This window comes from Cupressus sempervirens, chromosome 3 (genome assembly GCF_028749045.1).
Source record: "Cupressus sempervirens isolate cs-2001-9-10 chromosome 3, ASM2874904v1, whole genome shotgun sequence".
In the NCBI taxonomy this organism is placed as follows: Eukaryota; Viridiplantae; Streptophyta; class Pinopsida; order Cupressales; family Cupressaceae; genus Cupressus; species Cupressus sempervirens.
Window position 1 is genome coordinate 1,038,184,221 of NC_143120.1, and position 144,179 is coordinate 1,038,328,399.

A 144,179-nucleotide genomic window follows, 5' to 3' on the forward strand; every position below is an offset into this window, starting at 1 on the left:
GGTTTAGATTGTCCTGATACTTATAATCAACTGATGACAAGGTGAAATAGATGACAAAGATGCTCGAAAGAGGGAAACAAGATGCCCCTAGTGATGAGATGCCTCAAATGATGAGGACGTAAAATGAGAATGAGATGCCCCGAGCAATAAGGATTCAATGATGTAATCATCCTGGCCCCTCGAAAGCAAAATCGAAAGATGGCACACCAGAAATATGACATAAAGCAATATGCTGAGAGATATAGAAGAAATTGAAGATTGAGCAAAATGTAGAAGAGATCAGAATGATCAGAAGAAAATTCAGAGTTGATTTGAAGTGATTTGGAGGTCCAGAAGACCAAGTTTGACTAAAAGTTGACCATATATATTTTACCACAGTTGACTTGAGTTGACTTTTTCCAAAATAAATTTTGAAAGTTTGAAGAATTTTGAGTTGAAAAGATTCCAATAATCAGAAAGTATCAAAAAAATTTGGATTGCACAAGCATTCGATCGCGTTAGTCCCAAAAATTTAAAATGCATTTTTGGGCTGCTTAGGTGTGTTAGATTTCAAATTCAATCATGAAAATGGATTTGGAACGGTCAAATTAGCCAGGGGGTGATTTTTGCACGAATCGAAGAACTTTTCAAAATTAGGTCAAACCCTATATAAGGGCCCAAGGGATCATTTTCAATTCATTTGCACCTTTTGTCTTTAGTGAATAGGAGCTCTAAGAAAAAGATGGCAGTGAATGTGAGATATCACCATTTCAAGCACTCTTGACAACACAGCCAGCTGGTAGACTATGGACCACCGATGAGTGATCAATAACCATCCTTTGTACTTTCATTTTCATGCATTTTGAGGTCTTTTATTGCATTTTTAGCATGTTTTTACTAAGTCCCAATCGGTCTTCACGAGAGACTATCCTTTCTCACATGAAGGCAGTCTCTTCTCGTGCAAAGATTTGCCAACCTGACATATCTTCAGACGCATCAGTGGGGGCTCTCACGCAGGAGTTACCCGCTTCTTGCACAAAGAATGTGAGAATTCTGCATATGTGGTTGTCACCTTTTGTGCGAGAGTGTCTCTCTTCGTGCAAAAACTTGTCTTTTCACATGAGAGAGTCTCTCTTAGCACGAGCTTTTGATCGCTCATGTGGGCTCACATTTTAGCATGAATTTCGCATTCATTTCTTCATCATTCTGATTTTATGATCGAGTACTAACTATTTTCTTGTCATTTTTGTTGTTCATGTTTGTAGGAGGTATTTGGTGATGTTTCATTCAGATCTCATTATCCACCATATGGGGCTTTATTGCAGAGTCTAGATGCGACCGACATAGCTCATATTGACAAATTGGGGCTCGCTTCTCTTTGCTAGATCCCAGAATTGCTAGTGAATCATGGCCTAGTGACTGCCTTGGTGGAGCATTTCCATTCAGAAATGAACACCTTCGACCTTCCTCAGGGAGAGATAACTATGACTCCCGAGGAAATATACAAGATCTTGCGTATACTGTTCCATGGACCGAGGGTATCCTATGACATAGTGCCTTGGGCTAGTACAGAGGCCTTGTGTGTCATTTTTCAGAGGGAGCTAGCTATTGGATGAGCCACTACCTACGATGAGCTTGTCCACACCTATGGGCAAATGCACAGATTGGCCACGGTTTTAGCCATATTCATCAGTTGTTTCTTGGTACTCGATAGAGGGCAGCACAAACTGGAGTGTGGATGGCAGATTATGCTTCAGAGGATGTTGTATTCTCTAAAAGAGATTTGAATGGAGTTAGTGCATGCTCGCCCATATGTTTTACGAGATGTATGAGATTTTATACCACAAGCGAAAGAGTATGGCTGCTAGTGTGTATGTTTTATAGGTCTAGGCATCGAAGCACCTGCCAGTCACATGACCTATTTTTGAGGATGCTCAGGAGCCTACAAATCCATATATTTGTAGATATAGAGGGAAGATTACGTAGGTAAGCCTGGGTAAGACGAAGCATTAGAGGGCCTGTCTCAATGACCTAGTCTCTATCATATGGCAGCCCTAGCGAGAGATGGAGGATTGGGACAATGCTCCCAAGGAGTTGGGATGGATGTTTTGGGATGGATGATAGATTATTGAGTGGTTTTCCATCAGTAAGGTATGGAGATAGTATGGGAAGCAGTAGGACATCTCCCAGGAGCTTTGTGCCTATGCGCGAGTCATGAAGGATCTAACACAAGGATGGTCAGCGAGGCTAGATGTAGGGCGGTCTCTTCTTAAAGCTAGTGATAGCCTTACTCATGGAGTTAAGTAAATAGTAAGGAAAAGAAATTTTACTATCATGGCAAAAATGATTAAGAAGAATGAAATGATGGGTTCTTACTCGATCAAACCTAGGGTCCATAGTAATATATTCAATGATAGCATGCAAAACATACCTCCAGAGCTTCTTGATGGAATGCATCACATAAAATGTCTCACTTTTAATCAGTTCATTCATTTCTTCAGTGCTCTTCACAAAATCCTTCACTGCATTGGTTGAGAGTTTTTTATCCCTATAAAACTTGAAACCCTCCATTGGAATCTTGGTAACCGTAGTGACAACCTCCTTAGTGATCAAAAAAGAGACCCCATTCACTTTCACCTTGTCATCTTTCCATGAATTCACCATGTTGTTGGTGATCTTAGTATCAAAACCATGAAGTTTTGCAATGTAACTTGCAACCCCTCCCTTTTTCAAAATTTTCCAAACTTTCCCATATTTCTCCATTTCTCCAAATCCCCCACTGGCTCCTTTCTATAGCATTCTCCCACCATCTCTTCACTTTTAGCTACTATAATTCTCATAAACTCTGGGCTCTACAACTCCTTCACAGATGGAATTTTGGCACTATTTCTCTGATAAGCACCAAGATAATTCACCTTACAAAAACACAAGTAGTAAATGACAATTTTGACCCACAAAACGTGTCAAAAAGATAAAGATAACCTCAATTGCTTGCAAAAACCAAAAAGGCCTTTATGACTCGTATTCATATCCATAATTCCTTTATTATTCATTATTACCATTAGATCTCCACCGTACACCCCTAGATTTTTTCCAGGTCAATAAGGGTCGTGGCTTCCACCAGAATATCTTTTCCTAAGTGCCATGCAATCAACTTGTAAAATCCCACACCTTTATTGGCAAACCAATCCACAACTAGATTTGCTTCTCTAAACGCATGTGTAACATAGACAGTCTCAAATTTTGCAAGGGTGTCACGTGTCTCTTCTATTAGATTGGCAATCGACCAAGAAGGAAGAGATTTTCCATTTATACAATTAATTATGTTATTGGAGTCCCCTTCTAACCAAAGTTTAGTTATTCTAACTTCAAAAGCCAATTTAACCACATGGCATGCTACTCTGGCTTCTGCAAAATGATTAGTTTGGAATCCCAATGAAAGAGAAAAAGCCGTGACACCCTCACCAAAATGATTTCTTATTATTCCACCACTTCCCAAGGAACTTGGATTTCCTTTAGAGGCACTGTCAAAGTTGGCTTTGTGCCATCCCTCTGGGGGAAGAAGCCATCTGGCTTCCTGCCTTTTTAGCTTCCTGTCTTTTTCCTTTTCCATATTTCTACCACCAACTTCAAATTCTCCCCCTTTCTTGACTTGATAATTTTCCTCTATGTTTTTATAAATCTTCCTCCCAAGAATAAGAGTCAGCTCCTCTCTATCCCTAAAAATCCTATTGTTCCTTTCCTTCCAGATACTCCAATAAAAGTGAGGCAAAATCCAGGTGCTTAATTCTTGCAAAAAAAAAGATTTAAATAGACTTTTCCATTGACTGAAAAAATCTAGAAGATTTTTTGGCATGCACCAACAAATCTCAAAATCCTCGGTTAGGAACTCCCAAACCTCCTTAGAGTAAACACAATGAATGAATAGATGGTTTCTTGACTCCAGCTAGTTTTTACAAAGAGAACATCTATTAGGCATAACATGTCCTCTCTTTATAAGATTATCTTGAGTGAGGATTTTATTCTGAAGGGCTAGCCAATAAAAGATGTTGATCTTGGGGATAAGACTAGGAAGCCAGGCATTCGCCCAAGGGGGTTTCTCCCCCAAACACCAAAGAGAGTTATAGCCTGAAGCAATAGAATAACTATCGTTGGTATTATCCCCCCAAATCATTTCATCTCTCTTATTACTAAGAACCATAGATTTTAACACTTTCATAATCAATTTGAGATCCTCAGATATAAGGGAAAGATCTCTCCATCCCTGGCCAATCCTATAATTGCTAACTTTAAACCCAAATTGTCGCATACATTCATTTACCCAAAATTCATAGGTAGGATTGTTAATAAGGGGACCTTGAAATAGCTAACTATCAGACCAAAATTGAATATCCTCCCCATTACCCAACTTCCAAGAAACCTTGGCCCTTGCCAGGTCTTTGGCCTTCAAGATACCATTCCAAATTATTGACCCTTTAGGAATGTCCTCATTGTTTAAAATAAAATGAAGAGAAGGCCTTTTGATGTATTTATTTGCTAGGATATCCCTCCATTCACCAGTGTTGTTGAAAATACACCATATTTGCTTGGCCAGAAGAGCCTTAGTGAGATGGGTTAACTTTCTTATGCCAAGATAGCCATACCTCTTTGGAAGACAAACATTCTCCCAAGCAACAAGAGGACACCTTTTTCTCCCTTCAACGCCTATCCATAGAAAGTCTCTCTAAATTTTTTCCATTTTCTCAGCAAATCTAGGATGACCAAAATGTTGCTTGCATGGAAAACACACCAAACACACGAGAGATCCATCTTATGCTAAGTACTTAGTAAGTATGATTTCTGCAACGACCCTTGCATTCATAACCTGAGACAAAAGAGTGCTAGATATACTCACAGTGACCCATACATTCACTTAACAGGACAAGTATTAGTATGTACTATAGCATGACGAGTTTACTCTAACAAACAAGGAGAAGAACCAACATTATTGACATATTCATATAAAAGGAGTCAAGGTACACCTGGCCATCCAATACAAGATGGAGGCTCTTATAGTGGACACCCCTTTTATTGGAATAGGTCAACCAATTGGAACTAAACCACAAATAGAAAGTAAAGAAAAGATCATGCCCCTAGTCATGACTTCTCTAGTCAAAAGGACATCATCGAGTTGCTCGAGGAGACATGAGAAAGCTAAAACAAAACACACAAAGAAAATGCTCAACATATCCAAACAAGTATGTCATTTTGAGTTCATTTTTGTGTCATAGGATTGATGTCAGTATCAATGTCTAGAACATGTTTGAAAGAAATCTCTTCAGTAAGGTAATAATAGTAGACATATACAGTTAGAACGACTGGTGATTGAGGTCAAAGAGGAATCTTTGAGATGAAGAACCTAAGAGGATTGAGTGATAGTAGATAGACACAGCTAGGATGACTGGTGACTGACGCAAGAGACATCTTCCATAAAGGAATTTGGAGACGTGACCCAAGCAATAGTAGGTAGACATAGCTGAAACAACTGGTGACTGTTGCGAAAGAAATTCTATGAGGAGAATCTTGAAAAGAGTGGCACTTAGCAACAATAGGCAAATGTAGCCAAAACAATTGGTGACTCTCGTGAAAGAGATTCTATGAGGAGAATCTCGAAAAGTGTGACACTAGCAACAGTAGGTAGACATAGCCAAAATGACTAGTGACTATCATGAAAGAGATTCTATGAGGAGAATCTTGAAAAGTGTGACACTAGCGCTAGTAGGAAGACACAGCCAGAATGACCAATGATTGTCATGAAAGAGATTCTATGAGGAGAATCTTAAAAAGAGTTACACTAAAGGGGAATGCCCCCAAGCTATAACAAGACTCAATCCATGGATACATTAGCAAAAAGTGAGAAAAGCTGTAAAGTAACTGTATAGAGATCCAAAAGATGCACTGTGAGATGGAGCATTGGGAACAAGAGGTGCCTATTTACTAGGTTTTCACCTTCTTGGCAGAGCTTCTCTTTTTTTTTTGCTACCATGATGCCTGTTTCTAGGCTTTCACCAATGGCACTTTTTTTCATTTTTCAATTTTTTTGTATTTTCCTTTTTTTGATTTTTTTGTATTTTGTAATTTTTCAATTTTTTTGATGTTACCAAGGCACCTATTGCTAGGTTTTCACCAGGGTAACAATTTTTCAGGACTTTTTTTGATATTTATGATTTTTTTTTCAAGATATATATATATATACAAAGAGCTACTAATATTAGATCAACTGTAAAATTGCTTCAGGTGGAGAGTGTTGATAGGTTCCTTGAGAACTTCTCCTTTGGTTGTGGAAAGCTGATAGGTGCCAAATCCATATACTGCAGTAATGATGTAAGGACCGAGCCAGTTTGGTTCAAACTTCCCTTTTTGGATTCATTTCTATTGATTCTTAGGGTTCTCTCTCAGGATGAGATCACCCAGCTAGAAGTCACGTGGCTTGACCTTTCGATTGTAGCTTCTTGACATTCATTGTTAATAGGCTCACAAATGATCACACACCACTTGTCGACATTCATCCAATAACACTAGCTCTTGAAGCTGAGCTATCATATAATCATCATCAGTAATAAGGCCCTTCATAGAGGTTCTCAAGGTAGAAATCTCGTCCCCTATTGGAAGCACAACATTCGCTCCATACACCAAAGCAAAGGGAGTCATACCCATTGGAGTCTTGATGCTTGTCTTATATGCCCATAAGGCTGGATTAATCTGGAGATGCCAGTCTCTCCCTGATTTGTTGACTATGAGGTGAAGGATTTTGAGGATTGCCTTATTGGATGCCTCAACCTGGCCATTACCCTGGGGTTAATAAATGGAAGACCAATGTTGTGTGATTTTGAATTTCTTGCATAGTTCCTTGAGGTCCTTGTTTTTGAATTGTCCTCCATTGTTAGTAATGATTGAGGATGGTACACCATATCCACAGATGATGTAGTTTGTGATAAAAAGAGCTACAATTTTTCCATTGGCGACTGTGAGAGGTATTGCCTCTACCCACTTCATGAAGTAATCTATAGCTGTGATAATGAACTTATGTCCATTAGAAGAGGTTAGGTGAATCTGACCCACCAAGTCGAAGGCCCATTGTTGAAATGGCCATGTTGTAGTAGAGGGAATCAACTCTCTGGCTGGAGCATGGATTAGATTCCTATGAAGCTGACATTGCTTGCAAGATCTAGTGTACTTGATAGCTTCTTGCTCCATTTTAGGCCAATAGTAACCAACTCTAAGGAGTTTGCGAGCTAGTGTCAAGCCATTTGAGTGGGATCCACAAATACCCTCATGAATGTCAATTAGTGTGCATTTAGATTCATCACGTTCTAAACACCTAAGGAGTGTTCTGTCAAGACCTCTCCTATACAAATCGTCAGCAATAATGACATACTGCAAAGCATTACTGATTAGATAATGTTTCTCATTCCAGGTCAGACCTTCCAGAATGGTTTAATTATAGAGATAAGAATATATGTGATGCTAGCGAGATGAATCTTGTCCTACAATAGAACAAATCATCCTAGAATCAGGGGTGTCGTAGGCTAGGTAGTGTAACAATTCCACCAAGAACTTATGTCGGAGATCATTTTCAGGCATCTATCGTAGGGAGGCCAAAGTAGGCATCGCATCAACTACTTTATTATCTGCTCATGGAACTTGTTGGAAGGTAATGTGCAAAAAATACTTCTTCAAGTCATCAACCATACACTTGTATGGAATTAGTTTCTCATCCTTTGTTTGGTACATATCATTAACTTGATTGATGACAAGCTGAGAGTCACCAAAGATGTCTAACTAATCCACTCTCCATTTAGCTGCAATTTTCATGCCATTGATCAAAGCCTCATATTAAGCAATGTTTCTTGTATAAGGAAACATAATCTTGTATGCTTTGGGCAATGAATATCTCTATGGTGCTATGAGGAGTAATCCAGCAATAGATCCCTATTGTGTGAAGGACCCATCGAAGAACATGACCCACATTTTGTGTGTGAGTGTCAAGATTGACTCATCAGGAAAATCAATGTTCATTGGCAAGAGACTCTGCATAGGTGCATCAGCCAACTGATTTGCAATTGCCTATCCTTTAATAGCTTTGTGTTCAACATATTGGATGTCAAATTCACTAAGTATCATAATCCACTTAGCCAAACTTTCTATGAGAGTTACCTTACTGAGCAAGTACTTTAGTGGATCTATTTTAGCCACGAGTTGCATAGTGTGGGAAAGCATGCAGTGTCTCAACTTCTAGGAAGCAAAGACAATTGCCAAGAAAGCTTTCTCAAAGATGTTGTAGTTCCTCTCATAAGAGATCAATGTGTGACTCAAGTAGTACATAGCTCTCTCTTTGTTGTCATTCTCTTCTTGAGCCAATAGGATTCCTAGAGATGTTTCAGTTGCTGAAATGTACAAAAGCAAAGGCTTCCCATGGATAGGAGGCATTAGGATTGGAAGATTGACAAGATATTATTTGATCTATGTTAAGCTTTGCTCACAATCCTAGCTCCAATTGAATTTCACACCCTTATATAAAGTCTTTGTGAAGGTTTGTGTTCTATTCGCCAATTGTGAGATAAACTTGCGAATAGATTGTAGACCTCTCATCTGACTAATGTTTTGAGGTGGTGACATATTCATTATTGTTTGTATTTTCTCTGAATCCACCTCAATTTCTTTTGTAGAGACAATGTATCCTAGCAACTTTCCTGAGGTGATACCAAATGCGCATTTCTTAGGATTGACCCGCAAGCTAAATTTTTCCATGCAATCTAGGATGGGTCCTAAATCTTGTAGATGAATATTTTGTTTGGTGCTTTTGACCAAGGTATCATCCACATGGTCCTCCATGGTCTTATGCATCATTTCATGGAAAATTGTAGTTGCTGCTCATTGATAGATTGTGCCAATATTTTTCAAGCCAAATGGCATTACATTCCAGCAAAAGGTTCCCCACGCACATGTGAAAGTAGTTTTCTCTTGGTCTTCTAGCACAATTTTTATCTGATTGTAACCAAAAAAACCCATCCATAAGCGAGTACATCTCATAATCAACCATCATGTCCACTATCATATCAATATTGGGAAGCAGAAAATTGCCCTTAGGACATGCCAAGTTGAGATCACAGAAGTTAGTACAAACCTTGATAGATTTATCATGCTTGGAAACTAGAATGATATTGGATATCCATTCAACATAATCAATTGCACAGATGAAACTAGCTTTTAGAAGCTTCTCTAGTTCTTCTTTGACGAGCAATGCAATGTGAGGATGTATTTTCTAAAGTTTCTGTTTAACTGGTTTGATGCCTAGTGCTATGGACAAGTGATGCATGATAAAATCAAAATCCAGTCCTAGCATGTCAAATTATGTCCAAGAAAATTTTTTCTTTTCTCTGAAAAAGGCAATGAACTCTTCCTTTTCTTCAAGTGACAATGACTATGCCAAATGCATCATATGAGGATGTTCTTTTGTACGCAGGTTAATTGGCTATGTTGGCTCTATCAATACTGATGATCTCTCCTGAAAGTGACTTGGAAGCGCATCAAATATCTCATTCGTGGGTGCCTTAGTGAGGTTTTCACCCTTAAATATGTCTTTTGTTTTTACTTTTTTGGGTTTTGATACCACCACAATGTGGTTTTCACCATCGTACCTTTTTCATTTTTTATTTTTAATTATATGACTAAGATATTTGATGTCAGCTTTAGTCATGTTGACACTCTGTTCATTGGTGGAAGATGTTATAGGTTTGATAGTGTTCAGGTAGCAAGTGTGAGCATAGTCATTCTGGAACATGGGGACTTCACTAAATATGTTAGGGTTCCAATCTATAAGCTGAGGATGTGTGAGTGAAAGAGTAGTGGCTAGTTCAATTGCGTTCACAATATAGTCATTAAGTTCTTGGATCAGCAATTCGAGACCTATGGTGACTTTGTCCATAGATGTGTTCGAATGCCTCTAAGTACTAACATCAGCAATTGATGACTCTAGGACACTAGTTAGATTAGACCCATCTAACCTAACCCTAGACATTTTACCCACTTCGATTTGGTTTTCATAGACATGAACCTGGTCAATGTCTTTATTAGTAGTGACTTCTGAAAGAGAGTCAAACTCATATTCCTTAGAATTAGTGCTACATGGCAAGACTACAGAACTCCCCAATAGTGATAAGGACATATTCACCTTCATCATTGAGGTTCTTACATAGATACTCAATACATAATGACTGACTAGACTTTCCCTTTTTTGAATGATCTTTGGGTTGCTCAGTATTGTGTTCAGAAGAATCACTAGTATCATCCACAGTGCTAACATGTGGCACAAAGTTATCTGGCTCAACAAAGAATTTTGTGAGATCATGAGGAATAGGATAAGGATATGGATCCTCATCGTCAGATTGTTCCTCTTGAGTGTCTGACTTAGCTTGTGACTCATTTCTAGATGAACTCTCAGGTTTTGGTGTGAATTTATTAGGTCCCAAATGGAAAGGAACCTTCTTAAATCCTAGGCTATTTGTATCACTGTTTCTTCAATCTATTGCCTTGATAGGATCAATTAGGCCATTGTTATTGCACCCAATAGGGCTAGTTCCCTTATAACCAAAATGCATCATGAGCCTAAGACTAAGCCCATATTTCTCAGGAGTGATTTCTCAAGATTTCTCTGTTAAGTTTGCTAGAGTCTCTTCTTTGTAAAGCCATGTAGCAATGGCTCTATTTTCACTTTCATCCTCTAGGGGAACTATAGCCTTGACAAAAGTTTCATTATACTTGGTCTGAGGTGTTAGCATGAATAACTTCTTTTCCTTTGATGGTCTCCCATAATGACAAGGAGACTCTGGAAGAGATGTTAATAACAACATCGGTTCAATATCATACTCTCTCATGCTAGTTTCTTTCCATTTGAATGACTACTCAATTTTTTTCAGCTTATTATCATGATAATTAGTGGATTCGCAGTTAGTAGGGACAAAAGTTTCAACAACTTTGAGCATATTGCAGGTATAGCTAGTGGTGGTGGGAATAGTAACTTCGGAGCCATGAAATGGGAATTTGATGCATTGGTGATATGTGGGTAGCATAGCATGCATCTCATGTATCCATTGTCATCCTAACAGAATGTTGTAATCCAAGGGAATGTCAAGCACCTGACAAGTGACATCCCTTTCTATAGGACTGACGCGAATAGGTAAGACCACAAGACCTAGAGACTTTTGTTCCACTTCATCATTTTCTTTGATGGTGATCTTGCATCGAGGATCAATAGAGTCCTTAGAATAATTCAATTATCTAAGCAAAGTAGCAGAGACATTGTTTAGGCCAGTGTCATTATCAATGAGTACCCAATGAACACGTGTATGATGGATCATAACCTTGCTGTGTAGAGGTTGATTGTGCGGGTGACTCAGTGAGTTGTCATCCTCCTCAGAGAAGGTCATAACATAAGGTGAGGTCTGGTGACCTACCATGGATTGAAATTGCTCAAGATCAAGATCTTGAGGAACATTTTCCTCAGTGAGGGCTTTGTCCAGAATTTTCCTGTAAGTAGGTGAGATTTTAAGCAACTCAAAGATGGATATTTGAGCATTAATTCATTTCAATTGATCGAGAACACTATAACTAGTTGTTGTTGAATTTGTTGTGAGTTGTGTACCTTTTCCAAATGAACCAGCAAGGACTTTGTCTTTATGTTGTTCAAGATCAGGAGTAGAAGGTGCAGGGCCTTTGAGCACCAACTTGGCATGAGAGCAAGTAACAACATTAGCATAGTGTTGCGAAGGTGTGTTATCCGTTGTGTTGGAAGTAGGGCCCCTCAAGACAAATGGTATCTTGGGTTTGTTGTTATCTAGTTTGCCCTTAATGGTAATGAAATTTTAGTATTCAGAATCCACAGGTTTAACCATGTTGATCACATTGTCATCGTTGGAATATGCATAGTTGACATTGTTGTTGGGTTTTGGTTTTGAAGTCTCTCCTTTTTCATATGCTGGGAAAGGCTCTTTGAATGTCTTATGATCCAAGTTTTTGTTATGTCCATCTACCACAAGTTCACTAGCATCAATCATGTCTTGGACTTTATGGCACAAGTTTATGCAGTTGCTAGTTTTGTGTCCCTTATTTTGGTGATACTCACAGAATGAGGTTTCATTCCACCATGGTAGACATGGTTACAGATCATAGGGACGAGGGTTGTCCATTGGTGAAATAAGCTTGTGTTGTAGCAATGTTTTGTAAACTACATCCAAAGGTTCACCCAAGGGTGTATACTCTCACTTAGGGCATGTGGCCCATGAGTGTCTCAATTTGTTCTTAGATGTCTTGTTGTCAGGAGGAGGCTTCTTAGCATTTTTGGCTACATTGAGGCCATCTGTGAGATTAAATGTTGCCTTAGTAGGTTTGGGAGTGACATTGTAAACAACTCCATCATGTGCAATTTCTCAGTTCTTGTTGACATATTTGGTTTTATCCCTGTTGGAGGTGGAACCTTGTTTTGTGCCCTTCTAAAGAGTGAGTTCACCTTTCTTCACCATAAATTCCTTGATGTGGATCGCACGTGTGATCATGTCTTCAAAGGTATGTGAACCTTGAAGTTGGACTCTATATCCAAAATTAGGTAGGAGATTATCAGTGAAGATGTTAAGCTTTTTCCATTTCCAAAATTTTACGTGCATACATAGTGTAAAGTTGTCTCCATTGTTGGAGGAATGTGAGAAAAGGTTCTCCAATTTTTTGCTTAAGGTTGCATAGATCTCGAATGTTGATAGGGTGTTGAATGTTATGAGAATACTATTAGACAAATAAGTTGGAAATTTCATCAAACTTCTTGATACCGGGAGGTAAGTGTGAGAACCACTCCAAAGCCTAACCACCTAGGCTTCTGGGGAATAAACGCATGAGGTATGTTTGGTAGTGTATAAACTCCATAGACAAGGCACCAAATTCCCACAAGTAATCTTGGGGATCAATGGTGCCAAAGTACTTGTCGTACTTAGGTAGCTCTACACCTCATGGGAAAGGAGGCATGTTTATGCTCTTGTCAAAAGGAAATGGACAAAGAGCATCTAATGTGTACATTTTTGTGGGTTTCTCTTTCTCATGCATCATTTGAGCCAGTTGGTCTTGCATAATTTTCAATTGTTTTTGGAGTTTGCAAGTCCCAGTTTCCTCTTCAGGCGTGATAATGGTTTCCACATTGAAATGAGAAGGTAGCTTAGCTCCCTCTTGGGCAAGTTTAAGAAAGTACTTTTCTTTCTCTTCATTGAGTAGAATTCCCATGACCTTTCGAAAGTTTTTGTCTCTTCAACATTTTTCTATGTGTTCAGGGAGTATTTACACCTCTTCTTGTTCCTCATTGATGTCATGGTCTTTCTCTTTCTCTTTGTCATTCCTAGGTGGTTCTTGATGTTTGTTGTGACTACCATGTTCAGGTTCACAATTAGTCATTGTACGAGCATGTTCAATTTCAGTATGTTGTGTTTCAAAAGGTCCTTTGAAAAGGAAGTTAGAAATTGTGTTTGGGAATACAAGACCTCTACCAATCTCAGCATCCTCTTGATACAAAGGATTCTTAGTTTGTTGCAGGTTTATGGAAAATGTTTGTTGGACTCGAGGTGACCTGACGGGTGAGGGAGATCATGAAGATGCCTCACTAGATGAATTGGATGTAGACTGTGTAACAAAAGGTAAGTGACCTTTACCACAATTACGATCCCTAGCACAACCTCACCTAAGTCTGAGAGGATAAAACATGTCACCACTTCTTGTTGTGACAATCATAGACAAGGACAAGAAGCAAGAACTTGGACAAGGACCACACTAAAACTTAGTCTCAATAGGACAAGACAGGAATGTTATATACTAAGGCACAAATAGTCTAATTTGAAGGCTAGAATAGCCATAGATTATGACTATCGTAACATGGAGTATGACAAGCACTAAAGAACGAGAATCCAAAGAATTAAAGGATGAGACTAGACAAAGTGTGGATCACAAATCTTTAGCTAAGCTAAATATCGCAATTTGAGATTGTGTACAGACAGAGAAGAGACAACTCAATGGAGGAAATAGACTAAACATAGATTGTAGATTGGTCAAAAAAGTTGATTTGACAATTTCAGAGCAAGGTCTCACATAAAGATTCTCTGTGATCCATGCGAGAAAGTCTACCGGGTCTTACAAAGACTTAGAACAGTAATTTAAACTTGTGCAAAGACTTTCTGTGGCTCACGCAAAGAAGTGATAGGACTAGCAGAGATACTTGGCAAGATCTCACATGGGTATATACAAGTTCTCGCATCTCACCCAAAAAAGTGAATTCTCATGCGAGGAAATGCAAGACTGTGCACAAAAATTAGGACCAAATTGACAACAACATTGGATTTCGAAGAGGTTTCTTGACTGCTTGGATAGATTGGACAGACTAGTTGGACTAATTTGTTGGATAGATACCAAGGTTAGCTCTGAAAATTGTGTGGATAGTGTTTAAGTTTCAACCAAGGAAAAGTGTTTTTAAACAAGACATTGGGAAGCAATTAGTAATCAAATACAATCCAATTAAGGGCAAAGCAACTCAAAGGGACAGGGGAGTCTTGACTCTTTAGTTTTTTTTATCAAGTTTGGACATGTTGAAGACTTGATAACAAACACGCTTTATCCTTAGAAATAGAAAATGGTAGAGAAGGAAAAACCTTTGTCCCACATCTTATGCACATGTGTGTACCTCCCACAGCAGTGTCACCCCCTAGAGAGCACCTGTGTTTTTGGTATATTCAAAGGACTCAATAGTATACGTTGAATGAGCACCCTTGTGGCAAGGGACAAGCATGTATACCACCTTCAAATGTCTAGTAGCATGCCTATGGTGAGTTCTACAGGAGAGATTCTTCCCCCTCCTTGCACAAAGATTATGCCTCCTTTTAGAGGTGAACTGGGTGGCTTCTAACTAAGAGGTTTTTACTTGGCTTCTGTTTGTATTAATTCTCGACAGTTCCACAAGCAAAGTTGAGACCATCAGCCACACCAACATCTGAGAGTGCACACACTTGCTTAGCAAGACTGGGGCTGGTGCTAGCTAGTGCAACAAACAAAGCTTCCCCTTGATATGCAATATCAAAAATCAAGGGAAAGAAATTAATCTGGCTTTGGAGTCTTTCACTCTACAAAGCATCTTGATTATAGCAAATTGGAATCTTCGGTGAAAGGAGTGTGCTCACTTGGGTCATTCTCGGAGGTTGGATCACTCTGGCAGGCCCTCTAAAGGATTGACTCAAACTAGTGATTCAAATGCAAGGGTCAAAGTTTCTGATTTCCCTCAAGGGGAAAGAGCATACTCCTCTACCTTACTTTCTCATCCAAACACACAAAACAAGTTGATTACCGACTTAGCTTAATCAATCTAGACTTGTCTTTTCTCAAGATTCCGATTCCTTAAAAGGAAACCATCATCCCTTCATAGAAAAAGACCCATACTAGAGAACCACTAAGCTGCTTGCTTTCTTCAGAATGTCATCTTTTAGAAGTGTCTAGGTTTCTTATTCACCCTTGGTCATAAACTCCAAGTGGTGAAGAGCATAATCCCTTATTCTTCTATCTTGCACCTTAGGAAGTTCACAAGCCCTAGTTAATCTATGTTTTGAAAACAAGAAAGAAGACACACTATTTTGTGGGTTTTAAAAGTAGTCTTCATCAACGTATCTTTGGCAATCATCCTGCAAACAAGGGTCAGTTTCTGTTTGAGTGGATTTTGTAAGGAATTTTCGACAAACATCCTGCAAACAATAGTTAAGCTACACAAGACCAGAGAAATAGAACAATAAAGATCCAAAGAAAAACACATTAGAAAAATTAAATGAATAGAATGCTAAAAAGTGATAAATTAAGCTTTTTGTTGTAGAATTTTGCATGAAATCTTGTGCATGGTTGCGCAAAATATTTCTCTGAGTTGCACAAGAAAATGATGTGTCATGTGAAGGCTTGCACAATGGGGCACTTTTTCGTGCGATATGGTTTAAAACTTTGCACGAGAACCTTCAAATCCTTGCGTAAAAATAGAATGTCTCGTGTGAAGATTTGAGTGACTATATGGAATAGTATGGACAGAATGCTAAAATAATAGAAAAAAATGTAGATGAGGCTAGAGAAATTGATTTCCTCGGCCCCACGGTGGGCGCTAGAAATATATATGTGTAAATGTGGTCTCTGTTTAACACACACACTTCAACATGGTCTTTATATGCGGATTCATCCCGAGATGAACATGAGATTGTTCATTCGAGAGAAACTCTACAAGGCAACTTGTTGCCTTCTATCTAGGTGGATTTTACCTACTTATGCTCTCAGATTTGAGGTACAGGCAATTAGACCATGCTAGAATGAAGGTTTTTAAAGAAGATTAATCTATATGCATATGCAAGTAATCTAAATGATTATGCAATTATTATAAGAACTTTTCAAAACAAACTAGATTAAATGTATGCATATTAAAACTATATGATATTAAGATAAGAAACAAAAGTCTATGAAAATGTAATGAGCTTGGATGAGTATGTAATTTAGCAGCAATTTGATAGCAATCAATTTCAACCTCTGTAATGAGGGATTATGAGTCCCTTAAATAGAATCCAGGAATGAATCAATGGTCAGGATCAATTCAGATGAATGGTTGAGATCAAGAGGAGATTTAGTTAGAATGGAAACTTCCTTAAGAAAGGGGAGTTAATTGAGCTTTGCATGAGTGAAATAAGGAATTAATGTATTTCATTCCTTTTCTAATTTTTTTTAACTAAAGAGTTTCCCTTTTTGAACTGAAGAGAAGATTTTGTAGGTATTATTTAATTTAATGAGTGAGACATGACCTCATAAATGCCTTTTTCATTTAATTGAATATTCTAATTCAATTAATTAAAGTGGGCATAATTATTAAATTAAATATTTTAATTCCTTAGTACATTAGCCTTAGGATATAATTTAATTTAATTAAAGTATAAATGCTTCAAATTAAATTAAATCTTAATCAATAGGATTAATGCGACTAATATGAATCAATACTTTAGGAATTAAATAAAGAGTATAATGAATGCAAATTTAGGGTTTTCTGCATTTGACAATTAAGTCAAGTAGTGAGTTAGTAGAATAAGAATTTCCTAGTGAAATAGGACTTTAGAATTGACCAAAATAGACCAGAATTGGTGATCATGGCAATGAGCCAATTTTGGGGTATTACACCCCACATATGTTTAATTTTTTCACATAACTTTTTGACATTTTAATATTTTTCTAATACAAGCAATAAATTGGTCTAGGGAGCTAACTCAAGTGGATCCATCAAGATCAATAGACCACCCCATTATATAAGATAGTGGATTACATGTTTATATCAAGATTTATAGAAACTGGTACCAAATTAAAAAAGAATATGAATGCACTACCACATAGATAAAATATTGTTAAATTAGACACAAGCAAAGATTGAACAAGTTTGCAATTGTTTGAATAAGACCATTTTGAACTAGCCATCTCTAATTCAATCTATTATCTTCAACATTGAAATACAATAGAATGGAAAAATAAAACTCGTAGTTACATAACCATAAGTATTTATCCTTGTCTCCGCATTATAGGTCGCTCTTACTCTACAACTCATTTACAATAATGAGGCGACTAAAAACAAAAGGTATGATGAGGAGATCTGATGTGGGCAATTCCACTTGGTTGGAGAACTTGGAAGACTTGATCAAGGCTTGTCTGAACTAAGACCACTGAATCTCCAAGTCTTTGTAGCCTGCTATGCTCATTACACCTCAACCTCAACTTTACAATTTACTTTCTTTGGTTTTTTAGTAGTAGATATATCTGCTATACTTTGTTGTCGGTGATAAAGAAAGTTAAATGTGTTGACTTATTATCTTGGAACTTCTCTCACATAAACAATGGATTATGATGGATAAACAAATCCAAAGTTTTGGATAATTTAGTTTGGAAATCAATTCAAATTAATGATAAAGTACAATATATGAAAAATCATAAGAAAGTTTGTAGATGTTTTATCTTGAAAGCAGCTACCATATAAATAGTAGATTACAATCACTAGTACATTTTGGAAAATATGTGACTAAAAACTTTAGCCACGCTACTAAAACTTTTAGTCACGTGACTAAAAGTAGTCACATTTCACTATTTCTTTACAATTTATAGGTATAGGTGACTAAATAAATGACTAACTTGGTTACTGAGTAAAATCACAAGAATAACCAAATAAAAATGACTAAACAAACTACCAAATAAATTACTAAACACATAACTAGATAATTCGTCACTAATAATTAGTCACCTAAACACAAGTGACTAAATAAACTACGAAATAAATTACTTAATAAGTGATTGGATAATTAGTCACTATACTTTCTCTAAGGTTTATTTAGTATGGATAAGGTTGATTTTATTTTTCATAACTCATTCATGGCCCTTGGACCTTCTCTTTCTCATACTAATTATGATTTCAAGTTGCATATTCCTAGATATAGGACACTTTTTTAGATGGTTCAAGAGATTTTATTTACCTTTTTGAGCTCTTTGATCAATATTCTAAACTTATTCAATTTTCCTCTAAGAGATATATCAATAAATGTGTGTATTAGTTTTTTTTGCTTAATTTATGTATCTTCTATTTATATCACCCATCTTGATTCTCAATTGCTTATTCCAATATTCATAACTAAAAACCAAAATCTAGTTCAGAGAATCACATATTTGAGCTATAAATTATGAACCATTCACTACTAAGAGATGAAGTATATATATTTGATGATGATGCAATGATTCATAGTCTTGAAGATGAAAATAGATAATGTTAGTTAGATGAAAATATATAATTTTAGTTATCAACTAATTGAGGTGCAGGCACACCAAAAGTACTCCAATTTTTAAAACTTTTAAGTTGCCATCCATGATAAATTTCCACTAATGTATTCCTTGATTCTAAGAAAGTTTCTATGAAGGATTGAATTGTTTCTGAGTCCAGATATGCAGATGTGGAAGCAAAATGGTGAAAATCTGACAAAGTTTTAAAGAAGCGCATAATTCATTTTCTGCTATGATTTTCAAAGTCAAAGTTCATTTTTTTGCCATGGAGAAGCACTTCTTGAATTTTATGCAATGGAGTAGTCAACTCGAGATTTTCCACCAAAGGGAAAAGCGCAGCATAGCAGAAAACTCATTTTCTGCTATGCCTTTCACAGTCATTTTTAGATTTTCCATTTAAGGAGAGAACAGGAAAATCTCAATCCACAATGAATATACATGGGGTATAGTATCAAGATCACTTCATAAAAGTAATTTATGAATCAATATACATCAAAATTGTGCCCACTACATGGAAGTGGAAAATTGAAGATTGGGTGCACTTTCCGCACTCAAAAATGGAATTTCCACCAAGCATCAAATCAACAATAGGGAGATGGGAAAGAGCTCTTAATTGATTAAACAAAGAATGATAATCTCATAATGATTTATTGCTTGAAGATTTGGACATCAACATGACATTAAATATGAAGTGGAAAATACATTTTCTGCCACGCCTTTTGCAGTGAGGTTGGAGTTTTCCGCAAAGGGAGAAGACAAAATTCAAATTTCCATAAAGAATGAATTGGAGTGTTCTATAACTAGTGACCTGATAGCAAAGAAGAAGTATTTCTTGTTAATTATTTACAAAGTTTAACTATTGCTAGAACGTGCAAATTTCACCTACAACAAAGAAGCAAAAAATTGAGAACTTGATAGGCTTTTCAAACTCCATTCAGGATTTTCTGCCATGAGAATTCTAGAGACTCACTCCCAAAATTAAGCAAAGAATCAACATGGTAAACATGGAAGATAACATACTAGCAAATTGAAGTCATTTGGGTTACATAGCATGTGAAAGAAGAGTGGCTAGAAACTTTATTTTATCAATTCTGATTTTGTAACAGTCATATAGACCAACATTCAGTAGCTCATATCTTTTGACTCAGAAATTATTTTTCTGATCACTCTAGTCAGAATGAAGATAACTAGGTTTGGAAAAACATATCCAAAGCTAAGCTCAATCCAATGGTGGAATCAAAAGATATGCCCCTCGCAACAAGACACAATTTTCCAGGCATAATTATTTTTCAGTCTGACCATCAAATGAACATTTTGATTTGAATTTAATATATTTTCATATCACTTGTCCAAACATCATTCAAATATGTTAATGTATATCCTTATAAATAATATTTTATAAGTATGTTAGTTTTCAAAAAGAAAAATATGAGAAATCAAAGAGACAAGAGTCAGTTACAAAACTAAAAAGTCACCAAAAGAAACCAATCGAAATGTGAAGAGAATCTCTAGGAAGAAATAGTTATAGAACTAAAAGGTCACTGTTAGAGAACCGAATGGTTATGAAGAAATCTATTTATTATAAATCTTGGGAGATATGCATGGGTCATCTTTTCTGTGAGAGATAGAGAGCTAGAGTAGGGGGAAGGAACTTAGTTTAGTTTTCTGCATTTTCATTATGCATGTTAAGAGTTTGAGTTTTTGTAATAGATTTAGCATAAGTTGTGAACAAATAAAATCTAAGCATTCTTATTTGTGATGTTAAAGGAAACATGGGTTTTATTCTGAATCAGAGCATTTAGTTATTTCTCCTTTGATTATAATCAATTAGAGTATTGTTATTTTTAGTTTTGGGCATCATCTTGCATCTTGCGTTGAATAATGAATGGGTTGTAGATCAGAGTATTTGCAGACATTCCTATTACAAGAATTGAGATTATTTAACTTTCTCTTTCATTTCATTTTTTACTACATTTGCATACATAGCATTCACATTGCATTACCAATGTTGGGGAGTCATAGGAAGTGTGAATTCTTGAGGTTGGCTAGGTGTAGAACTGAATTCTCTATCTAGGTTAGTTCTATCTAGGGCTGGCTTGGTTTTCCTCTTTCGTTCTAAGGTTAAGAATGTACCTAGTTAGTTTAGGAATAAAACAAGATTCATTAAATATCATTGATAAGGCAGCTGTACCTTTTAATTCAGAGGAAACCTATCAACCTTATGATAGATTATCCAACTATTGGTATCAATTTGTTTCTCACAGTTTCGAGCATTTAAGAGTTACATTGGAAAGAACAATCTGTTTACCAACAAATTTTTGGCAACTCCGCTGGGGAAGTGGAAAAGAAGATTAGTGCTAAAGTTTTAGTTCCTCAATTTTTATTATTATCTCTACTTGAGATTGGTGACTCTGTTTTGATTCTCATCATTTCTGGTTGAAGAGTCTAGTGCTTTCATTTTCAAAAAAAATCGTTATCTCTACTTGTAGGAGATTGGCAACTCTATTATTAAAAGATCATGCCCATTAAAGTCGTGAAAGGAAGAAGGCCAAATCCTTCTTTGATTGAACTTCATCAAATGCATGATCCAATATTACATGATTTTTTTGATGCTTTTAGAGAAAGCATTACTCACAGGAGAAAAATGAATTTGAGCATTGAAGAAGATCATGCACCAATTCTTTTATGGAGAAGTGCTCATTCTAGATATCGCAAGATGAAAGAGCTAGAGGTAAAAAAGAAGTTATTGCAGCATTTTGAGGAAAGGGTGTTGCAGCTAAGCAATGAATCAAAGGTGGATGATGAAGTAGTTTCAGTAGTCCCACCTGATTTTGTTTACTATAATTTTTCAATCTTGAGTGAGCAAGAAGTTCAACCAAGAAAGCAAATCAAAAGGAAACCCACATTTGAAGAAATAAATGTTGAAAGTGGTCCTAACTTACAATTCCTTTGGACTACATTTAAACAAAGTATTACTAAAGCTGAAAGAAAAGGATTAAATCCCTCAAAAGATCATCAATCCACTCTATTGTTAAAGTGTGTGATCCAAAGATACTTTAATGTTGAAGACCAAAGAAAAGAGAAGTATGTTTCAACAAGTTTACTTGAAGAAAAATCAGTAAAAGAACCAATATCAGTCAATTGCTTGGTTCTTGGAGAAAAAGAAATGCCACAGTTTCCAAAAGAACAAATTTCCATGGAGAAAGGCATCCTTGACAATGACAAGGAATTGGTAAGCACCGTAGAAAATGAAAATTTGACCATGCTTTATTTCGCTTCTAACAACAAAAGTTTCAGATTTGATAAAAATAGAGATAATCTTTTGCATGACGTGTCTTTTGAAAATCATTCTACAATTAATGCACTTTCAAAATATGAAAAGTTCCATTTTGTTGAAGATTATGGTAGAAATGATTTTCAATTTTCAAAATTTTGTAACAATCCTATATTAAGATCATTTTGTTTTGAAGACCATGCAAAGTTGAGTATTTTGGAAGAAATTTGTATTGATGGAAAGGCTAAAACATTTATTGATAATTCTTTCACTGAGTCTGAAATTTTAGTTGAAGAAAAAGATGCAAGAATAGATTTTGTACAGGGATCTTTAGTGGCTAATGAAATGTTGCAACACCATGAAGATGATTCAAAGCTGGATTATATTTTTCTTTATCACAAAATGGAAGCTAATCAAATCTTGATGCCAACCAAATGTAAGTCTTCTTCTACAACTGATTCAAGTATTGAGATTTTAAATTTGGATGAAAATTTTTCAGAATTGATAGCCATGAAAAGTGATGAAGTTATTTCGATTTAGTTTGACCCTATGTGCAATAAAGAATCATTCTGTTTCAATCTCGGTTTGAAATTTGAAATTTCCATTGAAGATGACTGTAGTGAATGTGACTATGATGCAACATATGTTTTAGAATTATGTGGACATTCAAATTTTTGCAATCTCAATTTATCTACTGGGATTTCTCTTAAGAGTGATCAAGTTGAAAGTTATGAGTGTGAATATGTTGCAACATCTTTTCCAAAAGTTTGTGATTATTTTTCTCTTCAACAAAGAATGGTTGAATACATGAGAAGTAATGTGTAGATGAATTCCAAAAAATTAGAGGTCTATGATGAGGCCTGGTTGTTTGGGAAATGTTTTTGGCTCACTAATTTTCAACACTATATTAGTGTGGCATTCAGACATGAAGATTTTTCTAGGAGGTCTTGGTTTTGGTTTAGCCTTGCAAAACATAACCCACTTTACCGGAGAGGCTCATATTTCTCTTTTCCAATTAATGGTAATTATCCTATCAAGATTTTAGGTATTGATCAAATCTATATCTCTGTTTTAAATGAAAGATTTTCAGATTTGATGAAAGAAAAGGGTGACAAAGTTATCTTAGCCAAGATTGATCCTCACCCTGAAGAAGCAAATTTGTATGTTGAGAGCACAATGGCTGCTAGAAATTCTTTTGATTATGGTAGTCTCAAGTGTTTGGATAATAAAGATGATATGATATTTTCCTTGGAGATGTCTAAGTTTTAGTTTGAGATTATGAATGATTCTAAATCTTACATTCCAAAGGATAAAGAAGAATTGGAAATTTATGATGAAGCATGGTAACTTGGAAAATATTTTTGGGTCACATATTTTCAGCATGCTTCTAGATTCACTTTCAACAATGATGAAGTCATGGAAAGGCAATGGTTTTGTTGCAACTTGTTGGAGCACAATTTTCTTTTTTGGAAAGGATCATACTTCTCCTTTCTGGTTAATGGTTATGTTTGAGTTTCTCCTTGCTCTCTTTCATTTTGGTGAGACCTCCTTACCTATGTTTTTAAATAAGCTTTTGTTTTTGTAGTTTTGGTGTGCTTAGAGTAGTGTTTCTCACTTTCTCTATTTTGGTTATGCCTTGCTCCCGTCCGCCCTCCCAGCAAGCAATTCTTTGATAGTCCTATTTGTGCTTAGACTCTGTAGTCCAATGGATAGGCACTTGTCTTTTGCTAGAGATACCATATTCTTTATGCATTTTGTAGCACATAATCCCCATTTAGAGCTAGTTGTAGGTGCACCAAAAGTACCTCAATTTTTAAAACTTTTAAGTCGCCACCCATGATAAATTTTCCCTAATGTATTCCTTGATTTTAAGAAAGTTTCTATGAAGGATTGAATTGTTTTTGAGTCTAGATATGTAGATGTGGAAGCAAAATGGTGAAAATCCGACAAACTTTTAAAGAAGTGGATAATTCATTTTCCACTACGCTTTTTCGAAGTCAAAGTTCATTTTTTCGCCATGGAGAAGCACTTCTTGAATTTTCCGCAATGGAGTAGTCAACTCAGGATTTTCCACCAAAGGGAAAAGCGTAGCAGAAAACTCATTTTTTGCTATGCCTTTCACAGTTATTTTCAGATTTTCCTTTTGAGGAGAGAAAAGAAAAATCTCAATCCAAAATGAAGATACATGGGGTCTAGTATCAAGATCACTTCATAAAAGTAATTTATGAATCAATCTACATCAAAATTGTGCTCACTACATGGAAGTGGAAAGTTGAAGATTGGGTGCGCTTTCCACACTCAAAAACGAAATTTCCACCAAGCATCAAATCAACAATAGAGAGGTGGAAAAGAGCTCTTAATTGATTAAATAAAGAATGATAATCTCATAATGATTTATTGCTTGAAGATTTGGACATCAACATGACATCAAATATGAAGTGGAAAATTCATTTTCTACCATGCCTTTCGCAGTTAGGTTGGATTTTTCCACAAAGGGAGAAGACAAAAGTTAAATTTCTATAGAGAATGAATTGGAGTGTTCTATAACTAGTGACCTGATAGCAAAGAAGTATTGCTTGCTAATTATTTACAAAGTGTAACTATTGCTAGAATGTGCAAATTTCACCTACAACAAAGAAGCAGAAAATTGAGAACTTGATATGCTTTTCGACCTCTATTTGAGATTTTTCACCGTAGGCATTCCAGAGACTCACTCCCAAAATTAAGTAGAGAATCAACATGGTAAGCATGGAAGATAACATATTGGCAAATTGAAGACATTTGGGTTATATAACATGTGAAAGAAGAGTGGTTGGAAACTTTATTTTATCAATTCTGATTTTGTAACAGTCATATAGACCAACATTCAATAGCTCATATCTTCAGCCATTATTTTTTCGATCGCTCCAGTTAGAATAAAGATAACTAGGTTTGGAAAAACATATCCAAAGCTGAGCTCAATCCAATGGTGGAATCAAAAGATATGCCCCTCGCAACGAGACCCAAATTTATAGGCAGAGTTATTTCAGTTTGACCAGCAAAGGAACATTTTGATTTGAATTTAATATATTTTGATATCACTTGTCCAACATCATTCAAATATGTTAATGTATATCCTTATAAATCATAGTTTATAAGTATGTCAATTTTCAAAAGGAAAAATATGGGAAATCAAAGAGACAAGAGTCAGTTACAAAACTGAAAAGTCACCAAAAGAAACCAATCGGAATGTGAAGAGAATCTCTAGGAAGAAATAGTTATAGAATTGAAAGGTCACCATTGGAGAACCAAATGGTTATGAAGAAGTCTAATTATTTTAAATCTTGGCAGATATGCAGGGGTCTTCTTTTTTGTGAGAGACAGAGCTGGAGTAGGGGGAAGGAACTTAGTTTAGTTTTCTACATTTTCATTATGCATGTTAAGAGTTCGAGTTTTTGTAATAGATTTAGCATAAGCTATGAGCAAATAAAATTTGAGCATTCTTATTTGTGATGTTTAAGACAATAGGGGTTTTATTCTGAATCAGAGCATTTAGTTGTTTCTCCTTTGATTATAATCAATCAGAGTATTGTTATTTTCAGTTTTGGGCATCATCTTGGATCTCATGTTGAATAATGAATGGGTTGTAGATCAGAGTATTTGCAGACGTTCCTATTATAGGAATTGGGATTATTTAACTTTCTCTTTAGTTTCATTTTGCATTGCATTTGCATACATAGCATTCACATTACATTACCAATGTTGGCGAGTCATACGAAGTGTGAATTCTTGGAGTTGGCTAGGTGTAGAACTGAATTCTTTGCTTGTGTTAGTTCTGTTTAGGGCTGGCTTGGTTTTCCTCTTTTGTTCTCAGGTTAAGAATGTACCTAGTTAGTTTAGGAACAAAACAAGATTTATTGAATATCATTGATAAGGGAGTTGTACCTTTTAATTCAGAAGAAACCTATCAACCTCATGATAGATTATCCAACTGTTGGTATCAAATTGATTCTCACAGGTTCAGGCATTTAAGAGTTACATTTTAAAGAACAGTCTGTGTACCAACATGAAGATATAACCATAGAGATATAAGATATGGATGATAATAAGAGTTTCCTACTACCTAAGAGAATAGTGGAACATTGTATAAATGTAAGGTGTTGAACTTGGAGGTAAAGGAGGATAAATATATGAAGTAACTTAGTGAACAAATTAAGTCAAGGCAATAATTGTGGATTTAAGGAAGAGCTAGGTGTTTACTGATATGATAATTTTGATGAATAAAATTGAATATCCATATAAGTAAGTTCTATTTGTGTAAGTAAGCTCTAGAATGAAATATAAATTTTATAGAACAAAAATATAAAATATATATTTTTATATCTTATATATAGAAAAAAATACATAATTTTGTTGAAATATTATTTTAATATATGTCTTATGTTTTTTAAATGATCTTCAAAAAAATAAATAAATAAAGAAGATTTAAAAGACTTATTTTTAAAAAAAAAATTCATAATTAAAATACAAGATAAAACATATTATTCTATAAAATATGTAATATTTTATTATCCTATACAATATGACCGATCACATAGAATAATTTAAAAATGTAAATATTATAAAAATTAGCACATAACATATGTAATATAATATTATACTATATATGCAATATTATCAATCATATAGAATTATTAAAAAATGTAAATATGATAGATTAGTACATGTATGTTAATAAGAATTTATATCATACTAATACTAACGAGGAAAAGCTTTATTTTTCCTCGGAAGCCATGAGCGGGAGAAGTTCATGGTAGACCTGATAAAAATCCTGTACGGATTCTCCCCCATAGCCATTTAATCCCATGCTATCGTCAGGAGTAGGTCTACTGTACAATTTGCTAGGCCAAATCTGCATTTGCAAACACACACGTAACAGTAACAGGTTTCTAAATCGATCTCTTTTTGGACGTGCTATTGTATTCCTTATGGAAAGTCTGCTCTTACTCATGCATCAAAGATACATATACTACTCTTTAAATAGTACTCCTTATGGGAAGTTTGCTCTTACTCATGAATCAAAGATGCTTATACTAGTCTTCAAGCTGTTCAATATTTGTTGTTCAGAGTCAGCACATTCTTTATCGTCGAATGGATCCATCGGCTTGAACAGGTCTAGTGAGGGTCTTGTTAGTTTTTAGAAGGGAGAATCTTCAAACTCGACCCACATTTCCCAATTCGGTTCATTGCATCAGAAGGCCAACCCACGATATGCAAGCAACAACTTAGATCTGTGCTCCAATGGGAATTTTCCTAATCGGAATTGAGATTCCGCCTCACAACTTCAAGACGATCTATATGTGTCATAACCCTTTCAATCCTTACTTACATGAGCCTCCGTTGGTAGGCACCAGGCCATAGATCAAAGGATAGGTAGGAAGGGCATGCGTAGAGGCAAATAGAACAATGGTAAGATGAATCCAACTCAAAAACTAAGATGGGTTCCTAGGGTGCCATAACAGAAGGGACCATTATTGCTTAATTAATAAGACAGTTTCTGTCCAGGAGGAAACATTGGAGGATAGTTTGGATGTCCACTTGGAGATTTCATTTTCGGATGAAGAAATGCATGAGCAGATCAAAGATCTTAGAAGGCGTGCCTTACTATGTAAGTTCTGGAACCTTGTCCTAGGTACAAATAACCTTTTTCAAATTCTAGAATATGAGTAAGAGCTTTTTATGTTGACAATAAGGATGGAATTTTTTGCGTGCTCTTTAACTCTCCCACGGAGAGGTGTTTAGTTTTTCAAACTAAACATTGGGTTCTAGAGTGTGTATAATGGTTGACACTTCTTATAATGTCCCCACTAATATCCTTTTGTAATGGACACCCAGGAATGCCCAAAAGCTGAACCAAGGCTGAAATTATATTAATGCTGAGAATGCTGCAATCAATTACAAAGAGATGTATTCCAAAGGCCAAACTCTAAGAGAATGACATCTAGAATGTTATAACAGAGAATGAACGTCCTCTATTGCCAAAAGAAGGGAGTGTGATTCACATATCCAAGCTTTTATCAAATGCAAGTCATAATCATCCGATGATCAGCAATGAAATTTTCAGCCCTATTTATCCTTTTCTTCATCCTTTTGGAAGGAACTAAACATTAATTAATTGCAAGAGCTAGAAGCTTCTCCTTCCAATAATTAATGCATACCCCAAAAATTCCTCCTTGGCAATAATTAATTAAATCACGAGAGGCTTCTGTCCTTCCAATAATTAATACATACCTTAGAAGCTACTCCCTTGTAATTAATAATTTAATTAATTAAATACAAAGTCACCTTTTAATCTTTAATTGAATGACTTTATAAGAAATTAATTTAATTTCTTCTTATCCTCCACTTAGACTTTGGAGAACGTAAGAGCTAAAAGATAGGATCATTACAAATCCGCCCTCCTTGAAATTGCTTTTCCTTAAGCAATTAAGTAACATAATGAACTCCAACCTCCACCTGGATCCCAATTGAAGTAATATGTGATATCCATATGGACATTAAACAAACCGCAAATGAACATCATTAAGACCAACCACATGTCCTGCAAGTTAGCTCCCAAAACTTGTGCTGATGAAATATAAGTCTGGATGTCACCAGAAGGCAGCTCCATAGGAGATCTATGAAATCTCTTCTTCCCAACTGCTGGAACACAAAACTGAATCTTTGTAGATGGTGAAAACAAAGCTCAATTCCACTCAGGAGAGTGATCAATATCAACCACAAACATCAAATTGTCATAAGACAATGTGGCATCCATGTTGAACATAGTACTATCGCAGAAGTGAACATCAACACTTTGTTGATCGATAATATAATATGACTCTATCACTATATCACTCACCTCATTAGCAATAACAGGTGTACTATCATCAAAGCACACATCTACAACTGCATGCATACTGCTAAACTCATTGTTGGATGGTTCAATTGACACAGAAGTGGCTGCTGATATGACAGTATCCTCGCATTCTCCTAATCCCATTATTGTTGCATGACCATCCTCTAACAAAGCTTCATATGTGGACTCCTGACTATCACCAACAGCATAGCTCGGTGGTGTCTCGGTCCCATCTGAAGAATCAACTACCTTCTGCTTTGGAGCAACATACAAATCGTCAATGTTGATGCCCATCTTTTTAGCCATAAGTTGCAACATCATATCCATTCGCCTATTCTGCTCCTGTTGCATCCTATTCTGCTCATGTTGCATACGTCGCCCCTTCTCTAATGTACCCAGTAATCTAAATATTACATTTTCTTGGTCGGAACTGGTATTTCTATCATCTCGTCACCCATGTTGCTGTCTTGTTCAAAGAATGTCTCCTCTGTGTCTGTATGACTGGATTAAATGCTTAAGATCTCCACAGGATGGCAGGACTTATGGCTCTGATACCACTGTAATGGACACCCAGGAATGCCCACAAGCTGAACCAAGGTTGAAATTATATTAATGTTGAGAATGCTGCAATCAATTACAAAAAGATGTATTCCAAAGGCCAAACCCTAAGGGAATGATGTCTAGAATGTTACAACAGAGAATGAACATCCTCTATTGCCAAAAGAAGGGAGTGTGATTCACACATCCAAGCTCTTATCAAATGCAAGTCATAATCATCCGATGATCATCAATGAAACTTTCAGCCCTATTTATCCTTTTCTTCATCCTTCTGGAAGGAACTAAACATTAATTAATTGCAAGAGCTAGAAGCTTCTCCTTCCAATAATTAATGCATACCCTAAAAATTTCTCCCTGGCAAAAATTAATTAAATCACGAGAGGCTTCCGTCCTTCCAATAATTCATACATACCTTAGAAGCTACTCCCTTGTAATTAATAATTTAATTAATTAAATACAAAGTCACCTTTTAATCTTTAATTGAATGACTTTATAAGAAATTAATTTAATTTCTTCTTATCCTCCACTTAGACTTTGGAGAACGTGAGAGCTAAAAGATGGCATCATTACACCCTTTCACATCTAGGTGTAGAAAATGGTCACAACAGATTTTCTGGGCAAACCCTTCTAATGTTTGCCACCGGTGTCATTTGATCAATCATTCTATAGTTTGGTGCCATAGTCATGTCTTTGGATCAGAGACAACTCTTAATCCATTGTTGTGTTTGGATGGGGTTGATACTTATCCCCTGTAACCTGTTAAAAAGATGGAAATCCTACTGCCAAAGTTGACCATTGTTGTAATTGTCTAGAAGGTATGCATGGACTTGGATGTTAAAGTGTGTCTATCTATAAGTGTGTTGGTTGGTTGGGACTTACTGTTTTACCTCACCACCCGTATTTCAAATCAGCATTCTTTCCTTTTCAAAGCGTGGCGGCATGGGGAGGTGTTTCTCGACCCTCCAAATTGTTCAGCCAGGTTGCTTAAGTTGAAAACCACAGAGTCCCAAATCTAAATGCCAAATTGTAGGCCTACAAAGGCAAATCTTTTCCAAATGGATAGTGATTTGGTCCATATGGTGGGACTCAATTTGGTTGAAGAAAAATTGCTACTTAGATTAGTTTGGAAGATCTATCATTTCTCCCTTAGTGTCTACAACAGGGTCAGCCATTGCTTCTTGAACACCAAAGTGTAGCTACAAGTTTCTTCCTAGATGTAGGTGGGATAGCTCCAGTCACACTAGCTATTAATCTGATTTTAGATGAATCACCCAAATAACTTAATGTTTAGAATGTGTGATTTAAACTAAAATATTAGGATAACAAAACATTAAGAAGAACATACACAAAACCCAAATGTCACCTTGTCCATAATAGTTTGGTGTTGTGTTAATACCATTCTTATAAACACAAATGAAGGTTTCACAAACTCCGTTGCTCTCTTCACACTCTCTGCAAGAACTGTGAAAATAGTTATCAATGTTGCAATTATATTCAAGAGAAACACCATATCTCCACTATGCTGGATTTGTAATTGTGAGATCACCAACAAAGCTGAAATATTGGTGTATGATAGCGTTGAATCCTTGAGAGGTTCATTTCAACAGCAGGCCCAAGATTAATGGGAGAATACACACAAAAACTGGATATGGATGCATGAATAGGCAGATCCAGACCTCCAATCCTTAGACATACATACAAACTAATGGAAATATGCACGCTTCCAATGTCACAGAGGCAGTTCTCAGGATCATATAGCCATGAAGTTGGAGAGATTCCAAGAAGAATAAAGGCATCATTTTTAATTCCAAATGGAGAACCCCAGTCTAGGCAAAAACTCCTACTGGGCTGCATTGAACTGCAGGAGGACATGATGGTATCTTTGACGTGGATAACATTCTTGTTATAATCTATTTCTTGGATTGGATATGATCTTGTGTGAGATGTGAAAATCATTTGTATCTGATTGTGGCATGCTATGCAGGTTTGAAACCTAGGGTCTTCATAGCCAGAGCCTATCCCAAATGGGTACTTGCGCAAGTTCATGTGCCTTGCCTTTTCATATTTTGCACACATGCCTTCGAGAGTGGCTCAATTAGATCTTGAATTTTATCACAGAAATTTTCTTAAGAACATGATATTAGCCATATGAATTGCTCATGCTTTAGAATTTGGCCAGTTTTCATTAGTTATAAAATAAAAAATCATGTCAAACAACTAGATAAAATGCAAGATATTTACTGTAGTATACAGAACTAACAAAGAAGAGATTTTCCCATTTGAAGGCTTACCATATTTTGTGCTGGCTATTTGCATTTGGCCGGAGGGTTTGATAAGAAAATAAAGAAGAGACATTGTATTTCCATTTATCTATTTTCAAAAGGTAGTTTGTTCAAATATGTGAGGCCTAGGGATGCAATGCATACATATTTAAATGTGTAGCTATTGATTAATATGTTAATTTATTTATATGCTTTTAACTAAGTTAGTATCCAATTTTTTTTTCAGTTATACTAAGTTGTTTATTCAAATCCAAACTTTGTGCTATATCCCTCACTAGCCAAAACATTTAACTCCATTATATTAAGTTATCCCTTAAAAAATTTCTCGGGAATAATAAATTGTGTAATCCATTCCAAACTTTATGCTCTATCCCTCACAATGCACAATCAACTGGTTCTTTGTAGATAGAAATACAAAATTCCTCTAGGTAGTAAATGTTTTGGTGCATTGATTATGAGATCCACTTATTCCAGGGACTAAATTCTATGTGGATAGTAAAAACTGAATTAAAATGAAAGATCTTTTCCCTCTAATTGGATCTATATGTTGTTTGCTTTCGTTAGTTGTAGTTTTTTAATGTCGTTCGAGGTTGTTTATTATCCATTTTGATTGGGATAATGGAGGAAAGACTACATTTTATAATTCAAATTCTTCTTTGTAACTGATTATATCTGCAAATATAATGTTGTACTCTATGATTCCTCCCAATGATCTTAATTTATTGCAACTCGATACCAAATCTTCAAAACAATCTAATTGTAGCAGTTCTTGATAGCAAGAGCAATGTCATCTCTTTAATATGTTCATTCATAAATTTCTTTGTGAGTTCCTCTTATTTTTCAATATGTTAAACAAGAAACTATTATAATTCAATGTGGAAAAAAATACACTTACAAATTCAACATTTTGAACCATATAGATATGCAACTTAGATTAGGTTGTATCCTTTTTCCTTAGAAATGGTTGAGTTGTTGACGGCTTTGACAATACCTCTTAGAATTTAGTGAGTAAACTTCTTTTTTATATTGGCCAACATGCATCTCATAATATAAAAAAGTACAATTCTAGTCATCTTATATTTCTATGTAATTCTCAATTTTCCAATTTTAGTATCTTTAAAGAATTAAGGTTTCATGTGATTGCTAATTTCGTAACCCTCTAGCTGTACCAATTGATTTCCTATGCTTCAGCTCTGTGCAAGACTAACAAGAGTCCATGCTATACCATTGGGCTTCCTAAAAAAAGATGGACCTGCTACATTGCTAAACATGCCAACTTTCTTATTTTCTAGGTTTGACAATGCTGCTGCTAATTTCTTAACCCTCTAGCTGTACCAATTGATTTCTGATGCTTCAGCTCTGTGCAAGACTAACAAGAGTCCATGCTATAGCATTGGGCTTCCTAAAAAAAAGGTGGATGGGCTACATTGCTAAACATGCCAACTAAGTTCTTATTTTATGGGTTTGACAATGCTGCAACTACTATCATTCATCACATTATTGAAGATCCGCACACCCTTCAACTAGCCATGGATTATAAAATTCACCAGAGTATTGTAGCAGATTCAACTCGAAATATCAAGAGATCAAATGGATTTACTACGAATTGTTCTTAAATATACAAAATTAAATCATTTGATAGCAAGATACTTCATCATTGATCAAGATAAATATTAAATGCCAATTGATAGTTCACTAATAACTTAATATGGCATATCATATACATCTATGTTTACAATTACAATGCAAATGAGAAAGTCATTACAATTTGACATATCTTTTGGTGATATTCTTGCAGAAAATTCTTACACCTAATCATTTCAATTTTACATTTTGAGCTTTAGCACTGCTGCCAAATATGGTCTCTCATGTTTGCAACCTGTCACTATAGAGGCTATTCGAATTAAATCCAAATTTGTTGTTGTATTTATATTTGAAGGTATATCACCAAACCTTGATTTTTCTCAATCTTAACTAAAACTTGTTATTAAATGTCTTGGTTTTATTTCCAAAATTTTGAAGGAAAGCAATACCAGTTGTACTTTGCTTGGGTTGGTGTTGGAATTGTTCTCAAGATGAAATTAACAAAAGTTTTACATGGTAGTTGTACGAAGAAGAGAACAAGGATATTTTCAAACACTCCAGAGTACAAGCATTTAGCATGAAAAATGGGATCTGAACATCTTGGAAAAGTGCTTTCATTAAAGGTATGCTATCAATTTGCTTTTTAAATTATCTTTAAAATTATATCAAATAGATTGAAAGTTTGAAATTATAGTCACATTATTGTGTGAATATTATTGTTTAGCAATTATTTGTGATTTTTTTCTTATTGAAGCATCTAGAATCTGTAATAAAATCATGAATCCTGAGTTTTCAGTCACTAATTAAAAACAACTATCATGGTAATTGAATCAGAGTTAAACCACCTTTGTCTATTGGCTGGAAAAAATGATGTTGATGCAATACACTATCTATTTTACTTATAACAGATATAACTGACAAGTAATCCTGTAGGACAATTCATTGGCAGTTTTTGGCCCATTCACATACGTCTTCTAGCACTCATTTAGACTAATTGAGGGGTGAAAATTAGAGACTTCCATTATACTACTCTGTGAACTACCATAGACCATCAAAAGTTATACCCTGGTTCAGATAACAGCCAAAGCATTGCAGAAATGCCTCCTTGTCAGCCCAAAGATGGAAAAACAACCAATACCTAGCAGTAAACTAGACGGCAAATGTGACATTAATTGCTGTCCCATGTCTTGCAAAGACTGCAGCTATTGAGTCATAACCATTCCTGTAGGCAGTGTTATAATACCCAGCAGTAAGCTCTCGTGCATGAGACTCTGTGTGATACAACCAATGTATTCCAGCAATTTTTGCCAATAATAGAACCGAGTCTGGTGCATCTCTTTGGTGTGTCTTCAACACCTTAACAACTTTACTAAGGATACAATCAGCATGTTCAACCAGCTTTCCACTGTACCACTCCTGCAAAAAGCTAAAATCAAGCTTTTGTATTGTTTCTTACATTCAATATGCAAATATGACATGCTGTTAACTCTTCCATCTCCAGATAACTTCATCCCTATCAATAATTTAAAATATAAAAACACATTTGTATGTTGCTGAATCCCTCTATGATCTTCTTTTAAAGTTTTAAATCATCATCTCTGTGGGAAATGACAGCAGTTGAAGTATCATACTTTCCTATTTTATTCATTAGTACTTCTGAACAAATTCAATGACAATATGCATTTAACTGGTATATACATGCAATATAAATGCACAGAAACGCTCATAATTCAAAAGAAAGCTGGAAATACCAGGAAGAACTGTCCATAATCTGACAAGAATGTTCCCTGCCCATCCTTGAAAAATGGTTCCCCCAAAGGAAAGCTGTTGTAGCTGCCAGCACCTTGTGGCCCAGTGAACCCCCATTCAGGCTTCCCTGCCTGAAATGCAGTTTGCTTCAAGTCTTCCATCCTGCAACATAAAACCTTTGAAGGAGATTATAAATTGTGCAGGAAATAGTAATTTGACAATAACTGAAACACTTGGAAATGCAAGAATCTGGTATAGACTATTTAAGTAATCTAGTAAAGAAATGTCCTCACATGTATTTATCATAGCATTGGAATTCTCCAATACCCGGGAACTTCCATCTGCCATCATAAAATGGATGTGCAGGGTACCTGTATACCAAAGTCAAATTTGATCATGCCAGGAGAATTTAGCATATAAAAGGTATTTTAGAAACATTTGTGCCCTTCTATATTTGGCAAGAATTCATTAAATAGAAAGCAATTCTTCTATATTGTCCATGAATGAGATTTCCAATGGAAGAAACGATGCAGTCTGTACTGCAATTTAATCAGCCAACATCAGAAATGATCAAACTTCTAGCTAATATCAGGTAATGATGAGTAGATTCATAGCCAAGCTAATAATATAGTGGGAAATGAAATGGACGAGGTGGAAAATAGTGGAAAGGACCTTTGGCATGAGATAGATAGCTTGCATGCATGAAAGCAAGACATGACCTGGAATTAGGGGGAATAGTTAATTGTCATTAAAATAGTTGGGCTGTGTAAAGCAATAGGACTGGGGGATAAAAATATTTGGATTTAATCCCATAAATGTAATATTCCCCTATAGATGCTGGGTGTCATACATATTAGTCACCATAGAAGCTACGATGAAAGGTGTAAGGATTCCATTCACTACTCCTTTTTAACTCCTGTCAAGATGGAGTAGCAGTTCTTATTTCTATAGATGATGTGTAGTTAGCCAAGAGATTGATAGCTCTCTTAGGTTTTAATTTTACGTATTGTGGGTTGCAATCATTAAACATAAGTTTCAAGTTCTTCATTCTATCTCGTAAGGACAGAGATTAATCAAAACAAAGATCTTATGTTTTTCTCCACATTAACTCTCAAAACTCACAGGAAAATAACTGAGAATCATTCTTTTACTAAATTTCCACATTCTACTCCATTGACTTTGCCTACCTCTCAACCATATTAGAGTATATAAATACCTTTCAATTGGATACAAATAATTCAACCCTCCTAAGGATGTTGAATGGTTTAAAAACCATTGACAACTTTTAATGCAACTTCTTACAACTTTTGACATCTAATTGATCTAACCACTAAATGAGTCCTATATTACTTCCAATGTGCCAAAAATAGCTTTAGATGGTCCAAAATAGTATTTCACTTTGTATTTGACTCCTTTGACCATTTTGACCTGTTGATCATTACAATGCAATTTTGTCTTATTAGCCTTACAATATGACCCCAAATGGCTATAAATATCAACCAAATAATCAGAAAGACCTTATAACATCTCATTTTGATCTTTTGTACCTACGCTAATCTACATCGTGATTTTAGTAAGGATGAGGATTGTCATACCAATTTTAACGTGTTGGAAGGAATTAGATTGTGGAGAGCATTTATACCTAAACCAGGAATATCTTGTAAGAGAGGACCACTTAGTGCATGTAGTGTCCCTGCTAATAATTTCATCAATAATCATCCAGCTTTTCCATGGATGAGGATAGTCATACAAATTTTAATGTGCTGGAAGGAATTAGGTTGTGGAGAGCATTTATCCTGAACCAGGAATCTCTTGTGAGAGAAGTCCACTTAGTGCATGTAGTGTCCCTGCTAATAATTTTGTCAATAATCATCCAACTTTTCCATGGTAATTTCCTTAAACAGTTTGCTGATCAGTATGCATGAGCGGTTTCAGATTTGCCTGGTTGGTTTTTTAAAGAAATCTATAGCTTGCTTTGCAAATAGGATTGTTGAATAAGCTTATGACCACTTAGATGCTTGAAGATTCAAGTCTGATTTCACTGATGCTCGATATGTGATTGCTGAGGTTGTATTTTGTTAATCTTATTTCTCCCCTTTGTGTGGATTGAATGCTATGAAATGGGCTCAATGATAATGTTTTGTGTACACCATTGCTTATATTTTGTGGAAGTGAAACAAATATGTGTGTGTATTGGAAAAGAATGTGATCTTCAATTTTCTGATATTGTTGATCTTCCTTTTTATCCATTCAAAGCACTAAAAGCACTTTTATTTTCTGATTAACAATGTTTCTAAAAGTTTTATTTATTGAAGAAGTATTGCATATGTATTTATTACAAATAGTTGATTCCAAAGTAGTATAACAATGATTTAGAATTAAAAGTTTCCTTCTACCTTTCTTTATAACAACAATGAATTCTTAAAGAGTTCTTGATCTCACTTGTCAATGTAATCATAAAATATTGTTCTTATGGTTGTTTTGTAATGTGAAATTCCCCAACTGCAATTATAAGCATTGAACTGACAGAACAGGTATAAAGATTTAGGAGAGTTTATGATTGCAAACTATGACAACAAGAAGTGGCAATGCTTCCTTGTTACTAGCTCTAGCTCTCAGAACTGCAGTGCTTTGTTAGGCATTCTTATTTGTGGTGTTTATATTGTTTCAAAATCTTTTGATTGCATTCTGCTTATACCATTGGTAGATTGCATTGTGCTTATACCATTGGTAGACCATGTCAATGGTCTTGTTCCTAAATCTGGTTTTCCAAATGTTTCTCCTCTTGTTGAGTACTGGATGTGGTCCAAGCATTTTCCTCCCCTCTTGCTGCTAGGAAGCCGCTCACATTGCCATAGTATGGGAGGGTATGACTATGCAAGGTGGCCTATGAACAGGAAAATAATGGCACATAGATTAGAAAGTTGAATTCTCTCAAGTCGTTATTTGTATCAGTGCAAACTTCTACATATCACGAGTTATATGAGGGATGTCCATTTCATGGCTTGATTTCTTCCAGTCCAAACAGCGAGAAGAATGTTAAAATAGAGGATATTGGAATACTTGACAAGACGCTAAAAGTTATGATCAAGAATGCTAAAATAGAGGATATTGGTGTTACTCTCACTAAAGTGCATGGAAGGTGTTACTCTATGGATGCCAAACAAGTCCCCTTGCTCGGACAGATTAAAGATGCTCAAGTAGCCTTAGCTTCTCATCTAGAAAGGAAAATATTACTGACTATCCTAGTGGCAGATATTCCAGCAAGCTATGGGCTTCTCTTAGGCAAGAGTTTTTGTCGAGATTTAGGAGGAGAAATAAAGTTAGACTGGTCCCAAGTAGTCATACCCATAGGAAACAAGAAAGTTAAATTGGAACTTGAAGAAAAGGCAAAATTTACAGTGCTAAAGTCAGATGATCCTAAAGCTCAGATCCTCTACTAGGAGTTGGAGTTCGGTAATCATATGCTGTTTACTGAGGAAGCTCTAGATGAACAAAGAAGTGGAACCTAAGAAAAGAAATCCTTAGTGAGAATGAAGAGTCAATAGATATCTAGACATTAGAGTTTGATGGGAGTTGTTCCTCTTTAGGATCTAGTGTAGGTGTAGTGTTAACACCTCTCGAAGGAGAACCTGAAACCATGACTTTTAAACTGGAGTTTGTAAACACAAATAACATCGCGTCATACAAGGCCTTACTCCTTGGGATAATAGCCACAAAAGAAAAGGGGGTAAAGATCCTGAAAGCCCGAGGTGATGCGGAACTTATTGTGAGACAAATTAAGGGACAATACTCTGTAAAGAACCATAAGTTGAAAAACTATAGAAACAGAGTTTGGGACGAAATAGAAGGCCTAGATGCCTTTGCTATTGAAGTAGTACCAAGCCAGATCAACACCAAAGCTGACTCCTTAGCTATTTCCGCTTCTCTGTTGCTACCCCATCCTGAATTCAAAGATAAGAAATACCAGATTGAGATTGTGTATCAAGCCTCTGTTCCAGATAATATAGAATCCTGGCAAGTTTTTGAAGATGACAAGAGCTTGCAGCTGTTCTTAGAAAATGACAAGGCTACTTGCAAACATTAGTCTAACGAAGACAATAATGGAGACTCTAATCATGAGCCAAAATAAGATCAAACTGGTGAAGTCCAATTACGAGTTAATATCATTCCCCCATACTTTGTATCTTTGGAGAAATTACAGTTTAATAGACATGATGCCTACATAAAGCAAAAGAGGGCGGAAAAGGGGCCTACTACTGGTGAATATGAAGGAGTGAATATTGGAGATGCTTATAATCCTAAAATGATCAATATTGGTAAGTGTTGTTCACCAGAGGAGAAAGAAGTTGCTAGACAACTTTTTGTAGAATACCAAGATGTATCTGCCTGGAGCTACGAAGACTTGAAAAGCTACAGGGATGGGAAGGTGAAACATCAAATTCCCCTAAAGCCTGACGCAGTCCCCTTCCAATAGAAACAAAGGAATTATAATCCTAAGGTAGTTGATGCCATATGCCAAGAAGTAGACAAGATGTTAAAAGCAAGGATTATCTATCCTATCCATCATTCCACCTAGGTAGCCAATATAGTGCCGGTTAGGAAGAAGAATGGAGAAATAAGGATCTATGTTGATTTTCGAAATTTGAACTAGGCATCTTTGAAAGACAATTTATCCCTTCCCAATATGGATTATCTATTGCAAACAGTAGCTGGAGCTGAAATGATGTCCATGCTCGATGGGTTCTTAGGGTACAATCAAACAAAAGTAGAGGAGAAGGATCAACACAAAATGACCTTCACTACTCCATGGGGTACGTTCGCATACACCATAGAATGCCTTTCGAACTCATTAATGCTGGCGCTACATTTCAGAGATGCATGAGTAAAACATTTGCAAATCTTAAGGATCGGATTATAGTCATATACTTGGATGACCTCACCGTGTTTTCAAAGAAAAGGAAAAATCACATAGAAGATTTGAAGAAAGTTTTACAAAGATGTTGAGAACATGGAATCTCACTTAATCCCAAAAAGTCTGTTTTTTGTGTTACAGAAGGAAAACTTTTGGGTCATATAGTTTCCCAGGAAGGTATTAGAATTGATCCAGAGCGGGTGGAGGCCATTCGAAGGTTAAGTCTGCCAGTAAAGAAAACAGGAGTTAAGTCATTCTTCAGACAGATAAATTTCCTTAGAAGATTTGTCCCCGATTTTGCAGAAACTACTAAATGTATTGTAGATATGATGAAAGGGAATTCAGGTTTTAAATGGAATGAAACTGGGAAACAAGCTTTCCAGAACATTGAGATTGCCATTGCTAATGCTCCAGTATTATGTCATCCGGATTATAAATGGGATTTCATCATTTACTGTTATGCCTCTGAAGTCTGAACACACTTTATCAACAATACTTATGCAAGATAACAAGGAAGGAATACAAGCCCCTATAGCTTTCATGAACATACCTTTGAAGAATCATGAGTTGAAAATACTCACAAATTGGGAAACATGCCTTTGCAGTAGTCAAAGCACTTAAGAGTTTTCGATTCTACATTTTGCACTCGCATTCCGTGGTCTATGTCCTAGATGTAGCAGTAAAAAGTGCATTGACACAATAGGTTGTAGGGTGTAATGCCAGAGGGACATGGATAGTGAAGACGCAAGAGAACGATATTGAAATTAAGCCTACTAAGTTAGTGAGAGGCAATGCCTTGTGTAAAGCAATTGCAGAAAATAAAATTGTTGAAGAAGCGGAGGAATCAGGAGAAAAACAACTAGTATTAGCAGTAGGCATGCAAGATTCCTGGTTTGAGAATATTGCTTACTTATTGACCTACGGGGAATGTCCAGAGGGCTTGATGGCAAGACAAAGAAGAGATTTCAAATTGAAAGCAACTAGATATGTAATTTGGGATGACAAATTGTTTAAAAGGGCTATAGATGGCACTTTCCTCAGGTGTGTAGACAAACAACAACAAGAAAAGCTGTTGAGAACATTTCATGACGAAGCTTGTGGAGGACATTTCTCATCCTCAATCACGGCTTTCAATATATCGAGACAGTGTTACTACTAGCTGGGAATGTTTAAGGATGCCTATTCCTAGGTGGCAAAATGTGAGAAATGTAAGATGTTCACCGGGTGTCCCCAGTTAACTGCTTTGCCTCTCAGGCCTGTCATCATCGAAGGTCCTTTTCAACAATGGGGTCTCGATTTCATTGGGCCTATCAACCCAACATCTAGTGCTGGTCACCAATATGTGTTGAAACTAGAGCCCAGAAATCCATTAAAATAACCAGACATAAGAAAGAGACAAAAACTGAAATAGAGAACACTAGAAATATCTTGGGAAAACCCTTCAAGAATGAAGGGGAAAAACCCAGCCACACAACACAAAAATATCTTTATTGATAATGAAATGTTTTCAGTGTACAATGCTTATCACTTGATACGAATATATAACAGTAGAAGAGACTCTTCATATTCTAACCAAAGATCTCTTGAGTTTCTCATAACTCCTATAATAAAAAATGACTCTTCGAATATTCATGCCTCAATGTATGTGAATAACACATTTCATTTATATTTATTATTACAAATTAAAAAAGTTAAGTGTCCTTTTCAGTTGAATGTAACAATAATGGTAATAACGTTCATATTTCCAGAGATAAAGATCTCTATCGCAGCTACCATCTTCAACACTCACTCTTAGCCAGAGAGAGATCTTTAGTTGAACAATCACAAAAGACTGCAACCAAAATGTTAATGATGAAATTTTATCCCATATATCCTATTAGATTCATGGAAAACTATAACAATCAATCATATTCATGGAATCGCTCAACATGAAACCTTGTAGCAATTAATCACATTCATGGAATCTCTCAACATGAAAACCTGTAACAATTAATCACATTCATGGAATCTCTCAACGTGAAAACCTGTAACGATCAATCACATTCATGGAATCACTCAACATGAAAAGATTTGCAAGATTCATAGCTAAGCCTTTGTTCACGGGCTCTCTCAATGTGAACTCTCATGGAATCTCTCAACATGACATCCAACTCCCATCACGAAATCTCTCAACATAATGACATCATGGACTCTCTCAACATGATGTTCACTATCGCATAGTGAAAGAGTTATCATAGCTGGTCTTACAATCTCATTTATTCACACAAGAATAAAATAGACAATAACAAACTAAGAATTGATTCCATTTAAGTCTCAAATTTTATAACTGCCACAAGCATATATGAGAATGATTTGGGTTCCATAAACACTCCCTCTTAAATTATGAAGGCTCCCTCTGAAGCTAAAAGATTCTGCAGCTAAGAGAGATTAGATCAACTTAATTTATTTTGATCATTAAAAAAATCTCCCTCTCAAGCTGCATTACCCTCTGGATGCAAGGAAAATTTTCATTTTATTGCTTCATCCTAAAAAATCAAGCCAGCATAAACCATTCTCAATGACAATTAGCACATAAATTAGAAATCAATTTTTACCTTGAGACTTTCCAAGTTGTCGACCGATGCATGCATTATTTACAAAGGCGGTGAAATATTTAGTCTTCCTTACCGTTACATTTTTCACGATCATACCTCCGGAAATGAATGAATACAAGACTTTCGGTGACCCCATGCAACAGTACATTCTTTGCTTCCTTCGTAGAGAAGACAACCTCCTAGAATCTTGTTCTGTGCTTCTTGTCTGTATGATGGCATTTGTGCTTGATATAGAAGGTCTCTACTTTGACACGGCAATCCTAGTTGCCCCTTGAACAACTTGCTTCTCCGCAAGGGCATTAGTGTTGGTACTAACAGAATGCACATTTGAATTTCTAGCCTGACCAGTCAAAGCTTCAATCATTCCTTCCATGCTAGCCACTCTTTCTCGAATCGCAGCCAATCTCTTTGAGCTTGCCCTTTTAGATCTGTGAATCCTGTTGAACTCCATATGTTCCCATCATCGATAGCCCTAAAAATAATAAAAGGAGACATGGGCTCAGTTCGGCCTAATACTTACATTGCACCTCCATCGGTGCCTCCCCATAGATCTGTAACTTTGAACTTCAGGATGCCGGAAGAACCCGCGCAACGTCTCTTCATCTTCCTCCTCCGTGCTCATACCCCTTCCTCCTCTCCCTCTGCCATTATCACTACCAGAATCTTGTCTGGTAAAATATTCAACTCTAACCAAGATGGCCGCCGACACAAGCATCTTCGAAAGATATCTTCCCCAATCAAAATCCCATCATTAGAGTCGTCAGCGACAGCTCCCAACCCTAGCGCTAACACCAAATGAGGTGGCGACAATGGAGGCATCGACGACGGGCTTAGATTCAAATTCAGATCCATATTCCTGTCACTCGCCATTGTAAATAAAAATACAGAAGCCTTACAGAAACCCTAAAGCCGTATCCCCATTTCAAGCATATATGCCTCATATAATGATACCCAACGATGCATACAAACGTCCACAGTTCGCCAATAAACTCCAGGTGGGTATGCTTCATATATGAAATGAACAAGAAATGGAAAAAATATAAATTCAAAACGACAATAGTATTATAATAGATATCACTTTAAACAGAAAAGACTCCTTCGTATGTTGTTATTGAATCAGAGCTCTAATACCATGTTGAAACTAGAGCCCAGAAATCCATGAAAATAACCAGACATAAGAAAGAGACAAAAACTGAAATAGAGAACACCAGAAATATCCTGGGAAAACCCTTCAAGAATGAAGGGAAAAAACCCAGCCACACAACATAAAAATATCTCTATTGATAATGAAATGTTTTCAGTGTACAATGCTTATCGCTTGATATGAATATATAACAATAGAAGGGACTCTTCATATTCTAACCGAAGATCTCTTGAGTTTCTCATAACTCCTATAGTTAAAAATGACTCTACGAATATTCATGCCTCAAAGCATGTGAATGACACGTCATTTGTATTTATTATTACAAATTAAAAAACTTAAGTGTCCTTTTCAGTTGAACGTAACAATAACGGTAATAACGTTCATATTTCCAGAGATAAAGATCTCTATCGCAGCTACCATCTTCAACAATATGTGATAATTGCGACTGATTATTTCACTAAGTGGGTAGAAGCAAAAGCAACCAAGAAAACTACTTTTGAAGTAGTACGTAAATTCATTAAAGAAAATATATTAGTTAGATTTGGTGTCCCCATCAAACTGGTGATGGCCAATGCGGTGTATTTTTCCTTAGTAGAAATCACCAACTTTTGCTTTGAGCATGGAATCACAGTTAGCCATTCATCCGATTACTTCCCACAAGGAAATGGTCAAGCAGAGTCCAGTGACAAAAATTTGATGAATATTGTCAAGAAATTGGCATCGGATGATCAGAAGACTTGGCACAAGAAAATTCATGAGGCACTGTGGGCAGATAGGGTGACACCTAAAAGGGCAATTGGTATATCTCCTTTTGAATTGGTCTACAGGACTGAAGCCAATCTCCCATTACCCTTGGAATTAGCTACGAGCAAATTGAGGACAGTAATTGAAGATGATATTTAGAGGGATGGTTTAGAAAAGAAGATTCTCTACTTGAGCAAACTCGAAGAGGAAAGATAAGAAATTGTGGATCATATAACACAACACCAAATGCATGTGAAAAACCTGTTTGATAAAAGGGCGAGACCACGGGAATTCATGGTAGGTGACAGTGTGTTACTATGGGATAAGCGAAGAGCTCCAAAAGGTATGCATAAGAAATTTGATACCTTATGGAAAGGCCCATTCACTATTCATCAGGCGTTCGAGAAAAAATCATTTAAATTGGCATATCCAAATGGTGATTCTACCTCTAACCTACAATGGTCAGGATCTGAAGCTTTATCAAATTTCAAATTGAGAACAGGTAACCCCTGTGCTGTACAATAGTTAAGTTTAGTTCCTGTTCTTTTGTTTTCCTAGTTAGGTTACCCTTGCTTTCCTCCTTTCCTTGTTTTTCCTCGCTTTAGTTTTGTCGTGTGCTCCCTTTTATTTTTGCGAAGCCAAAGATTTTGGATTCCTTGCTTGGGTATAGTCTACCCAAGTCCCTAGTCAGAGCTAGCTGTTGCCCCACTTTTCATCCCTTAATCATTTTGCAAAGTGGAAATTTGGTGTCCTAGTAAATTCCTAGGTATGTTCGAGTCTAAGTTCAAGCCCCCTTAGGTGGAAGGAGTCTTCATCGGACTTTTCATCTCCCCCCTTCCCCACATTTCATAGCCGGGTGGTTTTCCTTTTGTGTTGAGAGTTTTTGCTGGTAGTTTAGTACCTAATCTGATGGAGATTCCTGTAACATGCAAGGATCATTCACAAGAGTCATATCCACTTTTGGCCTATCATTTTCTCCATAAAAAAGGGCTTGCGGAAATTTGGACTTCACCTTCTCCTCGACGGGTTTTCAACCCACGAAGGTGATTTCTCGCGAAGAGCACCAAATGATACATATGGGCCGAAGTAAGGTGGAATGGTATCCTATGACAATTTGAGGTTCCTCTCACCATTATCTACTTCAGGAAGCATTTAGAATCCGTCACAACTCTCAGAATCACTCCAGGCAGAAAACTAGAAACTAAATTCTCCTCGGCGGGTTTTCAGCCCATGAAGTCTGTTTTTCGCAAAAGGCAATTCTAAAGGAAAGGAAATGAAAGGTGGGTCCCTAATGAAGCTCCGCACTCCTTATGGACATCTCCGAACCCAAAGGAGGGAATAAATCAAAAAGAAAGGTTAAAAGGCAAGTTTGGGCAGAGAATTGAAAATTGTCTTCTCCTCGGCAGGTTTTCAACCCATGAAGACGATTTTTCGGATTTTAAAGAAAATCAAGTATGTAAGCGGATGGAAGCAACAAATTGTACGCGAAACATCTTGAGATGATTATGGAAACAATCTAACCATTGCGGGAAAGATCCATTAAGCAGAATCTGATTTGGCGGATATTTCCTTACGGAGTACTCTGTTTATAATTTTCCAAAACTTAGTGGAAAACGAGAAAGTAAATATGAAGAATAGAAAATTACCGTTGGCCCAACGGAAAAATGAAAGGACATCAAGTTATCTGTTGAAAATATGCATTTACTGCTATAATGGACCTCTCTTTTAATTCATGCATGTGGCACGAACTCTAAAGATTAATGGATGGATTAAAACTCCTATATAGATATTTATGAACAATTGCAAAATTTACCGCTCTTACTCAAACTGTTATTTTGTTAATCTGCACAACTTTTGTTTGAAAAGCTAGCATCTGTGCATTTACTATTCTTTGCTTTCCTAGATTTTGAAATTCACCCACGAACAAAATGGCAACAAGATTTGTGGGTTTTGATGGTTTGAATGGAATCAAGTCTGCATTACAGAATTTCACGAACACCTCTCTTTGTTTCTATGATATGCAAGACTTCCAGAAGAGAGTAAGATCGGAGCCAATTCATCCCATAACTGAGAAGCTTTGAGGATGTGGGCTAGTTGAAGCAGCTGGTTTCCCAGTAGCAGTCCAAGCCCCGGAATTGATCTATGAATGCATAAATCATTACAACCTGGACACTAGGAAGATTGTATTGCTGGATGATATGGTATTAATTTCCATTGATAGACAAATAGTGGTGAATTGTGTACGAATTCCAGAACGAGAGGAGTTTTCAAATTTGACAATTGGTGGAGTTGTCTTTGAGTTTTCCGCAAAGAAAATGGTTTGGAGAAAGAAGATTATGCAGTCATGGTTTCAAAAGCCATGGTGCGCCAAGAGTAAGGTCCCTAAGACCCTTTTTGGTACTAATCTCAAACCTGAGATTGTAGACATCCTGGTTCTCCTGCACAGATTGAAAGGTGAGGTAGAAGCTTTAAATTTCGTTGAGCAATATTTCTTTTTGGTACAAGTTATTTGTTCAGATACCCAATATATTGATTGGGCTCATGAGGTAAGTGAGAATCTATCCAATGTTCTCAGTGTCGTGAAGTTCTACAACACCTTCTATGCCCTCTTTTCTGATTTACATGTTAGCTTCTCTACAGTTATGGTCGGGCCTCCCAAGGGTGGAAAATTTCCCTAATGATGTGAAGTCCTATGAATTCTACCCATTGTAGCTGGAAAATAGTTATGCCGAATATATAAGAGTTAATGATGCATTTACAATGAGAATTTGTAGGGAGCTCCAAGGATGCCCAGAGAGAAGATTCAGTCCAGAAGCAATGGCGGCTATTAGTCAATTTGGAAGCTTTTCATCCAATTCTCATCTTTTTCATATTTGTGTCTTGCAGCTTTTGATGTGTTCCCCTTGAAGCTGTCGAGGTATCCAAGCGATATGATTGTGCTGATCGAGATCGTGAGGCAAGCAATCCAAGTGAATGTGCTGCGCGGGAGTCTAAAGAAGAAAGGTTACAAGTTTCCGATGAAGGTGGGAGCTTTCAGTTACGCGTCCCGTTTTGATGCAAATAACATGTTAGAAGTGTTCAAAATGAAGTATCAATTGGAGATGTACGAGGTCTTGAGACCTATGTTTGATCCAAACAGATATGCAAGAGATGTTCTCCAGATTCGTAGTGTGATCAAACATGTCACCACTGTTGAAGACTACTGGGCCGATTGTAGAGATGAGTTCGAGAGCCGTGACTGTGCTTTCGCCAGGCTCACAGTAGATCAAGTAAAAATGTATAAAATCAACCTTGATGTTGAAGGAATTGAAGATGATGGGCAAAATATGTATAGTAATACATATTTAATAAAGTTAAGAAATACCCCTATCAGTTCAAAGCCCTACCAAGATGTTGGAGATGATCTAGATGTTATGATGGCTCGAATTGTTAAAAGGACTAGGAAGTGGGTTGAGTGGACTACAACAAGAAGAAGCTGAAGTAAAAGCACTCCCACTCAAGCTCCTTCAACGTCTGCCCCTACATCCTCACAAGCTAACACATCAGGTGTGACTCTGGCCATAACTCAAGGACCAACTCAACCGGCAGGTGGAGGTGACCAACCTCCAGATAAAAACATTCCTTTGGCTAAGACTTGTCAAGATGGCTCTTCTCCATTGATTGGTGCCCAACCAGAAGCTGAGAAGAAGGTAGAAGAGCCAAAAGATAGCACTGCTACCCCAGTTCCTTCACCTACTAGTAGTCTAGTCCCATCTACAAGCCTTGCACTTCTCCTTCCAAGTAGTCCTCATGTGCAAGTAGTGGACTTGGGTGATGGAGGAAGTAGTGATAGTGAGTCCACTAAGTCAAATGAAGCAGCCAAGAAGACTGTAGAGATAGAGAAAGGCTAAGAGTCCTCAAAACTTGTCTCTTAAGCTCAAAAGGATCCTTTCTCTTCAACTGCGAAAACAATTACTCCGGTCAAAAGGAAAATGTTTAGCATAGACTCTCTTGGGACGACCTCCAAGGTGATAGGCACAGACACATGGTTAGAAGACACTTTGGATAGGAAGAGAAAGACGAAAGACGAAGGTGCTCCCGGCAAGGATACCCTATCCTTTGCTGTTCATTCTGGATGCGCATTGACTAAGGTGAAGAAATAGAAGACTTTGTCTATCCTCGGGCAGGATCTTGAAACAGGGCATTTAACAATGGAGATAGCCAAACCTAACAAAGAAGGAAGGATTGAGGATATGACTACAGAGGATTTCACCATGCATTTAGTAGATCTCAGAGAAGCCAGACACAATACCAAAGTTAGCTTATGGAAGTCCACGAACAAGGTGATTGAAGGACAACTAGAAAGTCTTAAGTTGTCAAAGGTTTGGATGAAAGCAAAGATACAAGAGTTGAATGGGTATATTAGACAATTGGTCACTCTGTTGGCGAGTATCTCCAGGATGCCCATGACTAAACCCCATTGCTGCAGATGTCCAGCCACTTATATCTCAACTCCAAGAAGACAACCATTTTGGGCAAATCGACAGAGAGTGGAGGGAGAAGATCAAGGTGGAAGGACTCTCTGTTATAGACCAAAGTGGTAATGCTATTTTAAGATTGGAAACAAAGAAAGATAATATATCATCAAATAGGGCTACCTTGGCTGCAGAAAAGGTCAAGAGTGATGATTGTGTCTCTTTGTTGAAAATGATCATCCACATGAAAGTGAAGGAGGCTGTTGAAGCGAAGATTTTACCCAAAGGAGATGAGCCCCTAGTTGAGTGGTTCCAGAGTATGCAGTTCAAATCTGAAATGATTATGGTGGTGGAAGAAGGACTTAAAGAAACTGAAGCTAAAGAAAAGAAAGAGCAGGACAGAGACTATGAACTGATAAAAGGATTGCATACTAATTCATAGTCTAGTGGACAAGGGAAGGCAATAATTGGGGTGACTGTCATGTAGGCAAACTTCACAAACTTCTTAGATGAGCTGACAGGAATAACTGCTAGTCGTTAGGATAGAATTTTTGAGCTTCAGAAGCTTGGCGGATGTGTGCATGTGGCCATGGAAGAACTTCAAAATCGGTTGGGCGCCGTCAGAGATCTGGCCCTAGAGCATTCTAAGTGGCTCTTGAGGTACACAAATGTGCATGTCCATAAACATGAAGAGCTGATTCTGATCATTATTGCCGCCAAAGCCTATAGGGAAAAAGCAGAAGGGGGAAGAAGGCGAAGTGATTCATATTCCGCCCTTTCCATTTTTGTTTTGTAATCATTGTAATAGACGAACTGGCTCTTTGCCATTTGTCCGTTTTGAGAAGATGAACCAATTAAACTTCCATTGTAACGGTCATCTCGAAATCCTATATGTATGATAGTGAAAGATTAATAAAAGGTTGGCAAATTTTTGGTGTGAAGTACTTGATGTTGCAGAGTTAATTGAATGGTATCTTTGTATCAACCATTTTCTGTTCCATTTGTAATAGTTGTTATTAGCTTGTTGTTTCTCTTTATCTTGTATTGAAACGAGGAATAAATAGAGTTTTATTTCCCCTGTTTTAATACAGCGAGTTGAATATGATATGAATTGTCACTTAAAACTCAAAGAGATCCTTTAGATGTTTTCATTCAACATAACCTTTCTCCGCAAATTAGTTCCTGGATAGATCAATTAGTCTTAGTGCATATTAACTATGAATTCATAAGATGTGTGAGTTCATTAGACTTAACTAACTCTCAAAACATTACTTCTTGCCTAAGTTGAATCCCTTGTAAGTTTTACTTAGTTTACCTCTCCTGTTCTTTGGTTAAGAACATACCCTATTTAGATTTAGGAATAAACAAAATTCATTGCAAATTTCACAATAGGGAGCTGTACCCAAAAATTCAGAGGAAAGTAAATCTTCAAGAAGCCACTTTCCAAATTTTTGTAATCAGAATTCGTTCACAAATTAGGGCACTTGTGAGTCAAAACTGGAAAGAACAAGTCTGTTTACCAACAAAGACATTGGAGGCATGCCAACGTTAGGCTCAACAGTCAAAATTCTGTTGCCATATCTTAACTTGACAATGGAAGAGGACATGTAAGGAGCCATATCCAAACTGAAAGGAAATTGCATGTATCGGTCAACCTTTTTTGAGGTGCGCTGGGCTGTTGAGTGTTCAAATTTCCTGATATGGAAGCACAATACCAATGGCAGCTTCTTCACAAACATCTGTTTAATCGATTCCTGGCATGTGTGGCAATGCTTACAGTAAAATTCTTCATTTGAGCCAAGTCTTTTAGGCCTTGTAAATCTATCCAAACAACCAAGAAGGGTGGAAGTGCCAGTTATATGTCCTTTCTTGAACAGATCACCCCTCAAACTGCCACCGCACAAATCTGCCAGATTACTCGAGGATACGGTGCTTGGTTCCAAATCCAAGGAAATATCCAAGAAAGGGTCATAAGTTGTTGAAGTGGAGTTGCATATAGTGCATATGACATCTGATCTTAGAACACCTGAAAACACTTTGTGAACGATGCATCTACACTCTGCATTGCTGCAATTAGAAACATTCTGAGTTATCAATTATACTGTGCAAATTTTGAATTGAAGTGATTAATATTTGACAACAAGATAAAAAATTCCTCAAATCATCAAATGCACAGCCAAAAATAACCCCAAGGAATATACTTACGTTGTGGATAAAACTACGTTTAAGTGGCTTGAATTACGAGGATATAGCTTTTGGTGATGATATTTATAGTGTAGTCATGGTAAACTTCTAATATTATCATCACTTGCAAATCATTCCTCAACACTTGTTCTTGAGTTAACTTTATCTTAATATTCTATGAGAATTATGAGGATATAGCTTTTGGTAATGATATTTATAGTGTAGTCATGGTAAACCTCCAATATTACCATCACTTGTAAATCATTCCTCAACACATGTTCTTGAGTTAACTTCTGTCATCGTTGGATTCAGATAGAAAACATTTCAGTGTTGACTAGTTAAGGGAACAATACCATTGTCTGCAAAGGTTTCATACTTCACCAAGTCTGTTGCCCTTATTTGTCAAGAACTCTATTTTTAAAAACATTACAGAAACACCATCATGTTTTTGTATTCACTTTGTCATTAATTCATCAAAAGAAGCTTTATCTCTTCCATGTAACAACAACATTCAACTTTCATACTAGTTTCAATTCAAATTCATACCAACAAGAATTGGTGTTTGGTTTTTTGTTGTCAAAATAATATTATTGGTAATTTAGATAACACTCAACTAAGACATTTGTAACTTTCTTACCATTGAACATATTGCAAATTGCTTCGGTTAGACTGTTTAGAACTAGGACTGTAAAAATATATCCAAAATTGAAGGAGATCCAACTGTAGAATCTTGTGATATGCCCTTCAAACAGAGACTAAAATAACTGTCATAAAAAACACTCAGAAATTCCATTGTCATAGTTGTTAGGGCATCATTTTACTTGCATAATGCAAATCCATTTGATTTGAGGCAAACAACCTGAATCTACTCTCAGATTATCCAAAAATCAAAAAATTCCAATAGTTAACCTCTGATATATTTGCAAATCCTTACAATGGACTCTTTAACAAAGGGTTTTTACAATAGTTTACTAAAAAGTCATTAGAACTCTTTCCTTAGCTCATGGCCAAGGTCAAAACTTGATCCAAATAAAATATAGCTATTTCTACAATACTTACCAACCAAGTTTCACATTCATTGAATCCATATATTAAGTTAAATATGCACTAAACAACAAGAAAACTTGCCTGAACAAGATGACAGTCAAGAGCAGTTTGAGCGTAAAACACAAAGTGTTCATTAAACCAACACTTAAGTGTATTATAATCACTGTTGATGGAGACCAACCTCACTTTCTTGTTTTCCATCCCCTTTATAATCTTATTACAAGATATATACCTTCGAAACACATGATTGTCTCATCATTTCTGCAGAATAATGGCGACAGTCAGAGGTGTTAAACTTTTCCATCACAAGCTTGGCAAGGGAAATATGATTTTTAACAGTAAGGCCAGAAGCTGCTCCACCCTTGTTTCTAGAACCTTCAATTATGCTAGCTTCCATTTCAACTATGCCTTTTGTAGATAATGATGAGCCACAACCTTAATTGAAAATAGGGTTGTTTTGAAGCTCCCTTACAGCAAGCTCAACAACATCAATAGCAGGAACAGTAGCCTTGAAAGCAGTCATACCCAATTGGAGGTAATATAAGAGCACATCCCTAGCCTTTTGCTGATGATCCATGGGTAGGAAAATATCAATCCCTACACCTCCATGCACATTTATCTCCCATCCCATTCTCACAGAAAATAAATAACAAGGAATCTTTCTATCTGTGCTCTCCCTGCAGAGACAACTACAGGAGAACCAAAAGAAAATAACCAACCATTTAAAAAAAAAAACTTTTAATTAATTTAAAAGTTATGAATTAGTTTATATCCTCATGTGAACGTGAATTTATCTTTGAATTGAAGGTGTTCAATATTATACTTCTTGTTCCTGTTAAACTAATACAACCATTTTTTTTATAAGGTCTAAATAACACATTGCCTCTATCTAGTGGGTTAATCTGTAAAAACATTTTCAGATATTGGCCTTCATTTCTATTCATCCTGTCAATCCAATATTTAGACCCATTTAGAGTAGCATTTGGATCACAACACGGTATCCTAAAGTCCACAATCATATAGAAGCTACTAGGTATGTGGATATGCATTTTCTTTGGAATTTAAAGTGTCGAGCATTGAAACTGTAACATGGTTACTCTCTAAGCTTTTTGGCACCTACTGAAATACTTAAAAGATTATTCAATATGTAAAACCGCTTACATTAAATCCAAAATAAAGTTTATTCTATTTGTCTCTCACTCTACAATCTTCAAGTTTAAGCACTGTTCCAATTTGTGTTCATTCTTAATTTTTTCCCCTAGTCTTTGATATTTGAGATTGGCCATTGGCCATTTAGTGTTTTCACAAATAAACTATGGTTTCTTATTTTCCTTGACTGTGATGTGATGCAATTGAATATTTATTGCTCAATTGAAGTGAATTTTATAAGGGTGAGTATAAATCTGAACACTATCTTTGTTGTATAGATTCTGATTTATAATAGAAATTCTTAATGAAAGTTGTGGTATAAAAAGTATTCAATGCTATGCTGCAGATCGTTGATGGAATACTGTCAAAGTATATTAACTCACTATCTTACAAAATTAACAAGCGAGTGGATTTATTGCAACATCTGCAGGTATTTAAACACTCATATTTTGATTTTTCGTGTACACATTCCATAAAGTTGTTGCCATTCTATTATTTTCATTTTTCTTTTACTATTTTTTTATTTGTAGAATGTTTGAAAACAAAAAGAAAAGTGATTCATATGCTGTAATTTTTTTTCTGAACAACCTCCTATCATTCTAATCTACTCACGTTCTCTTTTGAATGTTAGCTTGCAGAGGGGCATTGGCCCACTATTGACTCGCAAAATTCCTTGTATTTTCTTATTTATTTCCTTTTACTACCCTTGGCATCTTACTCCATTTCATGCTCTGTATAATCACATTTCTCTTGTATGCAATACTGTCAAAACTGTGACAATCAAAAGTACAGTCCTTCTGGGACAACTTTTTGAAATCATAGTTTTTGACCTCTTAAAACTTCAAACTAAATTTTCTGGAAAAAATAAAGTTTTTGGGTATTACCAAGAACTACCATCTCCCAAGTTTATAGGGTTGTATAAGTTTTTTTCATCACCCAACCAAATATTTCTTTGACTCCCAATTCTAGAAATATTCACTGTGACAAAAAAAATCTAACTCCCTGTCTTCTCTAACATGTGTCAAAATTTCACGGAGTGCTAAAAGAAAGAAATAATAAAATACAGAACCTCCTCCCACCGTTCCACCATGTTTTGGTCATAGATCACCATTTACATTTGAAAGCTCACCGTTTACCCTAAGCAAGGGTTTGACGGTTTCTATGAAAACTTGAAAATCTCAGTTAAAACTAAATGGAATTCAATGAAAAAAAGCAAAATGAGAGAGTATTCGGCCCTTTATAATATTATGTGAAAGATTAAACAAGTTATTTACAATTATTACAATGAAATGGCCTATGATCAGACTATATTTATTGAATAAGACAATGAATAAAATGCAGAAATTCCACTTGTTATTTTTATCCTCCCCATACATCAACTAAAATATGATTTTTTGATCATTAGAAATGTTAATAACATTTTCCACCCTCATGACAATTGATAATGACCCCTTAAATTTCCATTCAATAACCTATGGGACCAAGTTTGGTTGGTTGGTCCCTTAACAAGGTTGAACTTTTCTTTGATCATGGATCTAATTTATCATTTCATTACATGAATATGTTCATTTAAAAACCTTATGAGCATAAAACCAAAACTAGACCCCCTATTTTATCCTTTAATCCCTTACAAGACTAGTTTGACTTATTTGCCCAACGTGGCACCAAATTGACTCCATGATTACAAATCATTTCTTATAGATTCATATGGATTTTGATAGCCTTAGTTACATTAGAAAATTGCCATATTGACCTCATAGACTCAATCTTCTTCATAGATCCTTTGGCCTTATGATGGCCTTTTAGTCTACGTGCTCTTGCACCATGATGCATTGTTTTTGCCTACTTATGGCTGATTCTAAGGCCTAAATCCTTACTATAATTGCATTGCCCTTATGTGATCAACAACTGACTAAATCATTGTTCTTCATTGCACTACTATGGGACATTTTTAACATACTTTCAAGCTTTATTTAATGCATTGTTTTCATGGATTTAGTATAATTTATGGCATTTTCCTTCAATGCATATTGTATCTCTTACATCATTGCCATTGCACCTTCATGATAGGTATCCATTTCTTTATATTGTGATTACTTTGCCACTATCATTTCCATTTGATACAAATCACCATTTTTATATGCATCACTTTACTACCATTATTTTTTTTATCACTAGTTTTCTCTTGACACATTCACCATGATCCATTATGTTTGGTTATAACAACATATTTTGAGTCTTGATCCTAGCTTCTATCTATTCACTATCATAAAACCTTCTTATAGGTAGACACTTCTACAAGTTATTGCCCCTTTCATTTCATGAATCATTTTTATCTTTGTGACTACCACAACATACTCCTTAAATTTGTACCTTAATTGCTGCTATAACCTTGTCATCTCTGTTCACTATCACCATGGTAGTCATGGTGGCCTCTTGTCTACACCTTCATGCATATATTCTTGATTATTACTTTTGTCTCTTTTCTAACTTCAACAATGAATAATGGTAACACTCTATCATTGTTCCTTATAACATGAGACAATATCCTGATCTATACAAATTATATCATACCACTTTCTAAGCATACTTCAACTTTTGACTGCTAAGACAAAAATATGCAGCCTACTCAACCCACTAATTCTTGCCCAATCAACCTACATTTTCTATTGCCATGCCATTCCCACTCTCTACTAAATGTCTTATTTTCTTTTGGCTTCTGTCCATGGGAATTTTATACTATAATTCGTCATTTCTTCATCTAAAAATTCTTTTTTTTAGTTGTAGTTCTTGTTCCTTGTATGTCTGAGAGTTTGATCTAAATTGATAGTACTTGGTTCTTGGATTTTGATTTAACTAGTCTTGTCGGTATTTAGAAGCATGGCCTTGAAAATTATTACAGATGGAGAAAATAATTATTGGTGAGCTTTTTATTTCACTTGTGGGTTATCTCATACATGTTCTCTTATTGTATATTTGTATTAAAGGCCTCTATGGTTTCTCACAATGAAATTTTAATCATACATGACACCTATAAGTCAACTTTCTCTTTATATATATATATATATATGCAATCTATTATATATGCAGTCCATAATCACTTATGTATTGTGTTTCTCAATTCAATTGTGAAGAATTTATTTGCAATAAAGTTTCAAATCACATTCTATGATCCATTTAGATTTCTACTATCCATGTTTTTCTTTGGCTGAATTAGTGATTTCACTTGTAGTTCTTATAGAATGGATGTTTGCGTTTGTATCTCATACCTATTTTTCATTTGTTACCTATTTGTATGAGAGGTTGGGTGGTTTCTCATAATGATAGAAAGCAATATAGATGATCGTTATAAAGAACAAGAAGATGGTAAAGATGTAGTGAATAGTGCTAGGATAGATTTGATAATAATAATAGTAGACATTCCTAAAAAAAGAAATCACTGATTAATGTATTTGTGGCTAGCTGATTTAACTACGAATTTCTATGCTTGTACTATTCACATCTCATTAATGCTGCAAAATTCTTTCAGTGAATTTCTCAACAAATTTTCTAGACTAAGAAATTGAATTTGCTTTCAATTTCTTGTCCTATCTATCCTTGGATTCCTTTAATTGAATCCATGCTATAGCTATCTACTCTTCTAGTATTCCAAATAGACATTTTCCTTCACTAGTCCATGATTTATGTTTCAAACTATTAGGTTGTGTATGATATCCTACAACCACAATAGAAGATAGTAATTAGGGATGTAACTTTCCTTAGTAAGAATAGAGCTAGTTGTTGCCTGAGATGTTGTATTTGATTCTCACTCTGATATGTGTGTCACTACTTGTTGACACACATGATACTCTCCACAAGAAGGTATATTTATTTCTTGGCATTAATTACTATTGTGATCGATGAAACTTGCCACAGTAGATCTTGCAATTTTACAACAATTGGTGAGATGGTTGGAAACATGGAGAGCATGCGAAACCGAATTTCATGATATTGATCTTCTTGGAATAATTTTTGTTGAATTTTGATTCTCAACATGGATAGAATGCAAATAATTTTGTTGATGTTCAGTGGAAGATTTGTTTTTTGGTTGATAAAATATAAATTCATAGTGACCTCTCCAATAATAGATAGTCATTTGGCTCAGTCTTGCCTCCAATCATAGAAATAATTTTGTTCTTTTAGAATGGTGCTTATCATGTGCAGGTTCTATTTGATTTACTTCAAGAACATCTACAACACCTCACCCTCTTATATTTCTATTACTTGTCGAAATTGTCCAAAAGGGTGTAATAAGGTGATTCCTGTGATATGGATTGAACCTATGAACATTAATTGCAGGTTCTCCTGGTGAAAATCTTATACTGATTACCACAAATGCCTCCATAGTTGTATCCTTAGAAACATTTCCAACTTGTGGTTTTTAAGTTATACTTTTTGGAAATTTCAGATCATCAATAATATTATGGTTCTCTACACGCTTTTCCCTTATATTAATTTCAAAATTGTTTTATCATGTGATAGATACAAGAGAGGTTCTATTAAAATTAATATTAATTGTATGGAATTCTATAGATTTTAAAAACAACTATCAAATCTGTACATTTAGTTTCATAGTCATTTTTTTAAGAGGGGCCTAAGTGACATCAGGGGCATAGTGATTGGATGTTGCCCTACTGCCCCTATTTCAATAAATATTAGGCCATAACCTTTTGGGTGCTATATTGAGAATAAAAATAAACAAATAATAATCTATAATTTATTCTTTGAAGGGTGCTAGCTCAATGGAAGAGCACTTGTTTTACAAGAAAGAGGACAGTGGTTCGATTCCATCGTGCCCTATTATGACCAAATACACTACCAAATATGTGACTAAATATGCTACTAAATGTGTGACCAAATAGACTATTAAATATGCTACTAAATATACCACTAAATAAGTGACTAAATCAATTATCAAATATGTGACTAAATATGTGATTAAATAGACTACCAAATGTATGACTAAATAAATGATCAAAATCAGTGACTAAAATTGTTTCGTAGTAAATTTAGTAGCATTATAAATGACTGAATATTAACTACTACTAGTCATGTGACTAAATTTAGTCACTTACATACATTTTTTAGTTTTTTTTAATTAGATATTGCTATTTTCGTACTAGTAGTATAGTGGGATTAGGACAAACACTCGATGGGAAAATACCTCATGGACTAGAGGTCTTTTGAAAAATGGAAGTGAATGGATTCCTCACAAACTAGAGGTCTTTTATTGGATGCATGAAAAGTGTAAGTCAGCTAGGACTTCTGCACAAAGGTGGGATGAAATGGGGGAATGTGGTGAAGTGAGATGAGCCTTATAGATAATGGACCAACATACATTTTTTAGGAACTTTTTCTTCTTTTTAATCATTTCTTCAGGAACATTTTACAAATTTTTTTGGAGTTTTTAGATTTTTTTTATTTTTTTTGTATTTTTGTGGAACTATAACAACAATGTACAGGAACTACACAACTCAAGCATAGAACCGCTTGAGTTGTTGGATATTTATAGGCTTAGGTTGCTGATCTCCCTCTAAAGTGGCAATCTGATATGCCCTAGAACCATATTTGGCTGTAATGATAAATGAACAAAGCCAATTAGCTTCAAATTTTCCTTTCTTTTCACGGTTCTGGAGATTCCTCATGTTATGCTACAAAACTAAGTCACCCACCTCAAATTCTCGAGGTCTAACTTTTTTGTGAAACTGGAGTTAAAGGCAATTTTGATACATGCGGAGGTGGTTTAGGGATTGAGGCATCTCTCATCGAGGAGTTGCAACTCTTGCAAGCGAGCAACTCGGTATTCTTCTTCGGACATCAAATTCTTGAGAGAGATTCTGAGGGAAGAGAGCTCAATTTCAATGAGTAAGACAACTTTAGAACCATAAACAAGGGAAAATGAAGTGGCTCCTATGGTGGTATGGATGGAGGTGTGGTAGGCCCAAAGGGCGGGAGGAATTTGGAGATGCCAATCATGGCCAGCTGCATCAACGATTTTCTTTAAGATTTTCAAAATGGTTTTATTGGTGGCTTTAGCTTGGCCATTGCCTTGGGGGAATTATTTGGTGGAAAAATGTTGGGTGATCCCGAATTTCCTACACAATGTGGCAACTTCCTAATTTGATGTCTTGAGGGATATTGGAATGGTTGATGATGTAGTTCAAAATGAATTTTGAAACCTATTTTCTGGTGGTGTAGGTTAAAGGAATAGCCTTGACCCGCTTTGTGAAGTACTTAGTGGTGACAATAATATCCTTGTAGCCATTTGCAGAATTAGGATATATTTAACCAACAAGATTGAATCCCCAGCGAGAAAAGAGCCATGGTGTGATGGTGGGCTGAAGGTCTTGGGTGGGAGCGTGTATCAAATCTCCATGTTGCTGACAAGGAACACATCATTTCAAAAAATGATAGGCATCCACTTCCATAGTAGGCCAATAGTAACCCATTATGAGGAGCTTTTTTACTAACATAAGGCCACTAGAATGGGCACCGCAAATTCCTTAGTGAACTTCTTCTAATGCCATTCTGGCTTCATCTGAAATGAGACATCGGAGGAGGGTTCCATCAAAGTGTTTTCGAAAAAGTGTATCACCTAGGATAGTATATCGGGCAGTGTGACAGATGAAGGTTTTGCTTTGGTTTGCAGAAAGGGCTATGGGGATCATTTTGTGATAAAGGTACGCAAAAATGTCGGAGTGCCATGGAGATTCAGGACTGACTATCTCGCGCACCAACTATAATTTGGGTTGCTCATAACCATGAAGAAAAAGATTCTCAACAAGAAACTCACACTTAGGACTGTACTCAAGCATGAAGATCATGGAGGCAATGGTGGCCATAGCATCTGCTGCTTTGTTATTAGTCCTTGGTATCTGTTGAAAGACTATCTTAGTGAAGTGTTGTTTAAGGTCTTCAACTATCCGGCGATATGGCAACAACTTTTCATCCTTTGTTTGGTATTCATTCGTAACATGCCTAATGACCAATTGAGAGTCTCCAAAGACAAGTAGGCTTTTAATATTCCATCTGATAGCTTCATGGAGCCCTGCTACTAATCCTTCATACTCAGCTATGTTGTTTGTGCAAGGGAATGAAATTTTGTAAGACTTAGGAATAAGGTCTCCTTGCGGTGTAACAAACAAAATTCTTGCCTCAAATCCATTTTGTGTGAAGGAACCATCAAAATATAGTTTCCATTGTGTACTAGGGGTAATAGTCATAATTGTGTCATTTGGAAAATTTGCTATAATAGGATGGTCTCCTTGAAGAGGAGCTTCGGCAAGTTGGTCTGTAATTACTTGTCCATTAATGGCCTTGCGATCTTTATAGACAATGTTGAGTTCACTCAAAATCAAGACCCATTTTGCAGCTCGGCCAGTGAGGGAAGCTTTGATAGAAAATATTTGAGGGGATTTATCTTGGCAATGAGATGTGTAGTGTGATTAAGCATATAATGACGTAGTTTTTGCGTGCAAAGGACTACTACCAAAAAAGCTAACTCAATAGCAGTGTAGTTCAACTCATAGCCAACTAATGTTCGATTGAGATAGTATATGGCTTGCTCATTACCTTTTTGATCTAGTTGTGCCAAAAGAGCACCTAAGGCAATTGAAGTGGCATAAATGTATAGAATCAATGGTCATCCTACAATTGGAGGGACTAGAACTGGTGGATTAGCCAAGTATACTTTAACTTGCTCAAATGCTTTTTGACATAGGCAATCCCATTGAAACTTAGTGTCTTTTCGAAGAAAATGTTGGAGTATATGAACCTTATCTGCTAATTGGGACACAAACTGTCTGATGGACTGTAATCTTCCTTGAAAACTATGGAGTTTTTTCAATGTAGTAGGTGGAAACATTTCCATGATGGCTTTCACTTTGGCAGGATCTACCTCAATACCTCTTCTTGACACTATGTAACCTAACAACTTGCTTGATTGGACCCCAAAGACACACTTCTTTGGATTAAGGTGCACTATGTATTTCTCCAGCCTTTCAAAAATGGTGGTAAGCACAACAATGTGGGAATCACGTGCCTTAGATTTTCCTAGGATGTCATCAACATAGTCCTCCATTATGACATGTAGAAAATCATGGAAGATTGTAGTCATTACGTGTTGATAGGTGGTGCTGACATTTTTCAAGCCAAAAGGCATGATTTGGTAACAAAAGGTTCCCCATGGGGTAGTAAATGCCATTTTCTGTTGATCTTCTTCTGCAATTTTGATCTGATTGAAACTGGAGAAACCTTCCATTAGAGACAACATTTCATGTCTGACAGTCAAATCCACTATGATGTCTATATTAGGAAGTGGAAAATCATCCTTAGGACATGCAAGATCCAAATCTCAAAAATTTGAACAGATGCAGATGCCCCCAGATGCTTTTCCTACAAGAACAATGTTGGAAACCCCCTCAGGATAATCAATATGTTGGATGAATTTTGCCTCTAGCATTTTCTGCAGTTCTACTTTAACCAAAAGTGCTACCTTAGGATACATCTTGCACAACTTTTGTTTCACAGGTTTAATCTTTGGATCTACTGCTAAGTGATGCAGAACCAAATCTGTGTCTAAACCAAGCATGTCTTTGTATGTCCATGCAAAATTGATTTTACCTTTTTGTAGAAACTCAATCATCACTTTTTGTTCTTCGGGACTTAGGAGAGCAACAATGCAGGTGATTTGTGGATTATCTACCATACCCAAGTTAATTGGAATTGTATCCTCATTCAATATAGATGACTTTTTTGGTGGTAAAGATTTGAATGGCAAGTCTGTCTCTTCCTCTTCCAGTGCCTCTAGGAGGTTTCCACCAGAAGACGTGTCCTTTATTTGGTCTTTTTCTTCATCGAAAAGTGCTCCAAAATAGTTTTCACTAGAGGATGTTTCTTCCATTTTTTTATTTTAATTTTCTTTTTCACTTTTGTGAATAAGAGAGTTGACTTGGCTACCAAAGTAGGCTTCCTCATTGTATTGGATCTCATGTTCGTAATCTTGGAGATTCTTAAGGCCAAAGAGTGTCATCACTGATTTGTCAGAGTTACAGATATCAAGAGTTGGTGGTGTGTCCTGAAGGTCCCAATCTATCATGTCAGGGTTGGTGAGGGTTAAGTCAATAGATGAAAGGTTGGCTATGGTAATGGGGTGGACATAATTATCTAGGTCATCCTCAATGTATTGGAAGGGTACTTCAAAGAATTCTTCCTCTTTAGTCTCAAAATCAGGTTCAACCGTACACTAGTTGTCATCAAAGGACACCTTAGGTTTAATGGAGCCCAAACCATGTCCTTTAGGATAGCTATTAGCCTCAAGGGGTTGTCTGATTCCGTCTTCTTTAGGTCTAAGGCCGGTGCCATGATATCCCATGTTTTTAATGATGGGAGGAGCCTTAAAGTACTTATCTTTAGGGAATTCCATAGGCTCATCATTTCTGTCAAAATATAGCCAATCTAAGATATTAGACTCCATGTGTTCATCACTAAGTGAACCCCAATGTTCAAATGTTGTCTTATTAACATGCATAGTATCCTTATTTGTAGAAGGTGGTATTGTGGAAGGTTTTCCAAAGGATCGGGGGGAGAGTGGCAGTTGTCCAACACACAAGGCATTTTTGAACTTATACTCTCCCATTCCTTGGTTAGCAAAAGTAAACTTCTTCATTGTAGTATTGACCTTAATATCTTCAACCTTCTCTTTCCCTTTATGGGAACTGGAATCAATATTGGATAACTCTGGTACTATTGTAGAAGGTGATTCTGTTATTGTAAGAGATCTAGCTATAACCTTATCAAACTCACTGATTGGACAAAAAATTGTTGGGGCAACTTCCAATCTCTTATAAAAAGCAAAAGGTAAAGGATCGCATGGAATTGTGACCTCTTTTCCTTGGTGGGGGAATTTCAAGCATTGATGATATGTAGATGGTACTGCTTTGAGTGTATGTATCCAAGGTCGACCAAGCAAGATGTTATATGGCAAGTCCAAATCTAGGACATGACATTCAGTGTTTATTATAGCTGGCCCATGTAGACACCTAAATTTGATTACATCACTTTGGTAATCCTATTTAGTTTTTGATAAGGTAAACAGGTTTTAAGGGGTCCTGAAACCCATAAGTTTAACAACAAGAAAGGCTGAAAATAAGCGAAAAAACGCCTAGCCAAAACATAAGCCTTACGACTGAAAATAAGCCCAAAGGCCCAGCCCGAAACAACTGCCCACTAAAAAGGCCAGAGAACCAACCAGAAAAACAGAGACCAGACAAAAAGTCAAAGCCAGGAGAAACAAAAACCAAAGGACAGAGACCCAACCTAGCAGACTACTTCTCCATCTCGAGCATGGTCTAGGCAGCTTCGGCGCACTCTTGTTGCTCTTCTGCCTTATGATCCTGGGCGTTCGTCAAATCCTGCTCCATAGTGCTGTCCTTGGCTTTATCCACATCCAGCCTATCTTTGTCTCTGTTCTGTTTATCATCTTCCTCCATCTGGTTCCTGTCTTTGAGATTTTCCAAGAGAGAGAGGATGTTGTCGTTGATCGAAGCAAGGAGGGAGATCATTTGACTTGCCAGGTTGTGATTGTAGTTCTCAATATTTTTTACTCTCCTCTCCATCAGAGTCTCCCAGCTGTTCCGGTCGCCTTGGCTTTCTGCACCAGTCTTGCTCTTGATTTTTTCCATTTGGGAAACCCTATCTCTGACATCCTCAAGCTCATGGAAAAGCCATTTAATTGATCTGAAGTTGTCGATCATGCTATTGCAGGCATTGTTCAACAGATTCATGCCCGTTTCTCTTGCATTATCAGAAATAGCCACCATAGCCGGGTCAATTAGCTCATTGAGTCTAGGCTTCTCAAGGTCGTCCACGAGGAGTTGGGGCTTCATCGCCTCTCTGTAGATTCCCATAGTGGCCGTTCTCACATTGAAGTTCTTCCAAGCCTTCCTTCTGTTATTAACTTGCACTTCCCCCTCAATCTGTCCAGAGTTGTCATTTTCCTCCAAAGGAGGCTGAGGATGTATAGGGGAGAGGGGAATGGGCAGAGAATCCTTTCCCTAACTACTGGAGCGCTCCATGCTCTCTCCCTCCCTCTTCTGTATTTTTCTCAGTTTCTCCTCATCCAGCTCCTCCTTCGAAACCTTGTCAGAATCATCAGTATCCATTTCCTCCTCCACCTCAGCAGAGCCAGTTTTAGCTGGGGTATGACCTCTAGGGCTCTTTTTGCTGGGTAATTTGACAGAGGGGTAATCCTTCTTATGGCTTTTAGTCTTCTTACCTGAATGCTCAAAAACCTCATCAGAGCTGATGCTCTCGACATCGTCGAAATCTGAGGAAAAACTGGAGCTGCTCTTGTCAACATCCGCCCCCTGGATAGGATTTTTGCTAATGGTTTGAGCATGGAAATGCTCATGAATCAGAAGCAGAAAACCCTCATGCAGTGTCGGGTTGACGGTAGCTTTCTTTTTAAAACTAGAAATGGCCTTGTTCATCGAGTTAAAAAGATAATACAGGAAGGAGATCTTACTACCATGGCGAAAATGATTCAGAATCACAAAATGGTGAGTCCTAACCCTATCAAACCTGGGGTCTAGGGTTATATATTCAATGACAGTGTAGAGAACATACCTCCAGAGCTTCTTTATAGTATCCGTTACAAAAAACGTCTCTTTCTTGCCCAGCTTGTTCAACTCTTCAGTGTTTTTCACAAAATCCTTGATTGCATTAGAAGACATCTTCTTGTCTCTGAAGAATTTATGCCCCTCCATCGGAATCCCCATGACTTCAGCAACCACATCCTCAGTAATTTGAAAGTAGACCCCGTTCACCTTAACCTTACCATTATTCCACGAATTCACCATGCTGTTAGTGATCTCAGGATTTGAGCCATGAAGTTTCTCGAAGAAATTAGTAACCCCACCCTTTTCCAGCTCTCTCCAAACTTTGGCCTTGTTCTTCCACTTCTGAACTTCCCCCACCGGCTCCTTTCTGCTCCTCTCACCCGTCATGTTTACCTGATCAACTTCCACAATTCTCATGAACTCTGAACTGTGCAAGTTATTTGCATTCGAAAAAATGGTGATGTTTCTTTTATGATACCCGTGAATATACCCCTTTTTGAAAATAATGGTATCGTCCTTTCGAACGTGTCGAAATGTCAGAGGAAACCCCTTTTGCTGGTGAAAATCACGATGCCAATAATGGCACTTACCATTTATTAAGCAATCTTTATTATCCATAATTGCATTGGATTTGAGCCGTCCTTCCCAAGATTTTATCTTGGTCGATGAGCAACTTTGCCTCTGCCAAAAAATCTTTTTCGGCATGCCAGGTCAGATTATTGGTGGCGTTAACCCCTTTATTATCAAACCAATCAGCGACTGGGTTTGCCTCTCTGTAAACATGAGTGACGTGGACCTTATCGAACTTTGTGAGAGTGGCGCAAGTCTCAGCAATTATGTTCGCAATCGTCCACGAGGGAGGGGAAATACCATTAATGGTATTAATAATGTTTTTGGAGTCCCCCTCAAGCCAGAGTTTAGTAATCCCGGCTTCAAAAGCCAACTTGACCACCTTACTCGCAGCTCTTGCTTCAGCCAGATGAATAGTCTGGATTCCCAGCGGGGAAGCAAAGGCAGCTATTCCCTCCCCATAGCTATTTTTAATGATTCCACCGCAACCTGAAGGGCCTGGGTTACCCTTAGAAGCCCCATCAAAGTTGGCTTTTGACCAACCATCTGGGGGGAGAAGCCAGCTAGCATCCTGCCTTTTGAGGTTCCTGTCTTTTTCTTTAGCTATCTTTCTGTCCCCTTCTTCTTCTTCTTCCTCCTTCAGCACTTGGAGATTTTCCTTTATATTCTTCGAGACCTTCCTGCCAAGGATTATAGCCGGCTCCTCTCTGTCTCTAAATATTCTATTATTCCTTTCCTTCCAAATTCCCCAGCAAAAATGGGGTAAAATCTAGTCCGAGTGATCTTGCCGACCAGCAATCTTACAAAGACCTTTCCACTGATGGAAAAAATCCATGAGATTATCCGGTTTGCACCAGAGGGTTTCATTATCATGTGTGATGACATTCCACACCTCCCTGGCATAGTCACATAAGATGAAAATGTGATTTTCGGTCTCAGCCTGATTCTTACACAAGGGACATCTACTGGGCATAACATGTCCTCGCTTCATGAGATTGTCATGAGTAAGGATTTTGTTCTGAAGAGCCAGCCAGTAAAAAATGTTGATCTTTGGAGTGAGACCCGGAATCCAAGCCTTCGCCCAAGGGGCCTTCTCTTTTAAGCTCCAAAGGGAATTATAGCCTGAGGCAACAGAGTATCTTCCATTGGGATTATCCCTCCAGACCAGCTCATCCCCCAAATTGATAGGAATCATGGAATTGAGCATAAGCATTATAGGAGTCAAGTCCTCAGAGATGAGGGATAGGTCACTCCATTCCTGGCCATTCCAATAATCACAAACTTTGGACCCAATTTGATCAGTACAAGCTTGCATCCATCTCTCAAAAATAGGGTTATTGATAAGTGGATCTTGGGAAAGCCATCTATCCGACCAGAACTGGATGTCCTTCCCATTTCCCAATTTCCATGATATCCTGGCCTTAGCCAGGTCCCTGGCTTTCATGATCCCATTCCAAATGTTCGATCCTTTTGGGATATCTTCATTAAAAAGGGTGAAAAGAAGAGTGGGTCTTCTAAGGTACTTGTTTACCAGGGTGTCCCTCCATTCACCGGTGCTACTGAAGATCTGCCAAATTTGTTTAGCTAGGAGAGCCTTATTGAGGTGAGTGATCTTTCTAATGCCCAGACCTCCGTACCTCATAGGGAGGCAAACCTTCTCCCAAGCAACAAGAGGATATCTTTTCTTCCCTTCATTACCATTCCAAAGGAAGTCTCTCTGGATTTTCTCCATTCTTTCAGCTATTTTCCTTGAAATTCCAAAGAGGCTCAGGGCGTAGATTGGCAGATTTTGAAGAGAAGATTTGACTAAGAGGCATTTCCCCACTTGACTAAGAGAGACCCCTTTCCAACCAGCCATCTTCCTGTTGAATCTGTCCAAAATACCATTCCAAAAAGACTCTGGGGGTGAGGATCCCAAAGGAAGACCAAGATAGGTAGAGGGGAAAGAGCCTACCCCACAACCCAGAATCCTAGCGATTTTTCTTTGTCTAAACTCAGAGGTGTTGATGAAAAAGAGTGAGCTTTTGTTCCAATTAATCAGCTGACCCGTCCCACTGGAGTAAGTATCAAGAATCTTCTTCAGGGCTCTGGCCTCTTTGACAGAAGCTTCCCCCCCCAAGATAGTATCGTCAACAAATTGCTGATGAGTGAAGGGAACGCAATTAGAGGAGGGAAGGATCCCTTTGATACAAGCCTCACGCTTTCTACAGTCTATAATCCTACCTAAGCATTCAGCTAAAATGATGAACAAAATGGGCAAAAGGGGGTCTCCTTGTCTGAGGCCTCTGGAATGTTTGAAAAAATTAGAAGGGACTCCATTAACTAGAACAGCCAAGGAGGAGGTGGACACCAATTGAGAGATAATTTTGCAAACTTTACTGTCAAAGCCAAAAGTCGAGAGGACCTTCCCAAGGAGAGACCAGTCCACCCTGTCATAAGCTTTAGAAAGATCCAGTTTGAGAAACATACCTTCCCGTTTGGATGCCTCAAGAGAGTGGATGACTTCGTGCACCATCTGGACAGAATCCAAAATTTGTCTCCCTGGAACAAAACCCGATTGATGCTGCGAGATTATCATGGGCAAGATCTTGAGCATTCTTAAAGTGAGAACTTTAGAGATGATCTTGTAGAGTGAGTTGCACAGACTAATAGGTCTAAAGTTGTCCAACGAGTCCGCCCCAGGGGATTTAGGAATGAGAACCACAAAAGTCGAGTTTAGCTCCTTGAGAATAGATTTGGCTCCAAAGAATTCCTGGACAGCCTGAACAACCTCTCCCATGATCACCGACCAGAACCTTTGGAAGAAAAAAGTGGAAAAACCGTCCGGGCCTGGAGCCTTGTCAGCAGGCAGAGAAAAGAGAGCCTCTCTAACTTCCGAAGCATTAGGAATAGCACAGAGCTGTTTATTATGGATAGGTTGAATGAGCTGAGGGATACAGTGTAACAAATCCTCCTGGTCCAAATTGGAAAGCATTGGGTCCTCAGAGTGAAGGCTAGAGAAAAAGGAAACAGCTTCTTCCGAGATGGTAGATTCTTCAGTTAACAGCTCCTGCCCCTTTCTGATACCATAGATCCTGTTACTAGCACGGTGCTTGAGGGTGGTTAGGTGAAAAAACTTAGTGTTTCGATCTCCTTCCTTTAGCCAGGTGATCCTCGATCTTTGCCTCCAAAAATTTTCTTCCTTATTAATAATGTTATGAATTTCAGACAGGGTCTTGAGCTCCGAAACCCTGTTGGTCTCAGTGTAACCTTCCTTCTGAATGCAATCTTGGATAATAGTTAGATTATCAAATAACTCTTTCTTTTCATGGAAGATGTGACCAAAATCAGACTTGTTTCAAATTTTAATCATCCTCTTCACATTGCTAAGTTTTCTGGTGACTCTGAACATGGTTGAGCCCTCCACCTCTATCCCCCACCATTTCTTGATATTATCCAGGAGGTCAGGGTGAGAGGTCCACATTTTCTCAAACCTGAAAGGATGGTATCTCCTGTGTACCAGAGGGGAAACTAAAAGAGAAATGGAAGAGTGATCCGAACCAATTCTGGGAAGCAGAGATAGTCTGCAGCTGAAGGATTGAAGCCAGTCCGAAGATATAAGAGCTCTATCCAGCCTAACCTGAATGCAATCATGGCCTTTTCTCTTGTTTGACCAGGTAAAGGATCCGCCCTTAAGCTCTACGTCCATAAGGGCCAGATTATTTATGAAGTTAGAAAGATCCTGTTTACTTTCCCAATCCGGGGGCATACCTCCCTTTTTCTCTTTATCTTCTAGCGGTGTGTTAAAGTCTCCCATGATTATACCTTTCTTAATGTCACAATCTTGCACCATATTACCAACTTTGGTCCAGAAGTTTTTTCTATCTCTCTTATTATTGGGGGCGTAAATATTCACTAAAAACCAGGAATCATTGGTGTGCAAATGTTGAACTCTGCAGAAAAGAATGTTATCTTCATCATACTCAGCTACTATATTGAAATACTTATCATTGAAAAGTAACAGCAGTCCTCCAGACGCTCCTTCAGAGTTAGAGGCTATGCCCTTCATGCTATTGTTGAACTTAATATTTTCCATCCTTTCCTTCTTCATTTTAGTTTCCTGGATTAGAAACACATCAGGCCTTTGGTCCCTTATCATATTTCTAATAACTTCTTGCTTGTGGATTCCATTGAGTCCACGAATATTCCAAGATAAGATCTTCATGATTTAACTACTGAACATGCTTCCTGGATGGTGCGCTGCGTACCATCCTTAATGTTTCTTCTGTCTTCCTCTTTCCTGATTTCATTCTTGTTTTTCCTTCCCACTAGGTTAGATTTGTGGCCGAGATCAGCCTTGGCCATGCTTCTAGTAGAAGGGGGAGATACCGGAGAAGGGTCCCTGCTATTCTTCTTCTTTCTACTCCTGACTTCCGTCCAGGGATTCTCTTCTCCCTCTAGTCCTTTGTCCAGCCAAGCATCAATTCTCGCCAAATCTCCCATTGTCGATGCAGACAGCCTCTCTATGATTCTGTTTACTGTTGAAGGGGGGGGACAACACACTGGGTTAGGGTCCTGGGACATGGGTTCCCCCTCCTTTAGTTCTTCCATGGAGTTCGGGACAAAGGATAGTTTCAAGTCATCCTCCTGAGAATCCAGAGGGGGAAGAGTCATATTTTCACCTGTCTCCTCAGGTTTCTTCTCAGATTCCTTCGCATTGGGGAGAGGTGTTGAATCGTCTTTCACTCCTTTCTCTTCTCCCCCTCCTACGTTTCCAGTCGCCCGAGGAGGCCCTGATTCCTCTTGGGGCGCATTAAGAGCAGTATTTGTTTTTCCTTCTGCCTCTCCATTTGCCTTGACTTGCGATGCTTTTTTCCTCCATTCTTTTTTGGGATCTAGAGAATCTTTTATCCCCCCTTGTGGACGAGCCTTTCCCACCGTACTCTTCCCTTTGAAAAGTGGGCATGATCCAGCCTTGTGGCTAGCCTTCTTACAATGGAAACAAGCAAAAAGCACACTTTCATAGTCAATCTTTTGAGATCTGTTTCCCAGATGAGATTGTAGTTCTAAAACTTGAGGCATGTCCTGGCCTTCGATGACTCCTACACAGATTCTTGCGTAGTTCAATCTTTTCTTAGCTGCTGTGACAGGGTCAATGGAGAGGAGCTCTCCAAAGGTCCTGGCTATGCCATCAAAGACATCCTCATGCCAATATTCCAAAGGAAGTTCCGGAAGTCTTAACCAAACTGGAACCTGAGATTGGAAATCATTGTTCAAATCCAAGTTGGATGTCCATTTTTGCAATATTAGGTTGGATCTGCCCAAAGACCAGTTCCCAGCACATAGTATACGAGAAAAATCTTCCGAGCAAGAGAACTCGAAAGACATGAAGCCTTTGGCCATAGCAGTCACATCTACGTGCCCTTTAAGGTCCCATTTTCTCCTGGTAAATGTCCTCACTACATCAATATTAGGTCTTGGCCCTACAAATTTTCCTACCAGAGTGTTCGCCATGCTTAGGATATTGTGGTCAATAATTTTCCTAGGGATTTCCAGAGCAAAAATACCTTTCTCCTTATCAGATTTGTCAATGACTTTTGGGAAAGACTATTTACCTGATGGTTTTATCCCGAATAGATTCGACCAGCATCCCCATGCCCCAGACAGCCCATTGCCCACATGGGGGGGAGGGGGAATCTTCTCACCTGGATGGGGCATCATAACCCATGGGTCCCCATCCTTTGAGGCATCCTCATCTTTCCCCTCCGTTTCCTACCCTGCGCTTGCTGCATGCCTTGCTGCATGCCCTCCTGCAGACGTGCTCTCCTGTCTCCTGCCTTTCTCCAGATTCGAAACAACGTGATTCGAATTGCAGTTCCTGCCCGCTCCATCCCTCTCTCTCACCGTGCCCATCCTCAATTGAATGCTCAATGTATTTGTGGTAATCCTATTTAGTTATCTCTAAAGGCATCATTAATTAAATCCTTATTTAATTAATCCTTTTCCATCCCCTAGCTGATTAATTCAGTTAATCATCTATAGTCCTAATTGATAAATCAAATAACCTATTATTTATCAATTAAATCTTATTCTCCTATCTAATTCCACATCCCAAATTTATCAAAATCACTTTAATAAATAAAAGCTCTCAAGATCTAATAGCCCCTAACTTATCCCTAACCCTTTATTTAGTCTAATCCACCCCATCCACCCATACTAACCAAGCTTAGCCACTAACTCACCCACCCTCATGAATGTCATCCACTTGCACATCTCTAACAAGCCTAATCTAATCCTAAACCCAAGCCTAATCCCTCCCCTAAACTTGTCACATTCTCTAAGTGAGCTTAAGACTTTCCTAAGCCAAAACAAAGTCTCCCCTCCAAAATATCCCAACCACCAAGCCTTCATTGCTCTTACAAATCCATCAAGACTCTTACAAACCCAATGAATGCTCTTACAAGCACTTATGAAGGCCATTTAAGGCCTTGAGCCACCTTTGTTGACTCATCCTTGCCCTTCCCTCTACCCAATGACCCTGTGACATGTGTCACTCCCTGATTGGTGCTAAAAAAGCACAATCCATGTGCTCTCCTTTGAGGGCATCTTAGCCTTCCATAAACTTTCATCTCTCCTTGCATCTTAGCCATCCATCCCTCAAGCCCTTAGCCTATAAATTGAACCTCCTCCCTTCACAAAATCAATCATCCTCCATTGAAAATTTATAATGCTATTTTGAGAGCACAAATACTACCAAAATACCATTATAATGGCAAACTCACTTCATGACTCCATTGTTGAACCCTTGTTTCACTTACTCCACCCATCCATTTGAAGATTGAAGCATAACTTGTGAGCATACATTCTGATAGAGGGCCACACCACCCTTACCCACTCACAATCAAGAAAGCAACAATATGGAGACCAATAAAAAAAATGCTTCACAAGAAATTTTATTATACTTGAAGATCCTTACAACACCCACAAGATGATATCAAGCTTCTCCTTCTACAACTTCTACATCTCAAGTTTCTACTCCTCGTGCTTCTGCTTCTCGAGCTTGATTACAAATGATAATAAGCCTTGCTTAAATAGGCACTTCTAACCCAAGACATCACAAACACAACCAATGTGGGATAAAAGGTAAATACAACTATGTTTAAATAAATATTAAATTCCCACCCAAATACAACTAAGCACCCAACAAATATTAAATACATGATTTATCCAAAACCTTCTAGAATTTTCACCTACACACCTCGATTAATGGAATAACAACTTTTTTTTTAAAAAAAAAATTCTATTATGCCACCTATGCACCTCGAAAATAGAAATCCTCTTTTCCTTTCTTTTCTCCTTTTTCCCTTTTTAAATTTTTTTATTATTTCTCCTCTAATTTTCGTCACTTTCTCTCTCCAATTTTTTTTTTTTAAAAAAAAAATTCTTTTTTCCAATAATTTTCCCATGCAAGATGCTCCTGCATCACATTCCTACAATCAAGGACAAATCCATTGCATCATTGTGTTATGCCATTAGGAGCCTACCATTCTTAGTTTGCTTCCTTTCGTGGTGATAACCCTATGGTCCTATCTTAAGTGTTAACTTGCTTAGTATTGTTGATGCTTCCATTTAATTAGTTAGTATCCAATTTGAACTACTAATCTAGGTGATACATTTTGGCACGCCCGGTGGGACCTCGCATATGGGTCAATCTAATCATGTTTTTGGGTTTTGTGATAAACTAACAAAACTAACATTGTTTGCTTGCAACTTTTTGTGTTAGGTTTGCTAACATTCTTGCAGGTATGCAGGTTATACTTTAAAAATCGTGCTCCCAGCCATATCATCGGCTCCCATTTCTGAGACTTCAAAAAAAAAAAAAATTTTGTGAACCCGCGACTGCAGGAACATGTCCCTGCAACGTGGGATCGAGGCTATTCGCCGACAGGAATGCGAACCCGCGATTGCGTGTTCGCAGGTCACCACCAGACAGTTTTACCACATGTCCTAAAAACTCTCTTTGCATCCCCACCAACAAATCCTCCTGTGGGAACGCGCCTAAGAACAGCGGGATCGTCATTCCCACCTTGATTTTTCTTGTCTTGACATTCTCAGGATTGTAATAAACCTTTTTTTGCGGGATCGTCATTCCCTCTTGCGGGAACGTTGTAAAGGCATAAACCTTCAGGATCGCTCTGTCAAAAAGAGCTCTCAGATTTTTGGCTCATGTTTTAATTTTTCTTTTTAGTAGTCTTTTCCGTCATTCCTATGGTTCAAAGGCTTTGTGGGATCATCATTCCCACAAACAGAAAGTCAGCGGGATCGATAACCTTTTTGCAGGATCGCTAACCTGCATGCGGGAATGCAGTTACCGTCGCGGGAATGCTGTTTCTCGCCTTTTCCTCTGCGGGAACGCTTTCTCCCCTTTTGGTCTACTTTTAAGTCATTGTCATTCGCATTTTCAAATTGGGAAAAATGAACTTGTATGCATAACAACCCCACAAATCAAACACTCAATTTTGGTGCTTTAAAATGAACAATACAAACTTTCAAATTTGCATGCAATCTAGGCACACTTTGATTTTTGGGGCATAAAAAGAATCTACATTTTAGAAAATTTCTAAGTTATAAAAACAAATAAAAACACTTTTGAGTGAGTTTGTAGTCAAACTCACCCTCTTTAATCACCCATCAATTTAACCATTGGTTGCAATCTCAGCGCCATATATGGGGATGGGTCCACCTAAGAGGGTGTTAAGCACTCCACGCAAATCAAACCCCACTCACTTGGGTTTTTAGTGGTTTTTCAAAGTTAGAAAATTCTTTGAATGCATATTAGTCTCGCTCACACTTCATTTGGGCTTTAAAATTGAACACATCCTTGACGTGAAGGGCCTCCAGGCGCGCGTTTGAAATCGAGCTTCACACATATTTTTTGTTTTGGGCTTAAAACAAAATCACACTGACTCTTGAATGCCTTAAAGAAAATCAATCGATACTTGACATGGAGGGTCTCCGGGTGCACGGGTTTATTTCTTGTTGACCCTAAATCTACTTTGTGCTTGCATTCTTTGATCAATTTTTACTTTTGTTGGTGCTTCAAGTTGGAATTGAACATTTACGTCCTAAAAATATGTGTTTGCAAGGTCTAGAATAGATAACTTAAGTGTCAGTGAAAAAGAACAGTCATGTTTTTTAGCCCAAGGTCATCCAAATCTTCTCTCCCCTTGTCGTCTTTCGAGGCCATCTTGGGTGTATAAGACTAGGATCCAAAACCTTGTCTCTTTCTTTAGGAGGCCTGCTTGGGGATTTCATCACCCCTTGGGACGACCTCAACTCCAGCGTTCCAACAAAGTATAACAATCGGGAGGTGAATCGAAAGACACCTCTCTTGAGATCAAAATTTTGTCACTCGGGCTAAGCCTCAAGGAACTTTATACCCTTGAGAAGTGAAAGAGGAGAAGTGGGTTACCACTCCTCTTGACTGTGTGACATCTTTTTGGCCTCATCTATGGATTTGGGCCTCACGTACCTTGGGTATATCGAGGATTCCTTAGCTAAGCCAACTGTCAACCTTGTAGGCAACCATCTAGGGTGTTAATGTGTTTGAAGTGACTGATCGAAACATTTGTAGAACATACACACTCCTTGGCGCAAGTATCACATTCTGGGAATCAAAACTTCTATCTGATTGTTCTTATCTATTGCTTGATCTTTTGTTTTTTGAACAAATATTTGCCAAACTTGATCAATCCTAGGATAGGGCATACTTAGCGTAGTCACTGCCTCCGAAGAAGAACCCCATAGTTGTGAGTTTTAGTCCTCGAAAATATCTCATGTCAAGCCATCCCAAGACCATGTTTAAGAAGGCTAAGCTTCCTCAAATACCAGCTTACAAAGAAATCGAAGCAGAGCATAAGAAGCATACCCCCAACCCCAGGATCGCCAAATTGGATCAAATTGAGAAAGACGGAGCTAAAGTAGCATTGCAAATAGAGTGGGACTACAAAATCCAAAACCTAACCCTTCGACGTGGTGTTAATACAAGCCTTATCGACAACTCTATTGTTACTCATTTTGATTAGGACCTTCCTTTTTTCCACACGCACTTACACACACATAGGTTTAGTTTCTTAATTGCACTACCCCATCTAAGTAGTTGAAGTCAGACCATCTCCTCTCATCTTAGGCTATTGAAGAAGAATCCTCCACCTGCATTGATAAGATCTTAGCATCACCTACTCACTCACTTAGAAACATTTTTACACCACATCTCTTATTGTCTTGAGTATCCTCAAAACACAACGCTTCGCTCAGAATAGGTTATTTTTGGTGTCCCACATCACCTTGAGCCAAAGGTTAGGGTCACACCTTTTGCATCACTATCACATTCCCCACATTCACATCTTAGGAAAGCACAAGCACCGTATCATTTGGACACCCTTAGTGTCATCCCTCACTACATTTAGGAGAAGCATCCTTTCATGCCACCCACCACACGTTCTGGTAGGCACACATGAAAAAAAGATATGGATCCTGATCATAGTAGTAACACATCTCGAGCTCAACCATACTCTGTGGTATCTATGACACCATCAGATCCACCACCGCAAATCCGAGAGGAACCAGGATCATCCATAGATATTGAGGCTTTTATGAACCAACTTGGTCATGCTACTATCATTAATGCCATTATAGATCGCAACAAGGAAACCATGATGACGAATTTCTTACGAGACAATGTTGGTGTCTTTGAGTTTGGGCGCCCACCACCTATCAACATAATAGATCCTACTCACCCATTGTTTGGATGGCAACCACCCCAAGTAGAACCAGTAGACTCGAATATCCCTTCGACCCAGGTGCCGGTTCCCATTCCACAGAACACTCATCCCATCCCCACTCAACCCTTGGTGCATACTACATATCAACCAACCTCAAGTGTACCATTTGCATCTGCTTCCACCACTCATTTTTTTGCTCCACCAAATCCTCCATTTGCATCTAGTAGCACTACCTTTTCATTTCCACCCCATACTACATCTAGTCCATTTTCTACTCAAATACCACCATTAGGGTCCAATACCTCATCTTCCATCCCACCAAACATCACTATCAACCCCTTTGTCCCTAGCCAAAGCTCTTCAGCCACGTTCCCTATGGGAACTTGGAATTTTGCCACAATGCAGGCACTCGTTATTAGTCTTCCCCCTAGCACTGCAGTCACGTTCACACCTTCAACACTATCATCCACTGCTTCCATAGCTATTTACTCCCACCCCTCACCAACTATTTCTCCATGCCACCTCTAGGCAATAGCCCAAATCCACTGCCATTGCAGTTCTCTACAATAAGCACGTTGCCACGATTTAACTACCTTACGCCTACTCCAAATCAGTCCTACTCTCAAGCAGGCGCACAACCCACATATATTGGGCATGGTATATATTCCTAGAGCATGACACAAGCATCATTTGCATTACCACCACTCAAGCCACAATCTTCACACCAATAGTATGTCCAAGCATCCACACAGAACTATCTCATAGGACAACAACCTCATGGTTATCCACCACACCAACCTCATCAGATGCAACAGTATGCACAACCCACATTCCAGCAACCCATAGCATCCACTCCACCAGGGGCATTTGGATTGGGGGCACCAGCTTCTCCACTTGTAAAATCTAATTGGGAAGAAATGAAGAATGCTCTCAAAGCTCTCAAGGATGGGGCAGACAGCAAGACTTTCAAATTTGAAAATGATTTCCCGTATCCTTTTGATAGGACTATCACTTTGATGCGATTTCCTAGACATTTCGAGGTCCCCAAGTTTGACAAGTTTAGGGGGAAAAGTGATCCAGTCACGCATGTTAAGGAATTCTATATGCATTTTCAAGAGGTATCTTATAATGATGTGTTCCTCATGCGGCTCTTTCCCAAGAGCCTAGCCGGACCACCCTTGGAATGGTTCTGCCGCATACTTCAAGGTACTATTAAAACTTTTGCAGAACTTTCTGAAGCCTTTGTTGCTTAGTATACCCATCTCATTGAGACTGAATTATCTGTAGTGGACCTTGTCCACACCAAACAGAAAGGAGGAGAAAGCCTTACAAAGTATTTACAATGCTGGCAAATTCTCACAACAAGGATCTCTTGCACCATCCCCGAGCGCCATCTTGTCAAAATGTTCATAAACAACGCACACCCTAGCCTTGCTCATCATATGGTTATGAATTGTTTGCAAACATACAAGGACATTAAAGAAAAAGGGATGGGCCTCAAGCAAGGTCTCATCAAGGATGGTGTCATTTGATTGTACAAAGAAAACACCCAAGACCGTAGTTCGAGCAACGACAAAACTCGATATTGGAACAAAAACAAGAATACGGTGACAGATGGTGTCACTGACACTCGACAGGTCCATATTGTTCGAGTAGCTACCAATGTTCCCACCACATTTTGCCAACAACAAACTTATCAACAACAACCTCTTGCGTATCACCAGCCACTCGTGCAAACTCATCAGCAAGTGCAGGTTCCTCATAATCAAACTAGTGCTATCACACTGGTAGCAGGTAGTAAACCTTGTGTTCAGAGGCAACCACGAACATACACCCCGTTAGGGGAACCTCTTGATACCATCTTCGAGAAATTGACCAAAGACAACCTTGTTCGGTACCCACAAACGCAACCCTTGGAACCCAATCAGTCTAGAGCATCTTGGTACAAAGATAACGAGTATTGCAAATTCCATCATGTCAAAGGACACACTACCCTTAAATGCATGCAGCTTAAGGATTATGTACAAGACCTCATTGATCGAAAAGAAATCATAGTGGGGGCACAACCCTCACCCAATGCAGGATTAATGATATATCAAAATGCTTTCCCTCCTCATAACACCAACTCGAGAAAGGCACCTGCCAACCCTCCTATCAACAAACCTAACAATGCTCTGGGTAAACAAGGTGATAATCGAGACACATCTCAGAATTATACCACAGCATACTTAGGCTAAGGTAGTTTAATTGGTTGCATATCCCAAGTTGAACCATCTGTCAATGTCATCAATATCAAAGGCCCAGACACTCAATGTGCAGTTACTACCCGTTGGACGCGACTCAATATAGCTGGTCCATCCATATCCATAGAAATCAGGCCACCATCAACATGACCGCCTCCATCTCGACCATCTCCATCAGAATCACCTTTGCTAGGACCACAGTATAACCTTTTGGAACACCTTGGAAACACGCCAGCCCAGATCTCCATCCTGCATCTCTTACGGACAAGCCCACTTTATCAAGAGATCCTTGACAACACTCTACGTGAGTCATGCATCCCTTTCGACATAAATGCCACTGAGTTTCGCAACTTGGTTGGCCATCTTTTAGCCTCATGTGCCTTATCTTTTAAAACCATAGATATCCCAGTAGTTGAACCCGATCACATCCTCCCACTTCGCATAGCTGTCATGGTTTCTGACTTTGCAGTTAAGTGCGTCATGATAGATAATGGATCAACTATCAACCTATGTACTTTAAAGTTCATCAAGCAGGCAGGATATACTAAAGAAGATATCATGAATGAGGTGATCACCATCGAGGCATATGACAATTTGGAGCATACTACTGAAGGAACCATCTTGCTCCCTATCAGGGTCAGCCCAGTCACTAGAGAAACACTTTGTCATGTAGTTGATCTTAATCTTCCGTATAACATCCTCCTCGGTTGTCCATGGATTCATGCCATGAAGGCCATTCCATCCACATATCATCAGTGCATTAAATTTCTGCATAATGGCACTGAGATAACCAACCATGCAGATCCTGAACACTTTGCTTATTGCAATGCGGTTGAAACTTCATACACCAATCACTGTCCTGGCATCAAAATTGGCACCACCATGGCCAGCTCTTCTGGCACCTGCCACGATTCGAACACCATTTTAGCCTCCACTCTCTCCATGGTTAAGATCAACTACCAAGGTTGTGGCGAGTATAGTCTCATAGATGCTTTTGCTGTTGGCGCTCTACCACTTGACCCCCATACTCAAGGATGCCCAACACATCAAGGACTTGTACCAAGAACCATCTCTCAGTTTCACCAGCTGGGCCCTACTACTTTTGTCACCAAAGGTATCCTTGATGGAGCAGAAAATACACCAGACATTAGCACATGGTTGTACAAAGAGCCACCTCCTAAAAGTGAAGCACTTCTTGATCACTTTAAACAGAAATATCCCTAGTCACATCGCTTGGCCATGAAGCAATGCGATTATCAGGGAGGTGGTTTAGGTTGCCAGGAATCAGGTATGGGATAGCCTATAGAAGCACACCAAGGGCAAAAAACCACAGGCTTAGGCTATGGACTCCCTACAACTGGGGGCACTACAACGGAAGGCCATGCCTTTACGAACATCCAAAACACTCTCGTGGAGGTTGAAGACATCCCTGAGGAAGTTGAAAAGAAAGCTTACGATGATATTTTCCTTGACGAAATAATCCTCGGAGCCTCTATGCTCTACTAGTTATCCTTGAACCTCATAAACCTCACACTCGCTCACCCCAAACTCATAGATTGAGACCAACCAAGTGTCGTTCATGTTGACGAGTTCTCTACCGAGCACGCGCTCCTTAAATTCATTGGGGCAAAAATGCCACATAAACAGTCACCTCCACCATCGGCATATGTCTACAAGTTGGACCCCACAGGTTACTTCGGGGAGGAGGAAATCTCTAGTCGCAAAAATGAACTTCCAAAAGAAACAAAAAAGCAAAAAGATAAAAGAAAATCATCCTGTGGTGAAAACTCCTCTGGAGCGCCATTGGGTGACTCAAAAAATGAAACAAAAATAAAGGACGTATCCAATGGTGAAAACCTCTCAGAGCCACCTGAGGATGGAGATTTTATCCTCCCCCCATAGGAGCATCGACCTCCTATATCTTTAGTTTTGACAGAAGAAACTTGGCCTCTAAATGTTAGTTTGACAGAGATACCACATATCACATACATCGCAGCCTCTTTACCATAGGAACAAACAGAACTTATTCTCGAAGTCCTCCGTGAAAATATAGGCTGCTTTGCATGGTCGTATCAGGATATGCCGGGGTTGGACCCCAAACTTGTAGTACACCATCTGGCAGTAGATCCAAGGGCCAAGCCTGTTAAGAAGAAACTTCAAAAAATGCACCCCAAGGTGGCATTATTAGTCAAAGCAGAGCTAGAGAAGTTGTTAGAGGCTAAAATCATTCGACCAATAGATTATTCTGAATGGATTTCTAACATGGTACCTATTACCAAGCCCTCAGGAGATATCAGAACTTGCAACGATTTTTGGGATCTTAATAAAGCCTGTCCAAAAGATGACTTTCCATTGCCAAATATCGACATGATTGTGGATCTCACCGCAGGTCATGAACTCTTGTCACTAATGGATGGTTTCTCTGGATATAATCAGATTCGTATAGCAAAAGAAGATCAGCATAAGACAACATTTACTACACCTTGGGGCACATTCTGCTACAATATGATGCCATTTGGGTTAAAGAACGCCGGAGCATCCTATCAGTGAGCAATGACGGTCATCTTCCATGACCTAATCCATAAGATACTTGAGGATTACATGGATGGCATTCTAGTCAAATCTCTCAATGCTTTGGATCACTTATCTCACCTCGAGGAAGTGTTTAACCGACTGGTAGAATATCGTCTCATGCTAAATCCCAAGAAGTGTGTCTTTGGTGTTACTTCAGGAAATCTCCTAGGCTTCATTGTGTCACAATGCGGTATTAAGATTGACCATAAGAAGGTCAAAGCCATCATGGATATGGCTCCCCCTAAGACACTCTGGCACCTTCGTTCTTTGCAAGGAAAACTCCAATCAGTCTAGCGATTCATTTCTCAGCTAGCTGATAAGTGTCAACCTTTCACTCACTTGCTTAAGAAAGATCAGAATTTCAATTGGGACTCAGCTTGCTAGACAATTTTGAGCTCATCAAGCAATACTTAGCTAATCCACCTATTTTGGTCCCTCCAGAAGCAGGGCACCCGCTCATCCTATACATCACAGCTACTTCCACAACATTAGGTGCTCTTCTAGCACTGCTTGATGATGCAGGAAAGGAAAGAGCTATTTATTACATCAGCCAAACGTTAGTGGGCTATGAGCTTAACTACATGCCAAAGGAGAAGGCATGCTTAGCAATAGTGTTTGCCACCCAGAAGCTATGTCACTACATGTTGACTCACATTGTACAACTAATATCAAAGATCGATCCATTAAAATATATGCTCTCCCGTACAGTACTCACCGAACGCTTAGCAAAATGGGTATGCTTCTCAATGAGTTTGACATTCAGTATGTGGATAGAAAGGCCATCAAAGGCCAGGCTATTGCAGATCACTTGGCTGATGCACCCTTAGTTGCAGATCACCCACTCATCATGGAATTTCCATACAAATACCTCTGTTGGATAGAAAAACAATCACTCTGGAAGCTATATTTTGATGGCTCCTATACCTCTCATGGCTCCAGTGCGGGCATACTTTTGGTTATACCTCAAGGTGACTATATTCCTAAATCTTTCAAGCTACAATTTCGGTGTACAAATAACATTGCAGAGTATGAGGCCCTTGTTGCCGGACTCAAAATTGCCATTGAATGGAATATCACAGAGCTTCAGGTCTATGGTGATTCTTAGCTTATCATCAAACAAGCTTTGGATGAATATCAAACCAAGGATGAAAAATTACTACCTTACAAAGACCTGGTTGATCAACTAAAGGAGCATTTCACTCAAATCCAGTTCATACAGATACCTAGGCTCCAGAATAAGGAAGCTGATGCCATGGCTACTATTGGTTCTCTCTTAGAAATACCACACGAAGCTATGCAGTATGAATTCTTGGTTAAGTAGTTGCACGAACTTGCATATGAGAATGATGAATCAACACGAGTCTGTATCTTGGTTGGTCCCCAATCTCCATGGTACCACAAAATTCATGCTTACCTACTAAATGGTATCATATCTCCTCACTCACACGAACCCAATGCCAAAACCTTATTCGCAAAGCTTCCCGTTACACTATCATCGCCCAAACCTTATATCGTCATGGTTATCATGATACTCTCTCTCGATGTTTAGATCAAAATGAGGCTGCAATGGCTCTCAAAGAGGTACACATTGGACTTTGTGGTGCACACATGAGCGGGATGGTGCTAGCAAAGCAGATCCTTCGGGCTGAATATTATTGGCCTACTCTAGAACAAGATGCATGTGAATTTGTGAAGTGATGCTTACCTTGTCAACAACATGCTAATTTAATCCGTTCTCTAGCACAAGACTTGCAACCCATTGCACCACCATGGCCTTTTACCTGCTGGGGTTTTGATCTTGTTGGTCTTATTGCGCCACTTTCTTCAGAAGGGCACAAATGGATAATCACCGCAACTGATTATTTCACTAAGTGGGTCGAAGCAGTTCCCCTTGTTATTACCACGGGAGTTCAGGTGTCCAATTTTATATTATACCACATCATATGTCGCTTTGGCATCCCAGCTACCATTTTCACAGACCATGGAGGTAATTTTGAAAACCTAAATATGGAGGGATTGTGTACTTCCCTCCACATCCACCATCGCTTCTCGAGCCCATATTTCCCACACAAGGTAATGGTCAAGCTGAGGAAACTAATAAAACCCTCCTCAAAATCCTCAAGAAAGTTGTCAATGACTCCAGCTGTGATTGGCATTTGTAAATTAATCTTGCCCTATGGGCATACCGCACCTCATTCCATACAGCCACTGGTACAACTCCATACTCCTTGGTCTATGGTGCTAAAGTAGTCTTGCCTATTGAGGTTGAACTCCCATCACTCTACATTTCTCTCCGAGGACAGATATCTGATGAGGAATATAGAGTGGCTTGACTTACTCAACTTGATCTACTTGATGAAAGAAGGCAACAGGCCTACGACCATCTCATGGTCTATCAAAGTCGCCTCAAGCGCAGTTTCAATAAGAAAGTCCATCCGCATAGTTTTCAGGAAGGCGACATGGTCCTTAAAGAGAATATGAAGGTTCAAGCTGATCGAGAAAAGAAAGGCAAGTTCGAGCCCACCTGGCTTGGTCCTTATGTGGTCATGACATCTTTTGCCTCAGGAGCTTATCAACTATCTACCCTTGAAGGTGAAATCTTAAATGATCCTACCAACATCATTTGCCTCAAGAAATTCTATGCCTAAAAATATAGAATTTACACTTCAAGGAAAGAAAGAAGGCATAGAATAAAATAAAGCGTCCAATGGTGAAAACTTGGCAATTCAAGCGCCTTGGATAAGTCCCTGGTGAAAACCTAGCAAATAGGTGCCAGGTGTACTATAGCTCTTCCATTATTCATTATCGATGCACACCCCTTTTGTCACCCCTCCATATCCTATCACTCATCCCACCCGCTTTTCTAAGGTGTTCCTTATCATTATCCGCCATGCTTCGCAAACATCATCCTCGAAAACACTTCACACTATGTAGCATCCCACCTCATTTATAGCATCCCATGTATCATACCCAATGTACCCTACCATTGTACTCTTCTAGCTCTACCTTATCACATGCCTTTTATCCTTATCATATTTAGCATATACTACCCATGTAAACATATGTCTCATACCCCCCCTGCACTAACCCGTGTCACCCATATACCATATCTATGTGAATACAACAATATTCAACCCCTTGTACATAAATCAAGCTTCACATAAACTGCCCCGCAATGAAACCATGTATTATGACAAATGCTACCTCCTCATCCTGAGCTTTCCTCTGTCACGCATATACCTACTATACTGTTCCATCCAGTCTCGAGTTCCCATGCCCGTACCTAGTCTCGCTTGTACATACTATCCTGGTCTTGTTGCAACCCGTTAGTAGCTCATCAGTTGATCTCTTTGGCAAACGTTTCCTTTTTCCCTTTGTGGAATCTTTTTTGTGTCTCCTTTTGGTTGATCGCTTCCACGTACCTTTTCTTGTTTCCTCCTCAAGATCGCCATGATCATTTCATATCATGGTGTGTTTTGACTGGGGCAACTAAGGAGGTTGGTTTCGATCATAGTCTTTTGTTGCTTGTGAGTCAGTTGATATTATCCTTGCGTATTTCAGACATGTTTTCATCTTTCGATAAAACATGATGCACTTGGGTAATCTCGTGTGCTTGTGGATCATCCAGCATCGTTCCAACACTGATCTCCCCGAGACTCACGTGTGATGCTAGGGCTATCCTTGCGTGCCTGTTTAGGTCTGTCCTATGGAATTTTGGGGAAAAGGCCTTGATGTTCTTGGTAACCTTGGCAGATCCCTAACAAATCCTATATCAAATTAAGTGTTTACACTACATAGTGGTAATTCCTCACGCAGTACCCCACGCTCAACTTTCCCCTACACCTCACTTCTTAGAAACCCCTGGGTATCTTCCTTGTCATCACCCCTCTCCCTTGAACTATCATTTTTTTACATCCTCAGAATCATTTGATTCGAAACCTCGAACATCAAAACTTATTTACTCTCCTCATAATGTCATCCCTATCATAAATTACTATCCTAGCTCTCAAATCTCTGCTATCCTCCTGACTGCGAGTTTGTTGGTCACTCTTTTTCCAACATTATTCTCCTTAGGGTCAGTATCTCCTAGGATCACTTTTCATATCATAGAACGCTCTCATATGTCAAAATGTTGGATCTCTTATTTCACCATTGTTGTTTGTTCTACATCTCCTAAAAAATCTTGTATGTTATATCATCCTCACTTGTATCCTTTATCACATCATGGAATATCATTATGTGCGATCTTTTTTATTTCCACAGAATTATCATATATCATAGATGTACCTTTTAGTTTGTGTTCTTTCAACGTATCATAAATTCACTATTCTCTCTCAGGGATCATTTTTAGCATAATCATTCATCATTAGATTAGGGTTCATTTTTAGCATAGTCATTCATCATTAGATTAGGGTTAATTTTTAGCATAGTCATTCATCATTAGATTAGGGTTCATTTTTTTAGCATAGTCATTCATCATTAGATTAGGGTTCATTTTTTAGCATAGTCATTCATCATTAGATTCAAGTTCTTTTCTAGCATAGTCATTTCATCATTAAATTAAAGTTCATTTTACCATAGTCATTCATCATTTAAAAACACTTCCCTTTTAGCATTATCATCCTTTCTCATTAGGTTAGGTCTCATTTTAGCATTAATGTTCATCATTAAAGAGTTATACTTCAGTTTGTGTATTCTATCAATTTATTTTTTTTAATCTTTGATCCATTCATAGTTTGTATTGAAATATCCTACATGTCATCACATTATATTCATTTTTCCATATCATAAATCTGTTGTTTATCCCTTAGTTGGTGCTTCATTTTTCACTTAGATTTTAGTTTGTACTTAACATCATGCAACATCATATCAAATACTCTCTAAACAACAATCATTTTTTTGAGAGTACATCACATCTATCATAAAACAACATCACATCATTAGGATCATATCCAAAATCTATCATACTAAATGATATCTATCATACAACAAATCTCCTCCTCATCGCATCATAAAGCAAATCATAAGAAAAAAACATGGCATTGAGCATCATATCACATCACATCACATTTGTGTTACCATAGATCAAAAAACACATCACATCATATCTGCACTATCATAGCTGAATCACATCAAAAACATATTGTATCATGTATACACAAGTCATCCAAAATCACATCCTACATCACACACTGTCAGCACAATCAAAAACTCATAAACACATGTCGCATCCTGCATCACCCACCATCAGCAACATCAGCAAAACATCACTATCTATTCAGCATATCTCAAAACATATACTAATCCATAACACATATAAACACCCAAATTATCATACCTATATATCAATGAAAGAATGAAAGAATAAACAGTCCATCAGTATACAAATGTCCATATCATACAAATGGGTCTGAGCTCGCACAAAAAGATCTCCATGTATCTCAAAGGCCGCTCTGCACAAAATACTCATCATATGGCCAAAATCCAGCCTATCACTGGTCATTGCTCCACCTCACTCCGTGCCCTTGGCGCTGGTGGTGGTGGAGGTGGTGGCCTCATCAATCCCCCTCTTATCTCGGAGCTCTCTGCCTCATCCCTCCCCATCCCGGTGTCTCGCCTCTGGCTATGTCCTATCCTGTGACTATGCCCTGTGTGCTGAGACCTGCCTATCCTCTGTGAGCCCTCGACGCTCCATCCACTGTCCTCTCCACCCTGCATCCCTGTGTGTGTCCCTGCTGTACCTGACCGAATCGACTACCTGTAATGCTCAATCTGGGCTGCTGGCACGGCTGCATGATACTTGCCCTGATAAAATCTAGCCCTCTCCTTCAGATCCTCCACCTCAGCCCACAGTCTCCTTAGCTCATCCAAGCCTCCTCCCACTGCTGCCTGTGCTCTCAACGTCGCCACCTCCACCACCAGTGCATCCAACCTCCCCTGTGCTACCTCCCTCTCTTGGCTCACCACCTCCAATCTACCCTCCATCCACCCCAGCTCCATCTGCAATCTGCCCACCTCTAGCCCTGCCCTATCTGCCTGCCCTTGTGCGACATCTCGCTCCCACCTGAATTGATCACATTCTATCCAGAGCTGATCTCGATCCTGTTGTGTATCTCGGAGCAGCTGGCTAACGGCCTCATGGGCCTACTGTAAGGAGGCATAACGCCCCACCAATCCATCATCTCCTCCCTACGCAGAAGATCCCCCTACATCTCCTCCTCCTAGCCTCTGTGGCCCCTGCTCCCCTGCCCTCTGCTCTCCTCCTCTCTCTGGCACCTCCTGCCACTCCCTCACTCTCCTCTCTGGCTGAGCCCCCCTCTCCTCCCCCCGAACCCTCCTCCTCCTGAACAGCCGCTGCTGCCCGTTGTCGTAATCCTTGGGCCACATATCGCCCCTGTCGGGCTGCCCGGGCTAGCTCGCCCGCCACCACTGCCGCCCTCATCCCCTATGCTCTCCCCACTGGTCTAGGCCTCACAAAAGTATCTCGGTACTCCTGTGTGGAGCCCGCATCCGCTGCCCCGCCAAACCAATCCCACTGCTACGGCTCTAGCTCTCACCATGCCCTCAGCAAACCATCCCTCTGCAAAGATGGCCTGTACATCGATACTGGCTCACGTGTAACCCGCTGATACCAGTGCGGATCTCCCACTGCCACCTGCTGCCAACCAAACTGTTGCAATGCCCTGTTCGGCCTGTACTGCTCTGCAATATGCTCCCATCTCCCGAACACAAAGCATGGAGAAATGGTGTACGGGAGATGCTCTCCCTCCTTTGCCCACGGTCCTAGGCCCATGTATGGCCTCCATATCACTGCCACTATCTCATCAATGGCCACCCTCTACTAATCTACTAAGTCTGTATGGTGGTATGTCAGGGGCTCGGCCCAATTATATGCCACTGGCTCCTCTGGCTGCCTATCCCTGCGTCCCAATGGCCTGAGCACTACAATATGCTCCCATGCCCATACCTGTAGCAATGTCGGGAACCCAATGCTCCTACCTTATCGACCATCACCCTGGTACACTATCTGGTGGAGGTCGCAGTATAGCTTTGCCAACATCAGAGAACCCCATGCCGCTGGGCGCCCCGCATCCACTATCTGCATCACCACTGGAATCAGCGCCAATGTCACCCCTATACCCCCTATATCTGGGGCAATGTACCCCGAAACTAGCCCTAGCACATAAAAGTAAATCCTCCTCTCTGTCGCCACTCGATCTAAATGCTCGTCCAAGGCAAACTGCCCTCACCAAATCCTGTACTCTACTCCTAGCCCCATCAGTGTCTGCACAGCCGCCTCTGCTGTCATCTCTCTGGTCACCATAACTAGCGTCCCTCGCACTGGCAATCTAAATATCTGGTATACGTCCTCCAACGTCACCATCATCTCCCCTGTCGGTAGGTGAAATATCGTTGTCTCACTATGCCATCTCTTGCACAGCGTTATAACCATCGTCATATAGGTGCACATATGGAGCAACCTCGACAGGTGGCCTAACCCGATCGCCTCAACCCGCACCCAGTCAGCATCTCTCTCGTGCGCAACATTGCTGCTCGCCGCTCCCGTGACACAAGTGCATCCAACGACCACTGCACACAACCCCAACCAATCCAACTGCCAGTTTTCTATCTCCTTGTCTATTCTACACCCTCCCTTAGCTTTTCCTTCCTTTCTGTTGCAAAACCCGCTTTCCTACGAGGCATATCCTCCCGCACTCTGGTAGACATATATTCCTGCGGGATCGCGATGTTGACTCTGCTCTAAATCCCTAGCCCTATCCTTCGATCCTGCTACCCCGTTCCCATGATCTCTTTATCTAGGCGATCTCGTCGACCTTTGATCCCGCAGGATTGCATTCCTGCACTCTCCCCTTTTCAACCACTTTCCCGCTGTACACCAACCTTAGCCTGCGGGAACGCGTTCCCACTACCTAAATTGCGTTCCACGTAGCGGGGACGCGATCTCGTTGCCTTTATCCCGCTCCCGCAGAAAATCCCATCTCGGGATCGCTTTCCTGCAAAATAATTGTTTGAACCCCCGCAACCTCCCACTCGAAGCCATGTTTCGCGGGATCGCGATCCCGTTGATCCCACTCGAGTTCCCGTTGGACTTGTGCCTGTGGGATCGCGTTTTCGCTTTTGCGGGAATGACATAACATCTATACAAAGAAAAAGCAAGGAAAAGTTTTCGGCCCTACCGATCGATCTAGTGTCCCCCGTACTCATACCTGTTGCACAATGTCCGCTCGGTGCTCTGGTCGCCCACTACCCGCCATCGTAATCTCCACTGCAGAGCTCCTACTCAGCAATATCTCCTCGTCCGTCTAAGCGTAAATGACCCCTTCTAGCCCCCTCATCCCCCTTTATAGCCCACCCCGGTGCCCTGCCTGTCCCTCTTGGTCATCCCATCCTTCCGCACCATCTTCTCACCCCACAAAACCAACACCAAACGAATTTGTACACTTGTAACAACTCTTGATTCGCTCTTTCGCTGCATCCGTTAGCTTGATCTCCTGTCCCCACAGTGTTATCCCTCCGCTTAGGTACTCTCTGATGGATCCTTGTCGGATGTAGCTTTCCTCCTGTCTGATCTTGGTCCATTCGTACCTCATCCTCCACATCTCATGGGCAAATAGTTCTCTTTAAATTTTTGCTTTATCTTGATTTGAAATCTCCCCTTTTTTGGGTTTTGCCGTCTCTTTTCCCAGGAATCTCCTTGTTCCCTCCTCACGGTTACCATGATCTTCCATATCATGGTTTGTTGCAACTGGGGCAATCTGCACGCAAGGTTTTCATCCCCTCTTTTGTTTGTTTTTTCTTTTCTGCTTGTAGGTTACCCAGTATCGCTTCCACGCTGCTTCCTTTAGGATTCGTGTGCGATGCTGGGGCACTCCTTGCGTGTTTGTTTTGCATCCGTTTGTCAGTCCTCTGGATAGTTGGTGAACCGGCGTTGATGTTCATGATACCCTTGGCAATTCACCAACATTCCTATATTAAATCTAAATGCTCAACTCTGTAGTGGTACTTCTCTTTGAAGTATCCCTCCGCTCACCCCACTTCAATGGATTCCCTTCATCTCCATTATCCCCCATCCATATCCCACATCTATCTCTGCTACCCCAACTTGTGCATCAATATCTCTCAAAATCAATCATCTCTTAGCTTTAGGGATCCGCAATCCTAGTCTTAGGGATCCACTAATCAAATCAATCCACCAAGCCTCACCTTTTGAGATCCACAATCCTAGTCCTAGGGATCTCCGAAACCCATCTTCCGCCAATTTGACTCTTTGAAATCTTGTTGCCTTAGCTTTGTCATCCCATCATCCCTCCCCCTATCCTGGATTCATTTTTATTGCACTCTGCTCTTTCCCCCTTCCAATCCAAGACAGTCTTAAGCTTGCTTCCTCGTGTACCTATGATTCTCCTTTATCATTCTCCCATAGTGAGAGTTTGAGCTAATTCAGCCCCTTCTCTTCGCCACTCTTAGTCTCCTTGCTCATCTCGATTTTTGGTGTTTTTCAAGAAGCCGTCGAGCCTCATTTCTCTCTTCGCAGTTTTCTTGAGGGGGCATCATCTAAGTCTAGTCTCTCCTCTTCTTATCCGAGACTGGGGCAACCTTGTTGCTAAAACATCTTCCTCATGTCATTTTCATTCGAACTTCTTTGAAATAGTGTTGTCTCAACACTATGTCAAAGAGGGGCAAAATGTAGACACCTAAATTTGATTACATCACTTTGGTAATCCTATTTAGTTATCTCTAAAGGCATCATTAATTAAATCCTTATTTAATTAATCCTTTTCCATCCCCTAGCTGATTAATTCAGTTAATCATCTATAGTCCTAATTGATAAATCAAATAACCTATTATTTATCAATTAAATCCTATTCTCCTATCTAATTCCAAATCCAAAATTTATCAAAATCATTTTAATAAATAAAAGCTCTCAAAATCTAATAGCCCCTAACTTATCCCTAACCCTTCATTTAGTCTAATCCACCCAATCCACCCATACTAACCAAGCTTAGCCACTAACTCACCCACCCTCATGAATGCCATCCATTTGCACATCTCTAACAAGCCTAATCTAATCCTAAACCCAAGCCTAATCCCTCCCCTAAACTTGTCACATTCCCTAAGTGTGCGTAAGACTTTCCTAAGCCAAAACAAAGTCTCCCCTCCAAAATATCCCAACCACCAAGCTTTCATTGCTCTTACAAAGCCATCAAGACTCTTACAAACCCAATGAATGCTCTTACAAGCACTTATGCAGGCCATTTAAGGCCTTGAGCCACTTTTGTTGACTCATCCTTGCCCTTCCCTCTACCCAATGACCCTGTGACATGTGTCACTCCTTGATTGGTGCTAAACAAGCACAATCCATGTGTTCCCCTTTGAGGGCATCTTAGCCTTCCATAAACTTTCATCTCTCCTTGCATCTTAGCCATCCATCCCTCAAGCCCTTAGCCTATAAATTGAACCTCCTCCCTTCACAAAATGAATCATCCTCCATTGCAAAGTTATAATGCTATTTTTGAGAGCACAAATACTACCAAAATACCATTATAATGAAAAAATCACTTCATGACTCCATTGTTGAACCGTTGTTTCACTTACTCCACCCATCCATTTTGAAGATTGAAGCATAACTTGTGAGCATACATTCCTAAAATCAAGGACAAATCCATTGCATCATTGTGTTATGCCATTCAGAGCCTACCATTCTTGGTTTGCTTCCTTTCGTGGTGATAACCCTATGATCCTATCTTAAGTGTTAACTTGCTTAGTATTGTTGATGCTTCCATTTAATTAGTTAGTATCCAATTTGCACTACTAATCTAGCTGATACAACCCAACCTTTAGCAGTAGCATGATAACTCCTTTTGATTCTCTTTCTCTTTCATCATATGCTTTGATTGTTATCCTTTTATTGATATCTAGGAGGTCTTCTAGAAGCCCCAAGAAACAGATCATCTTCAAAGTACACAAGTTCAAACCGGATCCATTATCTATAAGGACTCATTTTATTTTATGTCGCTGTATAAGGACTTCAATGTGGAGTGACAAATTGTGGTGTTGGTTAGGACCTTGGAAATATTTGTCTGTGAAGACAAGGTGTTGTTGTGCAGTAAGATTTCCAATCATGGCAGTGAATTGCGATGCATTAATGTTTTTAGGAACACGAGACTCTAAAAGAATAGTCTCCAAAATTTCCTTGTGGATAGTTGAGGTGGTGGGAAGCTCTAGAATGGATATTTGTGCAGGAGTCTTCCCTAACTAGGATAATACGTCATCGTGAGAAGCAAGTCTTTGTGAAGTGGATGGCATAGCAGGTGCATGTGGAACTGATGGATTAATGGGATTGGGAGTGGGAACTTACAAAGTAATTCTTCCTTGTCGAGTGGTTGCATCATAATCAGCTGCTTGCAGGACAAGGGTATTTACATGAGTGTCCACTTCTTCAATGCGACCACACATGGAATCAAAACCACACATATCATTTGTTTCTATTTTACCATGCAAGGAGTCAAATCCTGATATGTGGTTAGTAGAATAGTCATAGTGTAGTGCATTAGATGTGGAAGCTTAGTTGACATTGTTCGTATTGTTGTTATTGTCATTGTTGTGGTCGAGGAACGACTTTTGAAATATCTTTAACTTGGCATTTTTAGAGGGTGGTCCTCCTTCAACCTCAATTTCTCCATCATCCACAAGATTTTGAATGAAGACTTTGAGTTTCATACACTTATTTGTGTCATGTCCTTTGATGCGGTGGTATTCGCAATATTCATTTTCCCTATACCATTTTGATTTGGGTTGATTTTCATCAAAGGGTTGTGTGTTGGGAAACACCAACAAATTGTGATCCACTAGTTTTTGGAATATGGCATCCAAGGGTTCATGGAAGTTAGTGAACTTCCTATTTCAATCATAGTCACGATTGTAACTATTATTGGTATTGTTGTTGTTGCGAAAAAAAATTGCGTTTGATTACGAGATGGCTGATTATTCTAATTGTTGTTTTGATGCTGATTGTCATGGTCTGAATTGTTGTTGTTTCAGTTACAATAGTTGTTGTTTCCACCTTGGAGGTTTTGTACACTTTTGACATTGGTGACATCATTGTGGGTAACACCTTTGTTTTTGGACCAAAATTTGGGTTTGCTATTGTTGTTCATGTCATTGTTTGAGGATGAAGAGCTATAATGTTTAATGGAACCCTTGTCTAAGAGTCCATTTTCAATATTCTTTCCTTTCTTGACTAACATGGCAAAGTGTTCAGGACTAGCCATCTTCATTTGGAAAGACATCTCTGGTATCAAATTTTTGATAAATATATCCACAAGGTGGGATTCCTCAATTTTGTATGGCATGCAATTAGCAAGATGCCTCCACTATTGTAGAAAGTTGGCAAATGTTTCACTATTTTGTTGTTTCGTGTTGCACAAATAACTCAATGAGGCATGATGTTCAATGTTGTAAGAATATTGTGCTATGAATTTCCCTATCAAGTCATTGAAAGAGGTGATGGAACCCTTGGGTAAGATCATTAGCTACTCAAGTGCGGGGCCTCCAAGATTTCATTGAAGAGCCTCTTAAGATAATCCTCATTATAGGCCACTTCTTGACATAAGACAGAAATTCCTTGAGATGTGTGACAGGACATGTTTCTCTCATGTATTTTTTGAATTTAGGGATCTCAACGTTTGGTGGAAATGGTATCATGTTAATAGATCTATCAAATGGAAAGGGACAAATTTCCTCAAAAGAGAAGACCTTCACCACTTTGTTGTTCATGTTATGAACCAAATTTTGAAGTCCATGCTACACACACACACACATGCATGCACACATGCACACTTGCATGCATGCACACATGCACGCACATGCACACACACACGCACACACACACATACACACACACACACACAAGCACACAACGACACAACCACATGCACACACGCACATGCACGCACGCACGCACACACACACACCCACACACACACACACCTACGCACACACATGGACACACACACACACACACCCATGCCCATGCACGCATGCACACATGCACGTGCACACATGTACGCACGCACACGCACACGCGCGCACACACACACACACACACACACACACACACGGACACACACACACAAACAACTGGGCGAGATCTTATTTTGGTTGAATTTGGGATTGTTGAGAATTGATGAACCCACCTCCAAAGTTGTATGGATTCCCAAACGTATTATGAGGTGGTGGAGGTGGCGGTGCACCACTTTGGCCAATATATTGATATGTAGTTGTTGGAATTGGCACATACATTTTGATCATACTTGTTGGAATTTGCAAATAAGAGGAATATATCGGTTCTGTCGGGATTGCCATATGTTGTATACGTACTTGACCAATATTTAAGCATCCTATAGTTGGACCTATCAAGGTTGATTGTGGAATACTAGGATGTGTAGTAGTGGTAGGCATAGAACTAATGATTTGTTGAATATGTTCCGCACTTAATTGGAATGTTGGTTGTGTTGAAGCACTTGATGTAGGTATGGAACTAGTTCTCACCACAAGTTCCTTTTCCTTGCCAGATGTTTGGGCTATGTTTGAAGTTGGCAACATGGGAGCACCACCCTTGGTAATTTGTCTAAACAAAGTGCTCTCATCAAAACTCGTAGGGAAATTAACACCATTTTAAACTATGTTTAGGAAAATCTCCATCTTGTTTTCCCTAATAGACTTTTCCAACATTTCCAAATTGTACGAATATGTAAGAAATGTTTGGACATCACTAGGGATATTATTATTGTCAATAGGATCTTCATCTTGGTACACTTCTCCATCATCATGTGAGTTACTCCCTAGAGTGGTGTTTCGAAAAGGATTCGTTGGTTCTTGTGTAGATGTTGAGCTAGGCATACCAAAGTTCATACTAGGGGGAAATGTGCTCCCCAATGACGTTGATTGTGGAGGAAAAGGATTCTCCATCTCTTGTTCCCTTAGTGATTCCAAAAACGAGACATAGGGTTAAACGTAAGTCTGTCAGATCATGTTTGTACCATACAATTGTGACCAAATCAATGGGTGGAAGATTATGGAAGAAAAAGAAAATGTGAGAGAGTAATTGAACCTTATATGGTAAAGGGGCCAACGACCTAAATATAAACAAAAGACTTTGTTGATTTAGCAAACCAAGTGTGATATAGGATAAAAGTATCTTAAAAGTATCTTTCTCCTACCAAAGATGGACAAGTGATCTTTGGGCAAGATAGGACACTGAATAGATTACTCACTATTTGGAGATGGACTTGTGATCTCAAATGAGTGGGGGTAACTATGATAAATGTTTGCATATGGATAAAGGTCTAGTGTTGTAATCTCAAAAGTTTTGTAACTAAGATGTTCTTAGGCCAAAAGGTTAAGGTTCAAATGATCAAGCTCTCTAGAGAAAATTTTGCACATGGAAGACTAGAAGTTTCGAAAATGAATTGATGTGGAAAATGAGGGTGATATGGCCACTATGTGGATAGCTCAATCTTCTCTCACTAGAAACAAAAATCTCGGGTTCACTCCAGGGAATGTAGACCAATTTCAAAGTTTAATATGGTATAAGATTCTGTCATAACAGTCCTATTCAGCTTCCTCTTTCTTGATGTCTTTGATAGTATATCAGAATTGTTTATCACTGTGTGCTAGGTTTTTCCTTTGCTTGTAGGAAAATGGTTTGGATAATTTCACCTTCTTAGGTTTGACTTTGTTGGTCATGGCAGGAACAAAACAAACCCAGTTACAAGACCAAGCACGAAAATTTTGCAAATAAGCTTGTGACTAAAAGACCCAATGAATTTCAAATGCTAGACTAAATATAAGAACTCATGAAAATAATCGTAGGTCAAGAGGACCCACTTACAACCATTTCACTCATTTTTGGACTTTTTTGATGTTTGGTATTGGTTTTGGATGTTTAAACAATCAGACATGTTGAACACATCAACAATCCTAATAAGGTTGCCACTAGAATGTACAAAGATTATGTAGTGCCCTGCTCGGAGATCCTTGGAAACAAGGATGAAATACAAGCCAAGATTTATTTATTTTTACAAATATGAATGCACATGACAACATCAGATAGGGATCACAAAGATTGCAACAGAAGACTACACCAGCAATCCCGATAACCAAAAAATCTCCAAATGCTACAAACAACTGACACACTCAAAATGGAGGTCCACAACAACCACGCACAGGATGAGGGCTCTAAGAAACTACCACTCATCAAAAAAACACCATGTAGGAAGATAAATGCAGAATCCTGAAATTTGGCTAAGCCTGAAATCCTGAAGCCCTGAAAATTGGCTAACTCTAGATTTCTGAAGCCCTGAAATTTCCTAGAATCTTTATCTTATCTCTGAGAGGTCTAAAACCTATCTCAAAAGATTTGTCGCATATATTAAAATATATCTTAAGTATAAGGAATTCAATATACATTAATTCCTTATACTTAAACGATATATTTTAAACCCCTAGGAAATCTGTTTTGAACTAGGAAGGTGTAAAACCCAAAAGGGTGTCCAAAACCAACTTTTGAACTTTCATCCGACAAGCTTAGATAGCCCCTATTTCTCGTGCGAGAAAGTACACTGGTCTCGAGTTTTGCATGAGACCTTTCAACACTTCGCCTGAGGACTTGCATTCTTGTGCGAGGACTCTTATTCTTGCATGAGGACTCGTTGTGCACCGTGCGAGGACTTGCATTCTCGCATGAGGACTCTCATTCTCGTGCGAGGACTCCTTGCGCACCACGCGAGGACTTGCATTCTCACACGAGGACTTGCATGGTCTCGCGCGAGGACATGCATTTCCATGTGAGAAAACAAATCAGCGTGACAACAAAATGTAAACAAAAAGCATAAAAAGAAGAAAACCTCCACACCGGGGAGTACCAGATCCATGTAAATCGAGGAATGAACACTCAAAAGCATAAACAACAAGAAAGAGGAACATCTACAATCTAAACCATATCAGTAATGAACATACTTGAAAACAGCATTACAGTGAATAGAAGTAACATCGCAATGTACATAAATAACATCGCAATAACTGAACAACCAAACTAAGTACGCGGTTCCTCCCAACTGTTAATAGCATCATAAGACCATCATGGATCCTAGCCATCCCCCACGCATAACATCCCAAGCCACTGATCAGATCGTCAGTACTGTCATAATAGGGATGTCACTACTAAACATGCCACCAACATAATCATAAGAAAATCTAACATGCTAGTAGTAAGGCATCAGATAATCCTACAAGTAGATAACATCACCTATTACATGTTGAACATCGTAATAAGAAAATCTAACATGCTAAACCAATAAGCAATAGATAATCTAATACAACAATTCACATCATCTAGGCATATGCTAAACATCATAATATGGGAATGCATCAAATAAACTAACATCATCTTAACATGATATCCAAGCATTCCAATGAAAGCATAAATCACAAGAAAGCATACTTCAGGACTCGAAGCATCAAGTGAAAACATCCAGCAACAGTCACATTAGGACAAGAGATCATCTTTGTACATCGGTCCCTAGCAGTGGTGAAGGTAGCTATGCCTCCCAACCATGTGGCACCCGTAGGTCCACACCCACTGTGGTGATGGAGATAATGATCCAGTCACAAACACACATAAAGGACAACATCCAAGGCTAACACTCACACCAGACAGTATGGTGGTTGTAACCAAGAACCTAAGACAATGCAAGGAGTATAAGTCTTGGTCAGACACTCAATAGGCTATTAAGTAGGGGCTGACATCATGGAGAGTCACTTGGCAAGAACAAGCCCAAACTCAGATCGTGTGTCCTCAAACTTAAATGGGTGCTCACACATTGTGTCCTCGAACTTAATCGGGTGCTCACACATTTTATTCTCTTAAATTTTATTAACACTCACACATTTTAATTAAGTTATCACTTAAAACTTCCTATCCTCTTTCAACCTCCGATGCCATAAACGTCGAGCTACGAGATAGAAGCCCCCTCCATATGCTACCCTACCCTACCCATGCTCATCCTACGACAAGTGCCCGTGGGCATGCATGCTCCCATCCCAACCCCAATGATCATAACTTCCAGCAAATCCATGGAAGATCAAGCCTTGCAAGTCTCCCAACAAATGTACACGCACATACTCATGTGTGGTGCACCACCATCATGAAGATCAAAACACAAGGACAAGATGAGAACACAATACAAAACAACACACCCAACCGAAAGTAACTTAGAATGATAGATTCTACACAAATCCCAAAGCCAATAAAACCATACATCATGAAATCACTGTATCGGCTTCAATCTGAGAGTATGGATTCTACACAAATCCCAATGATGTAACAAGACCAAACATCATGAACTCACTCAATCGGCCTCAATTCAAGAGTATGGATTCTACACAAATCCTAGCGTTCACGAAACAAAAGCAAAGGTCTAAAAGAAACAATAACACCAAGTATGAAAATCACTCAACCAAACACAAAGTTGGGAGTATAGATGCGATACACATCCCAATGCAACAAAAAAGTACAATAGTGGTCTGATTGATATCCAAACGGATCATCTAGGTCCACGACCCACATTATGCCAAGAAAATATGAGAAAATAGGGTGGCACACAAAACGAGGTAAAAACCCTAAAAATTTGGAAAACTTCAAAATTAAAACTCATTTGACCTTTGGGCACAAAAACTCCAAAAATCCAAAAATAATCAAGTTCGGACACCGTATGCAAAAACAGCTAGCATAACGACATAAAACCCTAAACCCTCATCCCGAAAAATAGGGAAATGTTCATACCCACCCAATTAGGTAGAACTAGCATATAGAAATAGAGGGGAACACTAGTTCTTAGCCTCCAAACAAACAGCTACCAAAAACAAAAGCAGAAACGATAAAAGAGGAAAGCCCTACCTCACAGCCAAAAGGGCAAAACAAGAATCTGAACCAGAAAATAAAATGCTCACAGAAGTGGCCGAAAATTGAGGCAATCCAAGATTTCCCTGAGCTGGATCCAATGAGCTCAACCTCACGACAATCTCACGCCCGTAGCTCCCGCAATGAACAAAATAGTAAATCCTCATGAAGAGGATTTTGAGTTTTACTCTCCAACTTTCTAATTCAAAAGTGAGAAGTGAGGAATTAAATTCCTTTTTGAATACTTATTCACTTTTCAAGTGAATAATCGATTAGGGCATTTAACCAACCAACCTAGTTAAACTCCGAATCGACCCAAATGAAAATAGGCTATTCCTATAAATAATAATTCATTTATGACAAAGCTGCCAGAAATTAAAATAAATCAATTAAAAAGCCCGAAAACCCAAAAACACATAAATCTCCTTAATAACTTTCGCGACAAAGCGAAACTCTAAATGTACATACACGCTCACTGGTCTAATCACATAATTCAAATGAGTTCGGATTTAATAATCACCGAAAGGTTTAATAAAACAATTAAAATAAGGATACATCAACCGTACAAAGACGACATTGGTAAAATATGAATGGCTGAATCACTAACTCCATGTGCCACTACAATGGATATAAATCCTACACACTAAATAACAAGATCAAGTGCAATTGCATATAATAACATAGCTGAAGCAATAAATGCATTAAATCACCTAATTTAACCATTTATTTAATTATATTAAAATAATCTATTTACATCACTCACGTTCCTATAAAGCATAACAACGCAAGAATGAAGTAAATAACCATAGCATTAAATCTATCACCTAACATAATCAGAGGTATGTCCAAATACTAGATAACCAGATAACATCAAAAAACACATTGTCATCTCAAAATGGCATCGTCATGCAATATGATCAACTGAACAACATAGTAGTCTAAAATCTATGATACTGAAATCAATATAAAACATCCCATAAGTAACAGATATCTCTCAGATCAAAATGTAACAAGGTAAATGTTGCAACACATAACCAAATAATCCAGCATGGACAATCCATTTCTAATTACTTAAGCATTTAATAATGATTGAATAAAAAACAACAAAAAGGCACTTAAAACACATAAGCAAACATAGTCATAAACATGACAAACTACAGCTATAGGAACCTAGTTTAGTGTAGCATGGTAATAGTACATAGTGCAATCTCTGCACACATCTAAGGGTAATCACGACACAACCTCATGATACCACATCGATCCTGGTAAGCACTAGCACAAACCTCAGTGAACCATAAATCAATCAAAAGCATAATCAAAGCAACTAATACAGAAACATAAATCCAAACACCTCAACAGTGTAGACCACTCATGGTCACAATCATGATCCCACACAACAAAGGATCAACAAGGTTGCATCCATAAGGATGACTCATAGAAGTCAAATGGGAGAGGCACTACATATTATCTAGAGGGTGTCCTCGATATACACAAGTTACGTGAGGCCCAAATCTATAGATGAAAGAAAATAGTGTCACACAGCCAGGAGGAAACAGTAACCCAAATCTCCACCTTCACTTCCTAAAGGTATAAAGTTCTTAGGGGCTTAGTCAAGAGTGACAAAATTTTGCTTCCAAGAGAGGTGTCTTTCGATTCACCCCCCTGATATTTATACTCCTCTAGAATGCAAGAGTTGAGGTCCTCCAAAGGGGTGATGAAATCCCCAAGTAGGCCTCCTAAAAAAATAAAAACAAGTAGGCCTCCTAAAAAAATAAAAACAAGACTCACTTATTTCTTGTGCACTCAAGATCACCCGAATGCACGAGAGGAGAAAATATGTAAGTGGCCTTAGGGTTTAAAAGATACTCATTCTTTTCCAGTGAAGCTTAGATTTTCTATCTACTTTGAAGACACTCGTGTTTAAGCATGCATTGTTATTTCCAACTTGACAACTCTATCAACATAGTACAAAATGAAGGTTCGTCAACATAAAGTAAATCAATCGTCTTCAACATTAGCAAATTGCTGAAAATCAACAAATTCCTTTAAGTCATTCAAGATTGAGTGAATTCATTTTAAGCAACAAGTCCAAATGTTACATAGCAAGCTTCTTTAACCTTAGGCATTCGAGAGTGTATGCACTATATAACTATTCATTCCAATGAAAGCATGTCAATTTTTTTAAGGCACTCAAGATTGTATTTGACTACTCTACATGTGCATTCTAATGAAAAGCTTGTTCATTCATTAAGGCATTCAAGAGTGTGTTTGAACATCATTTATTCCAATGAAATGTGTGTAAGTTTCCTCAAATCATGCAAGAGTGTGTAATGTTACCTTAATGCATTCAAGAGTGTGTTTGGCTTTTTAATATTAGTTGCAAGATGCATTCCAAGGACAAATAATTAGTTTATGCAAGTTCATTTACCATCTTAAACCCTACAAAGTGATTAAAATCACTACAAATATCCCAAAGTTTGTCTCGTACAATGAAAATTAGATTAGAAATCCTTGCAGATCAACCAATCATTGGGTTAAGTATTAAAAATATAAGTCAATCTATCAAAAAGTGGAGACGATAGACATCAGGTGCAGACGACAAGACAACGCAACTGACAAAACTCGCAGACGACAAAACACAACAAAGTGTAATTTACTTTTTATTGACATGTTGATAGTCGTAGATGACGTATTAGTTATAGAGACGCCAAACTTCTCAGACAACAGATAACGCAGACGACAGAGTTTTGGAAGTATTTTCAGGTGAAGATGACAGAGTACAAAAACGAATATAACAATCTAATGATATGTAGGGTTCAATCCACCAACAACACAGATGAAAATTCAAGCTAAATATCAGAGATGACAAGTTGATAAAACAAGTAATTTCTACCCACCCGTAATGCAGACGACAGAGTAGAAAACTACAAAGATGACACAGTAAATTTTGGATAAGACAAAATGTTGTAGGATTAATGAGTTGAAACAGGCATGAGCAGAGATGCCAATATGCAGAGATGCCAATCTGCGCAAATGATAAAGTGTTTTCGTAGATGACACTGCATCCTAGCGAGACAACAGTGCGCGAGTTTTGATAGCAATTTACAAAGTTTTCATGCAATTTGATAGTGGAGAAGGGACATGGGTCCCATTGGGCATGCCAAAATGTATGTGTGAAAACCTAATCTGTCAGGAGCACACGTAAACAATAAAATGTTAGTAGCATAAAGAATAGGTATCATGGTAAAAGGGGACAACTAGATTTTTAGTTGCAAAGGGATATGTAGACTGAAGAAAACATTAAGTGAGTTTATCCCACATTGATGGTGGGGGAAATAGTTTATATGTTTTTATATTCTACAACAAATTGGTCTACTATTTTAAGCACTCAATGCCTTATGACAAGGAGGTAGTTTGTGTGGTGGGCTTGAGTCAACATGTTCGACAGAGGTAAAATAATTTTGACTAGCGAAGCACACATGTGGAAATGACTAGGCACCCAAATAGACAACTATATAGTTGCCACATGGTACACAGATCAATGCGTGAGATGAAAATAGAGGACACATGGATGACATCATGCTTTCATGAGAGGGAAATGTTAGAACACAAAAATGTAATAGCATGCCACATGGTACGCAGGACCTTGTGGTGGTAATGAAGCAAAAGTACCACATGACATAATTGTGTGTTTGCACGAGAGCCTGTCATGTGGAAAAGTAGGCCCCAAAGAGCACACATGCTAAGTAGTGAGGTGGCAACTAGGTGGCAGTGCTAGCAAATGTGTGAGCAACATGTGGTAGGAAATAATGCCATTGAAGTGGACAAGTGGACTAATGGCATGTTTTCTTGAGTGTGACACCAAGGAACACAAATAATGAGATTGGGCCATGTGGCACTGATGAGCCCATCAAACACTCAGTAGATGAGGTGAGATGTAGATGATGAGGATTCGAGGGTGAATAGGGTAGCGCCACATTTCACTAATGTGGTGGGATCCCTAGATGAAGTGGCACTCATAAGGTAGTGATGCAGAGAAGGGAGCCAATCACAAGAAGACACATGCCGCTCAAGTTTGACTGCCATAAGAAAATAGAAAGAAAAGTAAAGTTAAAAGCTCCAAATTAAAAATTGAATAAACTTTGTTGTGGAGTCTGATTAGTCTCTAAGTGGGAGATTGTTGTGATGTGGAGCCTAATCAGACTCAGAGGTTTATTCGGTGTGATTTCCCTAAGATTATTTCTATGGGGTCAAGGGGTAGTGCACCTTGCTGGGTCTTGGGGCAATGCCCTAGGTGCACTCCCTTTTGTAGTATAGGGTGGGGTTGAGGGGCAATGTCCCCACGAGGGTTTTCAAGGGTAGCATCCCCGAAGCCAAAAATGACTCACTATTGTAAAAAGCATCAATTGCTATTTTTCTATTGGATAACTTATTCTAACCCTAATTTGTAAGCAGCAAAAGCTTGTATAAAATGGATTAGGGTTAAGGATTTGATAATGTATGATAATATTGTAGCTTCTTGTAGTGGTATTGAGCTGTAAAGGATTGCAGATTGTAATTATTGGATAATAATAATATTGGACTTGTTTTTGGTGGATGTAGCCTAGGGATTGGGTGAAGTGTGTTAAATCCTTGTGTCTTGTGTTCTCTTCTATGTGATTTATTATTTTTAGATATTGGTTATCTTTCCATGTAACTATTATTTATTTTTGTGGTTAGGTAGTGCCAGTGAATGTGTGAGCGACATGTGGAAAGTGATAATGCCATTGAAGTAGACAAGTGGATCAATGGGGTGCTTTCTGGAGTGACACCAAGGAACACAAAAATATGAGATTGGTCCATGTGGCACTAACGAGCCTAGAAAGCGCTCAGTAGATGAGGTGAGATGTTGATGATGAGGATTGAAGGGTGAATTAGGTAGTGCCACATGGTACTAATGTGATGGGATCCCAAGATGAAGTGGTGCTGATAGGGTGGTCATGCAAACAAGTGAACCAACCACATGAAGACACGTGGCACTCAAGTTTGACCGCCATAAGAAAATGGAGGGAAAAGAAAAGTTAAAAGCTCCTAATTAAAAATTGAATAAACTTGGAATGAGTGCACAGATTAGAAAAATGTTCCTTTTATATAGTTTTGAACTATATATTAAAAGAAAACTTTTTATATCATGGAAAGGCCTGCATTTTTTATTGTGTGTTATTTAGAGGGGCATATTTGGTGTGAATTGAGACCACATATAGGAGTATCATATAGTGTTGGAAATCTCTCGAAATGAACTATTCATTTTTGCTAGTGGAAAGAGCCCAAACCTAGTTGTATAAGATATTTTCAAGGTTTTATTTCAGGACGGCATTTTCTTAGCTAAATCTTCTTGGTAGTTTCATGACTCATCGGTGGTAGTTCGAGACATCATTTTTCAAATCTACCATCTAGGCATTGGCCAAACTTGGTGAGGATTATCTCAGCTTATTCTTTCTATTCTAACACTTTGGTGTGATTTTTATTGAAAGTTTTAGCAGTAGTTTAGAGTTTTCTTCCAGCAAACAATTTTCATCAATTTGGAGATATTTTGCATGTTTCTTGTGTAAAATGATAAATTTTTTGATTCTTTAATTGGTGGAGGAGGAAGGGATATGTTTTCTTTCTCTTAGTGGAGGAGATTCAAGTGGACAAATGGTATTATCCAATCACATTCATGATCTCTTCCTCTCTTCTTACTCTTCTTCTCTCTCATTGTATAGGGTTAGTTCCAACTTTTTGAGCAAGTCTCACAACTTTTGTGTCTACCATTCATCATCATTTTTTATGTTTTTGACAACAGATTGCATAGTTTTCATTGAGAAAATAATGGATCTAGTGTTAGATCTTTGGCAATTGTTGAGTTTTCTTGAGTATTCTTCATTCTAAATCAAAAGTAGCATTATGTTATAATGAAAAGAGGGTTTCACCTTTGTTCTCTCCATTTTTTACAAATCTATGGGATTTGACTGAAATCAAACAAAGTTTTGTTATCTTTCAATGTCTTGTTGTGGGATACATCATCTTTCTCTCATGCTTCAATCTAGATAGTTGATTAATTTTCTTGATAAAATTTATGGATTCATTGATTCTACAAGTGGATTTGATAAGAATGTTAGGTTCAACTCTCTTTGATGAAGGGCTATGAGGTAGCACTTCATAGATATCAACCTATTTCACAAGTTTATTTTACTTTATTGTCTTCCTCATTACTCAAAGGCGCAATGGATTATACACTGATCTTAGATGTAGAATCTTTCTTTCCTTTTTGTTTTATTCATGGGGTTTTTTGAAACTTTCAAATCCAAATATAAAAAATCCATTTCCCTTTCATGTTTTAATAATTGAAAGTGAACCCTCACTTAACTTGTGGATTGATAGGTTATGTAACCAACTATTGGATACCTATTTTTTTGCATAAGTGTAGAAGATTCAACAATTATTATCTATTTTTTTTTATTCAGATCTATGTTCTTGCATTGGTTATATTGATGAATCTAAGGTAAATCTACCTAAATCTTGTAGATTTTAAAGCGGAGAAGGAATTGTGTCCTTTCTAGTTGGTCTAGGTTCTATCCAAGTGTGTTGATAATGAGAATTAGCTATACTTAGGAATTTTTTTTAGCTTCCTAGTCATTTAAACACTGTTAAATCAAGGGCCAATATTTTGTGCCATTAACAATGCAACCATTTAACTATTACACCACAAGATACCCCCCTCAAACCATAATTATTATGGTCCACTAAATGTTCATATTTTTCTTAGTGGTCAATAATGTGAAGACATTCATATTGATCTAGGAAATTAGTATAACATATGATTAGAATAATTTTATATAACTAAAACACTTCACATCAAATCATTATTAAAAAAATACATGTTGATGTAAACATAAGCACTAATACTTTGGGGAGCATCACCTTTTTTTATGGACACTTGGAAAGTTTTATTGGACATTATCAATGAAATTCATTATGAATATAAGAGTAAGGAACACAAACTTAATGTTTCTTATGAGCACCAAGATTGAATTTATTAATTTTACCAAATGAATTTCTATGTAAAAAATCTAATAAAATATAAAATAAGGAGCAAATAAAGTCATCTTCATTGCCTCCAAATGTTGCCAAGCATAACAACTATTTTATAGTGCTTGTTCTCTACCAAATAAGCATAATAAATATAGTTTTGATTACTCCTAAGATAGTTTTGTACCTTTATTTGAACCTCATTTTTACATGCAATTCATCATTGTTTTCCTCTCATGGATCACTTTAGTGAATAATCTCACAACTTGGATATATCTTTATTCTTTCACCTAATATTTAGCAATTCCTATTAGGAATTTCTACTAGTCTTTCACAATTAGTAAGGAGTAAATATAGAAATTTGGAATAGAAATTGGAAATAAAAGAAATCATAATATCTAACCTTTAATTTGAGAAAATTTCAAATGAAAAGAAAATGCAAATTTCTCAAATGAAAATAAAAATCAAATCTCACAAATATAAAGTATTTTTTTTTGTTCCTGGAAAATGCAAATTTTGTTTGTATGGTGAGATAATATAGCGTGTTCAAAATGTGCAATGTATGTGCTTCAAAATATATATTTTTAAATTATTTCTTACTAAAGTCAATCAATTTCCTGCTTAAGGGATCATGAGTCATTAATGCACATATTGTTTTGTTGGTATGAGAGTTATGTAGGGTTTAATATATTTACTGGCTTTAAAAGGGTTTAAATGTTCAAAAAATGAGGATTTTATTGGGTTTTTTTGAATTATAGAATCATAGATGGGTTGGATAACAAATGTGAACTATTTTTGTATTTTGAAAAGTAGTACTCAAATTTAGGGATGAAATTTTGTGCAATGTGGAAAAACAAAGACAAAGAAGACAACACAGATAAAGGTGGAAGAGAGTAGAGTGCATTTTTAGTTGTGCCAAAATCACTAGGAGATGCAATAAAAATATTGTTCTATCAACTAAGGAATAATATATCTAGTTCAAAGTGCAACATCATATTAACAATAAAATCCCATCAATCTTACAAAATATAAAATGGGGGAAAAAATGGGGTGCACATATCTTTGTTTTGAATGTATAAATGATTTATATGGTGAGTAATTTCAAATATTAACAATGTGTGTTTTTTATAGCTACTTCTTTTACATGAAATTTTAAAATTTTGGAATAAATACGAACATATATTTTATAACAAAAAAATAACACTTATCAGACAAACTCTATAGACATGGGTTTCCACAATTTACATAAATGTGATTTGATTTTTGACTCTTTTGCAGTCACCTCTTAGGATCCTTTTTCCCATTTTATATTTCTAATGATGCAACAATCCAAATTTCTATAGGTTTCAATCTATGGCCTTTGGTTCTTAATCTTTTCTCATTAACCAATTGACCAAAAGAAGATGCATATTATTTTTTATTTCTCTATCATCCTAATAAAGATTGGGTTTCAAAATCTTCATCTTTAAATAATAAATACTAAATATGTACATTGCATAAGATTTGAGATGTCATCTACATGATCTAGGCCAGTTGAAATTATTTACCTTAAGAAGAAGGTTCATAATATCTTACCTTTAATTGGGAAACAATACATCAAATGAGATCTTACAAACCATGAATTTTTCTTTTTTGAATAAAAAACTTAATTGAATTTGGGGATTTGATATTTGTTGTAAGATGATATAATACAACAAATGATAAATGGATAAAGTAAACAAAATATGAGGGAAAAAAAAAACTCAAACAAGAGTGCATACGAACATGTGTTGTATTTATAACCATAATAAGAAGAATTCATTTTTTCCATTGTTAGCTTGGGCACGATGAAAACATAGGATGAAGGGGTAGAGAAAGTGAGACAAAATAAGAATCACAAAAATATTAGAATTATGCATCATAGAAGCCATTTATGTAAATAAATAATGTTATGAATCTTAAATATCTACATCTAAGAAGATTAATTTATATAATGTTTCTAACATAGATGGTGTTCAAATAAGAAATGTCCAATAAATGTGTTGCACATTGGTAAGTTACACATCAGGTTTTCAAATATTATTTATGCATACATTAAACTTATGAAAATATTAGGAGCACCACTAGGCACATTGTTGGTCTATGATTTTTTCATATGGGCTTCAATGATTTATATAGTGTGTATCTTACATGTGATATGTTGATCTCTAAGCCTTGTTGCCTATTAGTGTTCAACACTTAGTCATTCTCTAGGTAGCATTGGTCAGTCATTACTACGACCAAGCCAACCAATAAAGCCTAAGCTACATGGACTTGTCTATATTTGACTACATGTTGAACAAATCAAAGGCTCCCAATCACCCCAGTATAGATTGAGTCACAATACATGTCGAGTAAAACATATGGTGATTGGGAAATAGAAAATAAGTTTATGCCAAGTAAGCTAGTACATGTTGAGTATATAGAAGTTGAGAGACATGGTGAATATTAGTTATGATTGAGCATCAAGATTAGTTATGATTGAGCATTAGGATATTCAATTGCTGAGTAAACCAATTTTTGCATATGTGTTTGCAATGGCACAAATACTTATGTAAAATATTTTGGTCTACTTTTATGTGATATTTATAGACAATAGAGACATCTAAGGAGTTAATTACACATTTTGTCAAAGGATATCAATCCCTACAAAGGAAGAGTAACCAATAAAAAATAGAAGTACTAAGAGGAAAAAGAACGAATTCTAGATTGTTGATTATTATCTAGAATCTTTCATTGTTGTCTATTTAAGAAGACATCAAACCCTAAATCAATGTGTGTCAGAAGGAAGATCATGAATATACAGAAAGGCTAAGGACAGAGCAAGGAAGGCTAAGCTTGATCAAGTAATCAAATAGAGAAACCTAGCAGTAAAGTGTAGAATAGAGAAAATCCAATAATGAAATCAGACTTAGACATTGAAGAGAGATGATCTGTAATCATCTTGATGAGAGAAAATTGAAGGATTGGGTATTAAGACATTATAGCTAGTTTATCAGGGCGAATCCCTTAACAGAGTGGTTTTTAACAAACCTAGTTAAATCTCCTAACAAAGTGCTTGCTTCATTGTAAGTTTAAATCTTTTAATTAAGGTAGACTTAACAATCTTGTGATGCTTCTAACTGAGAAGACCCCTCACATGGTAGATCACTAGAAGTGGTCAACATTGTAGCTCCGATAGGAAAACTTTATTATTGCAGTAGTGGAGATTTGTGGATTTCATCCCTACCCTAGTTTTACCTTCACCTTGGAGGGTTTCTGGGTAATCAAAATCTTTGTGTTATGTGTTTACATTTTCATGTTGATGGATGTCATGCATAGTTAGATTTATTTCATTTTAATAGTACATGGTTATATGGTATATCATTTGGATATGAGATGGTTTATGAGTAAATCTAGTTAATTAATTATTTTATTGAAGAAGTGAAATGTTTTTTAGATCCCGATTTTCCCCTGCCCCCCTCTCCATTCGTATCGTGCTTCCCAATAAGATTTCTAACAAATGGTATTAGAGGCAAGTTCTCTTTGAAGAAGTCTAACAATTTGAGAGTTCAAATTTTAGAGATGGAGGCTCACAAATTGGGAAAGACTTTTGAGAATTAGATGATTGACATCCAACTCATACTGCAAAAATTTGAACCAGAAAGAGAGGAATTGAGAAAGGTCTAAAGAAAAGAAGAGAAATGACCATCCAACAAAATGACACACTTTATCAAGAAGTTGACACTAAAGGATTGTTTGACAATGGAAGTTCCAGTGAAAGTGATGCAGCAATAGAAGACCTTCTAAAAAAACAATATTATGAATGAAGAAGTCAGAGGATTTAAGAGAGACCATGAAATCCAATTAGTAAGGCTATGTGAAGTAATCGAACAAAAGAAGAAAGATGAAGAAGAAAAATTCATGGCTAAAGAAGACAAAAGACAAATGGCTATCAGACTTGAAGAAAGGTCATTTGATGTGCAAAAACTTACAAATACTTAGTTAGATATGATGAATCAATTGTTATTTGAAACCAAGACCTAAACATAAAGGACATGGAGATTGCAAATATGAGATCACAAAGTGACCAACCAAGAAATGAGTTAAGATTTGAAAAGGAACTACTAGAAGGGATGAATAAACAAAGTGAAGCTATGAGATACTTTGAAGATAATTAATGAGATCACCAAGGTCATCTAGTGACATGATTGGATTAAGACATATCAAGCACTACTCATCTATTGAAGAAGGTGAATCTTCCAAGACTGGAGAGAAAAGAAATGCAAAACCTAAAGGAAAATCTACATGCCATCATTGTGGCAAGGCGGGACACACAGAAATTTTTTTCAAGAGCAAGATTGGTAAGAAAAATCCTAAACCTAGGTTTAGTGCTAACTGTTTGAACTACAAGAAACAAGGACACCAAGCACATGAGTGTAGGAAAAAGGCAAGTGAAGCGCCTATTGCACCTAGATTTGAAGAAGATTGCTACACTAGTCATAAATATGGACATTGAGCTTGAGAATTCAGATCCAAGACAAAACCCAAATGGATATCTAAGAAGCAATAACATGCACCTAAGAAAGATAACTCTTATAATTGGGATTAGAACCCATGGTATAATTGTCACTATTGTGGAGCACTATTGTGGAGAGTATCGTTACATTTCATAAAAATTGCACTATGACACATTTAAGAGGCAATTATAAGAAATAGTTGAATGGAAGCATAGTTTGTTTTAGCTATCACAAGGTTGGACATGTTAGTAATTACTGCAGGACCTGAGCACCAGTACCAAGTAATGGAAACATCAAAGGAGAAGGTAAAGCTAGCATAGAACAAAAAAATCAAGAAATAGATGAATCTAACCTAGAAAATGAAAGTAGAAGTTGAACGTAGTAGATCTAGTGAAGTTGATATCAACCAATCCAATGGATCAGGTGATCACATCACATCCAACTAAGCAAAAAAGGTATGTAAGGAATTGTACACTTGAGTGAAAATTTAGATATAAGTTCCAACTAGAAATATGATTAAAAGTCTAGATTTGCATGAATCAAGATGCACTAGGATATATCTAATGGAAGAATTGAGCAGAGTAATTCACATTCATAATAGATGTCAATTATCAATACTATGATCTATAGAGATGAAGCGATGTCATATGAACTGAGCGTTCATACATAACTAAGGTTAGCTACCAAGTATTGAAAGGGAAGGAAGTGCAAACATAATGCTATGTGAAGGCTGAGACAACTGTAATGCACCTACCTTAGTAAAGTGCATTTATTGCAGATCTAATTTGACATATTGAAGGTATATATCAAATTTTGATGTTCATTTTCATTTACCAAGATATTTCAATGCATATAGATGATTCAAAGGCCATTAAGGCCATTTAAGAAAAAGAACAAGTGAATCACAATGTTCCATTGACAATATTTGATGAACTAAGAAAGTAAGGTTTATAGTGTCGAGTTAAGTTGATTTTGAAATTATTGAAGTGAAGTTGTTTAAACCCATAGTTTCAATATGAAATCCATTGCATCTATATCTCAGGAAGAGATGTTAAAGGAAATTAAGACACAGATTGTGAGGAATGACCAATGTCCTCCACCCAAATTTATGGTGTACCCTAATAGTATAATGATTGGAGATGCATCTAACGCCCTGTCATCGATTCCACCTAGGGTCTTAATGGTTCACAATGTTTGATTGTGCTACAATATTTTAGAAATTGGAGACTATGAATTATGAGTCGCTTATGACAAGCTATGTGATAATGGAATGTTGAAAGATGAAAATAAGTTTGTTTCTGCAAAAAGGGCTTACTTGTACCCTTGCATTTCCTAAGGTATTCAAAGTAGAATGGATAAAGATTGCACTGAATTGAGTATACAACATGAAAATGTGGTTGGAAGGTGGACCAATAAAGATCAATAAACTAATCATTCCCCAAGTTGCTGGTTATCCCACACTAGAAAGAGTTAAGATGATGAGATGCGTAGAAAACACTCTTGTCGAGGACTAGACAAAGGTCAAGTGGAACGACTGAGGAATGTCCATTGATGGAATTGAAGATATAATTATTGAGTTTATAGTGCACGTAATTGCACATAAACTATATCAGTCAAGCCAACTAATCAATGTTCCATGCATTGTACTCAACCTAGGTTACAAAATCCTAAAGAAATATCACTGTTATGACCTGGTCGAGCTACAATTACAACTATCAAAAAATCTTGGAGAAATTTGGAAGGCCAAGAACACATCATGTAAGTTTGGATCTTTGCTAGTCTATATATTTTTCTATGTGCAGAATTTATTTCCTACCATTGGCACAATTGTATGGGATATGAATAGACCACTTACCAAGAAAATTAATGTTTTCATTGAACAATTGGGTGAAAACTTTAGGACAATTATGGATAACTATTTTGATGAGTTTAAGGGAAAAATGAAGAATAGAATGAGGATACTGCAATCGATGGTGGATCACTACTATGAAGACATTAGTTTCATGATAGATATAGATTTCACATATGCATAGGCAATGTTACCTAGGGTTGCATGTTTAAGGACAATTCAATGTGAAGTGAATGTGGATGAAATCATTGCAAAAGTTACTGCCTTGTTATCTGAAGAAATAGATAGGAATGTCAAGCCCTTCGACAATTATGAGTCAACAAAGATTAGAATGTTAATGAAAACCAAAGTGCCCAAGATGGATAGGAAACAAAAGAAGATGATAGAAGATCTTGAGGGAGATCTTGGCAAAGGGCCACTCCATATAATAGAAGGAAAAGGTGAAGATGAAGAATTTGATGAAGAAAAACAAGAAGATAAAGAATCAAAGAGCAAAGAGCTAGTTGTTATTAAGCCCAAGGCAACCAAACAAAAGAAAATTATCATTGTCGATCCCAAGGTCAAGAAGGACCTAAAGAAGAATGTGAAGAAGGAAGTTATACCTCATGAACTTGAGCCAAAGAGGAGGATAATAAAAAGGTCCAAGGCAGTACAACCCTTGGCTGCTAAAACCAAGAAAATTCCAGCTAAAAGGAAACAATCTAAAGCAATCGAGGACAGCCTACCAAAGAGGACAAGAAGAAAATTGATTATCACACCCGATGAGGAGGAGGATGAAGAAGAAGAAACCGAGTTTGATGGTTTGAGTAAACTTCAAATTGATCCCATATCATCTCCCATGACAATTGATCATCCATGTGAAAACATTAGAAACTCACCAAGTATAGCTGGTTTCAAGAAAATAAAATATTATTCTTTAAATAAAGAAGATCAAGAAAAGGTTGAGAAGGCCATGCTAGAAATGGTGGAAAAATTTAAATATACACCTATTGAATTGGGAAAATGTCTTCTTGACGATTTGTATAATAAACTAGATGCATAGTGGAAGTGGACATTATCCATTGAGAGGCAGACAAGGGAGACTGCATTGGCCCAAACTATGCTTGACTTAGGGAAGACACATATGTCTATTTCACTAAGATATTTTGCAAAGAAATTCATGCCGACAGTAAGGGCGTATAAAATTTTGAAGAATAAAGAAGATGAAGTTGAGAAAGAAAGAATTTTGATATGAAAGAAAGCATTTGGATTGCTAGTTCCATCGGTAGAAGAAGAAAAAGAGGAAGAAGGAAGAGATGTTATAGTGTTAGAGGGTCAAGATGATTATGAACTTTATAGACTAGAAGAAGAAGTGAGAAATTTGGTAGAGGGAAGTAAACAACAAGATATTGTCAGTATAGAGGATGTTCCTAATTCATCCCAACATAATTAGAACATATTAACTGAGGAAGATTCAAAAAATGATGAATAAAATCCCTAGATACCTCTCTCCCATGCACTAATCCAATTTTTTTACAAATAAAAGATTATTCATGGATTGATAGTGCATCATATACAATATTATCCATGGATTGATAGTGCATCAACTACGACCACACAAGTTATATCTCTAACAATTATTCTAGAAACAAGTACCGAGCAATAAGGCAAGGCCATTGGCTGGTCAGCTAAATACCTCAGTAAGAAAGGATTGGACATCCTTTCACATTGACTCTATGATTAGATAGAATCATGTGTTTCCCTAAGAATAACATTCTGACTTCATTTTATTTTGTCAACTCGAGAGCGTAAGATTGAGAGGGTGGCTGCAAAGTATATGCTCTTATTCCTCTTTAAGTCATTACAACTAAAACATAAAATAAATAGTGAAGGAAACTAAGCTAGGAATTGAAAAAACATCTTCCCTTAAACCATAGAGTAATGCTGGATATAGTAATTCTATCTATGCACCTATGTTGCAGAAACAATTCAATGATTCTATTATCAATGGCTACAGAAACACCAAAAGTCTACTTTGCAAAGAAATAAACAAGGAAACAAAATTTATTCTAACAAAGCAATTCACTCACCAAGTGGGTCCCCTTGGATGAGTGAACAAAAAAGACAATCAAGAGAGAAGGTGGAAACTTAAATTTTGTATTGTATTCATTCATGATAAGAGATTACATCTAATTAAAAACAAGATTACACACTGCTGATATGAACAAACAATCTATTTAATTTCGCTCCTTGTAAAAAACTCTTTGAAAGCTACCGCAGACATTATTTAAAGGAAAGCTATAGCAACTTCCTACTTCTACTATCACTCCATCAATAAGGATCAATTATAGATCATAAAGTTTACAATAGAATTATCATTAACTGCAATTTACTCCTCCAAGAATATAGCAGGTTGAGGAAGTTATATTTGTGCACTGCCATGATAGAAATCACACAATAATTTGCTTGTTGCAGTGATTCATCGATTTAGTTGTCTTTGACTTCGTGTTGAGATGCTGACTTTGAATATGCACAGCAAGTACCTACATAACATTTAACGCAACAACTTCCACATACATATATATTCATTTCATCATTAATGTTAGAAAAGGTATAATGGTCAAACTATCACTCTTTGCAAATCCTATGACTATAGGAAGGAATATACCCAAACATAGCATGGATGAGGAAACATTTATCAACATGTAATAGTCCTTCATTAAACCATATAAGTCCATAGATTCAAGTAAACATAGCATATACGAACCATCTATACTTCAATCTTCATGTCTTAACATATAGATATCATATTCATAAAAAGATAAGTTCTTTTGCTTAAACCATAGAGTCATAAAATGTTTCTATAGAATAATTCTCTAAAAAAAAGATAAAAGGTTCTCAAAATAATGGCCTTTTAGAGGCTCATCATTCCCCCCAATTGATCTATTGTTGGTCCCCAACAATCATAAAGTTCCTGATCTGGGCTTGCAGTCTCTAGTCACTAGGTATCCTTTCACCTGGATCATTTTGCACCCATAATTTCTTGAGCCTCTTCCACCATCGAATTTCAGTAGCCATGTCATGATCTTTTGCATTATCATTTGCTACTAGTAGTGGTTGTAGGAGAACTGGGAGTTGATACCTTAATGGTAACCAATGTTTGCACTGATTACTCCCCAAGTCAATATACCAAAGAATCCTAATTGTAGCAAGAGTCAAGTTTGGTGGAGAGTGGGGTTCTCTTATTTTTAGAATGTGGCATTCTAACCCATTGCTTCCGTGAGACAGTGATTGTTGTCTCAACATTCTGAGATAAGTGTTGTTCCCAGTCTATAAAGGCCCATTCTCTGACTGTACTCACCTTACTAAGTCCTACAGGATTGCCCAAAATAGAAATCCAATCTAGATATGTGCATCTAGAATGTTGAACTTCCGGTCTCATGAACAAGGGTGTTGTCATTTCATTCTCCCCATAGGGTGTAGCTTGATGTTCTCTACTTATTTCATTGTGTCCATGACATTGCTACCCTTAACTGCACATCCCCTACATATAGGACTAGGTTCCATTCAATGTCATTAGGCACTGCCAGATTATGAAGATACAACTCATAGTAAATTTTTCAAAGCCATGGGAATAGATCGAAATGCATCATAAAACTCATGGGGTAAAGATAGATGGGTTAAGACCTTCCACAATTCTAGTCAATTTATAATTTGCAAATTATTCTTTAAGAAATAAAGTATATATAGGCGATGGAGACCTGCATCCCATTAACTTAGGAATCAATCATGTGATATGCTCAATTCTTCTCTTCAGGACTTCATTCTGATCTGTACTTTGTTTCAACTGGTAACTCTGCTCATTAATAACATGCTTTAATTTTTGTTTCTCCAATTTCCATTGAGTTCTCTCCCATAACAACTATTGAAACAAATTAATTCCTATAGACAAAGGTGTAGAGAGATCGGGTGGTGGCAATGGCTTTTTATTAAAGAGGTCTATCCATTCAGGTGTCAAATGGGAAGTTTTGTTGACACTCTGCGATTTGGATCACTCTCCTTTTCTTATGAAAATAATTGTCTCCACATTTCCTTTCCTACTGGATTCAGTGGCTATTGTAGCTAATGTGTCTAACCCTTCTTGATCAATTTTTTCTAGTACTTCTTTAACAATTTCAGATCTAAATTCTGGGTAATTCTCCAAAGGGAGTTCTACAAAATTTTCTCTGATGTCTTGCATATCATGGTTTTCTTCAAACTCCTTAGATATTTCACACTCACTAAACTCCTTATCACTGTCGATAAGCACATAATCAACACTACAATCAACTTCTAGTTGCAGATTCTGGGTTTTGCTCTCATTTTCACTGGCTTCAGTTTGTTGTAATTTTTCCATTGGAGAGGACTCCTTTTCATATTCAGAAAGCTCAAGGGTAACTATGAGAATAGAGACTTCAGGAACCCTACTCTTGGAGAGTCTCATACTTTTCCTTATGGGTGGTGTTTTCAAGCATGGAGGATTCTTTCATTTCCTCTTGCTTATAGGTATTTCCACTGTGGGCGCTGCAGGAGGTTTTTCTAGATTTTCCTCCTCTTGAGAGTGCAAGGTTTCATTAAGGTTACTCTCTTCACCTAGTTTTTGTTCTAACCCTTTTGCTTCAGGTTCCAAAGTTTTACCTTTTTTTTTCTTAGTGGGCGACCTATTCTTAGCAAATGATGGGGCCTCATAAGCACTAGTAAACTCTACATTTTTTCTTCTCTTTTTGTTTACAATGGAGGGTTCAACTCTGTAAATCCTCTTCCTAATTGGTCTGGGACTAGAGGGAGAGGCTTCAGGAGCATTTTCACAGAAACTAGTGGATGTTCTTTCCCTTCGTCCAACACCTTGGCCTCTAGGGCCAACCGACCTAGGCTTTACCTCTTTTAACTATAAGAACTCCTCCCATGTTCCAATTTCTTGCTTATTCAATTCCCTTTCTACAATTAATTTTATTATGCAATGGTGAGAGATAAATTGATCTTTTCCTAACTGCACTAGAGAAGCTTGCTTCCTAAAAATATTAAATAGGAAATTTGGAAAGCTTGCCCATATGTAATCATGCCATAGGTGAGCTAATATTTTGAAATGTAGGGCATGCAGGTATTTGTAACGTCCCTCACACATGAAGTACCAATGATAAACATGGTTGGTTGAATAAACTCCATTGGCAAGGCTAACCTAGAAGTACCTCATTTCTTATCAATGTCCAATGGAGGGTCTTGGTGTATACTGAATTTTGCCCTAGCTATTTTTAGGTCAAACTCTTTCTCCCAATTTTTGCCTTCCTGGGGCAACCTAATGACCTTGGCTACCACCTCCTCTAAGAACTCAACTCTCAGACCTTTAACCACTACAACACCATCCTTTAAGGTGCTCATGAATTGAAGAGCTACCTCTTCATCAAATCCTTTCAAACTAAGGCAATAATCCAACCATCCCCTTATTCTAAACATTTCAAAACTAACTACATCACCCAAAAGAACTCGATGATCAATGGGCTCATTCCTCTGTATACCTCCACCCATGGTTAATTCCAGCTGAATTGTGGAAAAATCATGATGTTCCAGAGCTTGGTGAATCAAGGTTTATAATATTACGACATTAACCCTGGTTGTTTCAGAAAACTAGCGTGTACTTGGAGAGTTAAATACACAATATCTCATAATATCCTTCTTCCATCAAATATCATAATTTTTGCTCGTGTACAGGTCCATCACCCAAACATGTTGCAAAACATCATTAAAAGTTAAGTAACTACTTTTAATGTCCTTAATTTCATAATGATGCAATCGCAGAAGGACAAGTCACCAATATGTGATATTAAGTATGGAATTATTTCCAGTCATCTCAATGAACTTTTTAAGTTACATACAATTTGAAATTGTTTTTAAAAACAAACATTTACTATTTCCCTCCCCCCAACTAAATAAAGACATGGGTCCCACCAAGCTAGGATATGTAAGAGTGAATAATTATAAACAATACCAAATCCTAACAAAGCATGAATAAAATAAAATAAAATGCATGCAAAGTTATGCGGTAGGTACCTAGTAACTGTTGTATGGAAGATGTTTTGGAAAAGATCATCGAATTTGACAGAGTGATGGGATGGAATTGTAGGATGGAAGAGAGAGAAGGTGAAGTGGAATGGATGTGAAGAAAGCACTTTAAAAAAGAAACTGTTTATTATGAATGCCTTGAATGGAGTCAAGAAGTATCACGAGTCAGGGTAGGAGACCTAGACTCGTTGGCTATAGGAATGAAAATGTCCTCATTGTGTTGGAATTGCTGCAAGAACTCTTCATGGCTAACTGGTTTATTGTAAAGTTTGAGATGATGCCCATTGACAAGTAGTTTGAAACGAACAAGATCAATGGTAGATAGTTGAATTCCACCATTTGGAAATATGACAAAAATATCATACAGTCCTAACCAGCGTGTTTGGAACTTCCTTGGGTCATGTTGGTACTTTGAGTCATAAAGGACGGCCCAATCTCCTACAACAAACATTTTCTATTTGATAAACTTGTCATGCTACTATTTTGTTTCATGTTGAATGAGCTCAGTATTGTTCAATGCAGATTTCCTCCATTCATCAAGACCATTTAAACTCAAGATTTGATCCTATTGGGCAATAGTGTGTTCTATCCCGAGCTCTAAGGAATCCTTCAATGTTTTATATTCAAATTCTATAGGCATTATTGCTAACTTCCCATGAACAAGCTCAAAGGGAGTACAACTAGTTGTGGACTTCCAAGTGGTTCTATAAGCCCAGAGAGCTTTAGGTAGGCGTATAGCCCAGTCCTTCCTATGGAGAGCTACAATCTTGGTGAGAATGGATTCTAGCTCCCTACTAGTAACTTCTACTTGACCATTAGCCTGAGGATGATAAGGTGATGATTTACCAAGCTTGATAATATACTCCTTCATAAGAGTAGTTATCAAGTTGGATGTAAACTAAGTTCCCTAATTAGATGTCAATTGCCTAGGAATGCCAAACCGTGTAAGGATGGATTCATACAAAAAAATTTCCATGTTAATATCCCTTGGGTGTTTCATGGGTTTAGCCTCTGCTCATTTGGTTATGTAGTCACTGCACACCAAAATTTAGGATATACCTTGTTAAGTAGGTTTAATGGGTCCTACAAAGGAAATCCCTTATTTGTTGAAGGGTGTGACAACTACTTGAGGCTATAGAGGCATTTCATCTGATTTAGTGGGTCTTCCCATTCTTTGACATTAGTCACAATTCTTTGTATATTTGGCTACATCCTTGTGCAAGCTTCGCCAATAATACCTAGTTGTCAAGATTTTGAAGGCTATCCTTTAGAGTACAAACTGACCTCCATAGGGCTCATCATGACATGCCTTCAAGACATCATATGTTTCATCCTCTCTTAGAAACCTATGCATGACTTGATCAGGTCCAGTATAAAACATAAATCCAACAATCCATGAATAATTAAAACTCTTTTCTTCTAGTAAGTTTCTTTCTTGGGCAGAGAAGTGAACTAGCATTTTACCTGTGGTGAGGTAGTTAGCAATATCTGCATACGATGGGTTTTGTGTAGACAACATAAAAAGGTGCTCATCTGGAAAACTATCATCAATGGTTGCACGATCATTAGTAACATGTAACGTAGAGAGAAAGTCGGCTACCACATTTGCCTTACCAGGTTTATCAACTATGGTGATGTCGAGTTCTTGCATGAGAAATAACCATTGAGCCAATCTTCCTAAAATTGTAGGTTCGTTCACCAAATATTTTATAGCAAAATGGTTAGTGTGAACAAATATTTCATATCCAGTAATGTAGTGCCTGAACTTATTGAGGGCATAGATGACCGCAAGTAATTCCTTTTCAAAAATTGTGTAATTAAATTCTTCACCTTACAAATTCTTACTAATGAAATAAATGGCATGTTTGATAGAGTCTACTTTCTGTCCCAGTACAACACCAATAGCATAGTCTGAGGCATCTGTATGAATGTGAAAAATTTAGGCCCTAATTGGGTCCTCTCAAAATAGGCGTTGTGGTAAGAACTTCCTTAAGCTGCAAGAAGGATGTTGCACAATCAGTGTCCCAAGAAAATTAAAAATCGTAGGTTGTAGAGAGGTGTTGCAAGTTGACTAAAGTTTTTAATAAATCTTCTATAATATCCAACATGTCCCAAAAAACCTACCTACATCCTTTTACTTCTTTGGTGTAGGCAAGGTACTAATGACTTCATTTTTTGTTGGATCTACTTGGATGCCCTTAGATGAAATGAAATGGCCTAGCACTACCCCTTCCTCCATCATCATAAAACATTTCTCACTATTTAGGGAAAGCTTATAGTCCTGACATCTTTTGAGTATCATTTCTAAATTTTCCTTTGCTTCTTCAAAAGTAGCACTATAAATAGTAAAATCATCCATATAGATCTCCATATAGTTAGCAGAAATATATCTAAAAAGATACTGATGATAGGTCATTGAAATATGGTTGGGGCATTGGACAAGCCAAAAGGTAGGATTGAGTAGGAAAACATACCCCATGGGCAGCTAAAAGTTGTTTTTTCTTGATCATCTAGGGCTATTTGAATTTGATTGTAACCACTGAAACCATTGAGAAAAGAAAAATACTTTTTACCAGCTAGGTTGTCAAGGACTTGGTCTATAAATGGAAATGAAAAATGATCCTTCTTAGTGGCTGAATTGAGCTCCCTATAATCAACACAAACTCACCATTTTCCTCCCTTCTTGGGTACTATGACTAGGGGTGAGACCCATTGGCTATCAGATATGGGGTATATAAAACAAACACTTAATAGTTTCTGCAATTCATTATTAACTATATCTTTTAAGATAGGGTTAACCCTCCTCTGAGGCTGTCAAACAGGTTTGAAGTTAGGGCTGATGTAAATCTTATGAGTATAGAGCATAGAGTCTAATCCTTTCATGTCCATGTAATCCCAAACAAATGCGCTTTGATTCTCTTGCAGTAACTGCAACATAGCTTTCTATTGAGAGGGTGATAAGGCATTGTTTACATTCAGTTCATTGCCTAGACCAATTTGCATCTTAATAACCTTATCTGCCATGAATAATTAGGCAACGGGAGAATAATCCATCTCATGAGGTAATAATGAGTGGAGAAACTGTGAAGCATCTGAATGATGTGGTGAATTCAAGGATGGTACAATGGTTTCTAGGATACATTAAGCTTGAGGATACATTGGAGATTCTATTCCATATTCATTCAGAATAATGGATGAAATTATTTCATCTTCTTCTCGAGCAGCTATAAATGACTCTCTTCCTATAATCATCAACTGATGGATGGAATTGACTTCTAGATCATCATCACCCAAGTCTGGCCAGATTACTTGGTCATCTAGTAACAATGGTCGAGCATGGGAGTATAAAGTCAAGTTCTTGGTATGAATACCATTGGATATTATTATCTTCTCACATTGACAAGCTATATAAGCATCTACAGTGGCCAACCATGGTCTTCCTAAAATTGAAGGCTATCCTCCCATATTAGCCTTTGGGGAGAGCACAAAAAAATCAACTAGATACTCCTAGTAATTTAAGGTGACTATAACATCTTCTATCATCCCATTTGGTTTAATGGTAGAGCTATCAGCAAGTTGAAGGATGGTGGGTGTCTCTCTAAGGCTAATGATATGCAGCCGAGACAATACCTCCTTTGTCATGACATTAATAGATGCTCCTAGGTCAACCAAAGCATTTTGAACTTGGATCCCATGAATAGTGACTATGACTATAAGACTACCAGGGTCAGAGTATTTAGGTACAATTAATTTCTCTAGCATTAAGTCAGACAACTATCATAGGACATGAATGGTTTTTGGGTCTTTCTTCTTCCTTCTTGGTTGCTTTATCCATGCTTCCTTAATAGCTTCGGTATAGGCAAGGACTTCCTTAATAGCATCTAGTAATGGTATTTTTACTATCATCTGCTTCAGCTAATTAAGCAAATCAATGATTGTATGGTTCTTCATGGGCTAGCCTTGTTCTATCAACCTATGGGGAAATGGAGGTTCTTTGGCTATAGGAGAGGTCTACTTAGTTGACTCATCTGTATGCTCAATCAGAGGATCTTTAACTTTAGTTATTATTGGCTTTTGCAGTGCAGGAAGAGTGATGCCTAACCTTAAGTGAATATTATTCAATGAGATGGCATAGCTTTGTTGTTGAGCCTGTTGTTTAGTATTTTTTAGATTACGATTAGGTTGAACTGGTTGTTGGGTCTGCGTGGAAGGAGTATTAGTGGCTATAGGAGGAGGCATTAGAGCTTGCTATTGAGGTGGTGGCAATAGGGTTGGCTGACTAGATCGAGTATTCCAATGTTGAGGTTACTGCCAACCCTGCCAAGGTTGTTGCGAACCTTGTTAAGGTTGTTGCCAACTACGATTCCCACTAAAACTAGTATTTTGAAATTTTTTCCATTGATTATTATTGTAATAACTTTGAAGAGGATCTTGCAGCATACCTTGTCTTCGAGCCCATGGCCTTCTTTGAGAAACATAAAGTACCTCTCTATTTTCATCAATGGCTTTGAACTTGGTTGGCATTGGTTGTGTCTCTACACTTGCAATAGACTTACATCTATAATGCTTTTTCATTTCTCTACAATGTGGACAATATTTAGTCAACATGGCATCAGCTTCATCTTTCTTTCTTTAGGCTTCCATGGTGTCTAGTTGAGTGGCTACATTGTTAATAATGTCTTTTTGAAATCTGATAGCGAATTAGATAATTCCATCTTGGATACTCCTGAACTACCATTGGATTTATGTGGTAGATCCCTAAGTTCCCTACCTTTCTTCACAATAGCTCTGGAATAATTCATGCATATACTGTGTATATAAGTCCAAGTCTTTTGAGTGATATCCCCTCCTGCCATAAGGTCTAGAGCTTCAATGCTTCCATCATTTACATCTCTCAAAAAAAGATGTTTCTTTGATTCCTCATTCAATTAATGTTGTGCGTTATGCTATAGGTTGAACATGAACCAAGAAACATGATCTTCTAGGGTTTCATCATCCTTTTGTGACATTTTAAAAATGTCATCCCCTTTTAAATCTCAACCCTTGCAATATTCCTTATACTTTGTGAGAAACAAATTGCTCATTACAAGCCAATCTACTATAGCATTGATACCCAACCCCATGAACCATCTTAGATCAGATTCTTTAAGGGTAGAAGGAAACTACTTCAGTTTGTGGGCATCAGTTGTATAGTTATAAATTCTACATAGTATGTCAAACTCAAAGAGAAAGGTTTCAGGGTCTTCAATGATCAAGCCATAAAACTTGGGGAGTGCAGCAGTAGGTATGTTCTTCAAATTTTGGTTACCTTGTTGAGAAGGGATATGAAAAGGAAATTTTGGTTAAGGCTAAGGCTAAGCCATTCCTGGAGGGGGTACTGGCAGTGGGGCTTGGTAGATGACAAGGGCAAGTGGATTATCTTGGTATTCCAGTTTAGCAAAGAGATCATTTAGATGCAAGGATTCATCAGAGGATGAGTGTATTCATTCTTGAGTAGCAAAAAATGGACTTTCAAAAGGTTCTTCTTTGTTCTCACTGTGAGGTTCTTCAAATTCAGAATTAAAAATGTCTTCTTAAATATTACGGGGAAGAAATCTCCCAAAGGGGTCTCTTCTTCTATGCATGCAAGATAATGCGAAATCTAATCTAACATAATGACTTTAGGGTTGAATTAGATTGACACCTTCCCCAACAATGACACCAAAAATGGCCGGTTAGCTAAATACCTTAGTAACAAAGGATTGGACATCCTTTCACATTGACTCTATGATTAGATAGAATCATGTGTTTTCCTAAGAATAACATTTTGACTTCATTTTAATTTATCAACCTAGGAGCATAAGATTGAGAGGTTGGCTGCAAAGTATATGCTCTTATTCCTCTTTAGGTCATTACAACTAAAATAGAAAAGAAATGATGAAGGAAACTAAGCTAGGAATTGAAATGACATCTTCCCTTAAAGCTTAGAGTAATGTTGCAAACAACAATTCTATCTATGCACCTATGCTGCAAGAACAATACAATGATTCTATTATCAATGGCTACAGGAACAACAAAATTCTACTTTGCAAAGAAACAAAAAAGGAAATGAAATCTATTCTAACAAAGTAGTTCACTCCCCAAGTGGCCCCCCTTGGATGAGTGAACAGAAAAGACATGGTTAAGATAGGAGGTGGAAACTTATACTTTGTATTCTATTCATTCATGATAAGAGATTACACCTGATTAAAAATAAGATTAAACACTGCTGATATGAAAAAATAATCTATTCTATCTTCCTCCCGATAAAAACTTCTTTCAAAGCTACCACAGGCATTATTTAAAGGAAAACTATAAAAACTTCCTACTTCTATGATCACTTTATCGATGAGGATCAATTAGAGATCATAAAGTTTGCAACAGAAATATCATTAACTGTGATTTAACTCCTCCAAGAATATAGCAGGTTGAGGAAGTCATATGCGTGCACTGCCATAACATAAATCATACAATAATTTGCTTGTTGTGGTGATTCATCAATTTCGTCGGCTTTGACTTGGTGTTGAAATGTTGCCTTTGAATATGTGCGACAAGTATCTACAAAACATTGAATGCAACAACTTCCACATACATATATATACATTTCATCATCAATGTTAGAAATGGTATAATGTTCAAACTATCACTCTTTGCAAATTCTATGGCTACAGGAAGAAATCTACCCAAACATAGCATGGATGAGGAAACATTTATCAACATATAATATTCCTTCATTAAACCATAGAAGTCCATAGATTCAAGCAAACACAACATATAAGAACTATCTATACTTCAATCTTCATGTCTTAACATATAGATAACATATTCATAAAAATATAAGTTCTTTTGCTTAAACCATAGAGTCATAAAATGTTTCGATAGGATAATTGTCTAAAAAGAAGATAAAAGGTTCTCAAAATAATGGTCTTTTAGAGGCTCATCAACCATCATTGTGTTGCCAAAGCCTACACATTTTATTGATAGGAAAGGAGATGAGAAATGTAAAGTAGATCAATCTTTTCATGATGCCACAAAGGGAGCAAAGGAGATAGAACCATCAAGGCTGGCAGAGATCGAGAAGCATAAGGACAAGAGGCTATTCAAACTCCTATTTAGCTGCCAAGTGTTTTTTATATTGATACATTAACTATTATACTTGTTCAACAAGTTACATCAACTCAACGGGAACATACCCACATTGAAAAATGTACACCTAGACCGAGTGAAAAGGGGAAACAATTGTAAATATCACTACCTAGTGATAACACCCCTCGATTAGAGTTATTGACATAGAAGTTTGACTCATTTGAGACTCCAATAAGTTTAGACGAGGTCATTTCTTTACCCAAGTATGATCCTGACAATATGACATTGGAGAAAATGCAATATCTACAAACTTTGCTGAGTCACAAGACAAAGCAAGAAAAACTAAGGAGAGAATTCAAGGAAAAGAAGGTACTTTGTGATAGTAAAGACATTTTGTAGACACTTTTGATAATCGAGATGTAAATAAGAAAAATCCAAGTTTGGAACAATTAGTGTATATAGTTGAGAAAGTGAATAATGAAGATTTATAGACCAACGATAAGATGATGAGATGGTCTAAGAAAATAGTTCGAGCACAAAGTTTTGGAGAAAGACTCAACAAAACTTGCAATAAGGAAGGTTGAGCTTTCTAACCTTGCAACTAGTTGGGAAGGGATTTTGACAACTATTCATTCATTGTATATAAAAATTTTTGATGTTGATTTCTTCACTATGGAGAAACAATGCTCCATTGATCAACTACAAGAAGATTTGAAGGCTTGTGCTAATTCTTTGAGGGAGAACAAAAGTTCAAGCTCACATTGATTCAACAAATTCACATTTGGTCAAGGTAGATTAGCCGAGCTAATGGCTAAAGAAAACATCATAAGGACAAAGTTGATTACTATACAAACCATGTTTCTACCTCATATGGAGGTCCTTCAAAAACAACTATCAATTGCACAAGATTTAGCTAAGAGAGACCCTCATCTCTCAACTACAGATAGTTTAGTTGAATTAGCTACTCCGCTAGAAATCCATATTTAGGTCCTAAAATCAGCTAAATCCAAATGGAATCAAGGATTAGATGTGATTTTATCAAATCAAAAAACATTTTTGGATAAATATCAGCTGACCCTTGCTAACCCCAAGCCATAGAGTATTAAAAAAGAGGGGGAAATCAGCCATGACACTACAACAATCAAGACAATCACAGAAGTTAAAAGGTTTATTATTCATGACATCATAGGGGAAATCAGATTAGAATCAAAAAAGGAAAATAAGATGTATTAGCATCAGAGATCATGGGTGTACAAAGATATGTACATATATTGTGTGTAAAAGAGTCAAGTTTTTGGAGATCGAATCACACTCTAAGGGGGAGTGCTAATCTCACTATTTTGTAATTTTGTATGGATTGCTAAGTTGTGACAAAGTTTTTTGTCACTAATGTCAAAGGGGGATATTGTTGATCTCTAAGCCCTATTTTCTATTAGTGTCCAACACTTAGTCATTTTCTAGGCAGCATTGGTTGGTCATCACTGCGACCGAGCCATCCAATAAAGGCCAAGCTATATGGACATGTCTATATTTTACTATATACCAAACAAGTCAATGGTTTTCGAGCACCCCAGTATAGACCAAATGACAATACATGCTGAGTGAAACATATGGTGATTGGGCAATGTAAAGGTATTTATGCCAAAAAAGTGAGTACATGCCGAGTCTATAGAAGTTGAGGGACAACATGAATATTAGTTATTACTGAGCATCAGGATATTCAATTGCAGAGTAAACGAGTTTTGGCATATGTGTTTGTAAGGGCACAAACACTTGTGTAAAACATTTTGGATGACTTCTATGCAATATTTATAGATTATAGAGACAATTAAGGAGCCAATTACACACTTTGTCAGAGGATATCAATCCCTAGAAAGGTAGAGTGAACAATCAGAAAATAGAAGGACTAAATGGCAAAAGAATAATTTCTAGATCATTGATTATGATCTAGAATCTTCTATTCTTGTGTATTTAAGAAGGGATCAAACCCTAAATCAAGGTGTGGGAGAAGGAAGATCGTGAATGTGCGAAAAGGCCAAGGACAAAGAAATGAAGGCTATGTTTGATCAAGTGATCAAATAGAGAAACCTAGCAGTGAAGGGCCGAACAGAGAAAATCAAATAAGGAGATAAGATTTAGACATTGAAGAGAGAAGATCTATAATCAACTTGATGACAAAAAATTGAAGGATTAGATATTGAGACGTTATAATCACTATATTAGGGTAAATCTCTTAATAGAGTGGTTTTAATAGACCTAGTTAAATGTCCTAATAAGGTGTTTCATTGTAAGTTTAAATCATTTAATCAAGTTAGGCTTAACAGTCTTGTAATGCTTCTAACTGAGCAGACTCCTCATAGGGTAGATCATAAGAAGTGATCAACATTGTAGCCCTAATAGGTGAAATTTATTATTGTAGTAGTGGAGATTTGTGGGTGTCATTCCCACCCTAGTTTTACCTCCACCTTGGAGGGTTTCTGGTTAGCCAAAATCTTTGTGTTATGTCTCTACATTATCATGTTGATGGGTGTCATGCATAGGTAGATTTAATTCAGTTTTACAGTATATGGTTATATGGTATATGATTTGGATATGAGATGTTTTAGGAGTGAATCTAGTTAATCACTTATAATATTCAAGAAGTGAAAAGTTTTACACATGGGTAAGTGCAAGAAGTTGAGTCTCACTTTTGGGCGCAGAGTGGGAAGCGTTTTTTCCAAATTTTGAAATTTCTCATCAATTGATGTCAAAATTTGAGGCATTTAGATATTGAATATAAAAAAAAATTTAGAAATTAAAATTGTAGTGTTCAAAATTAGCTTTTTGAATATGTAATTTATTTGTATACCCATATGATAGATTTTTTTTGGTATGGATCTTTCAAAACAACGTTTTAAAAATGCTTGTTTCAGGACCATACCACTCTTGTGTATGGACACAATAATTTGACTTAAATAAATGAATTTTTGTAAATCCTTTTAAAGGAAGTTGCCTAACACACCAAAGATTGATTATAATAATTTTGCTCAATTTTTTATTTAATAATTTTTTATTATTAATTTTTGATTGGCTATAATTTTTTATTTTATTTTTGATAAATAGTCCCTTCCTTATATTAAAAAAATTCAATAAAGTTAAATATTCACAAAAAAAGGGGCCGGGGGAAACAAGATCACCCCGCAAGTTCATACAACCACAGGCCGAAAATCAACTATTCATCAAAAAAAACTTTTAGAAAACATCAGAAAATAAAGAAATCCTCATGTCGGTAGCGCAGGGCCGACTGAGGGAGGAGGATCCTTATTGTTAGAGCCCCACTCGAGGGTGGGGTGAGTAGATGGCTCAGGGGGAGCCCATTCGTCATTAGCAGTAGCAACATTATCTTCATCTTTCTCTCCCTTAGGCCTAGGAGGAGGAATAGCTAAGTCCAGCTGGGGAAACACCCACTTGGGGTTTGAGTGAGAAGATGGCCAACCAGTAGCAGGAGCAGCAGGAGGAGCCATTGGGACCATCTTGAACCGGACCTTCGAGGAGGTGAGGCAAAGCAGTGCCGACCACCAAAACCTCCAGAAGAGCGACATCGACCAAAAGTACCACCGTTGGGAGAGTGGTGTGGTTGAGAGTGAGGTGTGTGCACACAGTGAGCAGAACTACTACGTCATCGACGACGAATGTGAGGAGTATGGTCACCGAAGGCCAAATTTGGCGGAACACAAGCAACTGTACAAGGGGCATTTCCCCAATGAGCCAAAAGCTCTTGTAAGTGAGCCACCTCCAAAGCCACTGTATCTGTTTGTACTTGAATCTGTAACATGACATTGTTATAAATACATGCTTTAGCGTACATAGCCACATTAATGTCAAGTTTGTTGTTAGCATAAATGATTGCATTGCAATCTTTCTAGATGGTAAATAAGATCTCCAATCTAAAAGCATGCCATATTTGGGCACATTTGAAGGGTATTTGAGTATTATCACCCAGAAGAACCATATGCCAAGAAAAAGGTTCTGGGTGGAAGGGGCAAAAGAGATCATGGATCCATTGCTAGTAACATTGAGCTCATCTACAGAATTAAAAAATGTGCAAAAAAGACTCTGGTTGACCACAGAAAGGGCAAAGGGGGTCAAGAACTCCCAGGTGCCACAGCTGGGGGCCCAAAGGCAAGCCTTGGAAAAGAATACACTAGGCGAAATGCACAATTTTGGGTTTAGTAATAGCATGCCACATAGTGGAGAACCTATGACTCCAAGTGCGATGCGAAGATTGCAAATGCCATCGTTGGTTGAGAACATCGACCATGGCAAGGTGAGGAACTAGCCATCGGTAGCCTAGCCTAGGCTTATAGCTGGTTACCAAGGTGTCTGGATACCATTTCCAATCTTTCCACCAAGGGCGAGAAGACTAAATGCCCACTTTATGTAACAAATGTGGAGGCACCGCATAAACTAGAAGATCGAAAGTCTGCTGATCTGGACGAGTGAGCCAAAATTGCACTCTCATGTCCTCCCATGACTGTAAGCTCATAGTAACTCTGGAAAAAAGATCTTTAGGGGTCCTTATGCCACGTTTAAAAAAATGCAGAGCACTAGCCCTATGCACCTTAGCCATGGGAACACCTTGGATAGCAAATAATGGTGACCACTAGAGATTATGCTGGTTCATGGAAAGCCCATCTTTGAACCCATTGCCAACCTAGCGAAGCCAAGGCTTAACTGCTTCCTAGGCTTTCCAAATACTCTTGGAAACAAAAGTACCTTGAATTTGGATAGGTTCACTGGTAACAACAAGGGTTTGAAACCCAATCCCCTTCCAAGTTAGCTGGTGAACTGAAAAGCCTGAAGAAATGTAGTGTCTTAACAAAATCTTCCAGGCTTCATTGTTAGAAAGAGCTCGAATCACCCATTTGGCACATAAAGCAGTACCTTGCTTCTCGGTGGACATCAAGCCTAGGCCACCAAACTCCTTGGGAAGACAACATAAATCCCATGCAACTCTATGAAAGCCCTAGTGAGAAGCGTCTGACGCCTAGAGGAAGTCATGTAAAAGGCGCTCGAGTTTGAGGTAAGAGGCCTTTGAAGGAGCCCAATAGGAAGAATATTAAATATGGGTGGTGGCCAACACTTTGGAGCAAATCTAGAATTTGCTCACTAGGGAGAGAGGTTTGGTGATCCAAAACTCTAGCTTCTTCTCTATTCTAGCAAGAACTGCATTCTAGAGCTCAATAACTGAGGCTTGGAAGGCAAAGGGGATACCCAGAAAATGAAAGACTTCCCCATGTTGAACCCATTTCCATTGATATTTCTCAAGCCAAGCAGGACGGGGAATGTAAGACTGCTTGTAACAAAGGGTCTTGTGCCACTGAATGGTAGACCCTAAAACAAGACAGGATGTGTCAAGACATTACAAAGCGAAGGAAATATTCTCTTCATCCTCTATGAGAGTGAGGAAGGAGTCGTCTGTGAAATGACCATTCACAAGTTGATCAAGGGAATCCATGAGGGAAATACCCCAGACCCTTCTTTGTGAGATGGTATTTGCGAGAAAATACCCAAAAACTTCTGCTGCCAACACATATAAAGAGGGCACTAGCGGGCCTCCTTGGAAAATTGACCAATAAATCCCAAACGCTTGAGGCAAACGACCATTAATGGAGATGCAAGCAGAGGCATCTCCAAAAAGAATCTGGACTAACTGTAAAAAAAGTAGGGCCAAACCTAAGAGCCTGAAGCATTGCAAAAATGAAAGGCTACTCAATCCTGTCATAAGCTTTGGAAAACTCAATTTTGAGAAAGATGGCCTGTTGCTTTGAATGTAAGCCCATTCCATCCCTTTCCACATAGCAATTATATTGTCCAAGATATAACGAGATTTGATAAAACTAGTTTGTTCAAGGCAAATGATCTGAGGAAGAAGATGACAGATTTTAAGAGAGAGAGCCTTGGCAATGATCTCATAGGAGATGTTCAACAATGTAATAGGCCTTCAATTAAAAATGTCTTTAGGGTTGCCTGCCTTAGGTATGAACTTGATATTCCCCTTGTTAATAATATTGCCTAGAGAATGGCAATTGTAGGCCTCAATGTAAACCTTATGCAGGTCTGGACTAATCTCATCCCAAAATGCTTTGTAAAATTCACAAGGGAAGCCATCACAACTAGGGGCCTTATCGTCCGCCATGGAGAAGAAAGCTTCCTTAAGGTCCTTTAGAGTGAGCTTCTGTTCATAGAATGCATATTGTTCTGGTGGGAGTCTTTTAGGCATGACAACCAAACAAGCCTACAAGGCTTGCTCCCAAGCTACCAAGGGGCCCTGTGCTGTGAAAAAATTTTCAATTCTTCAATGCGTTGAGCCACTCTGTGGTGGGATCAAACGCATTTGGGGCACCCAATTTTTGAAAAATGGGTATCTATTTTTTCTTTTCTAAAAACAGGTGTCCATTTTTAAAAAAAATTAAATTAATTTTTTTTCAAAAACGGGTACTAATATTTTGAAAATAAAAAATGTGCACCCAATTTTTTAAAAAAATGGGTGCCTATTTTTTGAATTTTGGATCGGGCACCCAAGCCAAATATGGGTGCCCATTTCTAAAGATCACGATCTCATTTCGTGGACTTCTGCAGTTTTGAGACCCAACTTCTTGCTTCTACCCAGATCCCAATGCACGCTGCCTCCTCCCTCTCAGTATCTTGCTTCCCAATGCAACTTCTAACATGATATAATGGCCATACAAATATGTCACACTTTCTTTATCAGATGTGTTTTTCATTATACATTGTGAGTGGTGCCAAACAAAGTTTTTTGTGTAAGTTGGATATATTTTTGCATTTTCTAATAATGTTTAAAAATTTGTATGTGTATAGACTAGAAAATATAAATTGTATGGGCTATCCACATAAACATGCTGCATTGTCAAATGTTTGGATTTGAGGAATTCTTTGAAAAAAATATGACTCCTATTCAAATGTAGATCGAATGATAATGCCTTAGGAAATAACTTAGATAATTCATTTATAGAAAGGGTCAACTCCATGACTTGACAATTGGCCCTATAATTTTAGAGATGGCCCTAGATAAGAAAAGAATCAATCCAAATAATTAACAAGTAAATTAAAATAAATGTGTCAATACTTGTACTCAATTAAAAATTTAAATACATATATCACGATAAGTCAAATTTAAACAAGGTAGAAGATAAATGGCATTCTATTAAGAAAATTCTCCCAAATCAAAATAGTTTGAATATGAAAACTTTACCATTATGTAATTGTACTAATTACATGAATGTGATGTAATTAAACAATGGGGTAATAGGTTAAGTGAAAACTCCGCAGTTAAGAGAGCTTGAGGTGGAGTCATAATAGGATGTGTGACCGTGATAGAAGGTCCAATGCTTCACATTTATAAGCATCACCTAGATGCAATGACTATTCATTCTAATGAGAAACAAGATTCTTGTGAAACACTACTAGTGAAACATAGATCAAATAAATTTAACTTTAAAACTACATAATTAAAACATAATAAAATCATAATAATAACAAGAGCTCTGCAAGAGCTAGAGTCCCTGCCTTTTGTTGAAAAAATAGATGATTGTTTTAGTGATTGATTTGTCAAATTTTGTATTAATCACATATATATATATATATATATATATATCCGTAAGAATGTAATTAGAACATAATTTACAAATATATAGTATGGATAAGATCCAATGCATTTCTTGCAAACAATTTTATGGCAACAAAATTAATACTAGTTATTGCAAATAAATTTATTTTAAGATAGACAATAATAAAATAATTATATATACTTATTCCAATACATATTCATAATTGAAATTGTTGGGAAAATTAATGTTGAATAGAAAAGGCAAGTTATGTTGTGTGTAAAAAAACAATAATCATATTTGTCTATTAAGCAAAATTCATCTTTCATTGCAAATAACAACATTTATAATAATGTTTGAACTTGGAAGAAATTTGAATTTTTTATTCGAAATAAAATCAACAATATTGAAAGGAATATGCAATATAGGCCATAATATTTTAAGGACAGTTGTAACAATATTCTCTATTTGTCAAGAGGGAAAATAGTAAAGAAATGCATCAAAACATCTCCATATGTTTCCTAAAATGAAGAGTGAAAATATTTCAGTTGTGTATTGGTAAATCCCAAAACAATTGGACAAAAAATAGTTAAGACCATTGTTGTTTCTTGTGCTTAGGTAAAATAAAATAAAATGGGAGACTTTTATAGAATATTTCTGAAGACATTGTTAACATCTAAACAGGAGGCTACAAACTTTAAAAAAATTAATATCTACTTGAAAATCATTATGGAAAGAATAGAAAAGGGAGAAACACCATGAACAATTATTTAAACATAAATGGACAATTTTTTGAAAAAATAAACATAAAAAAATAAATATTCGAGTTGGATGGTCAATATGATTATTATGAACTGAATAATGTTGAAAAAATCCTCTGAAAAATTATTATGGGTGGTGCTATATATGTTGAGGAAGATTGATGATAATAATGAAATTAAATGTAATATTGTGTGTGACAAACCAAGTTCTTTGAATCATTATCTAATATAAATAATAGAGCTCAAGATTTATTTATCCGAGTATTCTAAATGTTCTAGAAAATCATTACATAGTACATTGGATGAAATACCAGTATTCTAGCTATTGTAAGGGCTAGTTGTTTCCAAACTGTGAGGCAAGATTTAGAGAAAGCATGACAGACGAACAAGGAGGAATATCAAATATAGTTACAAGAGTAGGAGACAATCCTAACAATCCAAAAGACCCCCACCATTAATAATAGAGTTATCAGAGTGATCAGATTTGGTGACAGTATTGGCATGGCTAGAATCCACAATATTATAGTTCTTCACGACTTGCAAATAAATATGCAAGTCTCATCATTCCTGGTCTCACAAATTCCTCTTCTCGTGCAAAAATGCCACATCATAAGAACATGCATTTCATAGACAACAATTTGAGCCTTAAAAATATAGATTTTTATAGATGTTTAATACTTACCTCCTTTAATGTTCAAGTTATTTTTGAAATCCACAAGAACATGATTGGCACTATGGAGGTATTTGGTTCTATTGGGGTTACTAAAAAAAGTTTACTCAATGTCTTTCATGAAGCCTACAAAGATTTTTCTACATTATGTTAGAGCACTTAGATTATATGGCTACAAAAAACTTATTTGTTTAGAGACATGTATCTAACTTTGTTGAAAAAAATTAGTGCCTCTAACATTTTCTATACCTTGATGGAGGGTTTCAAATGAGCTCTGTATCATAATGTTGTATGGGAACTAAAAAAAAATTCATGCCTTTGAAAATATCTTCTCTGTTATTTAAATGCTTCCCTAGACTGCCAATTTGGCCAACAAGATCATCTACTTTCATATCTTCCAAACTCAAATATTTTCTAAAGAACTCTCAACCTTTGCACCATTTCTTTTGATAACTTCTTCAATTTATTTCCTAATTAGAAGGCCTTTATGATGACTAGGTGGAAAGATGAACCGTTCAAACTAGACCTAAGAACAAGGGCTTTCATTTTCAATCAACTTTCCATCACTTCCATTCTCATCGTCATCTTTGCGTCCAAATTCTTGAGGCATTTTTATCCTAAGGCATGCAACAGAAGTTGATGTAGTATGTGGAAAAATTGTAGTGCCTGCCCTAGTTCGCATTTTGTTATCGTTGTTGAACTCTTTTAAAGCTAGTTTCATGTTGATGGTTAGCAGCATTGTTTTGAGATTATCAGATATTATACTATGGATTCAGTTTATTATGTGATGAGATTACTTAAACTGTACATTTCATGTATGCATGATGATTACTACATTGCTTTCAGTTATTAATAAGGAGTAAGATGATTTATTATCACATGTGTTTTATCATGGATACTTACCCCATACTTGCATGTGTATGGTGTGCGTGTTTGCTTTGCGTGTTTGCTCTTGTATGGCGTGTCTGATGTGGTTAAGGGAGGGAGTCATAGTCACCTGCTAGTCGGGATCTACACGATGCACCACTTCCTGCCATTGCCTGTTTAGTTTAGTATATATTGTGCTTGTACATGCATGATTTTTATGCAGGTTGCAGGTACCGGGTATTGACTTCCCTGAATTGCCAGGATGAGCGTACCCTATCACACTATCTCAATGATAAGAGAGGGGAGATAAATTCTCAAGTCCAAATCCCTACCTTTTAAGCCATTTGTTCTAATTGAAAAATTAGGACAAGTATCCGAGTTGAGTACCCTCCGAATATGTTGGATGACATAATTCATGATTTAAACCCTTGGTTTGATTTTGTATGTATTTTGGCTATGATGGATTTTCGTATTTTTACCTTGTGAGTCTTTGGAGTATTTTCTATTAATTAAGCCTAATTAAAAGATTTAATTAATGGTTTAATTTAATGGAAAATTAATATGATATTTTAATATTTATTTTATTTAATTAATTGGGAAATTAATTAAATAAAATAATTAAATTTGAAGATAAAAAGTTATAATATTAAATTTGGAATGTGGCAATATTTATTTTAATAATAATATATTTGGAGTTCATTTTTAAATAAATGACTAAATAATATTATTATTAAAGCTAATAAATATTTTAGTAATTAAGTTTTGGAAAATAAAATTTAAAAGTGGAAAATATATTTAAAATTATTAAAAGATTCTAGATTTCATGTGCTTAAAATATAAATATATTAAGATTGAAAAGTGGAATTATTAAAGTTAGTGCATGAGATTTAATAAATTAATAAATTAAATTGGGGAGGGTAATTAAATATTATTTTAATATTTTCTCACATAGGAGTTGGCAAATTCTCGAGAGTTGTCATGTAGACAACACTGGAGTTTGCACTCTAAGTTTGCACAAGTTGTCTACACTTAGAAGTTAGCATTTTTATTTGAGCACATGGTGTCTACAACCTTAAGACTCATCTAGAAGGTTGGAGAAGGCTCATGCTTGGTTGTCATGCTTATCTTCTAGCTATTTCTAGAGACACTCTAGATGCATCTTAGAGGCCTTTAAATAGAGGCTCTCCTAGTGTGTTTGGACAAGCCTTATGGAAGCTACAAGTTGAATGGAAGCTACAAGCTACAAGCTTAAATGAAAGCTGAAGTAGAAGCTGAATGGAAGCTTCAAAGCTTACATGCATTGGAGAAGATTCATATGCTCGTATATTTTCTATTTGCTTCTATGCTTCTTCTAGCATTTTTAGTCACTTGGAGATTTTCGGTTGGCTTGGATTTTGGGAAGGATTGCGAATGATGGAGAAGGAAAGGATTTTCTATGGACTTCTAAGGCATGGCGGATTAGCATCAGTGTCCAAGTGCACCCGTGATATTCGCATACTCTCTTTGCACTATTTCTCTTCATGTCTTTATCATGTCTATGTGTCTGAATACTCTTGTGATTTAATCTATAATTGAAATTGGTATCTAGATATTTTATTTGGTTGAGAAGAAAATAATAGAAAACCCTAGATTCAATTTAAGAAGGAAATTAGATCTGAACCGGGTTTGGGTTCGAATTTATATTGAGAAATTAGATTGACAAGGATTTGAACTTGAAAATGGAAAGAAGGTTGAAATGGAAATTCTAGATTAAAATTTGAATGATAGGTTGTAATCTCTCTATTAGAATTATGTGAACAAATGATATATATATATATTGAGAAGGTTTAATGTTTGGTAAATTATATTGAAAATATATATATGCATTTAAAATACATATATATTTTGGCAAGCAGATCGATTTTTATAAGTTTTAATTTAAAATTAATTATAAATATATGGGGGTCATGATTATACCACCGCACCCCATCTTAATTAATTCTACCAGTGGCACTCTGGCACGCCTGCTCTGTATTAATCACAGAGCCATGCCTGTTCATGGCGTACGAGCCGTATGGTTTGCACGGCCCCTCGCATTTGATGCTTGTGGCTTGAATAAAGGCCTGCGACCATAATATGTGCGATTTGATAATCGCATGAAACTACTACTACTGCACGATTACAAGCCATCGGTTTGAATGCAAAGTAAGTGTATATTATGTTAAATTGGTCTTAGTTTTTATTAAAGTTTGTTTGTATGTGTATATATTACGTGTTAATAATCGTGGGTGGTGGTAATAGTATGTTTTTAAAAGATATATATATTTAATCATCCTTATTAATATATGTCATTAGACATTATTCAATATATATTCAATGATTAACATGAATATTTGTTATCTAACAAATATCATATAGAAATGGCAATAGACTATAATTGTTGTTATTATTATTTGTATTATGATAAATATGAAGTATGAATTTAATAATAGATTGTTAATTATTATTAAATGGGAAAGAGATATTAGTTTGTTTGAAATTAATTAACGATGGATTTTGTAATGGGGATTCAATAGTTAATCATAAAATTGCTAAATTAACTTAATTTCAGTCATGGTCAATTGGTTGAAGGAGGTATACAAATTCTGAATCATGAACGAAATTGTATTTAATGAAGTTGACGATTATTATATAAGGGTATATAAGGAATTGCTTTTGAAAGATTATATTAATGGTAATTTCATAAATGAATGAAGTTGTTATTTATTAATAATTTTTAAGTTCCACAACTTATTCATGAATGATAGTATAATGAGTTTTATATAATTGTTAAATAGTTCAATTAAATTTTATTTAATTGAGACTAGTTAATAATTGAAGTATTTAAATGAGATTCAATTGGATTTCAATAGAAATGAATTCATTTTATCATGATGATGATCCATATCAAATCGAGATTAAATTCATTATAATGATTATCGTTAATATGGATTATTAATTTAAAAATAATTCGTTAATTATTATTAAATCGAAAAGAGACATTAGTATTCATAGTGATGAATCTGGTTTAGTCAATTATTAATGAGATTGTTAATATAACTTGATATGATTAACAAGTTATTATTAAATTATTAATTTGAATATTAATTTTGGATTTGGAGTATAATTGATTTTTAATCAATTGATATTCATTGAATTATATTATGCGTTAGCATTTTAACTTGAAATAATTATCATGACGAATGTAGTCATTATGGATAAGATTTCCAAAATAACTTGTTATTATTAGTATTATTGAAATATTAATATTTGGATTGAAGTTGACTTTTTACGTACAAACTATTAATCATTGGGTTGATGGTATCGTTGTGCAATTATTAATTAGATCAACTAACTAGAGTTACTTGGATTTAATTAATAATTATGTTATAGAGATTTAATTGATATAATTCTCTAATGAGATTGTTAAAAAATATTGATATCAAAGTTGATAGGTCTTAATCTGATAACTTGAATAATGACTTAGATATTTTAACGGTTATTAGTGACAATGTAATAATGATTATAATTAAGAGGCTTAAGTATTAGAGATACTTAATTGAGTTCTAACACTTAAAATGTTAATGGATCATGGAATTGTGTACCTATGTTAATTGATCGATTAAATTAAAAGACTCAGACTTTAGTAATACTTAATTAAGTTTCTAATTGGAAACTATTAGAGGGTTAATAGGTCATGGATGATGTACCTATGTTAATGAATTTAATTGATCATTCTAATTAAGTTATGATATCTTATTCAAAGAATGATAATTGGTTCTCTTATAATAAAACGAATAATGATCCTTGATTTATTATGAAAGTTGAAGTAACCTTAAAAGAAGAGTTAATCAATTAGAATATGGATCATGGTTAAATATAGAGAACAATTTAATTAAGGTCAATGATAATCAGTTTAGTGAATAATTATCCTTAAGTTATTCTTAGAGTGTAATTCTTAATAATGGAAGGATAATGCTATCGGGGAACAAATGGGTTGACTTGTAGGTCAATGATGAAACTTAGACATTTGAAGTATACTTGAAAATGGAAACTGAAACCCCTACACTTGAGAATGGAAAATGAAACTCTACACTTGGTTCAACTATGAGATTATAGCAAAACCAAAACATGTGTCTGCATCGTGTATTCTCTATGCTTCTTGTTTTGGGTTTTGGGTTGACTAGTGTTGACCAGTCCTAGGTTGTTACCAGAGGCTCGGGGGTTATGAGATGTGATGGTATGTTGATCTTTTTGGTCTCAATCTTTATAAGCCCGACCATGGTTATGTGATCGTATGCTCTATGAAATGTTTGTATTTGTTCATCAGTCTTCATGTGTGAAGCTGAGATGTATGTGTATGAGACACTTGAGCTAATCATTTTTGAGTCATCGATCAGTTATCCTTGGTTTGTTTTCTAGTCGCCATGATGGGACTATGATGTGGATTTATTTTTTTATGATGTCATGTTGTGACATGTTTGACTCAACCATTTTGGAGTCTTCGATCAGTATGATTTTGAGATATTCTTGGTTGCTTGTTGAGAACCAATGGATGTGATGATATATTTTGGTTATTGAGAACCAATGGATACTTATGATTATCAGTGATGCCTTCAGTTGCCAATAGAGAACTGTTGTGGTCATGATTTTCTATGGATATGGCTCATGGAGATTTGATGCTTTTATGCAATTTTGATGATTTTATCATGGATATTTGATGATTCTTATTATGGATATTTGATGATTATTTTGCAGATATTTGGTGATTCTTTTTATGGATTATCTTTTGGATTTTCTTTACAGTCGCTTGTACAGGACTGTGGTGATTTATGATTCCATGAGCAATAGGGTAGGTAATCTACTTGTAGTGTCGGGAAGTGGCTTGCAATGGGGGCCGGGGCCCTAAGAGGCTGCCAGGGTAACTCATTGTAAGTTTGGTTAATAAGTGATAACATTTACACACTAAATGGGGATTAAATGAACCTAAAAAGATAATTGTTTTGGATGTTCTCGCCCATGCCTTGAGCGCTTGTACAGGCTAGGATGGGAGTAGTGAGATGCATGGTTGCGACCTTGCATTCCATAGTATGCCTCGTCAGTATGAGAGGATACTAGTGGCCGCATGAGATCTGTATGGACCCGTGGAGTTTAGCTAACTGCCAAGGTAACTTGTACGAGATAAATGCGATGACACTTTCCCGCTTGCAGAGTAGGTTTCCTACATGTCATTGTGTGCCTCTAGGAATTAGATGTCAGATTTTGTGTGATGGAACCTTTGAGTAGTATGCTTTTTAGGATTCCTGGACATAAAGAGATTTATGCTTTGTGGTTATGATATCCTATTTGAGACTTGAGATTGTCTCATCAGCACGGTGGGAGTGGACCATTTAGGTACCACGCGGTCGGGTGGTAGTGTTTTATCACTCTTATCATTTGAGATCCATTGAGACACTATGGCTGAAGTATTCTTGGTTGGTAATTATCTTCATTATGATCTTGGTGCATTATGGTAGATGATATACCCTATGATGGATGTATTTACTGGTATGTTCCTTACATTGATGATTTGCATATGTTAGTTGATGTTATCTTATGCTTTACTTTGCATGTTAGTAGGATGTTTTAGAAGTGACATTCCTACTATGTTTATAGCCGATGATCTCTTCGGTGCTTTGGAATGTTACGCATGAAGGGATGGCTAGGATCCATGATGGTCTAATGATGCTATTAACGGTTGGGAGGAACCGTGCACTTAGTTATTTATGTTTGTGATATATGGTTATCTTTTATGATGGATGTTTATATTTTTTGTGATGATGTAACATGTATGATATATGGTTTCATTTACTTTAATTGTATCATGGATTAATATTGGATGATGATGTACTTTATTTACATGAATGTTTATTTATTTAAGCTTTTCATACCTTGTAACAAGTATAGTGGATGATTGAGCAATCTAAAATGTACACTTGTATATGGTTTAAGAATATTGGATGTATCATTATTATTTCATAAGGATGTGATGTTATATGAATAAGTTATGATTAGAAGTAATTCAACGTTAAAGGATCTTTAAAGAATGTAACTGTTATGTTATGTTATTTTCAGTTGGATGTTACTATTGCTTCCGCAGATGTTATGAATGATTTTACTTTCATGTTTTAAAAAAAAAAAATTGTTTGGTAAACTTAGTATAATTCTTTGGATCCCTTGGCGGGGCATTACAAAAACTTCCTATTCGTGACCATGACTCTTACTTAACTCTTGCTTAATCCACTCGACCTTTTTTCTTACTAAACCATGTTTTGATCTTTTAGAGAAAAGATATCTGAATACACCAATTTGTCCCTCAAAATATCACATGTAACAATCAACCTAAAAATTTGAAACTAAAAAAGGGATTAATCAAATAGCAGAAAGAAATTATGAAATTTACTACAAGGTGGGCCAAACACTAGAATATTCAATGTGAAAACAAAGCCCTATCTTTAAAAAATATTTCCTTTAAAAAGAGATGTCAAAGAATATGTACCTGGCTAAGGAGGAGAATGGATACGTGGCCAATGACGAGCTTCACATTGAATGGTAGCACAAACTGAAAGTTAGTAACTAAAAATATAAAAAATGCCCAGAACATAGAAATTTATAAAAAGAAGAAAAATGAACACGTTTGGAGTCTTTCATACAATGACAAAAAGTATGTACTATAAATTTTATAATCAGAGTAGACATCCTCTGCTAAAGTATAATATTGAATACCATTTTTATACAAAGAGTACATAACATACCACTCTGACTTGGGGTTTTCATTGTTTGAAGAATATGAACTCTGTATAATTCTATTTTGATGTGTTCTTGAGAATGGAATCCCTGCAACAAATACAAACCTCTATAGATATATATATAAGATTGTTGCAATACAATACAAATCCAATATTGATGTGATACGAACAAAAAAAATCCAAATATTATAAAAGACAAGAAAGCCATAAGGCAAAATGAGCCATAGAATATAATGGAGAAAATGGAGAAAGACAACTACATTGGTTTTACTTATCTCCAACCCAACCCAAAAAAACACCAAAGCTTTGTAAGTATTCTAGAAAGCAAGTATGAAATATAAAACAAGTTTCATATAATGGCTTAATACTTGCCTTAGTTTTAATAGTTTTTATTATAAATCTAATGTTAAAATAATAAATTTATCATAGTATATAAAATATTTTAATCAACACAAATCTTGTATAGTTAAATTCTATTCATATATATCATATATACTATTATAAATGAATTATAATATGAAAATAAAAATATTTTAATAATAATAATATATAATAGTGTTTCTTAAAATATTATATAATATAAGTATAGATAATTTTTTAAAAATATTTTAGTTGAATGAAATAAATAAATTATTAAAAATAGAATATTGAAGGTAGGTATAAACATCTAAACTAACTTATTCACAAATAAAAATATTTAACTTCAATCCTGTGCATATAAGATTCAAAACAATTCACCCAATCAAATCATCAAAAAATATTTAATAAAAATTATATAGTTAAAAAACTTGCATCTAACTATGCATTTTATAATTAAATTTGAAAATGACAAATTTAAACTCGTAAAAATAATAAGTTTTTAATCACGAGTTAGACATGAAATGCAATGCACAATAAAATGTATATATGGCTATTCAATAAAATGCATATATTATGGCGGAAGTTTAATGAATATAATGCAACCACTAAGGCCAAATTAAATGCCAATCCTTAATTTAAGCCACTTTCCTTTCACATAGCAATAAAAGAATTTCAATGGATTTTTAAAAATGTTTAAACCACTAGCAAAAATAATAATAACCAATAAAAAAATAGCATATAAGAATGAAAAATATGTACTTTAATAATAATAGTGACACACATTTAACATTTGATAATGTTTTAGATTTTTGAAAAAAAAAATAGTAATAATATAAATAGAGCAAAAATTATAGTCCCCACGGACTAATAATATGACAATAAGACAATGATACTTTTTTCCTCTAACATTAAAAAGAGTGGTAGACCCCTCAAACTCAACGAAGCCCAAGCATGCTTTTAGAAGAAAGAAAGAGGTGAATTCACACCTATGTAATGGAATTCCTCAAAGTCTCACAAGGGTTTGGAATTCTTCAACAATGGGCCCGTTTGGCTGTGGGCATAGGAATGGAGAATAGGCATGTAATATTGGAAATAGGAATAGCTATTCTAATAACAGCTTTTTTTTGGAATAGGTATAAGCTCATTTTAGAGGAAAAATGGGAATACAAAAATCGTATTCCAATTTTTCTATTCCTATTAATGTTATGCCTCCCCACACTAACTTACATGTCGTTCGTGAAATAGATAATCAATTTGTCAGGGAGGTGGAGATTGAAGAGGGATAGATGGGTGCATTT

The 144,179-nt window shown here is 37.1% G+C and overlaps 1 long non-coding RNA gene across 3 annotated transcripts; it reads left to right on the top strand.

Moving 5' to 3' along the window:
- Positions 1-26,902: 26,902 nt before the first annotated feature.
- Positions 26,903-73,842, top strand: LOC149570273 (uncharacterized). 3 transcript variants are annotated; one of them, XR_016361800.1, is made up of 5 exons: positions 26,903-27,788; positions 33,657-33,797; positions 33,963-34,065; positions 53,769-53,852; positions 73,432-73,842. It is a non-coding gene; the product is annotated as an uncharacterized LOC149570273 (long non-coding RNA). The 3 variants fall into 3 exon arrangements; XR_016361798.1 differs by lacking the exon at positions 73,432-73,842 and adding an exon at positions 54,054-56,208; XR_016361799.1 differs by lacking the exons at positions 33,657-33,797; positions 73,432-73,842 and adding an exon at positions 54,054-56,208.
- Positions 73,843-144,179: the final 70,337 nt, after the last annotated feature.